The sequence below is a fragment of the Parasteatoda tepidariorum genome, chromosome X1, assembly GCF_043381705.1.
Source record: "Parasteatoda tepidariorum isolate YZ-2023 chromosome X1, CAS_Ptep_4.0, whole genome shotgun sequence".
NCBI classification, from domain to species: Eukaryota; Metazoa; Arthropoda; class Arachnida; order Araneae; family Theridiidae; genus Parasteatoda; species Parasteatoda tepidariorum.
In genome coordinates, this window is record NC_092214.1 from 53391022 (window position 1) to 53526191 (window position 135170).

The following is a 135170-nucleotide window of genomic DNA, read 5'->3' on the forward strand; positions in this document are numbered from 1 at the left end:
AAAGTAAATATAGTAAGACAAAAGATAGTATAGCTCAAAATGCCTCTTTAAGAAAATGGACATGCTCAAAATGTGTATTTCAGAAAAAGATTTTATCCATTTAAGAAAATGTATTAGTGGATAATGTATACAATTTTAGATTTTTTAAAAACTACTTTATCATTTAGTGTTCTGAATACGAATAGATCGTCTAAAAAGTGACATTTGTAATATACCCATCCACCTGAACCCCGATGTTCAGGGATTAGTTTCGAAATGTTATGGTCAGTGTTTAAAAAAGTAAGGAATTCCTTGTTCAATTTGGGTTTATATTGAAAAGGCGCATTGTGTTCATTTTTCTAAATATGCATTTTGAGCTGTCCCGCAGTGGACTGATCTTTAAGACACAGTTCCCATCAGATCATCGAAGTCAAGCATCACTGGCTACGGTCAGTGTGCGGGTGGGTGACCACTTGGATCAGTCTGCGTAGGGTCCGAGGGTGTGCGGTATTGGTCCTCGTTAAACTGTGCTACCGTAAAGTGCTTGACTTCGCGCGCAGGTCGTCGGGTGCCATCCCCTCCGCAGAGGATCAAAATTGTGATGGCATGTCTTCGGATAATCGTGCCTCCGGCACGTTCCCAGACCGTCGCCAATAGCCCATTGTGCAGCTCTAGTGCGACGTAAATTAACAACAACAGCATTTTGAGCAATTTCCATGTTTTTTAACGCGCTTTTTCAGCTGTCCGTTTTATTAAAAAAAATTTTGATCTGCGTTCAATTACTTAAAACACGTTTTTGGATATGTCATTTTCTTAAGGGGATCAGCTTTCTAACGATATATTGCTTTTGTTTGAAATCCGCGTAGAAGTGCACTTAAACTTAATGTAAAAAATGTAAGCAAACCGAAAACACCCATGCCACGCCCACTTTTGACAGACGATTTCGTAAACAATATAATGTCCATTATTTTTTGCATGTGCTATTAACAAGTCATTAAAAATTTTTTTATAATTTCACCTTTACAATATCTTTAGTTGATTGTAACTTTAACTGGATTATTTGTTTGTTCTTTATTTCCATGCGATTTTCGAGAATTTTGAATATAAAACTGAGATTTACATTAGTTTGATTTGTTAAGTCTATTTTTGTTTTGTTCTTTTATTATATTGTTATTAGTTCATTATTTTTACGCTTTTTTTATTCTTCATTACATTTTTGTTTACTTACATAAAAGAGAAGAAAATAAAGTACTGAAATGCAAAAAAGCATTGCTTATGGACCAGGATTGTTTTGAAGCTGTCATTACCGGCATAGATTAGGAATTTCGTTTACATTTTTCTCCCTAATTTCTAGTTACATCATTTTGATTTTTTGTTTAAATGTTCTTTACATAATATTTCTAATTTTGAAGTAAATTCTTATTTACAGTTCTTTGTTAGTTATTTCTGTGTTTAGAATGTTTATCTTGAAATATGCATTTTCTTAGATTTTTTTTGTAATATTGTTATTTTTTTTAACAAAAATACTTTTAACTTATTTAAATTTAAACAAAACATCTTGGTAAAGACTTGAATATTCAATTTTCATGAATAAAATTTATGGGTGATTTATGAATTATACAATTTTATAATTATCGCATTCAGTTTGATCATTTTAAGGGCTTTTTATTCGCTCGAAAAGTGAGGAGAGTATAGTATAAAAACCTATTTTTCAATCAAATAAAAGAAACATTTTAGAGTAATTTGCTTGAAATGTAAGCAGTACGAGATTTATAACTTAGAAACAATTTGATTTTTGAATTTAAATTTCAAATATTGTTGGTAGTCTAATATTTACGCTTTAAATGCAAATAACTCAAAACTATGTTTTTTTTGCTTCGATGTACCTTTTCTTGAAAACTATTGATCACAACACTTTGATTTTTGATTTAAAAAGTTCCTTTAGTACTGTAGTTTGTGCTGAAGTGAGCAGTTTTTTAAGAGAAACTTAATATTTTTTTTAATTCAAAATTTTCGGATGAAAATGTGAAGCTTTTAAATTTTTCTGACATGCTGTGTAATTTATTTTTTTAAAATTTCTTTTAATACACTAAATTTAAAAAAATTCACTTCAGTATAATCTAGAATATCAATTACATACACAAAAAAAATTTCAAAGCTCTAACTACGATACTTTTTTTAAAAAGGTGCATCGAAATATGCCATTTTAACATTGTCAACATAGGAGGTACCGAACCCCCTTAACGCGCTTTTTGATGTGTTGATTTTCTTAAACACGCTTTTTGATCTGTGTCCATTTTTTGATTACGCATTTCGAACTATGTCCATTTTTTTATAGCTATGTATGCTCACCGACGTTATGTTTTTGTTGTCTGGAAATTTCGGAAATTGTTGGTGATTGTAGGTGACGATCCACAGACATGAGTAATCACTTTCTGTATACAAATTTTGAACAATTAATTTAATATTTTTTTTTAAATTTGCAATTTCGATATATTTAATACATTTTATTGAATTCATAGCTCATTTATATTAAATTTGAAAATATTAATTTTTATTATAAATATGAGCTCATAAAACCTATTTTTTTTAGACTGACCTTTATCTGTCTCAATTCTCAAATTATTTTTCTCATTTATATTTAATATTTAACTATTTTATCTAAATAATTTACGCCCCCCTCCCCCAAAAAAAGAAGAAAATTATTATAATCAATGCACAGACATCAAACAAGTAGTGTTGGTCAGAAATTAGACGGTGTTGTAAGATAAGTCTGGTACAAAAATGAATGGAGGAAAGATCGCTAGGGTGCTTTCGGATAACCGAACGAGAAATAGGAAGAAGGTTAATGCTTATGAGAGAAGTAATATCTTCAGAGAAAAAATAATTTGAATCGTTATTCTTAATAAAACATATCTGTTAAATAATTGATGAAACACAATTTGGAAATTTTTTGATTTACGGCTTCCATAAATCTTAAATTTCATCGCCGGCTATATTCTAGTTATTATTTCTTCTATAAATAAGCTGAAGCAAACTACAGGGCAGTCTCCTGGCAATGAAGTCTTCTTGCAGCGAATTTCTCCCGATAATGAAATTTTTAACTGGAACATTAAATAATACTCAAAATATTCTCCATATTTCGAAACGATTGTCCCCTAGTAACGATTTCTTAGACGTTTATCTTATCGATTTTCGTAATTTTTGAAGGAAGTATGAATTTGTACGCAATCAATTCTCTCTCAGACTCAGCTTGCATTTTCCGGCACCATCACTCGTATTTTTCTTCCAGCGATAGCGTTCAGAATTCTATGTGAAGTGATATTACACATTTCAAGCAAAATACGTATTACTCCGTTTCTAATTGCAACTTTGAATATATCACACCGACTAAACATTTTGTAAAGTTTACTTTTTTGCCTGCTAAAATCTCTAACCTCCGTACAACGAAATTACTTCGATAGCGAATTTTTCAACTGGAACTAATTGATTACATTATAGAGAGACTCCTCTGTATATCAAATTTAATTACTATATTTCGGGTGTATGTACAGTGCACAAAAAAAAGAGAATAATTATATAGGGACCACCTTGAATAACTTTTGATCTAATGATCGGATCTTTACTTCTTCTAGGACTCAATCTTAATGGTTAGAAAAGGTGACCTTAAATATGATAATGAGTGAAGACGATAATTGAATTTACGAAGTCAGCCACAAAACCATACTTTCTCTGTATAAACATAGCTTTTCTGAGGCGGATTTAGATTTTTGACCCCCCAAGATATAGAGGTTAGCCTCAATCTGGGAAATATAGTCCCCCATAGTTTGGTCAGGAGAGCTGTTCAAATTTTGGTCCCTTTAATGTTAATTTTACCTTTTGCATATTTCATCACATCTCATGAACGTTTTAAGCGAATTGAAAATTTTTTGCACACAATTATAAAATTTGTTTTTCCAAAGATAGTTCAATTCAAAAAAATAATATTTAATAAGTATTACTATTTTTTATTATTTTAGTTAGTAAAAGTTAAAAAATTTTGAATTGTGAGATATAAAAATTTTTATACAATTTCAGAGATTGTAATTTACATTGGCAAAATAGAAAATTTGAACGAAATCGGTCGAATAGTTAAAAAATTGAATTGTGAATATACGACTTTCTGCAAATTCGATCTCTCGGGATTGATCAGGACGCTATTGAAATGATTACGCATTTAGACGAAACATTAACGCCAAGCGCAGAATGAGATACATGTGTTCCACTTTAGAAAAGGAGAATTTCAGATGCTTTACTTAAAATATCAACTAAAACTTTTGTAATCAATTATGAATAGATTCTTAGACCTATAATAACATTTGACGGTAAGATAATATTTTAAAACAAGCTGGAGTATGTTTGTACCCTAGTTTATTCTACCAATGATGATTTAAGGCTAAAATTATAAAACACATATCAGCAAACTTAAAGACATAAATGATGTTTACTAAACACTAGTATTATTTTACTTTATTTTATTCATTGTGGCTAAAGGCGACGAGGAGAAAAAGAATATCGAATTGTTGTTAAGGTTAATGTAATTTCGTTCTCCCACCACATTTACGCGTTATCATCGCCAATTCCAACTGCAGTCGCCAAATTTCCAATCACGCATATCGCTCACCCTCAGTCCCTACGCAGGCTGATCAAAATGGTCACCCACCCGCTAACTGACCGCAGCCAGTAATGCTTGACTTCAGTGTTCTACTGGGAACCATGTCCTTAGGATCAGTCGACTGCGGATCTTGAAATAGCAGAAGAACCTCGCAGTTAACAAGCAAATAATATATAATTGCTTAACTTAAATAAAATGAATTTGAAAAATCGATAAGCTTGTGTGTAGTTTAACTAACTACTTAAACCTTTGTCAAATTGAAACACTAATTACACAAGCTACAATTATAGATATTCATCATAAAGAGGAAATAAAAGGGTAACCCAAACTAAAATCTCCGACTGCTATAAAGAGGGTGGCATGTTCGTGCCCCGCATTTACTAAAAAACTAGTTAAGCCCCTTAAGAGGCCTCTCTTCTCTCGATCAAATTCAATACAACTCCGCAATCTGCGATTTTTGAAAGGTAATTCGACAGTATACTGTTTGTTTTTAGATTTTTGATAATTATATTTGTTTTCGCGTAATAAACGGTAAAAGGATTATTTAGCTTCTTCCAAATCAGTTTTCCTTAGTTGAAAATGTAATGATATTAATTTTTAAAAAATCTAAAATCTGGCAAACGTGTACTTATTCAACGTGTATTTATCCAACGTTTACTTATCAAACGTGTACTTACTTCAGACTACGAACTTTTTTGCTTTAAAGTTATGAGGGAAATTCTACAGATGCTAGAAAAATTATAAAGCGCTACTTCTCCTATTCTAATAAAGCAACTCCTATATTTTTCACTTTTTTCTTAAAAGGTATTGTGCTGTCGAATAAATACTATATCATCAAAAGTTAGTTCAGTACAAAAATATAGCAAGTAAAAGCAAATCAAAAATTTAACTTTTAATCCGAAATGGCAAGGGTAAAAGTTTCTTAACCAGAGGTGATGGGGAGTGGGGTACAGAAGGGAACGCTGGTCCTTTTTTTCTCCTTTTCCTTTCTTCTTTTCTTTCCTTCTTTCTTTTTCCTTTTAATAATTTTTTTAACGAAAACTCAAAAATTGCTTATGTTAAAGAGAGTAATATTTATGCAAAGAAGAAATTTATTCGCTGGAGGGTGTACAGGAAATTTAATGAAAGAAAAACTATACATATTTTTAATTGTTCATAATTTTTTGTTTAACTCAAATTTTTCTTCTGAGATAATGATGTGCCATATTGAATTCCTTTAAGGTTAGAAACTAGTGCAAAATTCATTTTTCAAAATGTTATGCTATTAATTGTAAGTTTGCCAAAAAAAATCTTAAAAAAAGAAAAGAAAATGTGAGTATTTGATGACGTATTTTGTGAGATACGAAATTTTTAAATGTAATAAATAACAGAAACTCTACCTGTTTTTCCATTGTGTTCATACAATGTTTAATTTTAAATAAAACGTAATTTGTACACGATTTTTTAAAAAAAAATATATGTTCAAAATTTAAATATTATGCCAAAATCTTTTGACTTAGTAGCGTCAGATAAATTATGGAAACTGTTTGTGGAAAATTCAAATGAGCACAAGCGAAAATATAATAATGTAATTGCAAAACTGCTAAAAAAAAAAAATTATATATATATGCACAATTTATTAAATATTATACCAAGCTGTTCTCTGAAAAAAAATACTGCGAGTGCCCTGGTATTTATAAATATTGAATTATAAAGGCGTATTTGGAAATTGATTGAACTGTTTTTTGAAAAAGGAAAAAAAAGCAAATATTCCTGCAGAGATTTTTAAAAAAAATTTTGTGCTAATTTTTCTATTTTAATTACTGAGATTGAAATAAGTAACAATAATTAGTAATTTTAAGTTTAAAAAATATTTATTTATTTTAGTTTTCTGCATTAAGATTTATGCTTTTAATAAATAACTTTAAAAATAAGAAAAAATAAATATTCATTTTGCAGCTCAGATTTCTACCTTTTTTAATAATGCTAAATAATGCAAAGTATTAATGATTTCATAGAATATAAATAGCTCACTAGAAGATTTTTTAAAAGAAAATCATTCACTATTGCGCATCTGATAAAAACTTCTTTGAAACAGTTGTATTTCGAATTCATTAAAAATGTTTTTTTTTTTAAATTTTTTATTTTTGTTAAAGCCATAAAGGCTTGCTAAAATCAAACTAAATGAAAATGTTTTTATTTATTTACTTATTTTTCATATTTGAAATACTAACAATATAATACTATCATAATCATAAGTTAGATTGTACTTTCTGCAGTCAGATATCTTTTACATAATATATAAATTAATTATTTCTATCATTAACATTGATTCATTGAAAAGATCTAAAATTTACAAAAACCAAATCACTAGATGGCAGCACTAAGCTAGCTAAATACAAAAGTGACACTTTATTTTTTTGTAATAAAATCCTAGGAATAAGTATCAAGTTAAATTTGGTGGCGCTATCTATGAGCTAAAGAAATAGTAAGTACTCCCCATATTATTTTTCATTTTTTTCAATTAACTTTATTTAAATGTAATAATTTTTCTTAAAGGATTTAAATTAAAACTGTAATTTTTTTAAAGAATTTTTTTTTGAAATTGCTATGTTTAGAAACGTTTGTACAATCAATTCATATGAAAATAAAAAATATTTTTTTTCTGAGTATGAAGTAAAATAACTAAAAAAAAAGTTTAGTGTGTATTCTAGATTCATTATAAAAGTATTAACAAGTTTCTAATGTTCAGGGTTCAATTTATCCTGATTATGATTGATAAATAATTTTCTCGATTTATGTGATCATATTATGACTTGTTAGTTTATCATATTATGTTACTCTTATGTTATAAATCATACAAATAAGCATCATGAGCGAATTTAAAAAAAAATAATAATACCCTAAAAAGTTCTGTTCTAATGATCGGATTCTTACATACTAAATGCTACTCTTAATGGTTCAATTGGTTGACCTCAAATATGCTAGTTCACTTGTGCAGACGGTATTTTAAGTTATGGAATCAGACACAAAAACGTACTTTCTCTAATTAAACATGTTTTTTATTTATTTTTATTTAACTGATTTCAGTTTTGTGATAGTTCAAACATCGTATCCCCAATCTCAGAATAGATCACTCTGGAGAGAGATCGAAAGTTTGGACCCCCCCCCCCAAAACTAACTTAATTTTTTTAGTACTTCGCCAAATCTCAAGAATTTTGTATGTGAATCGAAAAATGTTTGCACACAATTATAAGACTAATTCACAAAGATAATTCAGAGCAATAAATATTTTATTACGAATTATTTATTGTTTTTAATTATTTCATTTGATAATAGGTAAAAAAATTGACTTGTAAGATTTACAACTTTTTACAAAATTTTAATCTATTTATCTAATTTTAATTGATAAAATATAAAATTTAAAGTTGACTATTAAATAGTTTTCAGAAATGAAAAGTTAAGACGACTTTTTTCAAATTTCCTTACCTTGAAACTATTTTACCCATTTTTTTTAAAATTTGTATTTTACTATTTAAAAAAAAAGTAATTTAAAATGTTCTTGAAATACTTATACCTCACTATCTGCATTACCTTTTTCGATCATTATTAAATAATTAATAAAAAAATTGACTATTATTACAAATTGTGCATGACCAATAAAAATTATGATTGGCTTTAGTAATTTTACAAAAATTCTTTGGAGCAATAAAAACGTTCTTGAGAATGGTGAAATATGGACTGTGACCTATAAATGGACTGTGACGTATGTGTGGCTGTAGTCGTATTCTTGGCCATAGATGGCGCTACTGAAAAATAAGAAGCACACCCTCTGCCTTAAATTCGATTGGTTTCACCAAGTGTCATTAGAAACAACAACAGAATATAAGTTATATATATAACTATTATACACGGTTGGCTAAAATTATGATGAAATAACCGACAACAGTCTGTTCATCTAACTAACTGTAAACTTGACGCTTCGGGACATTTCCCTTACGGTTTGAAACCATTTACAACTGGTATGGTTAAAAAACCGTGAATACAAAACTATATAGTTTTGTAAGCTTTTACAACTAGGATAGTTTCAAAGCCATAAAAAGAAAATCAAACTGGTTATTGCTTAGTTGGCCCGGATGAAATTCTAATTGTTTAGCCCTATTTGGTTAAAACAGTCGACAATCAATTTTGTCTCACAGTTAACAGTTTGAATACCATTTTTATTGTTATTTGACTGTTTTGGTAGAATATGGTAAAATAACAATAAAATAAATTACTATTTAACGATTTTTTTCCCGAGAAATTTATTACAATGTAAGATTGGAAAATTATACATGAAAAATCCTAACATTAGTACAAAAGCTATTCAAGTTAATATTTCTTTTTTTCTTCTGCTGTGCTCACACAGACACTCACACACAAAAATGTTCATTTAGTTTACTAAAAAAATTAGATAAAATAGGAAAAACCATGTTATTATTACTAATATATTGATTTATAATAAGGGCAATTTCACCCTTTCCCTTACGTGTGTCGCATGCAAAACATTAATATTTTAATCCAAAAATATTTTCTAAAGATGTAAATTCACCTAACATATCTTTGAATCAAATGTGTGAATACAAAAGAATAATTATATCTGAAAACACAACTCAAATTTTTATGTTAATTTATATAAAAAGAATAGAGGGAAAAGATGCGAATTTTTATGAATTACAGAGTTTTTGATAAACCCAGATCATGTCATTAATAATTCCAGTACCCCTATCATGGCGAGAAAGCATGAAAAAAGAAAGTGAATGAAAAAACAAACAAATAAAACGAATAAAAAAATTTACACAATGAGGGTAAATCTATAGTCTAGAGTAGAAATATGATAATAGAGTTGGTTATAGCAGTAAAGGGGAAAGGTTTTGAACAAATAGAAAAAAAAAAATCGATTATTTACAGCAAAACGTAATTATTGCTTTAGAAATGAAGAAACTAAAAATAACTAACTGATTTTAACTTATGAAAAGTTTACTCTTTTAACAAAAACAACCTTAAAATTAAACTCCTTAAAATTTTCTTCATTTTGCGAAGAAAAAATTTCTCCCATCAGCTGAGGGGAACATTAAAGTGAAATTAAAATTTGCCCCTCCCCTCCATGTTTTGCGATGAACATATTTCAGAACATTTTTCTTACAAGTTCTAGGGGTGAATAGAGAAATGAAGGGCCTCGGACAAAATATTAAACCTTACTTTTTCACATCAAACTATCACTTATAATTGATTCCGAGTAGGTACTTTACAAGTTTCCAGAAAATCCACTTAGTAAAAGTGAAATACATGGGAAATTGATCAGTCCCACGTTACTTAAGACCTAGTAATAGTATTTAAATGTATTGTCCAGAAAGATGTAAAAACCCTTTTTCCAAGGACTCTTTTCTATCTATCCACCAGTAATGTTCTCATTTTCGAGCTTCCGGGAGAGAAAAATATGAAGATATTTTTCTCTATATTCTTGTATCTATTTTCAATAAGCACCAACATTGCGAATTTGCCATGTTAATGCTTTCAGTGTAGCATTTATATATATATATATATATAGCAAACNATATATATATATAAAATGCAAAAAGAAGAAATAAAATAAATAAAAAATGTCAAAGAGAAGAAAAAAAATTAAAAACCATTCAAAATTAAAAAATATAATAACAAACAGATATAATCTTGTCATCAGCTCACGTGTACGCATCCCGTAGCTGACACGTCCGCAATATATGTCAATACAAATCTATACAAGTATGTCAAGCAAAATATGTCAATACAATAGTGTAAGGAGCACCAAAGGAGAAAAAAAAAGGAAACCGATTAAAAAAGAAAGAAAAATCACAAAAATTAAAGAAAAGTGCATAATAAAACACAAATAGGAAAATACAAGAATATATAAAGCGAGAAGGCAGAACGGGTGTTATGTACTTACTGATATCTTTCAAAAAAGATTTAAAAATATTATCGTAGCTATGTTGCCAGATTTCGAAATAGAAAATTAAAGTGTAAATAGAGGGTAGTGGGATATATTTTTAAGGCGCGTTCATGTTGAAAACTGTATTTGACATATCTGTTACCTTAGATTGGCCCGAAAACTGGATTTGTGCAAGGTAATAATATATTATATTGGATATTTCAAAGTATATAATTACTAAAAGGTTGAATTTTAAATACATCATTTTAATTCGATGACTTTCATAGAAATAATTAACATTAATTGTATAATATTGGAGAATGTTGTTGGTTAGTTATAAGATTTTTTTAGCCACAGATTCGCCCGATTTGGATTTGCACATGGCAAAAAAAAATCTATCTAGATAATTAAAAAAGTTTTTCATTTAAATGTATTCATTTATTAATTTTAAAACATTATTTACTCAATGATTTTGTATAGAATTTAATTACAATTGTTGAATATCCATTGTTTTTAATTTAATTTTGAAAAAGTGTGTCTATTTGATTTTTGGGTAAATAAATATTACTACCAATTCTTTTGATTCAATTTATTTGATTAAAAATAGTATTTAAATACATTAAAATTCCATTTGTAACCAGTTTATTTATATATTTAACTTAAAATCATTCCTTTTATTATATATAACAGCAAAGCAGATATTTCTTCTTTTTCAAAATTTACACTTTAATAATTCTTTTTTAATACTTCTATTTTTTTCCACTTTGGTACTCCTAACAATATTGTAATGACATAATTTGCTTTGGTTTATGAATACAGTATTAGAGAGCACTATTTTTGCGGATATAATCGTGTGAGAAGATTATATTTTTTTGTTATTAAATTTTCTAATTGTTATAACTATTTTTTTAAAAACGTTTAGTAATTTTTACTTTTCTTCTTCTATTTTAAATTTATTTTCTTTTTTTATGTATAATATATATAATGAGGTACATTTTGTCTAACAGTCTGTAATTTTGTTCTTGTTGATTACTGACGAAAAGGAAAATAAGAATAATTAAAAAGACAAACATAATAATTGGTTTGGGAAATCTAGATTAAACTCTATCCTCATTTTGGTTTCAAAGTTTGAATAACATTTTCGCCGAAATTAAAATGCTTTCTTATTCTTTATTTTTTATTATTCTTTATTTTTTAACTAATAATGATTTCCAGCTTAACACAGGAAACACGAATACAACTTTATATTTTCATTTTTTATTTTATTTGCATAATTGCGTATTATTATTAATGTCATTTTAAAAAAAAGCTTCGAGTAAAAAAAAACGCTCCTTTGCCATACATTTTTCTTCAAACATCATAATGGTTAATATGAGTAGTGAAATTTTCTGAAAATGCCTATAAATCAGACGAATACCAGCTAATGGCGAAAAAGAGACGAATTGCGAAAAGACGAATACCAACTAATTGCGAGTTCAGATAATTGACCTTGTTTCTCATACAGCTTTTAATTTAAATTTCCTAATATGGAAACAAAAGAAGAAAACAAGCCAGAAAAATTGATTAGAGTATTATAGTTTCCAAATTAAATCTAAAACTTAAAGATAAAATTGATATGGTTTAAAAAGTCTATAAAATTAATGTTTTATCCTGTATTTTTTTAAAAAAAATTTGAAATTATTTAAAAAGTAACCTATGTATGAAATTTATAACTTATTATTTAGATTACTTACATTTGAAATTCAACGTCGATTTACGATATTATTAATTAAGCTATTTGAATCTGGAAATATTAATTAAAAATATAAATCGTTAAGAACTTTTTAAGTTAACAAACTTTAAGGGATCTTCAATTTAAAAAAAATAAAAAATACTGCACATTTGACATAAAGTTAAAACTTTACTTGTAAAATAATGGACCTTTACAGGATATACCGTATTGTTAACCTTGAATATGTATAATTTCAAAATCTTCGTAAATAATGTTGTCAAAAAACTTTCACATTAAGGATATCACATTAATTTGTAAGAAGAGAAAGCAAAAACATAATTGAATTTCGACCATTCAATAGTGAGGTTGGTTTAAAAAAAATAATGGAAATCTTCAAAAAACAATTGATTTGAGGAGGAAATTGATAGGTAGTTATTTACGGAAAATGCGTTGGAATGCGTACGAAAAATACATTACGTAAAAGACTGGTTTTTAATAATTTTAATCTTTCATTCGCTTTAATTGGCCTCAATATTGATCAGTTAGAGATTTTTTTTCCCCTTTCTACTTAAATTAGTTTTTGATTCCTAATGTATAAATATTTTAGAGGTAATACCACAAAAATATTAATTTGCGTTTTGAAACTTGAAAGTTAACAAAATTCGAGTCCACGCAAAGTACTGAGCTGTGTATTTCATTTTATAGCTTAACTATTTATTTTAATAGTGTAAAGTGTAAAATGTTTAACTGTAAATTGATAAATTGTGTTATAAAGAAAAGAAGAAAAGAAAACGTAATAAATATAAAACTCCGTACAGGAACTTCGTTTGATAATTTGGTTTTAAGTACTCGATCATTTCCTTCAAAAATATTTTTTAATTTAAAAAAGCTGGTCAGTATATTTTATTATGCGCATTATAGAGATTCATTTTCTTAGATTACATAAAAAAAAAAAATGATTTTTCATTTCGCTGAAACTTTAAATTCATTTCAGCTATTTAAAAATACATAAAAGTCTTGAAGGTATTTGTAAGTTTTTTAAAGCGTATAATTTATCCTTTGTCATTAATACAATTTTAAGTCAAAACTTTAACCAGTAAGAGTTATTAGTTATTGTAGATATAAAATGCATGTTTTAACTGGAAATATTTTTTTTTTCAATTTTCTTTAAGTCAAATAAAAGTAGTCAGTACTTAGTGGTAAGTAAGTAAATAATTAGCCCTGATATGCTCGGAATCGTATAAAGAGTGTCCAAAAGTTAACGTGAGAAAAAATGAACCAAATCAAAGGGAAATACTTAATGAAAATACATTAAATTATGAAAAAAACAATGATTATAAAAAGGTAATGGCACAGCTCAAGATCATAAATTAATGGGCACCACAACAAGTTAGTCCAAAAATGTTGACTCAAAACAGTTCAATGTAAGGTATGGCTCTTCCTGATAGCTATGCAGTTCTTACAACGAAGTTTCATGCCATTTACGATGCTTTGGAGCAAAAAATCTAAAGTCTTAAATCTAAAGTCTTTAATCCTACTCCTTTCCTAAGATAGGAAGGTATCTAAGAAGAAGGTAGCGAGCTGTTTTTGCTCTACCAAGAGCATCTTAGAGATGCGTGAGGTATGGGATTTAGATATGGAGAACTGGCTGACCACTCTAATTTCTGAATATCTTTGGTTTCAACGTATTTCTTCAATTAGCCAAGCCTTGCATGAACTCACGTTGTCATCCAAAAAATAAAACTGTGCATAAAGAGTGCCTCTAAACAATCTTACTTAGGGGTTTAAGATCTCAGCCATATACCTTGGAGAAGTCAGGATTCTGTCCTGACATCCTAACAACAGCAATTTTGGAAACTGAAGCATTAAGCAATGCTCTCTTCATTGATAAGTCCCGATTAAGTCTAAAAACTCTCGACTTGTTGATATATAGAGAGAACCATGGATCTGCCATTATTCCTCCAACATCATGGAAATGAATCACCCTGAAGGTCTTATGGTCTGTTCCGGCGTAAGGTTGGACGGCCAAGTAGGAAAGCGGAATGACATCTCTGAGATGCAGAGCTGAGATTTAAGAAGGCCACGTAAGAATATTTAGGGGCACTGTCGGTGCCCCTAAATATTCTAGCGAAACACACACACAGGACTGGACTAACCTAGGAATACCTTGTAGCCGAAGATACTCAAATAATTGTAGTAGCCAGCCAGATCGTCAAGGATCCTCCACAAGAGCCATTTTGTCTTTATAATTTTCGGACCATCTTGCAGTCTTCCCCATCGATTTATGATCTTGAGTCCATGTCATTACTTTTTTCATTATAATTTTTGTCATATTTTGATATATTTTCACGTAAAATTCGACATCATTTGGTTTACTAATTCTTTTGTTATCTGCATAAAATGAGTTGTCCCTTAGAGTGTATATTTTCTCATAAGGTGAGACATTTCCGTTTGATTCCGGTTGCCGATTCAAGGTGAGATTTAAGGTGAGTCGCATTTTACTGTAATATCTGAAGAATGTAACAACTAAATTAAAAAAAAAATAAACATTTTAAAGATGTAAAAAAAGTAAACATTTTAAATACATTTAATTCATATCCTTAAAATAATTCTAAAAGTAATTCTAATAAAATTAAAATAATTCTAGCGTCCCTTGAAACGTTTAAAAATTAACCGCATTTTTCTCTGTAAGACTCCACATCTTACAATGGTCAAGTAATTTTTAATTTATTGACTTCATAATCAGCATATTATATCACAAAGCATCTTTATTAACGTTTAATCGTTATTCACAATAGAAATTGTTTTAATATAAAAATCGAGCGTGTCCTGAACTTGTATTTTTAATATATATTTATTTCACTAGTTTGTAGAAATTTCGTTAATTAAAGCTGGCTAAAAGTAATGAGAATTGCTTTTAGCTTAGTGATGAACCAAAGAAATGATTGCTTTTTAACATGTTTTTATTATATCGAACATAAAAATATATTTAAAAATTTACTATATCCCTCAATGAGATTTAAAATTCTACGCTAGAGTCTTAAAAATTCATCATTAAGTTCCCTACTGAGTTTTAGCAAAATTTTCTAAATTGTACTGATCCTTTTCTATAACCTCGGAGAAGCTAAAAGCACATTTTAGTTTTATCAAAAATAGATTTAAAAATAATAAATAAATAAGCTAATTAAATAAATTTTTTCCACGATTTATTTTGTGCACTTCTTTGTTTAAAAAACTTGTTTTAACAACTTTACAATCAATATTTTAGTTGCATATAGTTTATTTATTTTTAATAAATATAACTATATCAATCTTAGAGATGTGCCTCCTTATCGTATAATGTTTGATTTTCAAATCCTGAAAAAAAACTCTCTCTTACATTTCAAGATAAAACTTAGATTTTTAATTAAAAATGTTTTACATGTTCTCCTGCATTTTTAACATACTTTCAAATCAGAAAAAAATTCTCCTCTTAGATTTGAAATAAAAAAACTAGATTTTTAATTAAATTATTTTATTATCTGTATATTTATTACGTTCATCATATAATATACTTTTAAATCAGAAAGAAAACTTCCTCTTACATTTTTATTATAAATTAAATTTTTAATTAAAGGATTTGAAAGTATGCTAAGGGACATACTTTCAAATCCGAAAAAAAAAACTTCCTCTTTATTTTAAATTATAAAGTTCGTTTTCAATTAAAGTGTTTTATATATTCTCGCACATTTTTAATATAGTTTCAAAACCTAAAGAAAATCTCTTGCATTTTTATTTATAAATTACATTTTAAATTTAAGTTTTGCATGTTCTGGGGCATTTTTAACCTATTTAGAAATCCGTAAAAAAAATCTTTCTCTCATATTTTAAGATGAAAATTTGGTTTTTTAAAGTGCTCTGGGGCATATTTTGGCATATTTTCAATCCGAAGAAGAAAAAAACCTTTTGACTAAGCTAATAATTGAACGCAGCATAAAATTTTTTACGCTTTTTAAATTTGTATCTGCTTTGAAGTTATTTACGTTAAAAGTGAAAAATAATGTTCGAAACTTAATAATAAGTAAGTGAGTTTGCATTTGATAATCGAATACAGCTGCTAGGTTTGACTTAGCAAAACATCTTGAAGTGTCCGATAAATTTTGCTTTGGAAGTGAAGCCATCCCCCTGTTGTCTATCCCGCTAAGAAGATGCTGCAAGCTTCTATTGTATTGCAAGAGATAACTTCAACTATGAATAGAAACTCTTGGTCCAAGCTTCTTGAACATTTTCTCTTTCGTAATAATTCTGGGATCGTATTTTACTTCTGAATGAAATGTGCCCCCTCAAAAATATAAACACCCCTGACCTTTCACAGTGCATTGTTTCGGGCAGATGTCCTGAGGAGATCAGTCCTCGGTCCCACCCTGGAGCTCTTCTGTCAATTCAAAGAGATACTCAAGTTCTCTTAAATAGATCTTCTTCAGTTGGATGCAATAGAATGAGTTGAGAATTTTACGACTTAGGTGCGAATCGTTGGATCCTGGATCAACGAAGGGGGATTTATCGTTATGGTCACCTTATAGAGACACTTTGAAGAATGTGTCCTGTTTAGTATCGGAAACGGAAATTCTAAAAGAGGGATCTTTGGTAGTAAATAGAAGATTTCATCGGTTATGGAGATTAGGATTGAAACTCTTTCTGTTGTTTTCTTAAGCACAGTGGCGATATTTCGAACCGGAATGACTTGTATTTTTCACTCACAGTCAGCTACTTTCCGGGGCATACTTAAAGAACGTAAAATAATAATTTTCCTAACCCAATGAGATCAACAATGTTTTTTAAAATTAAAATAATTTTGCTTATGAAATACGTAAATTACTAGATAGGAGCTATGATCTATCCATCCATGATTAATCCATCGAATATGTAGGTTCATACTACACTATCTTTTTCAAGAAAAAAGAAAAAGAAAGAAAACGAGCAGTTCTGCTAATTTTTTACTTATACCTGATTAGATAGCCAAACATTCTTCTAACTAACTACCCAGTTCTAGTTTCGGTAAATTATTTGCGAAATGTAAATCTAATATTTATCTTAGAGCTATGCACTCATAGTGTACACTTAATCAATGCATTTAACCTCGTAGTCAAATAAATCTCCCGAAAAGGACAAGCGTGAGTACACTATGAAGAAGTTTTCATAGAGCAGCCGAAAATATTTCCAATTATGCGGCATTGAATTTCTAAAAAAAGAAATATAATATATAAAAGATATTTAGGTTTAAACTAAAAGTGCATTCAACAAACTGAAGAATTTACAGTCTTTTTATCTGAAAATGCATCACTGTAAATACTGAAAAATGTACGCTACAGGCTTACTTCAAAAAAGGAAAATTGAAAAGCTACAGTTTAAGTGCTTTACACTTTAAGCAAGGCTATAATTTTAAACTATATGTGCCAATTACCTTGTATATATAGTTATTGTACTATATATGCCAATTACCAATCTATCCGCGAAGAATCATCTGGGCTTTAGAGCAGACAAACAGCTTAAATATTTTCCAAGTTATTAAACTTTTTTAAAAAATCACAAGTTCGGCGACATTTTTCCTCCAAGAGGAAAATTATCAAAATCAATGCTTTACAACTATTTTTGCAAATTTTTCTGAGTCCAGATAACGCAGCAGTGGAGTAAATTTGAAAATATTAAAAAATTGGACCTCAACCGTTTTTTATTATCTCGGTTTTACTTTTAATGGTAAATTCTGTTCCACCTGTATTGGTACCTTAAAATTTAAAAAACGAGCTCATATAAATCTAGAGTTTACCACGGAGTTTCAGATGTTGGAAAAAATTTTTTTTTCAAAATATCAAAATGCAAGCAAATTATTGCAGTATTATTTTCCACTCAAAAGTTTTGAATGATTCTGCCATAATTTCTTGGCATTTTGATGCTTAAAAATTTTTTTTTCTTCTTCAACTTTTGAAACTTCATGGTTTATTGTTGGTTTACCTCCCGTGGTACAATGTCCTCTTAAGAGGATGCTATACCACGGGAGAAACTTTTCGTCGAAAATTTCCTTTTACTTCTATAACTAATTTAAAATTTAAAGTATAGAAAAAATGAGTTCAGGCAAACCTAGAGTAAGTCCCAAAGTTTCAATTGCTAAAAAAAAAATTGAAAATATCAAAAGGTTAATAAATTATCTGAGGAGAACTTGTGTAATTCTAAGTTATCCTCGCAGAATTGGTTTTCATTCTGATATTTTGAGAATTACTTCTTAATATCTGAAACTTCATGGCTAACTCTAGGTGTGCCTAAACTCATCTTTTCTATACTTTAAGTTTTAAATTTCTTATTAAAGGGAAAACATTTGTTATGATATTTTTCTGCCGCGGTATCTCTTTTTCATAAAAGTAAAAGAAATTCAATTATTTTTATTTGTATGCATGTACTATTAGAGAAATCGGATCAATGGTGAATAATAGTATCGGCTCCTTGAGCCACAATACGGTGCAAATTTGATGTAACCTTAATAAGGTGCTGAGTTGAACGATAGTACCCTTTTATCAAGTTTTAGAAGTACGTTCACTTGGTTCGATTTAATACCATAATAAGAGTACAAAAAATGTGAACGATATTATGCTTCACCACGCTGCAAATTTTCTAACACTATTGTAAGTCATGAAAAATTAATATGGGGGACAAAATCTTTTCACATTGATTAAAAATTGCAGTTATTTCATTTATTTATTTCTGTGAAAATTATCTAATAATACAATATATTACAGTGACTTGTGAAAGATTGTTTATAAGCAAAGTAAAATTAATCTATCATCATAATTTTTGGTTATTGTTTCTTAAATTGAATTTTGTGTAATTATATAAATTGAATAAAAATTTCAATTTCAGGAACATCTTATGGACGAGAAAATTCGAGAAAGAAAAAAAGAAACATAAAAATTCATTTTTAAAGTTTTTTTTTTTTTGTTTTTTTTTGTTGATGTAGACGAAAAGAAGGAATCAGTTTGATTCCTTTTTATTTATTTATTCATTTTTAAATAATTTTTTCATAGTACTTATTCATATTTTAAAATTTCTCAGTACTTTTCTTCTTGCCAAATTGTCTAAATCTCGAATTATAATTTTTTTTTAGCTCAAAACAAATTTAAATCATTTGGTCTGCCTTTATTAAATGCCTTTTTTTTTTAAATAAGTATTCAATAAATGATTAAATTATTAAACAATCATATGTTTTGTTCAATATTTCAGATCAATTCTGTAAAAAAGAACACAGAGAAAAAAAATTGGGTAAAATTACGGTACTGTATAGCAGTGACATTTATGGTACCAAAATATACGATATTTAAAACATTCATTTTGTAATTTTTCTGTTAATATTTAAACCGTTTCCCAGAAATTCTGGTTTTCAAAATTNGTACTTTTTTCTTGCCAAATTGTCTAAATCTCGAATTATAATTTTTTTTAGCTAAAAACAAATTTAAATCATTTGATCTGCCTTTAGTAAATGCCTGCCTTTTTTAAATAAGTAATCAATAAATGATTAAATTATTAAACAATCATATGTTCTGTGTCAATATTTCAGATCAATTCTGTAAAAAAGAACACAGAGAAAAAAAATTGGGTAAAATTACGGTACTGTATAGCAGTGACATTTATGGTACCAAAATATACGATATTTAAAACATTCATTTTGTAATTTTTCTGTTAATATTTAAACCGTTTCCCAGAAATTCTGGTTTTCAAAATTACAGTTCTTGTTACCACACATTTTGTAAAAAATACATAACTGAAAAGCAAATTTAACCGAATAAATAGTTTTTATGCAAGTTATGATGATAAAAATATCAAATTTTATCATACATTATAAAAACATATTTTATTATTAATTTTAACAAAGTCATTACCAAAGCGCTTTGATAAAACATACCGAGTTTTTTGATGTTCTCATAGAGTCGGAAACATGGTAAATTTTACCATATTCTGGTAGTTCTGATCATACTTTTTTCTTCAGAGTAGGATACGTCCCAAATTCATGTAATAAGTAATTGTGAAAAAAAAACATAGATTTTTATTATTATAAATTGTGAATATTTAATTAATTTATAAGTATGAAAAAAAGATTTGAACACGGAAAAGTGAATCTTATAAATGCATGTACGCACTCTTTTGTCAAAAATCTTAAAATGTAAGTTTTTTTTTGTTGCATAAGTGCTAATGAATGTCATTAATACGACACTCAATGTCCTCCTTCGAAACCGTAATGATCATGGTCTTGTTGACATAAAATTTAAATTTGAAAAAATTTTCTAATGAGAAAGTCTTACAACATTAAGTCACACGAACTGGGCGACCATGAGACATAACACAAAAGGAGAAATTCAACAATCACAGAATGACACAACAATGCTAAAAACAGTGCTCAATAATTAAAATAATATGCTGTTTTTTCATATGTCCTCTTATTTTTAATAGCCCTGAACTATTAGCGGTCAATCTGTCTTTTCCTCTCTTTTTTTAGGTCACATTTTATAGCACAAATGGTGAGAAATTCAAATCTTACGAGAATATTTAGACCCTTTTATAAGTGCAAATATAATAGATTAAAATTGCAAGTTTCTGTTGTTTGCATTCTAGTTTATCGACATTTCTTTTTCAGTAAATTATTTCAAATTATTTAAAATAATTTAAAATTTGGTCACTAGATAACTAACCACACTGAGAAGAAAAGTATGGTCAAAACTATTAGAATATGGTAAAATTTTCTGCGCTTCTGGCTTTATGAAAACAACAAAAATCTCTGTAAATTTTACTGAAGCTCTTTGGTAATGATTTTGGTAAAATTAACAATAAAATAAGGTTTAATAATCTGTGATGAAATTTTGCAAATGTGTAAAAAAATTGGTAATTTTACCATAATACCCAATTTTTTTCCGTTACGGAACCCTAAGCGATCGAACTTCTTTAGGCGGAACCCTAACTTTTAAAAACGCGCAAACGCTGTAAATTAAAAAAATAAAAATAAAAAAATAAAATAAAAAAAACTTCAAATTAATTCGGAAACATTTATTGTGAATGAAATTTTTCCCTGTTTCATCAGTAAGTCTTAAAATTAGATTTTATGTTAAGCAGATGAATTCGCAAGTCTGCATAGGCTACGTTTTTTTGCTTTATAAGTTGAGTCTAGTAGTTTTTGCCGTTTAAGTTGAAATTGAATAAGATTGGCAAAAATTAAAGTTTTTGAAAAGAACTGTTATTAATTGTGATTAAGGTTATCAGAGGAAAAATAATTCATTTTTCTTGAATTTGGTTAGTTTGTTTTGAATTTCAAAGTTCGATGAGAAATACTGATGCAATAATTTGTAAATGCATATCGTTTAGCAATTTATTTAATGCATTGGAAAAGAATATCTTTTTTAAGATTCCCTATTTCAATTTTATAGCAATTTTACATAAATAGTTTCATAAAAATAACCTATATATCTCAAACAAATAATGGATAATTAGTTGGATACAAACCTATCACAGGTTCCGAAAAACTACTACTGATTTAAAAAAAAGTCCTAACTCACGGAACCACTGAGACCTTTGAATGGAACCCTAGGTTCCGCGGAACACTGTTTGGGATTTACTTTTCAGCATTGTATTTTTTAATATAAATGTGTGGTTATAAGAACCATAATTTTGTAAACTAGAATTTCCGGTAAACCATTACCATATGAACAGAAAAATTACCAAATGAATGGTTTAATTACCATTTTTTTAAACCAGAATTATTATCATTATTTTTATTAATTATTATCATTATTTTTAATTATTAGAATTATTATCCACCAGAAATGTCATTACCATATAGTTCGGTAATTTTACCAGATTTTTTTCTCCATGCAGTTGCCAGTCTGTGTGCTTAACTGTTTAAATTTAAAAACCGCAGCTACTATATTTTCTAAACTTCTTTTATTATTTATATGTTTCTCAATAAATTTTAAAGAACTGCGGCATTTTTTATTTTATTTATCTTAACTATTATTTCCATTTGCGAAAAAGTCACACGCAATGCAATTGTAATCATAAAACTTGAAAGTCGATTTGTGTAAATTAGTTTTAAATGAATGGTTTGGTTGATGAACAATTTTGTTTTAGATGAAGGTTATTTGATTTGTTTCTGTGAGAAGGCACTTAAAATTAAATTAAATCTAGACTTTATAAATAATGAATAACTATAGATTTGCATTTAAATTGAAAAAATCAGATAGTTGAAACCGTCATACGTTTGGAAGAGAATAGTCCCTGTGAATCATTAATTTTAACAGTGAACTCCGGGTCCATTAACATCTTGACCTTTAGAAATCTAATTTATCTTTCCTTTCCTTACAGTTATAATTACACTATTTTACACCACCAGAGCTGTTATGTCTACACAAAATGAAATGGTTTGAGTTGCTCTTATTTATTTATTTTAAATTATATTATTGAAAATTCTAACCATGAAACTTTGGTAAATTAAAGCGTAGGATGCTTTGTTATTCTGTTGATATGCAATAATGAATGAACAATGAAATTTATTTTTATTTTTCAATGTAAAAATAATAATATAAGTTTTATGGACTTCAATGCGCAGAATTTTTCGCAATTAATTTTATTCTAAAAGTTATTAACAATAAAATTTAGAAATTATTTTATTATAAAATTAATAGTTCTTTGAGTGATTAAATGTAAAGATTTTAGCTCGTGGAAGAAAACAATCAAAAATTGGTAAATGATTTCATGTAAAAAATTATGTTCAAAGTTGTTACAAGGCAGAATACTTTACGCTTCATTACTGTTATTTTTCAGATCAATAAGAAGCAAAATCTATTTTTGAAAAGTTACTTTTTCTTATCTTTCTTACTTTTCTGAATAACTTGGATGACCCGGTCATAAAAAAAAAAAACTTAGTAATAAATTGCGTCAGAATTATGCATAAATCTAAAATTATTTACTTATCATCTACGGCTACCACAGTGTTAGAATTTTCATTCTAAAACTACGGTAAACTAACCGGCAACAGTCTGTCCATCCAATTAACCATAAAGTTTACGATTAGGGACATTTTTTAATCTTACGGTGGTTTTAAAACCGTTTATAACTCGTATGATTAAAAACTATGAATGCAAAACTCTTTGGTTTTGTGACCATTTACAAGTAGCCTGGTTTCAAAACCATAAAAATGCAATTTAATTGGACATTGGAGATAGGCTTTTCGTTAGGTGATAGACATTGAAGTTAGGTTGCGGTTGAGTTGGGTTTTGTTAAATGAAGCATGGAGTGTTACTTAATTAGTTTATCTGGGGGTGCCACCTCCCTAAAGAGTTGAGAAATACTAAACTTTTTTGTGTTAAGAAGCTCTGTGGTGCGTCTTAAGCATCTATGTGTGAATGAGAGTTTTGTATTCTAAAACTGCCGAGTAACTAGTTGGGGAGTGCAGGACAATGAAAACTCTTCGTGTGTTGAAGAAATAGAAAAAATATTGTGTTGTCAACGCTGGGATTATTGACAGATAAGTCTCTTCAGCTATAGTATGTAAGGAACGAAGTGGCTTCATAAGGTGGGCCAAGTTGGCATAATAAAATTCTTGTATTTGAAATGTCTTTGAGGAAAGTAGTCAATAAAATTTTTACTCATACTTAGCAGTTTGAATATCATCTTTCATATGGTCATTTGATTGCTTTGCTTGAGTATAATAAAATAACAATTAAATAAATCGTTATTTTTTCATTTTTCCGAGAAATTTCTAACATTGTAATAGCCAGGTGATAAAAACTCTTAATAATCAGAATTATGCTTATATCTAAAATTATTCACTCATTTTCAGCTTTTATCATCATCCTGACTCAATTTAACACTAAGATTTGTATTGCTTCTTAGTGAATGCTTTTCACTGTCAGTGAAGTAACAGTAATTAAAATAGTGGTATATATAATTAAATTACATTATAATTATTAAAATCATAAATTTCACTTTGGTAGTTTTCTAGAATTAAAACTTATTAAAGAAATATCAAAGCACCGTAGAACAGGAGATTTAATCCACTCAGCTTTGCATACGCTAATAATGTGCTTAACTTAAAACTTTATTGAGACCTAAAAAATTTAAAAACTTTTAAAAAGTGGTCCAATGACATTTAAAAGTAAGATTACACAATTAAAGTATGTTTTCGTGTTGGATTTCGTAACTTAAAATATCATCTGCACCAATTAATTACCATATTTGAGATCAGCCCCTCAAAAAATTTAGATTGAGTCCTAGAACGTGATCAAAAGTTATTCAGGGTGGTCCGTAATTTTTTGTGCACTGTACATATTGTCAGTTCTCGAAGAATTTTTAATATTAGTTAAACGGTTAAAATAGTAGTCTACCCCAAGGAAATTATAAAAAGGGTCATTAAGTAAAAGTTGAGCCCGACGCGTTTTAATGAGTCTTGAATGTTGCCCGATCACAGACTGCATCTGGCTGAAAGAATATGTGAATAATTCCATGAACACTCACACACCATATTACATTTCAATTGATTTGCAAAAGCACCTTACTTAAACTGCGTACATAATCTGTGTGATACGTTGGAACAGTGGGTAAACACCGAAAACCATCCCAAAAATTATGAAAAAAAGCCTGGATTAACTTGCAAGACCTAAATAGTTATCAAGGTGGTAGAGTAACACGGTATAAAATATGCTGCATTTTTCTACCCATCTTAGCTTAACGATGAAATTAAAACTAGTTTCTGGTGTGATATCAATCAGCTTTTTTTTTTAACCAGGCAACCATTGTAAGTAGAACTGAAAATTTAAATTTTCTGTAAGTAGCAAGTGGCCGGTAGACACTAATAGCTTGGTATCCACTTTTTCCTCAAACGTAATGAGCCGGTAACCGATATAGATAAGTGTTTTTTATTTAATAGCCACTTTTTTCCTTTATTAAATTATATATTTTAAAAAAAAAATTCATATTAGAAATAATCCATGGCTATAAAAAAAGTTTATCTCACAATAAAAACAATATAAATATATGACAAAATTTAATTAAACACACTAACTTTTAAGAATTTTTTTAGAAATATAGTCAAACCCCGCTATAGTGAACCTTCAAGGGACCGAAATTTCGTTTCACTATAACCGGGAGTTCACTATATCCGTTAAGCAGGCAATTTTGCTAATGGTTCCCAAACTTCTCCCTTTTATTACTCATTATTCAAATAAATGACTGAAAAATATAATGTAGTAGCAAAAAATGTGTTATTTTTAATTACTCTTCGCCTTGCGTGCAAAAATCAATTTGGAATCTTTAGCTGATGAGCAATCCTCAACATCAGATATGGAAACTCTTCCCGACTCTCAAATAGTTTTTCCTGAATTTCTGTTATTCCGCTTTTTAAACCTGGGTTTTGAAAATCGGTATATGTATTTATTTTGAAGTAGAAATTTCAAAATTATTACAAAAAAAAAAAAAAAAATGAAGAAAAAAATCAGACGAAGACAGAAAAAAGTTCCTTATAGCCAACTTCCTCGTTTTTTTTTGGTTCACTATATCCACACAAAATAACATTATACGTGTATAGCAAGGCACGGGACCGAACATTTCGTTCACTATATCCGGGAGTTCACTATAAACCGTGATCACTATAGTGGGGTTTGACTGTATTTGGGAAGGAAAAATAAATATAATGTAAACATTACAACTTCGAAATATGTGAATTGTTAAGGAACTCTCTTTCCTACACAAATTGGTGGATTATGAAGAATCAAAATTTTGAATGAAGACATTGAACATTTTAATAAAAATTCTATTTTCAAGAATCTCTCTTCTGCATTGATGTACTTTTATCATTACATGATTGTTAAAAAAAAAAAAAAAAAAGATGGGGAAAAGTGACTTGTTGTTTATTTAATTAAAGCCGCCACTTTTTTTTGTTGTTGTTGACTTGAGTGGTTATTTTCAGGTCTAGATAAAAATACTCACCGCGGATCGGAACCTGATTTGGTCGTTTACCGTCGGTTTTAAAATATTCGACGAACACAACTTGTGTTTTTTTCATATTATTAAAAAACTTTTTCTTATTGAAAGAGTTGTGGGTAGAAAATTAATTAAGTTCTGTTGAAGATAATTAAAACCTGTGTTTCAAAAGAAAAATTTAATTCATGAAATTGGAAAACATTTCATCGATGTTGAAAGGCAGGTAGAATATCTGTGAATTGGAATAATAAGACAGTAAGAAAAACATATTACTGAAGTCAGAATTTGGCAACTTTTAAGAAGCAATAGACGATCCTCAATTAAGTTTATTTTTAGGTATCTATAATCTTTTAATGATAGTTGTTAGTTTTTATACTTTTAATGATGCCATGTAATACGTTGAGTTAATCAGATGTAATGATTAAGTCTTTGCCTTTTCAAAATAATTAAATTCCTTTGCAGAAAACTAATAATGTGATTAAATTATAAATCTACAGAGCGCAAAATAAAGAGACGTCCACCCTGAATAACTTTTGATCTAATGATCGAATTTTTACGCTCTAAGATTAAATATTAATGGTTCAAGGGGATGACTTCAAATCTGCTCATTAGTGCGGACGATATTTTAAGTTACAAAATCAGACACAAAAACGTACTTTCTCTGAATAAGCATACTTTTTTTTCCCGACGAATTCGGATTTCTGATTCCGTAAATACAGAGAGTAGCCGCAATCGGAGAAATATGGTCCCAACAATTTGGTCAGGAGAGCGATCCGAAGTTTGGACACCCTAATGTTTATTTTATTTTTTGCGTATTTCGCCTTTTCTCGGGAACTTTTTAAGCGAATAGAAAACTTTTAGCTCACAATCTTAAAATTCATTTATCCAAATATAATTCCATGCGATAAATAACTTTTTGTAAATTTTTATCATGTTTTATTATTTTATTCATTATTAGTCGAAAGACGTTTGAATTGTACGGTATGCAAATTTTTACATCATTTTAAAGAATGTAATTTGAATGGTAAAATTCAAAACTAGAGTAAAATTGGTCAATAGTTCCTGAGTAATCAAATTTTAAAAAAGTTGTACTAATAAACTTTAAAAATATACTTTAAAAATATACTTTTGGAACTTTTTCTGAGGAACTATTCGATTTAAAATTTGAGTTATATATAACTCAAATTTTAAATTTTGCCATGTAAAATAAATATTTTAAAATGATGTAAAAAAATTACTCCTTACAATTCAAAAATTTTTCAACTAATTTTAAATAAAATGATAAAAAAATTATTAATATTTACCACAAATTATTTTTTGCTTGGAATTATCTTTAGATAAACAAATTTTATAATTAAAAGTTTTCGAGATGTGGCGAAATACGCAAAAAGTAAAACTAACATTAAGGGGTTCAAATTTTGGACTGCTTTCCTGAATAAACTATTGGAACCATACTTCTCAAATTGCAGCTGCTCCCTTTATTTCGGAGGTAAAAAATAAAAATCCGTCCCAAAAAGGTATTATATTCAGAGAAAATGCGTTTTTGTGTCTGATTTCGTAACCTAAAGTATCGTCTGAGCATAATTGAAGTCACCCCCTTAAAACATTAAGATTGAGTTTAAGAACGTGAAAATTCGATCATAAAATCAGAAGTTATTCAGGGTGGTCCGTTTTTCATTTTGCGCACTATACACAATATATTTATTTACAATATTTTTTGTACGCGTGTGTAATATTATTTGAAAATATTTTTTATTTTTCTGCCCTATACATTTATTTCATTAATTTTATCCAAAAAAAAATCTATGATTATTTCCATCAATTTAGATTATTGTTGTATTCAAATATAATAGTTTCAATAGTAATTATATGTAGTAATATAATTGTCTCTATTTACAAATCGTATGACTATAAGACATTCATTTTTTAGATGATGTTTTGATTTTTTTATACATACAGTGAGTAAATAAAAGAAAAGAAACGGGTAAATATCGATATTTCACAGTATTTTTGATTAAATGTTTCTTAGCTCGGCTGGGCATGTAAGAGTTAAAAATACTCGGTCTGAATTTTTACAATACTCAATCTTTGTTTTATAAATCGGCTATGTCAAAACGCACTTGGTGAAATATGGTGGAATGAGTTTTATCTCTGCTTCAGAAAAACGTTTAAGGCAACCCTAATTCCCACTCTTTTTGTTTACTTTTTCAAAACATTTGGTTGACCTAATTTTATTTAATTAAAATATTGAATCGTATTTGAATTCTATAAAAAAGATAAATTGATTATAATCTGAATTCGTATTTTTTTTCTATTGAAGGTGTTCAGGTTTAAGAAAGACACATGGCCTTTGAATATGTAATTAAACGCTTATATCAGAATAATAAGCATATTAGATCATCCTCAGAAATTTTTGCGGTCTGATTGTTATAAAATAAATCTTAACTTTTTACAAAAGAAAAAAAAATTAACTAAATATCATAAAACGCTTATTCATTTTAAATAAATTTTTAATTCAGTTTTACAGTTTTTTGATATTTTTTCTAAATTCCAGAATTTCTTAATTAATTTCAGTATTTATATTGATTAATTTATTTACAATTGATGCTTAAATACTAAAGTGATATTCTTCTCAATATTTATATTAATTTGAATATTTAAGTTAATTGAATGTATTATTTATTTTTGTTTTTCAAATTTAAAATTAACAAAGAATAAGTTTGTATGACAATTTTTTTAAAGTTTTCTTATTGCTCAAAATATCTTACCATATTGAGTGTCTAATTATTACGTATTACAGTAAAAATTTATTGGAGGACTATAAATCCTTGACATTAGTTAATGCCAATGTAGTGGTAGAAAAACTGATCCAATAAAATTGGTTGCATATATTTCCATATAAATTTAGTTAATATGTTTTTCTACTTACTATTTTAACTAAAAAAAATGCAAATTTCTTAATTTCATATTTGAATATCAGTTTTGAATTTATTTTGACTATCACACTCCTTTTGTTTACTTTTTCAAAGCATCTGATTAATCCTGTTTTATTTACTAAAATATTGAACCAGATTTGATTTCTATAAAAATATTATTATTATCTGAATTATTTTTTTCCGTTGAAAAAGTACAGATTTAAGAAAGATACGCTGCATTTGAATGCGTAATTAAAGGCTTATATCAGAATAATACTCATATTAGAACATCCTCAGACATTTTTGTCGTCTAATTGTTATAAAATAAATCTTAAATGAATGAAAAAAAAAAGATGTATTTTTAAAAAAAAATTAATAAATAAATAATTACAAAGTGTTATAAAAGGCTTATTCATTTTAAGATTTTTTTTTAAATTCAGTTTTACAGTTCTTTGATACTCTTCCAAATTGCAGAAATTCTTAATTAAGTATTTATATTGATTATTTTATTTGCAACTAATTCTTAATGCAACTAATACGATTTTTACTCAATTGATGCTCCTTCAATGTGTTTAAATAGACAAATTTAAACATTTAAATTAATTAAATTTGTTATTCATAATATTTGTTTTTCAAATTTAAAATTGGCAAAAAATAAGTTAATATGACTCCTTTTTTCAAACAGGTTTTTAATTTCAGATTTGAATATCAGTTTTTGAATTTACTATATATTGCGGCTGCACTTACACCCGTAAATTAATATAGATAATGAAATAATTTTCCACCGCTTCTTATCTTTTGGTATAATACAAAATAGTACTTTAATATATCGTCTTTCTATTAGTTAAAACACGTGTGGAAATGATTAAAGGAGAATTTTAAAAATATTTTATTTTTTATTTAAAAATGTAAAAAATCTATGCTTAATGTAAAAAAGGACTAAGCTTAATGTTGATTGCAGAAAACTGAAGGTACAAGGAGACAGAAATTCATAGTATACAAAACAAAATAAACAAATAACTAAATTTTACTTTAATATAAAGCATCTATCGATACTAGTTCATTTTCAAGATACCTTTAAATTTTTTTTGGTTTTTAAGAATCTAAATCATTTAAACAGCTAGAATTTTTTTTTTTTTTCTTTTGCAAATTTAGAAATTTTCAAAATTTGAGGAAACTTTTGAGTGTAAGTTATTTATAAATAAATCTTACTCAGAAAATCTATAAGACAGGGAATACTCCCTTTACTTGAGACACGTAAATTTTGCAAACAAAACATCACTTAGATGCCTATTTCTGTCGAAATCTAGTATTCTCGCAGTACTTCAGACTAAGTAAGATTTAATATTTATTTATACCCCTTTGTTTGAAATACCACACATTGAGGGGCAACTTTAATCACCCCCTACAACATGCATGTTTTAAGAAACTTTCATAGATGTAAACATAAAGTAAAATATAGACCTAAGTTTCACAACGACTAATTAATCTCTAAATTTAATACTTGTTAACTGGCAGATGTCTTAAATTGAAAAGTGACGGTAATGAATTTTTTTAAATTTAAAAAAGAAAAAAAATTAAAGAGAATTTAGGTTTTATTGAACGTGTTACGTTAAGCATTTCTTACGAATTATTAAAATAAATTTTTATATGAGTTTGATAAAAATTTAGGACGAAAATGACATCTTTATCAAAATTGGCAATTGGTAAAAAAAAATTTTCTTTTTTAGCAATAGTGACTTAATATTTCAGAAAGCTACCTAAACCTAAATTGCGTTTATATGAAAATTCAATCTTTTAAAACTGGCAACTGTATTTTTAATGGCTTGTGTGTTGCTTCTTTAACAATTGATAAACAATTTTCGTATTTCACTAAATAATCATGATATCAAAATTTAACACAAAATCCGTTTGTTTCAATTTGATACTTTTTATTCCTTCAATTACAATGTTACATAAAATATAACTTATGTAATTTAAAGTTGGGAAACTCGTAGAGTAACCGTATATCCTATATAATTATAAATTGAGCATACATGTTTCCGCTTTATTATGTAACTTATTACGCATATTACTAGTGCAACCAAGACATAAACGATTCGCAACATCTGCGATGGTTAACCAGTGGAAAAAGTTATGAATGAATTAAGAAAACCGCAGAACTTACGATGTGCTTTAACAAAGCAAACAGCTATTTCATTCATATTTTCAGACTTCTTTTTTATGGGTTTCTGTTCTCGATGTCACCTATACGCTTCATTGGCGACCTAAGATGACCGCCAAGCGTCGCAATAAATATAATCCTGTTTTTAAAGGGGAAGAAAAATTCCCTCTTTTTTTTTTCTTTTTACTTTTTAGCTAAACGGTACGTTAGGCTGTAGCGGATGACTTTTTTTACGACCAGGGTGTCGTATTGTCGGCCAATTTTATACGGTCAGTTCTAATAAAAGGTTTCTTGGGAGAGCAGGTAAGGCACGTGGATAGGACATTTTTCAAAACTGTAGCAGTTCTCTATTTGGCAACTTATCGCTTTTCTTCGGCAATAATATTTCGGAGCAAATTCATTTCTTGAAACCTTTTCCCCATTTTAGAATTATTTATTTTTTAATTTTTATTCCTTGGCAATAGTCTTTTGGAACAAATTCATTTCTTGAAACCTTTTCCCCATTTTAGAATTATTTATTTTTTAATTTTTATTCTTTGGCAATAGTCTTTTGGAACAAATTCATTTCTTGAAACCTTTTCCCCATTTTGGAGTTATTTATTTTTTTATTTTTATTCTTTGGCAATAGTCTTTTGGAAAAAATTCATTTCTTGAAACCTTTTCCCCATTTTAGAATTATTTATTTTTTTATTTTTATTCTTTGGCAGTAGTCTTTTGGAACAAATTCATTTCTTGAAACCTTTTCCCCATTTTAGAATTATTTATCTTTAAATTTCTGTTCTTTGGCAGTAGTCTTTTGGAACAAATTCATTTCTTGAAACCTTTTCCCGATTTTAGAATTATTTATTTTTAAAGTTTTGTTCTTTGGCAGTAGTCTTTTGGAACAAATTCATTTCTTGAAACCTTTTCCCCATTTTAGAATTATTTATTTTTTTATTTTTATTCTCTGGCAATAGTCTTTTGGAACAAATTCATTTCTTGAAAATTTTTGCTATTTCAGAATTATTTATTTTTTTATTTTTATTAAACTGTTTTCCGCTTTTGCATACTCTGTTTAAAGCTAAAAAAATGTGGTTTATCAGATATTCTAATTATTTTTTTAATAAACTTGCAAAAGTATTTCAAATATATAATTTGCATTTTAATATATCTATAATTTATATCGGTAAATTATTTAAAAAGACTAACATCATTTGTTGGATTGTTTGTATTGTGATAATCTGTGTATAATAATAATGCTCATTAATTATCTAGCGTGTCGAATTATTTGGGGTGGGTGGGAGAAAGCCTAAGTTCTACGTAGATCTTTTGTTCATTATTAAACGAAATATTTAAAATTAAGTATATGATGAATGATGTAATTTTAAAGTGAATAATAAACTTGTATATATGAAATTGTTTTTGTAATTTACAGTGTTCAGTTACCCGTTTCAAGTGGTAATGTTTAATATGTTTGATTCTATGTATGACCTACTGCTCTGTACACTAGGAAATATGAAATTTAGAGTAAAATAAATAAATAAATAAAAGCTCTCTACATGCTAATTGGTTTCATTGGTTTTGACTTCACGCGTTGAGGAATTATTGTATTGAATTGAATAAAGTTGTGTTTTAAAACTAGCTATGTTTAATTGGTTCATTGAAAAAGCAACTATTAAGTATATTTTTTAAATTATTCTTGATAAATTTAAAAAACTTTATCAATAAGTTAAACATATTTTGTTATAAAATCATTTGCATGGCATATTGAAAGATTTTATTAATTTACGGCACACATTTTTTTCTTCTTTCTTTTATGTCGTTTCAAACTTTTGAAAGTCACACTGAAAATCTATGTCTGATGCTTTTATAAATAAATATCTAATTAAATAATTGCTTCATACTTTACTGGTGTTTTTCAGTTTTAGTTTTTCTCCCTTTTTATTTTATTTAATTATTAATACCATTTAAGAAAAACATCCCCCCATTCTTATTATACAAACAATATTCGAGCAATATCAATCAATGATATTACAGTATAACCCTATCAGAAATTTTTTCTTATCCGCTACGATCGACATAAATTACTTTTAGAGAGTAATTCATCATAATTTTGGTAAGTTTTGTAAATTTTATGTCATTAAATTCGTGAGTTGAATTTTTTATTTTACTACATTTCGGACAATAAGATTACACAATCTTCGTAATCACAGGTTGTAAACTTTTGTGAAATTTAATGATTTTATTGGCGAATGTCTTAAACGTTTTGTATAAACGGGCAGGTGATCAATTTTTTGGCAACCATAGTTTCGATTGGCCGATTTGAGAGTAGTAAAATGTCTCACCGCCAGAGGGAGGGGCAGTTTTTACTATCCGTGACGAAAAGAATTTTTCGTTCTTTTTTTTCCAAATCCCCCCCTCCCCTTTCTATGGAATAGTGTAACTGAAGCTTCGAACTTTCCATTTTTTTCTTATGTATGTATACCACTTAGATTCAGTTAAAAAAAAAATTTTCATCAAACAAGTGATCGTAACTTTTTTTTCAGCGTCTTCATATTAGCAGTAAATGTTACTTTAGCCTTTTATCGCAGCTTTTCATGACTATTAAGAGTAACAGGTAAAAAAGAATAGGACTTAGAAGGGGGGAGATCGGAAATTCATAAAAGGTATTGCTGAGGGGGTCTAAGCAAAGGGGGAGGGTGGCTAAAGCATTGTCCGAAGAAGTAAGAACGTAGTTATGAGTTGCCCTAATAAAAACGTTGAAAGGAATAGTTCAAGGTTATCACTAAATACGAAAGTTAAACTTTACGGCGTGGATTTTTTGCCAGCTATATAATCAATGGAGCGAACAATCGGGTGATACGGCAAACAATTCGAATTTGTCAACGCGCTTTAAAGTTTTTCTCGTTCTACTTTGGAGAAGGAAGTAAAAAATATTCGCGGCTACAGGCCCGCATCTGGTACATAAGCGTTTTTGTACATAGTATCATAGCATTTAAGATCGAGTTATATGGCGCATTAGTAAATTTGGTTATATCCTGGGTGTAACAGGAAGGCTGTAGAGCACGTTTTGCCTGGCGCCAAAAATTTATGAATAGTTTAACTGTTTTATTCAACTTATCTCCAGATGCTTGATTATTAAAAATTTTAGAAACGGAAATAGTAAAAAATGATTTTGTACTAAATGCATCATAAAATGCTACGTTATTCAATGAATTTACTCATGGTAGTTTTGACATTTATGAATTTTCCCGGTTTATTGAAGTTTTTCTTCTTATAAAATTTTATATTTGCTATTTGCATAATTTTTTTTTCTTCAAATAGCTTCAAATTGTTCAAAAACTGAATTTGGAAAATAATAATTATCTTGATCAGTTATATTAGTATGATATATACAGTATTAAAGAAGGGAAAATGAAACACCACCCTGGATAACTTTGATTTAATGATCGGATCTTCACGTTCTAGGACTCAATCTTAATGGTTTGAGAGGGTGACCACAAATATGCTAATTAATTAGTGCAGACGTTATTTTAAGATTACGACACAAACACGCACTTTCTCTTAATAAACATACTTTTTTTTAAAAAATGGATTCGATTTCTGATATAGGAGGTAACCACAATCTGGGAAATATATGGTATGGTCCCTATAGTGCGGGTCGGAGTATAGTAATTTTACTTTATGCGTATTTCGCCATATCTCCAGAACTTCTAAAATAATATATGAAATTTTTTTGCTCACAATAATGAAATTCGGTTATGCAAAAGAATAAAGATGCAAAAAATAATCCATGCAAAAAATGATTTTTAATAATCAATTGGTATCTTTTATTAATTTATTTAATAATAGTTTATAAATTAAATTTTAAATTGCAAATTAAAAATTTTTTTACATCATCTTAAAAAATTAATTTGATATGGCAAAATACAAAATTTGAACAAATCGGTCAAATAGTTCCTGAGATATCGATTTTTAAATATCTGACAACGATTTTATTCAAATTTTGTAATTTTGTCATGTAAAATTACATGAAGCGTAATTAAGAGAATGAAATATTAAAAGAAAAATTAGTCTGTCATTGTTCACATAATTTCAAAAACGTAGCAGCTAGACAAGATAAGCTGTTTTTATCTGTTATTATAATAGTAGTAAAAAAAAAATATTATAATTCAAAAGAAAGCTTGCTCATTCAAAAAATCACATAATGTATTTTTTTGGGGGGGAGGGGGCGGAAAGTCTGTGCATAATTAGGATTAAAAGAATTCTTTGCTTCTAATCATTATATAAAATTTTAATAGAAATTGGCTCTTTTCTGGGCAATTTTTTTTTTTAATTGAAGAAATTTTTGTAAGAACGAATAAAAAGATGCGTTTTCGGGAACTTCAGAAAATCTATTTTTTATTGCAAATTTATTATTTATTTATTGCAAATTGTCGTTATAAATAAATCAAAATAAATTAATATTACTGCCAACCAAACATATTCCTAAAAACAAAAATTTGATTGTTTTCAAAATGTAATTTAATTAAATGTCATTTAATTATTCTTTTAACCCTTTCCACTCGAATCCTTTCAATGGTTAAAAAAAACGGATACCATCTCTAACAGCTTATAAGACAAAACTCATCGTTTACATCTGTATCATATTACACCTTGAGATCACTAAATAGAATAGTCACTAAACATTAAGGCGTAAAAATTTAGCATTCAGAGTACTGATTATTTGTAGGTGCTTCTTCCAGAGGCACCATTTGAGTGCAAAAGCTTAACTTTTTAACATTAAAAGCAATCATAAATGAACAAGGATTTTATTAAAACCTCTTCCAAGGGGAAAAAAAAATGTCGCCCTTTAAAATCAAATTTGTTGAATAAGACCTAGATTAAGAGTATGTGCAGGGCAAAAGAAGGAAAAAAAACGCTTTTAATAACTTTTGATTTAATGATCGAATTTTTAAGAACTAGGACTCAAACTTAACAGTTCACGTGGGAGGGGGTCAAAGATGCTAATTAATTTGTGCAGATGATAATTTAAGTTACAAAATCGGGCACAGAAGCGTACTTTCTCTGAATAAACATATCTTTTTTTAGACGGATTATAATTTTAGACTTCTTAAGTAAAAGGGGTAGCCGCAATCTGAGAAATATGATCCCAATAGTTCTTCCTGGAAACGAAATTGGTCGAATAGTTCCTGAGAAATCGAAATTTAAATATTTGACTTTTTTAAAATTTAATTTATTAAGAACTTTTCGACTGATTTAATTCAAATTTTGCATTTTGCCATTTAAAAATATATTTAAAAAAAACTGCAAAACTGTGCATACTTTCCAGTTCTAACTTTTTTTTACCATTATTCAAGGAAATAATAAAAAATTATAGATAACTATTTATTGGATAAAACTAACATTGGACAAATAATTTTTATTATTTGTGCAAAATTTTTTCATTTCGCCTAAAAAGTTTTTGAGATATGGCAAAATACGCAAAAGAAAATTTAATACTAAGGGGTCCAAATTTTCGACCGCACTCCTGATTAAACTACTGGGACCCTATTTCCCAAATTACGACAACCCCTCATACTTTTGGTTTCAGAAATCATATTCCGTCGGAAAGAGGTCTGATTATTCAGAGACAGTACATTTTTGTGTCTGATTTAGTAACTTTAAATATCACCTGCACTAATTAATTAGCATATTTGAGGTCACCCCCTCGAACGACTAAGATTGAGTCCTAGTACGCGAAAATCTGATGATAAGATCAAAAATTATTCAGGGTGATTCGTTTTTTATTTTGCGCTCTGTACAAAGTGATTTATGCAATCAAATTTATTTTGATTATATTAGCTTTTTGACATTTTTTTTCCTCAATGTGAAGCACAAAATTAATAAATACATTTGTCAAAAAAAAAATTTCTTTTATAAGCATGTATGCCTGAGATATGTGGGTAATTAATGTGAATACATAAAAATAATTTTATTCGTCAAGAGAATTACTGTTTAAAAAATTTTATTGCTATTTTGTTATTTGTTAAAAAAAAATCTTATTAATTTCTTAACCCTTTCAGGACGGTGATCACATGCACGTGATTACGCGATTCTCCCTTCTCTGCCCACGGCATCATGCCTGTATATGAAACGAGCCTTTTTGATTCTTACGGCTCAAGATTACGCTCACGTGATCATATACTTTCGGAGCGTGTGGACCTGGGGAAGCGCTTCCGTCTCCCGCTCTGAAGGGGTTAAGACAACAGTTACAGCAGTAACTTAGTCACAACAGTAATAGTCACAGCAGTAACAACTGCTATATATTATTTTTCAAGGAACTACAGTGTAAAAAATTCCGGACCAAATTACGGTAAAAAGTACTGGCAACCTGAGTGCAACATTCTTAAGATCCATTTTACCTTAAAACCCATTTTTCCCTTAAAGTATTATACAGTAATTTTAACAGTAAATTTTACTGAATTACAGTGCTTTTACAGTAAATATTACGGTATAGTAGATTTTTTGTTCGATAAAATTTTACGATAAAAATGGGTTTTGCGATAAGAACTACTGGCAACCTGTGTGCTGGTTCTTTTTACCGTGACTTGATCCGAAATTTCATACATGAATATGTACACTTTCTCATACACACATTTTGAGTTGTCTATTTTTTCAAATGCGCATAACAATCTATGTTCTTTTTCTTAAGCACGCATTTTGAGTTAATTCCTTTTTTCTTAACCGTGGATATCGAGCTAAATATTTTTTTCAAGTGTATATATTAAGTTTTGTTACAAATAAATCTGTTATATTATACTTTGCAGCAAAATAAACATCAGGTGAGTAGTTAAACATTCATGCCGTTTTAATGTTTAACGAATGAGATAATAAAAAAATATAAAAATAGACAAGTTATCTAAGTATCAAAGAGAAGTGTAGAATAGTGGAGATTTTAACTCTTTTACCATAACTTCCTCCAAGATCAATCTGATCAACTCTGAAACCCAGAAAGATATCGGAGTGGATTTTTTCCAGTAAACTCAGTGTCCTGTTTGTGAACTTTGTCGACAGAGATGAGAATTTCCTGTCTCTATCTCTTCTAGGAAGTATTTTTATCTATAAGTCACACGTGTCTCTTTAGTAATAATCGCTTTTTATGCGTCTTAAAAGGATGATCTTAATTTATTTCTCTTTAAGAAATTAATATTTTCGAAAAAATATTAGCCCTAATGCAATTTACGTGGAATGCGTGGCAAGTTCGACATATCAGCAAGCTTAACGATTCGAATTAATTTTAAATACGTAATAATTTTAGTTAATGACAGCGCAAATTTCGTTTCAATTTACTTTACAATTGACACTTTGATCGAATCAGATTTGCCTGTCCTGGACGTACAGGAAATGTGAAAACAACTCTGAAATGTTTATATAAAATGAAATAAATAAACAAAAAAACTCAGGACACACAATAAACTTATCACTAAACAGTTGATCTATTTTTGGGAATTTACGACTATCAATGCTCAAATCCGTAGCGTTGTAATTTTCTACCCAACTATGGAAGAAGAGAATTCCTGTATTAAGAATTGGAACAAACAAGCCTTCGTGTATTACTTTTTGATGGAACTAACCCATATTTGCGGTAGATGGAGAGGAAAACCGCAAATACGACGGCAAGGGGATTCTAACGCAAGATTCGTCTACCACTGAATATACTTTACTTCAGAACTGTGGTAGGTACGAGCAAGAGGCAGAATTCTTATCAAACAGCCACCGCTGGAATCCGAACGTGTTTCACCTTGTTAAGAGGCGAGCTCTCAATCACCTGATCCACCGCGACTCTTTTTACATGGATTTTATTTAATTTTTATAATCGGCGTTAAACAGTCGACCCAATTCTGAGATAACAACTATCAATGTCCGACCCCGTAGCCATGTAAATTTAAACCCTACCCAGAAGACAAGGGAACTCCTGGATCAATCACTGACACAAAGTAGCCTTCACGGAGTACTTTTCACGAAACTAAGTCGAATTTATGTTACATAGAGAGGAAAACCTCCCATGGTTAACCAGTTGGCATGGGGATTCTACCCCTTGATCCGTTTACTAATAAGGATATTTTACGTCAGCACTGTGAAACAGTGAGGCAAAAAATTTCTTTTCTAACAGTGCTAAATATTTCCGCACGATTTTTTTTTTTTTAAATTTCTAAATTATTGACCTATTTTTATCAATAGAATAGCTTAATTTTTTTAAAGAAATAGTAGTGTAATATTTGAAAATTTTGAAAGGAATCATCGGTTTCTTAAATCATGCTTCACAATGTTTTTTTTTCTTCCATGTATCAAAAGGAATGGTCAAAAGGAATTCATCAAAATGAATGGTCAAAAAAGTGTCAAATGGTCAAAATTACTTTCGGAGTTATCACAAAGCTATAATAAATAGTCTCCACCTGCCACCAAATGAAAATAGCCATTTTATGAGTACAGCTCAATGTTTCTAAAATTGAGCTTAACCTGGTAACTAAACTAAACTCAGTTGCGCGACAGCCCATAGAGGACCAAGGCCTACTGTGCCCATCTCAGTTTTCTTGACCTTGGGCTCTGGGGTGCAGGAGCAGATGTTCCTGTTTGGTGGTCAGCCAAAAGCGAATTCCCCTGTGTTTAGTTCCCAAGCATGCTTGGTACTCATTTATCACCACTGAAGGAATGGAAGGCTAAGTCAATCTTGCCCGGTCCGAGGATCGAACCCAGGTCCTATGGCACGAGAGCGCGAAGCACTACCACTCAGCCACCGGGGGTCAACCTGGTAACTACTAATTAAAAAAAAAAAAAATGTGACGTTAACTGGGGAAGGAGGTTCATTTTTTAGACAAATAATATAATAATTTGTGAACAATATTTTTTCATATAATTCTTATATTAATCTTATTTCAATAATTTATTGTATTTTACAAAATTATTTTAAACTAATTGCAAAAATATATATTATAGTATCATATATTATGCGTTAAATTAGAATTAGAATTTTTATTTATATTTTAATTTCAAAAATAAAAGTGACTTTATAATTTCTTTATGGACTGCAAAAGGCTCTGCAATATTTCTGCATAATGGGTTACATTAATTTGTGTCACATAAGTCTTATCTTAAATTGAATTACTTCATATCTGGTTTTACCTGTGAAAGATAGCATGGAACTAACATTATACAACGATTTTAAAAAACGATATATCAATAAGATCATTGAATGACATTTCTATAGCACATTGGAATGATTTCGTCTCAACATTGAAATAAAATATTTCTTTTCTGAGTAAATGATCGAATCAGATTTAATTCAACGTGTTTTTTTTTCTTTCTCTTTGGTGTTAAAGTATGGTCAAAACTACAAGAATATGGTAAAATTTACTGTGTTTCTGGCTTTATGGGAAAACCAACAAACCTTTTTTTTTTTTTAACGAAAACTTTTGGTAAAAAATATCAGCATAATATTATAATAATATTATTCGGTTTTATTTAAATTTATTCGGTTTAATTTACTTTTCATTGTCGGTTTAATTTATTTTTCAATACTATATGAAAGGAGCAATTACCAAATTAATGGTTTAAATACCGTATATTTTGGTTTTTAATATCAGAAAAATGTTTTTTTTTATTACTTATTTATTTATTTTTAAAACTTGATACACTACTTTGTATTGAAATCCTGTAATTAACGCACAAATTCTAGCACTTCATAACTTTCATTGCCTACTAAGAGTGTTAAAACAATTATAACAAAGCTAACCATTAAACTTAAAGTCATTTTTATATTATTCTTATGATAAATAAGTTGTGAATAAAATTCCTAGCAAATATCTTGAAAACACTAACTGATATTGTTAATGACAAGAATAGGTCAACGATAACTCAAGAATTAGTTAAGTTAGAGATTCAGCCGTTAATTCAAGTCATAAGTAATTGTAATAATAATCAAAATATTAATAATATTAACAGTCATGATCAAAGTAATAATAATATTAACCGTCATAATCAAAGTAATGATAATGTTAACAGTCATAATAATCATTCTAATAATCAAAATAATTATAATAATATTAACATAATCAAAGCCATATCCAAAGTAATCATAATTAATTAGTTGTAATCATAATCAATCAGTCATAATCAAAGTAATAAACATCAACTATCTTGACCTTGAAATCCTAATTGAAATGTGCATGCAAAGTTTTTACATTACAATCAAAAGGGAAGGGGAACAGTTATAACAGCAATGAGATGAGCCATTGTCTTTTGCATAATAATATTGCATAATAATTAATCAAATCAACGGTTGCAAAGATAAGAACAGAATGGAGGAAGGTTCTAGGGAAGGCTCTGGCCCACAAAGGGCTGCCATGCCAATAGAAGAAGAAGAATTATTCAAATCAGTCATTTAATCAAACACCGGGAACGAATGAAAAAAAAAAGCAGAAGCAGATTACTTTTAAAAGATTTTAAATCATTAAGAAAATCCGTGTTTGTTTCAAACCGGAATTTTTCCCCCTCATTTTTTTCAGTTTTCCATAGGTTACTATAAATGAACAACCTATCAAATCATAGGGGTAAAATATATCAAGTGGCATTTTAGTTTATTTGAGAAAATTTGGTTTAGAATGTATAAAAAAAAAATAAAAAAAAAGTCAATGTGCTATTTACAAACTTGTTTTTCATTTTGAAATTTTCTAACTTCTCAAAAACGTAAGTTTCTCCATTAATAGATTTAATTATTATTAAAAGAGTTAAAATTATTTTTAAATTAAGATATGAAAAAGTCTTCCTTTATAAAAAGTAATTAAGAATAATTGGCAATATTTGACCTAGAAATCTCTCGAACGCTAAGTTTTTATTTCAGGGTTAATTTTTAGCAGCACTTCTTTTTTGACTTTTTATAGCCTCTGGATGACAACCAAAAAAAGAAACATTTTCAATTATTTTTCTTTCTTTTTATTCTTCTTGCTTTTTACACCTGTTTCTTTCTTTATTTTTGGTTTTTCAACATTTATCTTTGGAATGAAACTGATAAATTTCGCAGTGTTGAGATTTGTGTCAACTTTTTTCTTTCATTTTTTTTATTTATTCGCTAAAACACGTTTTACTAATTGATTCACTTTTATTTTCCTCTTTCATAAATCTAAATCAGGGGGGAAAAAGTTTACAAAGTGGCAAAATAATCATCGCTACCGAGATTTAAAATACCTTTTTTTTTAATCCTTTCTCTAAAAACCTTCTAATAAAGCCTTCTAATACAAAATTATCTTCTCTTTGTTTTGATAATAAGTTAACTAAACCAATTAACCCCTATTTAATCTTAACATAATGTAGCAGGAATTTCACAAAGGGGAAAAGCGTTGATATTTTTTCAAGGATAGTTTTATTTTACACATATGGAATAGAAAATAAAGTATGAAAAATAACAACCTCTTAACAAAGGGGGAAAATAATCATCGTTACCTAAATTCAAAATATCTTTTTTAATCTTCTCACTAACCTTCATATGACGTTGTAAGATTATCTTCAATCTGTTTTAATAATTAAATAAATTAAGCCCTATTTATTTTTAGTACACTGTAGCAGAAATTTCAAATACTGGAAAAATATTAATGTTTTTAAAGGCAAATTTTTTTACTCATATTGATTTAATTTTTTTTATATATAGATCTATTTTTTTATAAAGTATTGCTGATATTAAAAAGCCGTCTAGCTCATGATTTTTATTTATTTGTTTTTTTTTCTTCTTTTTTTACATCGGCACATATGCGTTGTAATCTATACAAAAAAAATGGGGAACGTACAAATTACTATAGAATATAAATTTCAAAATAGGAAAGGAAAAAAAGTTTAAAAGAAAAAGAAATGGGAAATTTAAGAGAACAAATAAGAAAAGGAAGTTCATATTGAAACGTAATAATTTATTTTATTATCGGCATCCATAATTTGTAATCTTTACGAAAAATTAACAGATTACTGTTGATTGTAAAGTTTGAAATAGTAAAAAAAAAAAGAAAAAAAAAAAAAAAAAAAAAAAAAAAAAAAAAAAAAAAAAAAAAAGAAGAAGCTTGAAAGGAAAGAGAAAAAAAGGGGGAGGGGGAATTTAAATGAACAAATGAGTAAAGGAAGTTAAGATTGAAGAATAAATAAAGTTGAAATCGAGTAATTAATTTTTATATAGGCACCCTTGCCTTGTAATCTTTACGAAAAATGAGGATATTACTGAAGAATATAGGGTCTAAAGTAGAGTAAAGGAAAAAAAAGTTTAACATGAAGAAAAAAATGGGAAATTTAAATGAACAAATAAGAAAGAGAATTTATTATTAAAACGTTGTAATGTTGAGACACAATAATTTATTTTTTTTATCGGCCCCCACACTCTGTAGTCGTAATAAATTTTGAAGAATTCACTGTATAATTTGTAATTTTTACGAAAAATGAAGAATGTACAAATTACTGTAGAACGAAGAATTAAAATAGTAAAAGATTTGATAATCATCCATAGACACTGCGAGTTTCTCAAAAGAATCATTATTTTAAAGTATTGCGGGGAATGCATGAAGTTTGAAGCATGATTATGCATCAAGTTTAGCTGATCTGCATTAATATTTATTGTACAGTTTTTTTTTCCTTTCCTTNAAGATTTAAAATAAGGTATTTATTTTTTTTTCTAGTAGATGATAGTCTACTTTTCTCGTCTGTCAATTAATACTAATAATATATTGGATTTTTTGTTATATATAAATAGTTAAGTAAAAAATGTTACAATTGACCCCACTCTCCCCTACTTTAAAGTATTGCGGGGAATGCATGAAGTTTGACGCATGATTTGAAGCATGATTATGCATCAAGTTTAGCTGATCTGCATTAATATTTATTGTACAGTTTTTTTTTCCTTCTTACTTTTGAATAGTAAAATACAGGCAATCATTAATTAAAAAATAAATAAAATTTAACAAAGAAGATTTTTTTTATTTTCATTTATTTATTTTCGATTTCTTAAAATGAAACGAACTATTAAACGTGTGGAAGAAGAGTCTAAATGAGTCTTTCTCACTATCTCTCTCTTTCTTTTTTTTTTTTTTGAAATCTTTTATTTGCTACTTTCTTGCATGAACCAACTGTGTTTTTTAAATTCTTTTACATTTCAAAGCATCTGAAGGGATGTTTAGTGGGATGATAATTGTTGATTTTTATTCGAAAAGGTGGAAATTATTGAGCTCATAAAATTCGCTGCAGTGAACGAGGATTGCTTTCAAACTTTAGTTAGGGGTTACCTGACAAAATTTTAACAGGTAAAAAAGAAAGTAAGGAAAACGATTTTCGCGAAGTTTAAGACTGGTCTGATTTAAGAAAGAGGGGAATATTCACCCTTACAATTCTTCGTTTTCTTTTTGCCAGTAGACTGAACATTGAAATATGGCGCTATCAATTTTGTAGCCTCTTTTTCATTTTCTCTTCTACCCCCCTGACTCCAGGAATTACAATAGTCTCGGTCTTTTGTCCATCAAGCAGTGGACGCTGTTTGACACCACAGTCCGGTTTTACACAGCTGGGGTACTACTAAATCTTTATATTCCAATATTTCCATCGCCCATTGGTAAAGAACTGTGTGGTACCGGTTCTTTTGGACAATCTTGAGGGGGGAATTGACACCATGCGCTTGAAAACCACTGCATGGGGGAATCAGTGAAATTCCAATATATTGAAAAGGACTAACCTTTAACCTTTCATATTATTCATTTTCTTTGGTAGCACTCACTTCCCTTCCCGTTACACAGCTAATCAGTTATTGCACGCAGTCCATCAAGCATGATGTGTATACAGGTGTAAGGAGTGAAAGTGAAAACGAAAAAAGATCCCTATTTCTATTCTACTTACAAAGAAGTGGATATCATGTCGAATCATAAGCACTTGCCAGAAAAATTCTTACCACTTCAATATCGATCATTTTCATACAAACGAAGTTTCTAAAAGGATTCATCTTATTTCTTACTTTATGGAATCGTAGCCAGCTGGTGTTACGTTACTTCCGTATACTGAGAAAACATTCCTTGTAAAATTACTGCACTGTACTACTTTCAAAGAAGTGGATATCATATCGAATCATAAGTGGATATCATGTCGAATCATAAGCGGGTATCATGTCGAATCATAAGTACTTGCCAGAAAAATTCTTACCACTTCGATATCGATCATTTTCATACAAACGAAGTTTCTAAAAGGATTCATCTTATTTCTTACTTCATGGAATTATTGCTAGCTGGTGTTACGTTACTTCCGTATACTGAGGAAGCATTCCCGGTGAAATTACTGAACTGTACTACTTTCAAAGAAGTGGATATCATGTCGAATCATAAGTACTTGCCAGAAAAATTCTTACCACTTCAATATTGATAATTTTCATATAAACGAAGTTTCTAAAAGGATTCATCTTATTTCTTTCTGTATGGAATCGTAGCTACCTGGTGCTACGTTACTTCTGTACACGGAGGAAACATTCCTCGCAAAATTACCATACTGTAAATAATGACATTTTTGGTAATCCCTACATAATTCTGGTGATAAAAACCAAAATATTCGGAATTTAAACTAGTCATTTGGTAGTTTTACCGTTCATATGGTAACGGTTTACGGAAAATTCTGGTTTTCAAAATTGGAGTTCTTAGTACCACAAAATAGAAAAGTAAATTGAATCAAATAAATGGTTTTTATACCATGTTCTGTGGCAGTGATCCCCAACCCTCGGTCCGCGGATCGTAAATTAAATGGGACCGAACAGCTCATGAAGCATTAAATTATTTCTATTTTATTTACTGTGGTCTATTTTTCTTGAGTTTCTGCAACTTGCCATGGACGAGAGGTTAATCGGGAGCTGAGAAACGTCCCCTAAAGCCTCAGTAATACCGTGTGTGAAGGCATGCTTAGATAACAATTAAATTAAAATTATTAATTAAAAACGGTCTAAAATATAAACAATCAACGTCCCTCCTCTCACCAGCGTGCCGCGGCAATATAATCAAATTTTCTCTGGTCAGTATCGATGAAACGTTTTGGGGACACTGCTCTAAGGTATCATGATAAAATTAGCAAATTTGATCACATTTACCAAATTTTATCAAACATTAGAAAGCCATATTTTGTTGTTAATTTTACTAAAATTATCACCAAAGCTCGTCGGTGAGAATTACCGAGCTCTTAGGTGTTCTCATAGTCAAAAACATGGTTAATTTTTCCATATTCTGGTAGCTTTGACCATACCTTTTTTCTTGGCATAGTAGCGAAGCAATGAACGGCAGTAAAATGCTCTATATTATGCGCCGCTTCGTTTAAACTACTCCTTGAAATTATAGGAATGAGGAAATATACAGACGTGGAAGAAATATAACATATTGAAAAATATTGACACAGATATTTCTGACTAAAATATATAGTACGGGCCTAATTATTATAATTTCCCTAAGACTTTTCTTTTTCGGCTCCAAAAAGAATTCATTTTTAAACACCCTTGCAGTAATTATTATAAATCCAAAATGAAATTTTAATATTATTTTAATTTGATAAATTTTATGTAGTTTTTTTAATTTTAAATATTAATTAAATTTATACTTAAGGAATTTCTTAAATGCTTTTTTTAAATTTTTTTTTTTTTTGGCTTTTAAATTGAAACTACGTGGTGGAAAATTGCGTTGTACAGTGGACAAAGAAAAAAAAAAGACATATTATCCTAAGTAACTTTCGTTCCTAATGATCGAATTTTCAAGTACTAAGTGTCAATCTTAATGGTTCCTGGAGGTGATCTCAAATATGCTAACTACTAATTAAGTTACGAAATCGAACGCAAAAACGTACTTTTTCTGACTAAAAATTTTTTTTCTTCACATATTAGGAATCATATTAGGACTTTTTTGCTCACTGTACGATAAAGACAGACCCCTGAGAGGACGTTCAAATACCTAAAAAGGGAGAAGGGGATTGTAATTTGCTTATTTTCATTTAAAGGAGAGGGAGGAGGAGAAGTTGTATGATCCATGCTTAGGTCTGCAAGTTTGTTGCGGGAAAAAAGACTCAGAATTCGCGTGAAATTTTGAAAATTACGTAAATTCTAAACATAAAAAAATTTACTATATAAATGATGCAAAAGACAGAAATTGCTCAAATAATAAAAAAAAAATCTTGAAAAATGTACAACAAAAGTATTTCTTTTAATTTCAAGCAATATTAATTTTTTTTTATTTAAATGAACAGAATTTTGGTACAAAGTATTGCACATAAAGTATTGTACATTTGGTACAAAGTACTGTCAGATTATTCTCATTGCTTCGTCTTTCATCACTTAATACATTTTATACTTAGAAAACGATCTTTCTGCGCCCACGCTGTTAGTAGGCACCGACAAACATCGAATCGCCACTTTTGCCAATTTTGGGTAACGTTCGGTCTTTGATGTCCAAAACTCGATCAATTTTTCTTCATCAACATCATTTTACCATAAATACATAATTATACGAAAGTTTTGTTTATGAATGCTACGAAAATAATTTTAAAATACGTTAAAGCAAGGTTGAATTAAAGTATCAGTTTTAACGAAATAGTAACAAGCGGTAAAATACAACTTTTGATGAGCAGTTTTTTCAAAATAAAATGCATAACTTTTTTTTCCAGCGGCAATTGCTTTCAAATTCTCTAAATTATGCATAATCACTTTAAAGTGGAGCTTTTGACGTTTAAATCTTAAATTCATACGAAAATTCAAGGCTAAGGTAAGAAGAAGAAAAAAAGCAAAGAATGTTATTGCTCACAGAATTTCTACACTATGAAAAAAAAAAAAAAAAAAAAAAAAAACGGATCAGATTACAGTATAAAGTACCGGCACTTCGGGTGCATCATCCGTAAAATCTATTTTTACCGTTAAATATTATACCTTAATTTTTACAGTAATATTTAATTAGAGTGATTCAGTGATTTGCGGTAATTATTACTGTAAAAATTACGGTATTTCTGATTTTTTGTTCCATAACATGTTCCGGTAAAAATGGATTGTACGGTAGAATGTACCGGCCTTCTGAGTGCCAGTACTTTTTACCGTAATTTGATTCGGAATTTTTTACAGTGTTCTTTTTAGCCATCTTTTTAAAAAAGCAAAAAAAAAAAAGAAAAAAAGAACCATAATAATAATTAAAAAAACAATAGTAAAAAAGCATGAAAGTAAGAAAAAATGCGAGTTATAAAAAATTACAGAAATAAATTTTAAAGCAAACAAAATAAACTTAAATTAATGAAAAAAAAATTGCAAAATTGACGCAAAATGGGATTTCTTTGAAAAACCCTTGGGGATCCGTCGTTACTTTGCGCACATTCTCCTTTATTGATAATGCTTAAAGTTAGGTTTCTAATAAGGTGGTTAATGCAGCCATGTTTTCTTGATCTATGTTTCAGACTAACGTAATATAAATGTGACTGATACAAGAAAGTACTCACTAGAAATGAAAAATAAAGAAGCAGAAACTTAGTTATGTTGCAGTAGCAGTTGAAAATAATTTTATATAAACTTGAGTACAAATAAGTTTGAATAAGCAACCCTTTATTAGTCTCATCCAAAAATAGGATTACGTGGACCACATGTTTCATGGCAGAATTTCGAAAATCCCCACCAATTTACTTCACGTACATTATTATTACGTACATTAACATCATTATTTGGTTTTCAAGATAAACTATTAACGTTTCCTTGGTGTATCAAGCTTTTCATATAAACATTCATCCAGAAGTCACATGGTGTGAACGGCTTATTCACAAAATGTAGTACTAGGTTTTTCTATGGTCCAGCCTTAGATTTTTGTACTCTGGTACTTAATGCTATAAAATATAGTTCTTTCTTTTTTGCAATTGGTGCCCAAATACCCCTTTTTAAGCATTTCATATCTGTGTCAATAAACTTAAACACTGGATGTACTGACAAAATACCAGCAGTTCCACTAAAAGAAAATCAGATCGATCACTATTTCTTCCAGAATTATAGTATAAGAATTACATTAGATTAGAGGAGTTGCTACAAGAGTAACTCTCTTGTAATACATATTAGAGCATAATGTATAGATAGATATAAATTTCCTATATATCGAAGTGGAAGTTTCCGTCAAGGTAGGCGTTCACACCACGCCTGGGTCACCAATGTGGGGAAAGTGAGTAATTATCGACAATGTCAACCTTCATCTATGAAAAGGTACCCCACCATAGAATTGAGTTAACATATCTTAGATGCTAGTGAATTGGAATTACATTTTTGTAGTGGTAGATACACAACAGTACTCTATGTGTATACGGTACTCTACACACTACAGTACAGTAATGTGGGAAGAGCAGATATCGACACTATCAACCTTCATCTATGAAAACCTATCCCACCATAGAATCGAGTTAACATGTCTTATATACTTAGAAATTGGAACTGTATTTTTGTAGTGATGGACTCGCTACAGTACTCCCTTACCAGAAATTTATCTGCGATGGAATTCGATGAACAGATCCTAGTTGATTCATTGAAGTTTCTTTGTGAGAAGCTGGAATAACTGTATTAAGATTACCATACTTTTTGAGTGCTGATCGTGAGAGCTGTATTAAGTTCACGGTCGTGGTTGCTTCTATGTTGCCTTTAGCAGTCGTATGAATAGTACGTTATGTGTGATCGAGACTGAGTAGCAACAGCGTGAGGAGGTCAATGTCGCAGTCAAAAATAGCAAGTCTGTTCAATGTGGAACATTCATCAAAGTAGGCGTCTTCAAATCGTAGTAGGAGTTTCTGTTAAGGTAGGCGTGTTCACATCACGTTCGAAGGTCACCATTATAGTTTTATTTAATAATCGGTATTGAGCAGCCGAACCAATTCTGAGTTTACGACACTCTATATTCAACTCCGTAGTTTGTAATTTTGAACTTAACTTAGAAGACAAAGAAACTTCTGAATCAAGCTGTGGGACAAACTAACCGTCGTGGAGAACTTTTTGAAAGGACTTACCCGGATTTTGCGTCACATGGAGAGGAAAATCTCCATCAGTTAGCCAGATGGCAAAGGGATTCTAACCCATGATCCGTCTACAGCTGAAGATATCTTACACCAGTACTGTGGTTGGTGCGAGTCGGGAGAAGAATTCGCATCAACCAGCCACAGCTGAGCTTAGAACCTTGGTCACCTCATCAGGATACGAGCGCTATATTCCCTAAGCCACCACCGCTCCTCCTATAGAAATTTTAATTTGTGAAAACTCACATTTGGGAGATACAATGGTTTAGAGTATAATTACTATACTTTGGAATTACCAGTAACTTCTTTTTTAATTCTTGTACAAATTGCGTATTTTATTTGCATTTGAAACGTATATAAGGGATAAATTGTGAGTCAGTGATAAATCACATTTTTGACACATTTATAAAAAGAAGAAAAGTGGTGGCGAAACTTCTTCATTTGTAATCAGTTCCTGCTGAAGTAAAGGTACAAAAAGTTTATAATGAAAAGTTTATAACTTAGGTTTAATATTTTACCAATATTATTCTTTCAAATTTCAGTGTTTGCTAAAAGAAGAAACTATCCATTATAATTAATTATAAATTCGCCATTACTTTTTGTGACTTATCACTGTCTCAATAATAAGGCCTTTTCGTATAATATAACAACTATAATTATAATTGTAACTGTCACAAAAGAAATATTTTCCTTTTTCGCAAAATCGATTATTAAAATATTTTTTTCCATTTAATGTTGATGCTTTACGTTTTAAAATGCTTTAATATTTAGTCGCTTGAAGAAAATTGTGATTAACTATAGGAATTTTTTGAAAAAAATTCTTCTATTTTTAGTAATAAACTTTAAACTTAAACTAGTAATTTATTAAGGTTTTTGGTTTTTTTAATTTTCGAATTACTTTTAACGATTAATTGTGTTTGCTATTTTTTTCCCGCTCTATTCAAAAACGCACTCATGTTTAGTTTTATTTCAATATGCTCATAATATAAAGCACTCCTTAAAAAAAAAACCCTGAGCAAATCCACTCCGATTGAGCAATAAATTATTTTACTTGTTAGTGTTTGCTGTTTTTAAGTGAGTGGTTTTTTTTCTTTTTAATTGAGAATGAACAAACGATGAGAAGGCCATAAAACAAAAGGAAAATATTATAATAATCTGTACACTTGGACAGTAAATTCATAAAAAAAGAACAAAATATGAAGATGAAGTTTTCCCATCTCTGCGGGTGGTGTAAGAATCAAATCAGCAGAGTCATACTTCATGTTCTGCTATCAATCAGTGATACATTATTGCTTTTAAAATTGGATTAACAAGCTTCTCTATTATAAAACCGGATCAATGACTTAAAACTTTTCAGTTGACTTGACCTGCTCATTAAGTACATTAAATATGCTTCTTAGGTCATATGACCTTACTCATTAACTTATTCCCAAAAGATGAAATGAAATCAAGAAAATAAGAAGTTAGTGACTGTTCATTATTACTCGATATTTAAGAACAGCTTAAACGCGATAAAAGTTTTGAATTTAAATGATATTTTATTAGAATGGTAATCGTTTAGTTCTTATTTTGAAACATTTACAACTGTGTTTTTATATTAGTAAAGTAAGTTGTCTTCCATATACAGTTTTAGAAAAACGGTTTAACGTTGGACCTTAATATCGGTATCTTGAGCCATAATATACTAAGTAAATTTACTGCAACTTTAATAATATGTTAAATGAAACATTTTGCCGTTCAAGTTGAACCATAGTATAGTGAAATCAAGTTTAAAGAAATGCGATAATTGGTTAAATTTAGCACTATATTAAGGCTGTAGCAACTTTGAAAGATATTAGAGAAATTTTGCAAAGCTTTACGGTTTACACTAACTCTATAGCTAACGCTATTTGAGCTCAATAATACAGGGGCAAATATATTTCTGCGAATTGTAGTGCCGCATAAGGTTTAGCTTTACGGATAGATAAGCGCTTTGCAAAATCTCTTTATTATTGTTCAACAGGCTCCTTTGTTTGCAAAAATGTGTAATGGCCAGTTCCTCAGTAGTTGAAAGAAAAAATAATTTAAGGAAAGCAGGAAATGGTTTAAATATATGCGGTTTTAATCCAATTAGGATACCTGAAGTGCCCTTCTCCTCCGAAGTGAGCCTTATCCGCCATCTTGAATTTATTGAGTATGAGAGGAGATCAAGAAGGCGGAAAATTTAAATATTGCCATATAGACAAGTTGGGTATTATTTACTATGTATTTTCTACGCTAAATCTAATATCAACAAAATCAAATTGATAAGACTAATAGCTTTGAAGTTATTAAGAATTTACTAAGTATGAAGTAGGAAAAACACGCAATTTTTAATTATACCTATTAATACGTCTAAAACACCTAACTAGACTAATGAGGTATTATTCCTTCCTTACTTTTTGCGTTGAATTGAATAAAACCGAAACAAATTCTACAAAATTAATAGTTCAGGTGTTATTAAAGTATTTATGTACAAAAGTATAGTTTTACATTTACATACCTATTTCCGTATATGATATTACTATATAAGAGAGAAAAGTATTGTTTTATGCTGTATTGAATAAGACCAAAATCAAGTTAATGGGATTAAAAGTTTAGAAGTTATAAGAGTCTCAAGTATCAAAATTATAATTTTTAATTTATATTTTGTTACGCTTAAAATATTTATGCTTTCGAAACTATTAATTCTATTCACTTACTTTTGATTTTATTGAATTAAGAGCAAAATTATACATAAGAAACAATGCATCACACGTCTAGATAGCTATGACACCTACATAAGTATAAGTACATAAATTGTTCTTCTTACTTGTGAAACATTCTGCCTATTCTAAAATATTAATCAAATTACCTTTATTTTGGTATTAATTAATTTGGAGTAACAAAAAAATAAAAAACATAAAAATCATTGAATCTAAAGACTGCGTCAAATCACTAAATTGCTTTTTCTAAAGCCTTTCCGCACAATAAAATATAACTTACTTTATAATGCTTCCATTTGTTAGGAATATTATCAAGTAATCATCTCGCTGAATTCATTTTCTTTTATTTTAAAACAACTGGAAACTGTAAAAAAAAAGTTTTTTTTGCTGATTTCTACATTAGCTCAGTTTAAAGCATGAATATCTGAAATTGGCCATTTTAAATAGAAAAAAAAATAATTAAGATATAAATGAAAAAAAAAAAAATTGCGATAATTTATGTTAATTTTTCTCTTTAAACAGAATTCCAAATTTACTCTACAATTCTACTGCGAATTAAATTTTAACTTAATTGTTGCCAAAGTTTAAAGTTATTAGTTTTCTGCTCCCACGTTTTGAGAACTGCGCCCATATTGATTGGGGCCGCTGGATTATTATTTTTCCTTCAAGTACTTTGATGTACTAGTTTTATTCAAGCTTTGTACAATAAAATGATGACTAACTTAGCAATAACAATAAAACGGAATTTGTTTCAGATTCCTTTTTTAGAATATATTAACTAGAAAATTGCTCATATTTGGAGCCAGTAAGATTTCAAAAGGTTGGCAAAAACATATGTAAATGAAACTATAATTTATAGCTTAATAAAAAGATTTTATGAGGCAGATACGAGCATTAAAACAAATAACGAGAGCCTTCGGCCATCACAACTGTCAGTCAAAATCATTTATGTAAAAAAAAAAAAAAAAAAAAAACCAATTNAGGCTGCGTAATAAATAAAATTTATCTTTCAATATATATATATATATATATATATAATATTGAAACTTTATTTAAGTTTCATATCGCTATACAGAAATAATATGTACCATTGACCACTACGTAAATTCAAAGCCACAGGAATCTAGAAGGTTTAACACACTTGAATTAAATACGTGAAAAAAATCATCACCGTCCCTTTTCCCTCTGTTGTAATTGAGAAATATATTAGGAAAAATTAAAAAAAATATTATAATGGAAAAAGAAATAATTAGAAATAGTGTGACAAAGCAATTAAAAACTATGTCATCTAACTCTTATCAGCACAGTGACGCCAATTTAAATAAACCATACCATAAGGCATGGTAAACAGGAATTTAATTTCATTTGGTTAAAAGGCATTGCCAGCAGTCTTAAAAATATCAACTAAATCGTAAAATCGTTTATTCTGTAGAAAAGTCTGGTAATTTTTAATCAGAAATGTCTTTACCGTGCCAATGTAGTTTTTTTTTTCCTTGAAAATTTTTTTTTCGGTGTAGGATGTAATATTCAATCGGATTTTGAGGATTCAGGCTCTGAACACTCGAATATAGCACGAAACATCACGTAGAATTACTTCTAATAATTAAGTGAAGCGATGATAAAGTTGAAATTCCTGAAACTAGTATATTATTTTCGACAATATTCTTCTCAAATCACTGGACATATCATATTCATTTCAATTGTGTTTTTGATTTGGTTTGGTTTTCAATATCGCACTAGATCTATACTAGCAGGCTATTGGCGATGGTCTCGGACTCATCTTTGATGATGATCCAAAGACAATACTGGCGCATGCGCATTCTGTATCAGCGGTTATATGGTGGTAGTAATCACCCGGTCTCCGCACTACTCTCCCGAATAGTGTTAGGACTTTCCTTTGCTTTGACACAGCCGATGTCATTACATTAGAGTGGCTTCCGAACCACTAAGAAAATTTTTCAGTCAAAGAAAAAATATAATCCGATCAAACACCAAGTCTTTAGGGTTTTCCCCAATTCCCCAGGCAGCATGGGGAATTGAATCTCTGCCCATGCTGCCGAAAACTCAACCCGTCACACAGACTGATAGGTGAATTATTGTTTTGATTATAGATATTAATATTTCGGAACTAGTGCTATGAGCGATTTAGTCTTCTTTGGATATTCGGGTCCATAAACTCAATACAATTAACTGATCTTTTTATTAACTCTAGATTGCCTAAGGAAGTCATTTTGACTGCTTTTAATTTCAATTAGAAAAACAATGATGTATATAATGAGACAATTTCTTAGAATTTTGTGACTTTTTGTACAACATATAATTTTTTTTATTGTTAATATTTACTAATAACTTGTTATATTACTGTATATAATGTAAAAAATTTTAAAAATTTATTTGAAATAAATTTATTTACGCTTTTACAATCCTGTCATTTTGACTGCTTTTAGGCAATATAGGTATATACNTATATTAGGAAAAATTTAAAAAAAATATTATAATGGAAAAAGAAATAATTAGAAATAGAGTGGCAAAGCAATTAAAAACTATGTCATCTAACTCTTATCAGCACAGTGACGCCAATTTAAATAAACCATACCATAAGGCATGGTAAACAGGAATTTCATTTCATTTGGTTAAAAGTCATTGCCAGCAGTCTTAAAAAATATCAACTAAATCGTAAAATCGTTTATTATGTAGAAAAGTCTGGTAATTTTTAATCAGAAATGTCTTTACCGTGCGAATGAAGTTTTTTTTTTCCCTTGAAAATTTTTTTTCAGTATAGGATGTAATATTTAATCGAATTTTGAGGATTCAGGCTCTGAACACTCGAATATAGCACGAAACACCACGTAGAATTACTTCTAATCATTAAGTGAAGCGATGATAAAGTTGAAATTCCTGAAACTAATATATTATTTTCGACAATATTCTTCTCAAATCACTGGACATATATTCATTTCAATTGTATTCTTGATTTGGTTTGGGTTTTAATATCGCACTAGATCTATACTAACAGGCTATTGGGATGGTCTCGGACACATCTTTGATGTTGATCCAAAGACAATACTGGCGCATGCGCAGTCTGTATCAGCGGTTATATAGTGGTAGCAATCACCGGGTCTCCGCACTACGCTCCCAAATAATGCTAGAACTTTTTTTTTTGCTTTGACACAGCCGATGTCATTGCATTAGAGTGGATTCCGAACCACTAAGAAAATTTTTCAGTCAAGGAAAAAATATAATCCGATCAAACACCAAGTCTTTAGGGTTTTCCCCAATTCTCCACGCAGCATGGGGAATTGAATCTCTGCCCATGCTGCCGAAAACTCTACCCGTCACACAGACTGATAGGTGAATGATGCTTTTGATTATAGATATTAATATTTCGGAACTAGTGCTATGAGCGATTTAGCCTTCTTTGGATATTCGGGTCCATAAACTCAATACAATTAACTGATCTTTTTATAATATTTACCAAGCGACGAAAATGCCAGGTTATTTCATGTAATTATTCAAAAATCTCTTTTAGTTTATCTAATTTTGATATTAAAAGCATAGTTGAAAAATTATTTAAACTTGAAAAAGAGTAATTTTTGTTAAAATTTTTTTTTACAAAATCATTTTTGTTGATAACTGTTAGTACACAATTTTATTAATGTATTTAACTCATTTTAAGAGGTAGCCTATATTTGTCTAGAAATGTTAAACTAGTGTTCGTTCTGGCCTCCTTTATTAAGTAATTTAAGCACTCCAGTATATTTATAAAATAAAATTCTTTGACTTTTGTAATTTCAAATGTCCTTTTAACACTTCATCTTCTTCTTCATTTTTTTTTTTTTAAAGTTTGATATCAAACCCTAAATTTCTTGTAAATCGTAAGATTGAAATGAGGAGATAGTTAGAGATTTTAAATACTTAAAAACTAGATAAGAAATTTTTATAGTTCATCAATCAAAATTTTAATAAATCACACTGAAAAAAAAAGTAAAAGCTTGGCTTATATGCCCTTGTCAAGACGAAATACAGATAGCACAAAATAGAGAAAGACCTCACAAACGCATATCCTGCTGTCTGGTATTATTCGAAACATCTACTTCCACATTACAATAGATAGTTTTTCTTTAATTTGAGCTATCTGTTCTTCAACTTGACTAGGGCTTACATTAAACTGCACCTTGTAATGAGCATACAAGCCAGGATATCTACAGTGTGCAAAGAAAACGGACCATCCTGAATAACGTTTGATCTAATGATCGGATCTTCACGTTCTAATACTCTGTCTTCATAGCTCGAGGGGGTGACCTCAAACATGCTTATTAAAAAGTGCAAACGATATTTTAAGACACAAAAGCATACTTTTTCTGAATAAACATATCTTTGTTTGACGGAATCGGACTTCTGACCCCCGAAATATCAGCAATCTGGGAAATATGGTTCTAGTAGTTTGATCAGGAGAGCGGTCCAAAGTTTGGACCTCTGAATATTAATTTTACTTTTTGCATATTTCGCTATGCACACAATTATAAAATTCATTCATTTGTCCAAAGATAACTCCACACAAAACATAACTATTTGTATTTATTGATTATTTTATTTAACAGCGGTTAAAAAAAATTTTGATTTGTAAGGTATACAATTTTTTTGTATCATTTCAAAGAATATAAATTTACTTGACAAAATGCTAAATTTGGTCGAATAGTTCCTGAAAAGTTGAAATTTAAATAATCTGACTTTTTTTAAATTAAATTTCTCACTACTATTCAACCTTTTTTGCTCAAATTTTGTATCTTTGCCACGTAAAATTAGATTCTTCAAGATATAGGAAAAATTGTATACCTAACAATTTAAATTTTTTTCGATCATCATTAAATAAAATATTAAATATTTACTAAAAGCCATTTTTTGCATGGAATTCCTTTTGGATAGACGGATTTTATAATTGTGTGCAAAATTTTTTCAATTCGCTTAAAAAGTTCTCAAGATATGGGGAAATACGCAAAAAGTAAAATTAACATTCAGGGTTCCAAACTTTGGATCGCTTTAATATATCTGAACTTTAATTTAATATTTGTTTATCTTTAAAATTTTTTCTAACAAAATCAAATTAATACGGTTTTGCAATCAGTAGTTTTTGAAAGGTAATACAATAACATACAATTCTCTGTTTTTAAATATTTTTATAAATATCTTTATTTTTGTGCTTATTTACGTTATAAGAATCTTCCAAATGGGTTTTAATCAGTTTAAATCATAATAAATTAAATTTTGTAAAATCTAAAAGCTAACAAATATGCAATTTTAAATTACTGATTCAAAGATACAAATCGCAGATTTTCATTGATTTAAAGCTTTGAGGAGAATTTCATAAATGTTTCAAAAATTATCAAGCTTTATTTCTTCCTAATCAAATAAAGCGACCTCTTTATTTTTCACTTTTTTAAAAAGACATTATGCTGGGGTTACTAATAATTATACTATAATTTATAATACTATATCATCAAAAGTTTTTTAAGCGCAAAAGAACATTAAGAGAACGAAAACAAAAAAATTTAACCTAAAATTCAAGATGGCGCTGGTAAAAGTCTCAGAAATGATTAAAAAAATCCAAAATATTTAATAAAATATTCTTGATAATATGGTCCTCAAGAGGTCTTCAGATCTTTATACAATATAAACATAGGCATTAAGGTAAGGAGAAAAAAAAGTCATTATTTTTTTTAAAAATAATAAATAAAAAACGTTTTTTCCCCCCAGTTTTAAATGTATTTTATATTTTTGAAATGTAATTAATAGTTGGATTACTTGAAACATTTTATTAATATATATTTACGAAGTCTTTATCAAAACTATTTCAAAAATTTTACTATTTTCAAAATAAAATATCTTTCTTAGTTAAAAAAAAGTATAAAAAGTAATTACTAAGAACTTGGTGCACATTGTAAAAATTATGCGGTCATACAAATGAAATTTAAAAATTACAAATTTTTAGGCAAAGTTAATTTTATTAGATGAGATTTATACTAAAAATTAAAATAGGAATAATAATATACATATTTTACGTTGCCTTACTTTTTGCCTAAGCTTTGTTGTGTTATTTCTTAGTTAAAACTGTGAAAGAAAATAGATTTTATTTTATGGAATATTTATAAGACACTGGGATTATAAATTAATTTTATTTCAATTCTGAGCCCGAAACTCTGTATGCACAGGATGTTCCTTAAAGATCGCTCTTAATCTATATATATTTTTAGAGTCCTTAGCTGAAAATTTAAAAAAAAAGAAGTAAGAAATACATAATTGGTTTGTAAATAATGTTAAGGTGTTGATAAAATAAAAACGATATCGAAATCTTTCAAATCTCCAGTGAGAAAGATGGGAACGAAAACATTAAAACCAATTTGATTGCCTGATGAATTTTGGAAGTGTTTATTGTTCTAATAACCATCTCAACTCCTCTCTGTTTCCTCTGGCCTCTGGCAATCAAACCGTTTTTGATGTTTTCAATTCCGCTTTCCTTAGTAGAGATTCGTAAGATTAAAATAACGTTTTCGATTTTTTTGGCATAAGTATTATTTTGCAATCTTTAATGCAATACTTTCTATTTTTGACTGCACTTCAGATAAGGATATAAAAAGTACATAGTAAGGGTGGTTATTACGGAACATTCTGCTGAAAAATGAAGACACAATAGAAAATGATAGTTTGTATTAGAGTTATTTTATTTAATTTTATTATACATACAAGGAGGGAAAATAAACCTTTTGTTTAATCAATGTGACACGTGTAATTATGTTTCGCCAATGCTTTACACTTTTAAAGCAAGATTTTGTAATTCAATGTTTTAAACGTGACGTTTTAAGCGTAACACTCTCGGATATAAATAAGAAAAAATTAAAATAATCAAAAGAACAGCTGCTATGATCAATGATATTACTTTTTATGAGTGCTCATTTTTTTCTCTTTCGTTTATAAATATCTATTTAAATATATTTTATTGAGTAAAAAAAAACTGATTAATACCTTCATGTTTTTGAAATACTAACAGGTAAAAAGTATTCTATATGTCTTAATGAAGTTAAATTAAATCTTAAAATTTAGTTTAATTTCTCTTTACTTTTACGTTTTCTAGGGATTTAGTTCTATCCTGGTGGCTGCTGACCACCCAGTTTCAAATGGATGGTCAGTAGCTTTTCTGAGAAGCAAGTGTCATCACCGTTCAATGCTGACCACCTTGAAACCATTCTTGCCTTTGGTTGACGGTGACCCCCTTGACAGACTACGACATGTTACTATACTTAAAACTTTTCATATTTTTAGTTGATGTTTCACTTAAATTTTGTTACTAACGCGTGAATTAAGTTAGTGTTTTTTCCACATTTTCTCCTTAAAAAAATGTTTATTATTATTTTTTTTATTCTTAGTTTTCATTCCATTTTTTCATCTTTAGTTTTTAATCTATTTTTTTTAATTTTTTTCCTTCTCTTTTTTTATTTTATATTTAATATTTTTCACGGTTTTTTTCACATTCGGCTATATTTCGTTTCATAGCTAGTACGCTCTACAAAGAATTGCTTACCCTGTGTGTGAGTACATGCATTGTGTAGTCGAAGTTATACAATTGGTGGTTAATTCGTGAACTCTATAAATCAATTGTAGTTCAATTTTATATATATATATATATNTAATTGCGTTGCAGTTATCGGGGGTTGACGAGTGGAAGCGAGCATGGGGCATATATATATATATATATATATATATAAAATATTCATTTATATTAGGTTAAATAATTCACCAATTTTGTATTATAAAAATTACTGGAAGTAGCGTAGGATTTTATTTACTAAAATAGATATAAAGAATATGATTTTATATAGAATTATAATAATCGAAATATCGAGTAATATTATTAGGTTTGGATCCGATGTATATGCATAGTGTATAAACATAGTGTATAAACATAGACTGATTAAGAGTGAGCATTCGCGGCCCGAGGTCCCTAACTTGAGAGGGTCCTCTAAATAACAATTTAATAATTTTTTTAAAAACTTCATTTGATTATTTGTAATATTTCTATTACACTATTAAGCCACATCACTTTTTGTTGTGACAAGAGCTTTATCATAATCCTTGCTTGTTTTTATAATCACCATAATTATATATTAATAATCTATTTCTTTATTTTATTAATTGCTTAAAGAGTGTCCTGGGCCCCAGAATCTATCCTTACGCACAAAACGGAAAAGTATTCAAATATTATTTCATCAGTCAATGATGTGTCATAAAAGTAATAAACGGAAAATGATTTCCGCTAAAAAAAGTTATTTTTTAAGCACTCAGTTTAATTAAAGCTCTAAGTTAAGTAATTTTTCTAATGATCCACTTACGTGACAAAGTATGATAAAATGCTTTGGAAGTCACAATAATTAATCAACGCTTTACGCCAATAAAATGAGAAAAAGCGCAAACTAGCAATACCAACGATTACTAAGGCAACCCTATATCAAAACTTTTACTCTTTCCGCCAATGAAGAGCGAGTGATGATATCAACGTCATACTGAACGTCACAATTTTCCCACCCATCCATACCGCGATTCGATCTTCAAATTAACCACAGGAGAGGAACGTACCTCAGAGGGAAAAAGTTGTAAAACTTTTTTTTTCTAATAATCTATCCCTAAAAATATCGTCCTCGAATCTTTCCCCCTCTCTCTATCTCTAGTCCTAAAAGCTCTAAATAGGCTAGTTCGGAATTTGTTCCCATAGGGGAAACATACCAATTCGTCTCATGCCGCAGTACCGTCCGTGATCGGTGCTCGCTCAACCAACCTGCCAATTCGCCTGTTGTATAATTACTACCGATGCAGGTATCAGAAAGAATTAGCTTTTTTAAATGCCTCGCTGTTTCATCGGACGACCGGCTTGATCATCTATAGACATTGGATATTTACTTGTTTTGATATTTGTGATACGTTTGTGACTGTGATAGTTTTGCTCCGTCCATTTATTATTTGGTCAACAATTATTAGTTGATTTTTGTTCAAGTAAAACTTTTGACTCATGCAGAAAAATTTTGAAGCGAATTCAGACCCATCGAAGGGGTCAAACATTTTGTAGTGTAATTAAACAATGGATGCTAGTTTTTATTTTGTACCAGCAGATGAAAACAGTGAAGAATTAGGTGATCAGATTGTGCCAAGTACAAAATTGACTTTAACTAATAAGCAGTATGAAATACCACATCCGTTCAAGCCCTCTATTTTGACTGTAAGTAAAACATTTTTATTTACCTTTCTTTTGTAGATAACTTGTTTAAAATTCTGTACACAATCTACATTTTAAAGATGTACATTTAAAGGCTAAATTTATATCTGAAAATTTATTTAGTTAACTAAAAACAAAATTTTTTCGTAATTTGCATTATAATATGGGGAATTGACTAGGAATTCGTTTATATTAAAGCGAAATCAAGGTTTTATAAGTTTAATTTGTTACGACCAGAATTACTAACACTGGGTTCATATCAGTAAATATTGTAATCCGGTGTTCTTATTTGCTATTTACTTTTATTAGTGTTTAGATTCGTGATTTTAGATTATTATTTTATAATCTAAATTTTAATAGATATTAGATTTGTAATTTTAAGTAGAAATTTCTACTGAAATATTATAAAATTGCTTGTTGTAAAAAAACATTGCTTGTTGTAAAATACCCAAGTTGATTTAACGTTGTTACAAATCGTTGATGCAAGTTGTTGTTTCAAAATTAGTGCCAGAAATTTGTTAGAAGGGGTTGTAAATCTTGAGTCCAAGACACATATCTTGTGTTTCTCGGCGTGCACAAGAGATATGTAAAAAAAAAAAAAACTTTTTGTTAATAAGACTGAAATGTTTCAATTTACATTTGGCGATAGGTATTGTTTATTGATAAATTAGTTATGTATCTAATTCGCCTGATTTGCAAGCTATATGTGCTGCTGTGTGTACATGGGTGTCGCAGAGGCCCAATGTTTAAAGGGGGACGAAATTAAATTACAGTCACAATAGGGGGTTCTCTTAATTTCACACGTTCAGAAACAGTATATTAATTATGTTAAAGTATTTGAATAAAGATTCCTTATTTTATCTCTTTCTTGTTTCTATCTTTAGTGAGTTTAATTTGATAGTAATTTTCTTGGTGTGAAATATTGATTGGGACTTACAAGAAATTTCTAATTAGTGAGGGGGGCATATATACCGCCCCCCCTTCAGAAGCGCTTATGAATGCATAATAATGTAGCTATTGTTGTTTTATCGATTGCAAAAATATTCATAAATTCCACCATAATGCCATGCTTCCGTATTTGCATATTTCATTGGTTAATTATAAACTTATATTTATCAAAATATATTTCAAGCTCTCATTTTCTGATATACTATTGTGAAAGGCCGATAATTTCGTGGCTGATTAACTGGGATTTCAATAAAACCGAGTTATTATTTTTAAATTTGAACTTTTTTGTTTCAACTCTTCTTGATATAGAATTACTAGTCTCTAAACAAGATATATTAACACCAGATTACTTATTCAATTGTACTTCATTACACTTTTGACATTTAATATGTGACAATATGGTTGCAAGATGGAACTGCATTTAACTGGAATATTTAAATAGGACAAAATAACATTCATTCCCTTAATCCTTTAGAATGGATAGATTTCATTTTTTTTTTTTTTTTAATAATTGAAATACTTAAAAGTTGTTTGCATTTCAATACGAGTGGGGTTTCTAGTTGTTAAACTTCAGCTTGCATGCAATAGCAAAATAAATTAAATAGACTCAAAAAGTACTCACATAAGCTAAAAAAAACCAAAAGAAAATAAATCTGATCTGAAATAAAACAGTAAAAATACCACCAAGCTGCTGAGTTTTCATTAAATAGTATAACTGCCTTAAGAAAAGCAAGTCCAAATTCTTTTCTTGGTGCAGGTGTTAGATCTAATTTATTATTCTAATTATGAACCTTGTTTGTTCAAATATAACTCTTTTTCTTGTTTTAAAATTATTTGTTTTGTCTATCACTAGTTAGAATAAATTATAAATGTTCACATTAATAGATGAATAAGAAAGCAGATGAGAATTTGTCTTAACACAAGCTGCTCAGATAATGTGTCTTTTTTTTTTTCATCACTAAAATTATTTTTGTGATTGCTTAATATTGTACTTACTGCATAGTTTTTCTTCATTTACTTTAAATATGATTTTGGAACTGCAGTTATTCCATGATGTTGCAGATCAATGGGGTTTTCTGCTAGTGGAAAAAAAAAGCAAATATTTTTAAACCTCATGCCTCTAACAGAATGCGTGCCAACAAATTTAAGACAATTATTTCGATTTTAGTTTAGAGTGTTGTAATTGAAGAACATGAAATCAAAAAGTCAATAACTGAAAAAATAAAAGTAAATCTTATTTCTATTCATTGATCTAATAAAATCAGTTCACTCAGAATTTGACAGATCAAATAGTTGCTACAATCCAAATTTTCCTTCCGAATCTGTTGCAACTTATTAGTAGTATTTTTTCATTATAATTAAGTGGTAATTAAAACTCATTGAAAATTATCTATTATTAGGATATATATCTTTATGAGAATATGGTAATTTGATATTTGTTGTTGACTTAAAATTATGCTAAAGCAGCCTAATGGTATTTGCTAATTCTTTTTACATACTAGAAATATATGTATACTAATCTGTTTTCTGTGTTACTTGCTTTGTAAAACCTTTTGCGAAGTGTTGTTGTAAATGGTCTAATCGGCCGTTTACGCATCAAGAAGAATATCATGTCTCTTATTATCTTTTGAAAAGATCATTCGATTTTGATCTTTTAGAGGCGCGGTAAGCTTGGTTTTAATTTGTTTAATTATTACGAAATCAGTTTCTAATTGCATTCTTTTTTCTAATTATATAATATTAACTTTTTATGTATATCTTTAAAATAAAGATATATATTTGCTTTTATTATGATAAAGCATCCAGAAATTCGGAAGTCCTGGGTTCTAAAGAATCGTAGTATGTATAAGTCTAGCAGAATCAATTCCTGCCCTCTAAATAATAATAATAAAAATAAAAAAAATAAGTTAGAAAAAAAAGGCCATTATACGGTTTATATTGTTCTAGTAATTTCATATTTTCCATTCAATAGTGGAATGCTTATTGGTAGCTAATTAACAGTAATAGTAATTAACTTATCTTCATTATTATTATAAATTTAATATATTGCAGAGTACACCTTATTTTTTATGAAATACTTATTTATAACGGAAAAGCGTGTGTGTTTCGGTTATTATCTGGCCATATTTATACTATCCATATTTAAACTTGTTGCACTGAAAACTAATTTATAGAATCTAACTAATAATAACGTAATGTTCTATGGAAATAACTATAATGAGAAAACACGAGGAAAAATACCACTCAGTTTTAGTTAATTAAATGTTTCTAAAATTGCAAAATGTGCACCGAGTTCAATTATTATTGTTGTTTAAAGTTGTAATAATTAAGACCAAAATGATTAAAGCTGTTAACAATTTTATACGGAATCCAAAATTGTTGGAATTTAACTGATACTCATGATTACCACAAATTGAATGTATAAATCTGGTACGCATGAGTACAATAAATTGAATGTACTACTAGACACAGAATGATTTAATTATCGTTACATTTATGGCGAGAAATTTCAATTGTTATCTGTGTTTTGATATCTACATTTAAAAATATATGTTAACCAAACCCTTCATACAATGGATATTTACCGTTTGGATTGGAAATCACCATTTTTGATTATATATGGTGGAAAAAGTTTTCAATCATTTCTGCATTGTGTAAAGATATTTTCTACCCGAGAATAAGGCGAGTTAGAAAACAAATAACTTCTTCTCAAGAAGAATTAAATGTTTGTTCTACTTTCTGTGTACTGAAAGGCCTTTTATTCAAACAAGTAAAAATTTTAAGAGAAAAAAAAAAGAATCAATGTAGTTATTTTCTTAACTTGTTTCATGTTGTTATTCATTCGAAATCGCGGTTAAATGTACTGCATGAAAGACAACAGTGGTTAAGCTTCTTTTTCGGTAAACTTGAGTTATTTTGTGTTTTAAATATGCAAATGGGAAATTAGCATAAATTTTATGAAATGAAAGCCAATAGTTATAATAGACTTATTTTAAGAAAATTTCATGTGATACTAAATTTTTAATTATTATGCACTTTCAGTTAGTAAAAAACGCACAACATTCATAGCGTTTTTCTTATATATATTTTTTTTATTGAAAGAAAAAATACTTCATGTTTGCCATTAAATTATGTATTAATTTGAGAGTAAAAACTTAAAGATACAATATCATTGCAAAATAGAAATTTAAGCCTATTACTTCATCAAGAGTAAGTTAAAAAAAATGATATTAAGCGTTTATCTATTATACCAAGAGCTAAAATTTGAAAAGATTAAGGGATTAAGTCAATTAAATAATTCACCTCGTAATTGTTTTCCTAAATAAGACTTGCTGTGCACAAATAAAAGTATTTTGTGTGTATTATATTTTTTAGGTGTCGACGATATCTTTGATACTTTTTTCTGATCTTAATTAGTTGTTTGTGCGCATTAATTCGTCTTGTTAGTGTGTTTCGATCTTTAAAACTGTAGTTCACATAACTTTTGTTCCTCAGTTTGGTAAACTATTTACTTTACTAAACAGAGTCAAGGAAAGTTGTTAAGGACTCTTAAACTTCGCACTTTTACTTACATTAATTTTTTTTTTTTTTTACTAACTTGCACATTTTTAATCACGGTATTTAATTTATATATGTATTGTGGGACATTAAGCACGCACACACACATGTGTACTGTGAATGTTGTGATTTATATGATGATTATAGCGAGATAATGGGAAAGCTAACTTTCCCATAAGTATTTCGTAATAACTACCGTGTAATTAATTATCAGAGTAATTTTATGTGAGTATCTATTATAAAATATAGTATCTTTAATGTTTTCATTCTCTTGTTTTGAAAATGGCAATAATTTTTTTAATAAAGTATACCGGATTTTTAAATCTAAGATAATATTCTATTTCGAATAAGAGTAATTTCATGTTTGAAAAAAAAAAATTCTTCATAATTACATTTCTTCCAAAAACACATTACTAATTTATAACATATTGGGGTCTTATATAAATTTCCTCGGTTTTTAGTGTCTTAAATGTGTACAATTTTACACATAGTTTCCGAAAATGCAGCCTTTATGAAGCTCCACATACACAAAAATTGTACAATACCTAAAATGTTTAATTTTATTATGAAGCATTAGTTAATTTCAATCAAATTAAATATTGGTTAATTAATGAACGATTAATTAATGAATGATTAGTAAATATAATGAATTAGTTAATTCAATCATATTCAATATTTCAATCAAATTAAATTACTCTTAAAATGTTATTATTTAATTTTTTTTTATCACAGAAAGTAGGTACATAAGAATGGTTTGGCACAGTTTTTGTAAAAATCTTAGGAGTTTATAGAGTTCTAAGGATGCCGAAATCCAATTTCGAGAAAGAAGTGGATTTATTATAACATTTTTATTCGTATTGATTTACTTCGAAAAGATATACTATCTCAGCATTTCCTTAAAGGAAGGGTTCGAAAATAAGTTTTACTATTAAAATTTCAGATCTATAAACTTTTTAAACTCATTTATAGATTTTAAATTCCTCTAGTCGGCTACAATTTATAATTTTTTTTTCTAAAAGTGTAAAGGATAAGCGTGATATGCCCGAATTATTTCTCATCATTCAGATCACATTTTTAGTAGCATTACAAACTGATTAAAAATTAACGTGAGTTGTCTTCTAAAGTCAACGTGTTGATACAGTTCTAGACAAAAATTTATTTATAACGTAAAAAAACTTAGTGATTGTTGTTAGGTATTCAGTATATCACTAATATGACGTATTTCAGTTTTTCAATAATTATTTTTTAATTTAAATCTGGTAAGCTTACATCTTGTGGGAGTACTAGTCAACAAAGTAAATTTTGGCTTAAATTATCAATTATTTAAAGGGGGAAAGAGAAGCATTGTACAAAATAATTTAAAATTGTACTATTATTGCAATATTTTTCCACTGTAATATTTAACTTTTTGAGAGCTGCTTCAATCTGACCTTCCTATTTCTTTTTATTTATTTAAAATATTTTTCTTACATCAGCTCTTTTTCCCTCTTTTTTTCAAAAAATGTGCCCTTCTTCCGTTTTTCGCGTGCTTGGCCAGCCGTATGATTATGCCCCTTGAAGTTACCCTTTACGTGAAAACATTTCCGTCATATCTTCATAGAATTTCCTTGTTGAAAAAAAAATATTCTAAATTGTTTTAAACTTTACTTGGAAAATAATTTATTATTTTTTTGTTATTCCAATAGTTTTAATTATCAAGAAAGTTTGATTAACAATGAGATTAATTTTGGTTCTCTTTAGTGATTCGATCTCATGGATAATAATTTTGTTTTAATAACATATATATCCTCCTTTTTTTAATTTAATATCTTTTTCATAATTATTTTTATCCAACAGTATCTACGTATCTTCTTTATCAAACTATATAAGCTTTATAGTATATAACTATATATAATATATAACTTTATATATAACTATATAAGCTTTAAGTATCAATTGAACAAATAAAGCGTAGAATAAAGTGTATGCAACAGTCTTAGCGTTGGTCTATTTTGCTTCTGAAAAAGACTTTTTTTACTTATTCCGAATTATAAAAATATTAATTATGACAGAAAGCAAATTTAAAAATTCGCAAATAAGTTAAGAAATCATAGATCATTTAAATAATAACTAATACAAATTTTAGGAAAAAGAAACATTCATAACAATGCAAGAAACATTCATAACATAACAATCGTTTTTAACGCGTCTAAAATTGTATAAACTTGTAAAAACGTGTATTTTATTGGAATATCCATTTAATTCTTGTCAATTGTAAAAAGATTTTAGAGTATTTTCAGCTGGATATTTGCTCGAAGTATTAGGCAAATATATCACAGTACTATGAAGATGTAAAATATATGAAAAGTAAAAATTATTTTAACTTTTTTGTCTGTTTAGCACAGAGCTTCTAATTTATGTTTAAGATATATTTTTAATCTCTTAAGAACGTTCCGAATGCTAGAGAAAATAATTCGATTTTTTAAATTTTTTTGTGACCATTTGTGTTAAATGAGTTACCTTTTGAGATTTAGTATTATTAAATATGAATTCAAAATAATCCCTGATAAGTTTCACCATTAACTGAATTGATAAGTAATGCAAATAGGTTTCAAACATAACAAATGATATAAAATATAACAAATATATCGATTTGTGATATATTTTTGTGCTTGTTTAACGTTTCAAAACGTGTTTAATATGTCTTTAAACGTCTTTAATATGTCTATTTCAAGTTTTGAAACGTTTTAATTGTTTAATTAATCCCAGAAATGTTTTTAATAAATAAGGAGGTAAAGCATAGAAGGAATAATTCTTTTGAAGCAATTTCAAAAGCTTCTGAAGCTAAAGTCAGTCAATTATTTTAAATATTTCATTTACGGCAAAAATGTTAGATTTTATTAGAAACACTTATAAAACCGAACGTTTTGTGTTAGGTTTTTGGGTCTTAAAGTATAATTTTGACACTAAAATGGTACGTTTTGTGCCGTAAGAAATAGTATAGAAGTCAGTAGTCAACGTCGTAATGAATTGCAAAGAAATAATGTACTTCAAGGTAAGTTAGAATAAATGATGTTTTTTGTTTTTTGAACTTTTCAAGTACTAATAGGCTACTATAATAGTTTTGGGTTTCCTAAAACCAGTAGAAAACGTTATCCTAAAAAAAAAGAAAAGAATATTAAGTTATTTTTGTGTCATTTTATATCACAGCAGAAGACAATAGAAAAAATTACTTTTACTTGCCTAAAACCAACAACAATTTTGAAACATGACATTATTTAAGAAAATGCATGTTTTAAAAGCATTCTTTTTAATTTTTTGTACCTTAATCATTAATTGCAAGCAATTTATTTAATTTTCTTCTAGCGTTATACTAAATCTAATGATTTGGTTTTCTAGTATAATGAAATTCTATTCAAGGAGTGGCTATGACAATAGTTATTTGATTGCATTAAAAGAAGGTTAAAATAATATTATACATTTATTTTAATGCTGGGAGTGGTATTTAAATTATTCTTTTGCTCTTTTACAATCTAACTTTTCAAAATTATCCATTTATAGTATTAAATTATTCGTAATTTATTACAGGCAATTCTCTACTTTTTAAATGAAGAATAGTGAAAGTTGGTGTTCTTCATTACCTTTACATAGTGTTTAAGTTTAAATAAATAGAATGATGCCTCTTATGCAGGAAAAAGAAGTTTTAACTGATTATAATTACGGGAATATTTTTTCTCTCTGAGAATTTTACACTAGGAAAAGAGTATGGTCAAAACAACCAGCATATGGGTAAATTTACCGTGTTTCTGGCTCAATGGGATTACTAAAAGGACCGGTAATTTTTACCGTAGAGCTTAGTAATAATGATTTTGATTAATTTAACAATAAAATATGGTTTTATAATAAGTGATAAGTTTTGGAAAATGTTGTTATATTTGGTAATTTTTATCATGGCATTAGAACATGACATAAATACCATTTAGTCGGTTAAATCTACATTTCAGTTTTGTATTTTATACTAAATCTGTGGTAAAAAGAATAATAATTTTGAAAACCAGAATTTCTGGTAAACCGTAACGATATGGAAGGAAAAATTAACAAATGAATGGTTTAATGACCGTATATTTTGATTTTAAATACAATAATAATTTTTTTTTATTAGAAATGTCATTATTAAGCAAGTACCATGATATCATAATTATACCCGAATTTTTCTCTCTGTATTCACTAAATTAATCAAAATAGTTCATAATGTTTAAACATATAGAATGTTATTCACGTGGAAAAAGTTTTAGTTGTTGCTAGTTTTTGTCATAATAACATTTATTTCAGTAAGTTTAAATACTCGTAAATTTGTATGAAAACTCTGAAGATCTATAAATCTTCTATTGTTAAACACATAGTTAATGTTACAATTGAATTTACGACGTTTTTTATACTTACAACCGAGTTACGAGACATTATAAGGGAATTTTCTTAAAATATAAAATATGAAGCAAATGTTTTCATAAATTAAAAAAAATCCATATGAATAAATGTAAGGGAATATTTACTTAGTAATGTGTTAGCGTGAATTTCGTAAAAATCGAAGTAACATAGTTTTGGCTTTTAATACTGTCATTTCACGTTGAAATAATAAGCAAATTACTTACAAAATGACATTCTTTATTTAAAAAAAAAAATGTCATTCAGTATCGAAGTTTATGTCGCAGAAGTCAAAATTTGTAAATCACAGAAAGGTAAAAAATAATTTTGATTACCGAAAAGCTTATTTTCTATCCTAATGGTATGGAAGTAGAGTTAATACTTCGATTAAAATTGAAATTATGAAAAATTTGATTTTAGTTTTCTCTTCAATACTGTAGTGCTTTTGGTTTATTCTTTTATTTTATTTCTAAATTAGTTTTCTTATAGTTTTTATAAGTTGATTAATAAAATTATTTTAAATTTTATTTTACAAATATAATCACACGTCAATATTCATTCTTATAATTATGCTTAATTAATATAAACTTTCAGCGTACCTATCTATATTATGAGAGTTAAGTAAAACTGTGAGATATTACGCATGATCAGGAGGGAGGAGTACAGTACGCTCGCTGTGGTTCAACAATACTGGAGTGTGTTCTTGAATGAGCAAGCTGATTGTTACGAGCATTGAGTATAAAACATAGCTATTTGATTTCGTTTTATATTTTCATAGTTCTTTCACTGAATTTCTATAGAATGGCAGTAGAATAAAATATTTTTTAAAATTATTTCTCATAAGATACGAACGTTGACTAACGATGGGTAAATTTTTTTCTTGAAACGGTCATGTTTAAATAAAAAACTGCGTTATCTTTTCTACCAAAATCGGAGAGGTTGTTCGTCGGCTACTAAAATATGGAGTGTTCTTTCTTTGCTAAAAGAAATTACATAAAGTTCGGACTGACAAAAAAGAAAAAGTGACTGATAAAGTATGGCAACTATTTAAGAGTCATCAATCCAATTCATCATAAGTTAAATTTTCTGATTCCTTAAAATTTTATCCATAGTAAAATTTTTTTAATTATAAAATTGAATTCGATAGTTTACAAAAATCTTTGAACATTGTCTTTTAAATGCATTCATTATTGTTGATAGTTTAATTGTAGTTATAATTGTTAACAGTCTTCTCTAACCTTTAAGAACAAGTAGCACAGAGAAGTTTTCTTGGTTTTATTACAGCAGCGTTAAAGAATAAAAATAAAATATCATTAAAAAATGCATCCAGAATAAATGTAATCAACATTATTCATGGATAGTTTAGCGAGAAGTTAATATTAAGATTTGATTTCATTATTTTGCGTTGAATTTTTTAAAATTCTCCTAGCTTTACTTTACTTTTTTTTAATTTGAAGGAAAGCAATCTAGAAGTAATTAAAATTTTTATGTAAAAAAGGAAATTTAGAATTCAGATGTGTAGAAGTTTTCAATAAAACTGCGTCTATTTAAGAACTTTAAATTCCAACAACATCTTGTTTTTTACTTCAGGAATTTGTGATGATATTTTGAAAACAAAAAAATTTACTTTAATGTGTGAGTAACGTATATATTTAAAACTCTGTTTATGAAGTTATTACAGTGCTTAAAGATATTAAATAACAGATGTCCTGGCCTCAACTCAAGATAGTTCATTTCGCGAAGAGGACAATTTTCTAAGTGTTAAAATCACCAAGACATATCACGATAGAAATTAGATTTCCAGGTTTCGGTGCGTCAAGTCGTAAGGTGCTGAAGATGCTCGGATTATTTTAAAAGCGTAGAAAAGGTCAAAAGGTAACCTCACAGCCATGCACGTCACTTAAAAGTTAATCTTGACGCTTGCTAATCAAACAAAATATTTCATTACGCTCGTTAAATCCAGAATCTCTTCAGATTCTGGCTCGATATAAGTAAATTCTATTGCAATATGATTGTACAAAAATATACTTCATATTTACTCGTAACTAATGAATGCCGAACTAATTTTAACAAAACCCTGCATGTTATAAAAAATAAAATAAAAATTCAAAAACTAACATAATTGATAACTTGTCAGTTTGTTTTATATTAATAAGTACGTATAAGTAGCATATAAAATCGTATAAAGGTGAGAAATGCAATGAAAAGTAATTTGCTGGATAACAGCAACCATTTTTGCTAAATAATTAACGCCAAAGGAGCAACTGTTGACTATATGCTAGATAGATTAAACAAAACCCGAAGCAGTCACGCTATTTTCAATAAATTCTGGAAAAACAAACATAACAAATTTAACAATAATTAGAATTTTCAATATTTATGTTAAATCTGTTCCACTATATGGATCTGAGCCATGGCACTGCAATAAAAATAATATGAAAAAACTTCAAATATTCATTAAGAACTGTTTAAGAAGAATCTAGCGCATCAAGTAAGTCCATAAAATTTGCAATGCAGAAATCCTTTGAAAGGCTAAACAGAAACCAATAGATCTGCAAATTAAAAAATTTAAACGGAAATGGATTGGTCATGTTCTACGTAAACCCTATAATTTCATAGTAAAACAAATTTTTGAGTGGAACCCCCATGGAAAAAGAGGAAGACCTAAAAATACTTGGCGCAGGACGATTTTAAACGAATTGAAAACAACAGGAAAGACATGGAGAGAGGCAAAATATCTGGCCACAAATCGAGTGAGATGGAAAGCTATGATAGAAGCCCTATGCTCCAATTAGGAGAGATAAAGGAATATGTATGCGTATGTATTTTCGCTAAATAACATACGGTCAAAGAAATGCGAAGTCTGAACAAAATCAAGAGGGATAAGAATGCATGTTTTAACTAGAAAATAAACCACCCATAGGAATAATGCCATTTGACAAAAGAAGGAAAAAGTAAATAGAATTTTCAAACCAGAAAGTTATGATTGATAAGTGTATTGTCTCAGAAAAGACGTTTACAAAGATTAAGAATGCATCTTTTTAAAACTGAAGAAATACTGTACAATGGGGATTTCTCCAGGAAGATGCAATATCCTCTTTTGCATCAATAATGTAAAGTAGTCTATATTTCACTAACTTTTTGACCATAGGTCACGCTCATGACCACCTAGAATAACCTTATTCTTTTTGGGGGGTCGTGTCACTTCATCTTCATTCGAAGCTGAAATTTTTGTCTTCGTGTAATTCTTAGTCACTGAAAAAATTTTGTATTGAGAATGCAAATGTTGTTTCTCAAGTGATTTACTTGCACGGATGGTTATGCCATTTCTAATTAAAACCCAATTCTGGGTAAAAAAAATAAAGATATAAGGTATTTAAACCATTCATTCGTTTTTTCGTTCGCCTGGTAACGGTTTACCAGAAATTCTGGTTTTCAAAATTATAGTTTTTATTACCGAACCTTTAGTAAAAATACAAAATTTATAAGTAAACTTAATGAATAAATGATTTTTTTGCCATTCTGTAAGGTTCATGATTAAATTACTTCGTTCATGTTATTTTGTTCATGATTAAATTACTAAATTTTACTACATCTACCAAATTTTATCACACATTACAAAACCATATTTTATTGTTAATTCGACGATAATCATTACCAAATCGCTTTGGTAAAAATAACCGAGTTCTTTGATGTTCTCATAGAGTTAGAAATACGGTAAATTTTACCTTATTCATGTAGTTTTGACTATACTTTTTTTCTCAGTTTGTGATAAGTAAAATAAACTTAATTTCGGTCACTTTATTGGAACGAGTGATTTAGTTCGATGTTCCAATGGGCGTTAAAATAACGTTGCCTCTATGGTATAGCAAACGGGAATTAATACATTGTTCGTTAGAATGGGGGAGTTTTTATGTTAGGGTGTACTAAAGAGTGCACCATGGCATCAGTACTATGTATTTTACCAATTTAGAAAATTGATATTTTGGAGTAGCTTATTTTTGAATTACTATAATTTGCCTGCTACTTCATCCGTGACATTCTTAGTAAGAAGCCATTTTAAAGTTATATTGTTGAATGTCGTTAAGAGGCTATTTATCATTTTCAGACTTGTCTTAGTTATTGTGGTGGGATTCAATAAATTATATAAATTTATCTGCTTCAGAGTTTCTGGGAGGATTTAATCTAGTCCTTCTTTAATTCACGTTATCTGGCTAAATGCCGTTTTCAAAATTCTTGCAAAAGCGTTATAATAAATACCTTCACGCACTCACGGAGTCGCATAAATTCTTCAAAAGCTATATTCTGTATAGTCTTTTAGAGTTTGATTTTGGTTAATCACTCATTTTGTCGAATAGTAAGGCTTCTTGCATTATTTCACAGAAATGAGTTTTCATTTTGAAATTTAAATTAGAACTAATTTAAATTTATCAGAAAGATTTAATTTTTGTTGCTTAATTATGAAATTTAAAATTAATGATAATACACTGAGGAAAAAATTATGGTTAAAATTACGGGAATGCGGTAAAACTTACTGCGTTTCTAGTTTTATGGGATCACCAAAAGGCTCAGTAATTTCAACCGAAGCGCTTGTTGTGGTTAATTTAAAGATAAAGTATGATTTTATAATATGTGATAAAATTGGGTAATTTTATCATTATAACTTAGAGCATGGTATATAATCCATTTATGTGCTTAAATTTACTTTTCGATTTTGTATTTTTTACTAAATGTGCGGTAATAAGTACTATAATTTTGAAAACCAAAATTATTAGTAAACCGTTACCACATAAACGGAAAAAATAACAAATGAATGATTTAAATACCGAATTGTTGGTTTTAATATGGTTTAAATGGTTTTAATATCGGAGAATAAATTCTACAACACTAAGCATAAACATTTACGTTATTTCAGAACACAATTTCCATGATATCGTACCTTTTTTTTTTCTTTATTTAAGACTTTTATTTTCACGGACACGAACGTACTTGCTTTTAAGCATTACTAATTAAATTTCACATTTCATTGTCACATTAATACGAAATAAATTAATGTAATGAAATAGTTATTTTATATGTTTCGATTTTTTATATTTTTATTGAATAATATAAAGAGCAACAACTGAGCAAAAAGCTGTATTTTAGTTTAACAAATGTTTCTGCCATTCTTTGAACGATTTACAATTCATTGTAAATTAAGTGCATTTGTTTTCCATTAGCTGAGTTTACTAAGCGCGTCGATTGTCTATTCAAAAATTAAAAAAAGCTCCATATTTGTAAATATTTAAAAAAAAAAAAAAAAAAAAATTCAGATCTAGCATGCAAAAACCGTGAAAATCAATTTTGAAGTTCTGTATGATTTAGTTTCATTGCATCAATAATCATCATTTGCAGTTTCGTTTATTTCGTTATTTTTTAAATTAAATGTTTTCATTTATAGAAAATATTTCTTGAATAATATCAAAAAATTTGATAAAAAATGTAAATTTGAATAAGGATGGTAATAAACTTGCTCGAGTATTAAAATACAGCATTGAACTGATATGAGTTAAGTTGTACATATTATTTGGTATATATTAATGTCAAAAAAGGGAATATCATCTATCCAGTGCCACAACTTTCCACACCAATTTACAATAATTTATTTCCATCGCACCGCCAATTTCCATAGGTGCGGTCATCCGAAGATGCGCACCAAATTTATAAGTTGAGAAGAACATCTGTAACCTCTATGATGTCATGATACACCATCTGAGTAGTTGGGACTTGCGTGTCCATTCTGTATTAATGCTTACCCAGAGTTACCTCTCGATTGATTTTTTTACCAAGTTATTGTAAATCATAAGTTACTTTCGTGGTGTATTTTATTGTCATGATGCAACGTCTTCATTGAATAGAAATGAATACCTCATCCCACAACGGTTTGACATGCACATCTGTCTAGGTTTCAGACTTGAGGAACGCTGCAATTATCTTAAGCAATGAACCGAAGAGCATTCATTACTGTCAATAGTTTTGAAAACCATTATGTCAAAGCTTTTAATCGTTGCAATCTTTAGAATAAAGGTCTTTTTTCAGACGTGAACTAAATATTGAAAGTGTTGCAAATAAAAATCAGATCGCTAAGATCTTACTACTTTTTCATCGTAAGCCTGCTATTAAAAATCACACCCAGATACAGTAACCAATTGTTTCCTGTCTTGAAAGCTCATATATTTTTCTAGAAATGAATGATGTTACAGTTGAATTGAATAAAATTTTCTGCCTATTCCTGGCAAAAAGAGTGATGTAATATTGTGCAATAAATAAGCAAACGAATGCGGAACAATTTTAAGCATGCGTATTAGTCATTTTTCTTCGAGTATTCTTTTTTTTTTAAATATAAAGTAGTTGATTACTTTGATATTGTAATTGAATGCTTAAATTAATCAAAGTTTTTATTTTAATATCATATATATAAGAATTATTTCGTTGAGGAAATGAATGGTACAGTATTTCAGACTCAAACCATTGAAAGATTTAAAAATAACCCACTAAAACTATTCTAAAAATTTTACAATTTCTTAATCATGTGTGTAATTTGATTTACTTAAATAAATCTCGGAAATAAGGCTTCCTGCACAAAGAAATTTTACGGATGGTTTTTGTAGTACTTAATGAAGCACTACAAAAGTATTGCTACATAATACACAATAATAATACATAGTAGTAGTACAATCTATCAATCAATAAAGTTAATATAATCAATGTAGTTAATATTAGTTTGAATTAAAAAGATACAGTAGCTCATTATACAGTTTAAAAAGCACAAACACATCATTTTATTTTTTAAAATATATCAATCTTAAGTTTGATCTCCTCAATGTTATTGTCGGTAGATATAAAAGGTGAATCATTTTCACCTGATTTCTGGAAATCTACACGAGACTTTTCCTCTATCGTTTTTATTTTCATATCATTTCTATTTTATTTATAATGCCGCTTTATTGTTGTGGCTCAATGTTATCTTTAAATTGTTTCAATATTTGTTTTTATAGTGATTCAAAACGTCCTTGTTTTTTGTTATATGTTCGAAACGCGTGTGTATAGTTCTTACAGAGTTGTGAACACTTCTGTTCCAATTCGCAGCTAAATAGTTCAGTTCCCATTATATTTTATATTAAAAAAGGTTCTAATTTGTACTATTTTTGTGTATCACACTTTTAGTGGTAATATTTTGCGTATAATTGAAGTGTTTGTGGGTAAAATAGTGATAAGCTACACTTTTTTTAAAAGTGACATCTTTACATCAAATAGTTCCTTAGTATTATTTTAAAATTGGAATTTTACAAGTTTCTGAAGTTTTCTCCATTTAACCATTGCGATAAAAAATACAATAATATTTCTGTATTTTTTATCGCAAATGTATGAAAACTAGCTCTGCAACATCATCGACAAGCTTAGTATAAAATGACTAATATGTTGCTCATTGCAGTGGCATTCTATAGAATAACTAATGGCAAACCGGCAAACTATGAAGTGATTGATATTTCAACCATTGCCTATGCATTCTATAGAATAACTAATGAAAAACTATATCCATTTTATACAATAACTAGGCAAAATATTTACTGATATACCCTTCAACATTTAAGGTTTGTATGAAATATTTTCAATTGGTAATGAATTGAAGCAGAAAATTTTAAAACGAATATAAATTTTACAAAACTTTTATCAGGATTTAAGAATTTGACCATTTATATTTTTTCTTCATTTTTAAAATTATTTATAAGTGGTGAGTTAAATTCTTTTAATTCTAATCTATTAAAATATTATTACATTACCTAACACTAGGAAAAATATTTTATTAAACTAAGGAAATTCGGTAGCAGTTGGAGGGTATGTACTGATTATCTCGCACTTCAAACACGATAAAAAGTTTCCGGATGAAATTACGGTATAGAAGTACCGGCACTTTGGGTGCATCATTCGTAAAGTTCATTTTTACAGTAAAAAATTATACCGTAAATTTTACATGAATATTTATTTAATTCGAGTGATTCAGTGATTTTATGCTAATTATTACTGTAAAAATTACTGTATATTAGTGTTTTTGTTCCTTAACATGTTTCGGTGAAAATAAATTTCACGGTAAAAATTATTAGCACTCCGGGTACCGGTACTTTTTACCGTAATTTGATCTGGAATTTTTCTAATGTATACTTATACCCCGTTATATAAAGTAACTACTTGAACTAGATGTTGAAATTGAACATTTTGACATTGTAATGACAAATATGTATAGGAAAAAAATTTTGAATTAGTTTTCGTATTTTAGCACCTGCAAATTCTTTCATGTTGAGATGTGTCAAAAATATCTATAAAAGAAAAAATGACCACATAAAATCGGAAGCACTTCTTGGCAATATTCTCTCCAGGTAGTCCATTTATGATAGAAGCTTTTCGTCTTAAACTGTAAAACATGACTGTCTTAATCTTTGGAATAAATCATTCTTATCATATTTATCGCTTGAAAATCAGCTGGAAGTACTACTACCGCGCTAGTAACACCCTTTTTACAATTAAGTTGCCAGATATCTAGAAAATCTAATGTGTGGAATATAAACCATAAGATCACCCATTTCTGTCCTAAGTTTCTAAATATAAAATAATCTATGGGGTTATATATATTTTCAAAATGAACTCGTATTTCTTTCGGGACCACCTTACCTACAGTGATTCTTGTTTTATGTTTCTCATGTGTACTTTTAAATCGTCACAGCATGAGGCATCTTTGAAACCACAGGACACTTGTACTTGAAATGAAGGACTGCTATCCAACAGTGCTGAACAAGTTTTTCCTAGAATATTAATAAGAATATGGAGACTTTTTTGGGTCTTATTTAAGTTAGAAAAAAATATATATTTCTAGCTATAACGTATTCACATAACTGCATTGGAATATGTGAATATAAAGGTCTTTATGTTGATAACAAACGATAATACTTGCTAACAAAAACTAAGTTTTCGTTAGTTGAAGATACTTTTACAACTTAAAAAAAAAAATTTTGGTAAAGTTTTTTTTTTTTAACGGGGCTTGTAATTTTTTAATATTTTTAGGAAATTAAGCTATTTTTTAGATGAAGAGATTTTGTATTAGATGAAAAAGCTGGAAAATGTGTAGTTTTAAAATAGAAGACTTTAATTTTGGTTGAATGAATGTTTTTACCTTTTCCAATGCACATAATTTTTTTAAAAAAGAATATTGTTCGTTAGTTGCATTTTGTTCATTAAAACAAGAACACAAAATGAGGGAGGTAAGTTTTGCATGATTTTATTTTATTCTTTTAAAGGCAAAATTTTACTATACTTATTTTTCAGGTAAGTTAACATTAAAGCATTTATTTGACTGATTTTAATGCTAAAAATATCTGAGCAATATTTTATTATATTGATATTTGTTTAATTAATCGTTGATTTTGAGTTAACTGCTTCATAAACATAAACATTTTTTGGGGTGTGTATTTATTGTTGGAATTCATTCATAGTTGAAATAAAACTATCATTCTAAATTTTTGACATTTTAATTTCTACATTGCGGTTATCCAAATTTTAAAATGTAATTTTTTGCTGAAATACAATTTAAATTTTGTGATTGAGGTAATTATTAACATAATGGATGAAAATAAATAAATAAAAATGATAAGGACTCAAGTGCACTTTCCGCCTAGTCTAAGTTCTTAGAATGTATGAATATTTAATTGATAAATATTTATTTACATAGTAAAAATTGCACATTCGATCCCATTATTAAAAATTAACTTAAAAAGAGAAAAAAATTTGTTTCTAGAGTACTTTAAATAAAATATAATTCAGGACCCATTTCATATGTTAAGTCGAAATTAAATAACTTATTAACACTATAAGGAAGAGGCGAAAACAAGATAAGAACATGTTAATGTGAAAAACATTTAACACGTAAGAGATTTACTTAACGGATTGTTTTAACATGTTTTTAAGTTAAAAAAATGAACTCGGTATATAATTTCTAGAATAAATGCTTAGAAGAAAAAAAAATCAATTTTTCATGAACTTTTCAGCACTTAATACCAAGTGCTCAAATACCTAAAAAACTTTCCAAGGTGGAGAATACGATGATCAAAATATGATTCTTTTTATTTCAATACATATTATTGAACAAATGTTGTAAAAGAATGCTTATTTTTAAAAAATGACTGCATTAGAATGAAAATGTATTGCTTGAAATATTTTGAACTATTGTTGCTTCTTACAGCAACAGTTCCTATTGGAAGTATTATTAATTTGTTAATGTTTTTATATACATTAAAATAAAATAATAAATTAATATCTAATAATTTTCCCAACATTGAAATTAAAGCCGAAGATGTATTGAATAAATATCTAAACAAGGATTTTACTTGAAAGTACTATGCAATTTTTCAGCGAGGTGAGTTTTGTTTTGTTTAGTTTTTTTTTTTTTTTTCTAAATCAGATCTGCTCTGGGAACACTATAAAAGTAGGAAAAATAATTTTAACTGAAATTTTTAAAAGTTTAATTTCAAAAATGAAATTTTAAATTAAGAAAAATCAAATAAACATGAATTGTAACTTTGATAATAAACTATACTAAATGACAAATTTCAGTGTCATACTAATTGAAATTTGTTACATCATTATTTCCCTGATTTTGCGAGCCTCGGCAATAATCTTCTAATGTTATTGCTGATTTGGAAAATAATTCTCAGATTTTAGTGAATGTAATTCTTTCAGCAACAGAAAATTCCTTTTTCATTAAATATTTGTTATTTTATTTGCTATTGTTTTGTATCAATGAAAAATTGATTATGCATGCTTGCATATAATTTTTTTTCTAACTTTTAGGGTAGGGTTTCAAATTATACTATGTCAAAAATAATCACTCACTATATATTCTAGAAAGAAATTCAGTTAAATATAGCTTAGAAGAAGACGCTAGCTTGTGGCAACGAGCTTAAATGCGAGGTAAGTTAAGAACTATATTTCATTTTAAAATAATTATTAATTTGAACACATCATAATTTGCATGCTGCATGGTGATGGTATGTAATAGTGTTAAATTATGCTAACTCTTTAGTCTTAAGGATCAACTTCATATACAAAAGTAGTTTTCAATTCTATGTTTTTGTTTCTTTTTATTTGACCAATATTTTTCATTAGTAATTCATTTTCTCTGTAACTCTTATGTTTTTGAATAAATTCTCTAGATTTATTTTATAAAATATTCTTACTGTTTTTCGGTTTAGTTTTCGTTTTGTATTTTTCTTTCTGAAACAGTTTTAAAAATCTAAAAATAAAATTTTAAAGTTAAGTTTCACTAAATTCATAGTATTCTAACAGTTTCATTCTTTTTAGGTAAACGAAATTATTTTGAAAGAAGATATGGTCAAGAAAAATTTTGTAACCTTTATGTTGAGGAAAATAATGACTGATACATGTGGGATTACATAAAACACCATTTGTGATGATTTTAACTGATTGATGAAGCTTTTTATTCCAAGATTTTCTAAAGGATTCGATTATCTAATTTCGAAATACTTGTCAAAAAGAAGCCATATAAAGAACCAAGAGCATGACTGAAAAAGAAAAGTTTCGGGAGTAAAAGAAAATATCTATGTTGTATATTGCCATATAAAGAACCAAGAGCATGACAGAAAAAGAAAAGTTTCGGGAGTAAAAGAAAATAACTTTGTTGTATATTGCCATATAAAGAACCAAGAGCATGACAGAAAAAGAAAAGTTTCAGGAGTAAAAGAAAATAACTATGTTGTATATTGCTGTCAGGAAAACGCAATGTATTTCAAATAAAGTAGAAGAACTTCCATTTTTCCAGGTAATTTATATTTAATAAGATATTTTAGTTTCATGACCGGCAATGATACTTGATGGCTTTCGTTTCACGTTTGAAAGGTAAGATAAAGCTCATTATTTTACAGGAACTGTCACCGTTTTAGGAAAGAAAAGTAGGTTTGTAATTTATATGACTTGAATTTTGTAATATTTATTTACTAAATAAAGCTAATGGATCAAAAGTGTCTCTCTACAGTGTTCTTTATAAATTGAAAATACATTTTCATGACAAACATATTTTGATTAAAACCGAAGAGTTATGATTTTCATATTGAATAGTTAAATAACTGTGATAAAATCGATAAGTACTCTTCATCTTTTATCATCATGAAAAAAAGAAATAAAATTAAATAATTTTTTTATTAATTTACCGATTTTTAATAGGACCTTAATTCTGCTGTATTGTTTTAACTCAATTGTGAACTTGTTTGCACAAGAGAAATTATTTCGCAGTTAAAACTGTTCAAATACCTATCCTTAAATTGAGATAAAGAATTTTCTACAAAACATTGCGTTAACAATCAAAAAATAATTACTTTAAAACCCTTATTTTTTAATGAAATTCCATCGATATTTAAAAAAACGCAATAATAGTATTCAGATAATGCAGACAATTAAAATTTTGACTGCGGAAGAAAAAAAGAAAGTCTCAATATCCAATCTCAAAGATATCCTGTTTTATGATGTTATTAATGATACTATTCAGGATGTGAAAATTTGCTGAAGCATTACATGAATGAATGAAAATATTCTGTCAATCAGTGTCAAGATGTTTCAGTACCCCGCTAGTCGCTTATTTTTCAACACATCTCAACTGTTGATATTATTATACAGAAATATGCAATTTCCTTGAAGGCTTTATAAGATCAAAAAATGTACGACGTGCAAAGGTTAAAATAACGTTAATTGCTTATGATATTTATTTTTGCACTTATCAACTTTTTTTCTTGTAATGAAGTCTTATTGTAATTAGAATCTAACTTGTTACTAACTAAGCAACTAATTATTTCGATATCAGATAGGAACTAATTTCCAAAGCGTTAAGTTTCAGTCGATATCTTCAAATATGAAACCGATTGTCATCTCATCTTTCTCATTCTTTAAGAAAAAAAAAAGCAATCTAAGCAATGTAGGCAATCTCCCCTCCCCTCTCTTTTGCATAAGAAAATTTCGTCAAATTTAGAACCTGTTTAACAATTTTTAACTAATTTAGAACGATTACTTTTATTAACATTCATCATTTTCCTTTTGTAGTTAAGTTTTAAGAAGAGAATGGATATCATTTGGCTGTATAATAAGCAAAAAGCCAGCTGTTTTATTAATTAGAAAAACAGCTGGCTTTTTGCTCATTATGCAGCCATACTTTGAATGTTTAAATTTCAAACTTTTAGAATTAAAAATCGTAAAAGCATATTTTTTTTAGAGTTAATAAAAGTTTAACACTTGAGTAATTTTGCTGTAGATCTTTGTTGTTAAGGGTTGTTAGTTTTACATTTTCAATAAATTTACAACGTGCGTTAAATAAAGCAATTGTTAAATTTTGCCGACTAGTAGTACAATTATTGCTCAGCTGATAAAAAATTCAAATGCTGTACAATTAATGTACAATTGAAAAATTCTAGTACTTTACACTGTACTTAACGTTTTACAAGGAGTTTTAAAAAAACTCAATTTCTTGTAAGATCTACCCCAATTAAAACAGCACAAGTTACTAACTACACGGAGAAAAAAATTCAGAAAAAATTATAAAACTGTATAATGACATTTCTAGTTTTTTTAAAAAAAAAATACGTAATTCTTGTAATTAAAACCAAAGTATACGGAATTTAAATTATTCAATTAGTAATTTTACCGTTCATATAGTAACGTAGTACTGTAATTTCTGGTTTTCAAAATTATAATTCTTCTTACCACAAATTTATTAAATAATAAGAAAATGAAAAATAAATTTAACCGAATAAATGGTTTCTATAGGCATCATAATAGAATTATCTATTTTTACCAAATTTCATCACCTATTAGAAAAATATATTTTAGCGTTCATTTTACTAAAATCATTACTGAAACGATTCAGTAAAAATTACCAAGCTTTTTAGTGTTTCCATCCAGCCAGAAACTTGGTTAATTCTACCATATTCAAGTGGCTTAGATCATATTTTTTTTTCTCAGTGTATTAGGTTTTGTTAAAATTGTAGTACTGTTTTCGGTATTTTCGAAATATTTAAACTGTGTTCTACTATTTCAAATTGCATTTATCTCCTGAGTCACCAGTATTAAGTCTGAAAATCGAGAAGAAATCCATAGTGCCCAGTTTTTTGACATTAAATTTCGCGCCAGAGAAATGTAATTAGTTATTTTGCATGCTATTCTACCAATTAAAAAAACCCAGATAATTTTACTTGTTAAAAGAAATTTATTTTGTAATTACTTGGTATTAAATTAAACATATAATTTGCATGCATCTTAATTGAACAGAAAATGTTCAATAAAGCTGAATTAGAAGAAGTTATATTCATGTTCCTGAAAACGTGATACCAAAGCCTTATATCAGATTTAAACTCCTTAGCTTTCAAATTCTGTCATAACATTCAAACTAATAAATCTTGAAATGCATTTCCTTTCTCCGTTTACGTATAAAGAGGTATAATTTCTCCTCAGTTATAGTAGGAGCCATCCGGTCATCTTCGCCTTTTCTGTTGGATCCTATTAGTTTTTGTGTGATTCTCAACTTCTGAATTAAATGAATGGTCAGGTCATGGCGCAATGGACGTAACAATGTGGTAACGGCATTAATACCCCGGATGTTTTTCTACCGGTGCATTGATCCCCTTTCCTTAACACTCTTCAACAATACCCGATTTCAGGTGTGAATAAAAATCTTTCTTGCAGTCAGGAAGGTTTTATTCTGAGAATTATCATCGGTATAATGAGAAGATTTTATGCTGTTAAAAATATTGGTGCCCTTTAAACCACTTATTATCTGCAACCGTACCTCAAGTTGGACCATAATAGTGAGGGCAATTTAATCTTTCGTACATTTAATTACGCTGTTGTACAGAAGCGCTACAAGTCTCCGACTAGTACATTTTTTATAACTTCGTTCAGATTTTGGCTCTTTATGCATGTAATTTTGTAAAGAGACGCAAATTTTTTAAAGATGCACAAGTACTTTTTGAAAACATGAGGCTGTTTTTAAAGAGAAATGCTTTTTATTCTTATCAAATTAATGTAACAATATATTATCCACTGCATACGAAACTGGTATAGTTCTTGTTGGTTCTTTCGTTGAACTCTGTCGTTATGCCTGGTGTTATGTTGTTGATCGCAAACTAGCGATGCTGTTTTATTTCTTGATATTAATTTATAATAAATAGATTCTGTTTTACTGAACTCTGTTTTTAATTAAATCTGCACTTACAAGAGTAAACATAGCAATCAACAGCAGTGTATGCAATTTGTGTTAATTTTAATAAGCAGGTAGAGAAGCCTCGTCTAATGAATGGCGGTTTTTAATTGTAAAATTTGGTGCAGTAGTGATTATTAACCGACATTATGCTGTACGCTAGTGTTCCGTGAGTTTAGAGAAATTGTAATTATTCAGGTGTCCAATTGATATCTATATATAATATGCATAGATAAATATGCATAGATAAATATGTATATAAAAATGTATACATAAAATATGCATATATAAATATGTATACATAAAATATGCATATATAAATATGCATACATAAAATATGCGTACATAAAATATGCATAGATAAATATGCATGCATAAATATGTATATAAATATGCATACATAAAATATGCATATATGTTGATGTGTGTGTAATAGAAATGTGCTATTAATTTTATGATGGTGTTCCGCTAAAGTGTTATCACTGATTTATAGATTTAGTGAAAGAAAAAAAATGATGGCTGGAAAAGGTATTGTTAAAGCGAATTAATGAAATTTTTTAAAGGTGTCTGTTTAAGCGACTATTATGCAACATTTACTTATATGAACAGCACTATAGAATGTTGTTTTGTTTATTTTCACAAATTGAAAAAAATATTCATTAAATTTAAGCAACATGAAATGTATAGCTAGAATTAAATCTGATATTTTTATAAACGAGCTTTTGTAAATTTGATTATAATAAATATTTATCACAATTTCCATTGAATTTTATTTTGATCTCTTATTAAGTTATAAAAAAAAATTTGCACAGGGGATACCGAAAAACTAAATAAACAAAATTAATGAACATTGAGGGGTTTTAAAATAAAATCTCTCTCCAGTTTTATAGAATTAATTTTGCTATTATGTTCATAACTCTGTGGGCATTTTCAAAAAAACTCCTTTCATTATTGATCATTCATTTTTTTATTTCTAATCATAATTGAATTTTTAAAATAAATTTAAATGTCATTATTTTATCTTGATTTAAAATGTCTAAATCTTTTTTAAATAAAACAATATACACTGATTGGTAATTGTATATTAATTATTTGAATAAACGTGAGAAAGTATTGAATCGATATAATTTTGATCAATGTATGATGCTTTCATAGATTCAAAACTTGTATGTATATATCGATAAAAATTATAAAGTAATGACTTAGTGGCGTAAACTGTTATGCCATTTTACAAAATTATAAAAAAAAAAATCTTTTTTCGAGTGAATATTATAATCTTCAATGAATTTATTATTTAAGCTTATTTAAAATAATTTCTTTTCTTTAAAGGTTATCTACAAAGTGTTTTTATTTCCTTAAACTCAATTTTTTAGTAACATAAATAAAATGTTTGCAATTAAATTGTTAAAATAATCGTACTTAATTATAGTATGTTGTGATTGTGATATTACATATATTGAAGAATTAATTTTACTAAGCCAAAAATAAAATTTTTTTGAAAGACAATATTACTGAAATGTTGTTTAAGATATTTTATTATATAACATATAGAACACATAAAACATATTTATTTTCACTTTACTATCGCAATGGGCACTAAAATACCTAATAATGAATATCTAGTAAAAATAATGCTAAATATAGATATAGCAAAGTAAGTATATAAACACTTGTTAAACCTTCATTAAAATATTAAAACTATATATCCTGTTAGCAAAAACAATAACAAAAAAGAGAGATTTTTTGTTAAACTTTCTCTTTTACTTTAACGAAGTTGCTTTTTCTAGAACTTCTAAGGCTTATTTGTCGCCTGTATTTATTATTTTTGTTATTTGTGAGTTTTTATTGTGTAACGGGTGAAGCTATACGATGTATCGCAAAATATCAATATTTTTAAAACTTCGCTATAGCAATATTTAAAAGTATATTCTCACGATATATCGCGGAAACCATGCATTACGATCAATGTTAAATATACGATAATAAGAGCGTGGATAATATGGTGATTATTATTATCAACGATTGACATTTAATACAATCACGTACAGCAATAGTTAGAAGTGAAAAGATAGTTTTAATAACTTTAAAGTAAAATAGTACCAATGTATTTTTATTTCTTTATTTTTTGATAAATTTGTATTAATTGCGCATAAAAAGGTTTTTAAATTCTTTTTCTACTAATATAAACTATAAACTATGTATAGTTAATTGGCTCTGGAAAAGCAAGTTTGCGAAAGAAATCCGTTATTAAAAGATAGCATTAGGCTTTGGAAAGTGTTTTTTCATTTCGATAACTCCGTTTTGATAAAAGTGTTCTTGAGATGTCATTTATGCACTTTCACCTAAGTCTAACACCTGTTTAAACCGCTTGAAATTTGACCCTGTGCAAAGTATTTATAAATATATAAAAAAATAGATGATCAAAAGTTTTCTTCTACCTTCCCACCTACCCCTGAAATTTTTAGCACCTGAGCCTAAATCCTCGTTTTAAGGCACCCTTGTTCAGATTCCGCTGTAACGTTTTGCTGTATTATTTCTATAAAAAAATAATTTCGAAAAAATAAATAAAAAACAGGGATAGAAAGAAAGGCTGGCAAAAAATATCTTCCTTCCCTGTTGTGCTTCCTTTAAGGGGGTCTTTAGTCTCCCGCAGTGACCCCCTCTACAACAAAACGCCCCCCAAATTACAATTGTGGAGCTTTAGCTGTATGAGGGCAAAGAGCAATTGAATCCATTGAAAAGCTCTGAAAAATACGAGGAGATTGAAAGATTCAAAAATAATATTAAAAATAAAAAAAATAGAGAAGTAAGAATAAAATAGGCATTGCGTCGTATTCAACTTGCTAAGCTGGGTTACCGGTGAACGCTATGTTCGCGAATCTGCAAAAAAAAGAAGGCATTCATTACGTTATTGTATTAAGATATTTGTTTTTATTGTATTGTTAATGCACTATTGTGCTATATCCTTTAAGGTTTACTTTTGTTCCGATTATTGCAGAAGAAAAACAAACGTGGAATTCTTAAAGAAAACATTTCACACTGATTTTTAACCCAGATTAAACTAGTAAAATAAATTTAGAAAGTGTTGAAGAACCAGGAGTGAACATTAAGAAGCGACTAATTTATTATACTGATGAAAGCTCCCAAGTTTTTTATAGTTAGTTGCAGTTATTTTTCATATGAAAGTGTAGTTTATATAAATATACAAGTGCTGTTTATATTTATATTCTACTGCTGTTTATATTTATATACAAGAGCAGTTCTCATCCACATTTAAGCGGAGTTTATATTCGTGCATACAAGTACACTGTATGCCGCGATGGCACTGCGGTTAAGGCACAGAAGTGTCATTGCAAAAAGCGGGAGTTCAATCTCCGGTGACATAAACTACTCGCCCAGCTTACGATGGATCGATATCAGCTACTCTGGGAAGTAAAGGTGGCTGGTGTGCATTGCTGACCACATTGCCACCACCATACCATTTTGCCTTGAAATTATGAAGGATGGAGAATAAAGAATTAACCTCCTCGTCCCTTTTTTTATCGGCGAGCTGGCTGTAGTGGAAATGCTTTACTTTAATGCAATTTATATTCATGTGTAAGTGCAGTTTTTTTTTCTTTTTTAATATAAATGGAGATATTAGATCTAGTTCTGCGCAAAAGTTATCGAAATACTAATGCTAGTAAGTATGAAATTAGTATTATTTATCTTATTTTAAATGAATGCGCTATAAATGACTGCTCTTGTTAAATATCTGAACATCCGCTTTTGATTTGCATTTAATTAATTAATAAGGAGTGAATAATTTAATGGAGCTAGTGCGGAAACGACATTATGAGGGTTTATGTGATAATAAAAAGAGTTAAATAATAATAGCTGCTTCTCAGCAATTAAGTAGAGAACGAAGTTCTGAATTCAATCATGGCTATTTCACACTGAGAAACAAAATAGTCTACCAGAATATGATAACATTTAGAAAACTACCAGAATATGATAATACTTACAGTGCTTTTGGTTCCATGGAAACACCTTTTTGGTGCTTCCATAGAACCAAACATTAACAATAAAATATGGTTTTATAAAACTATCAAAATATGGTAATTTTATTATGATATCTTGGAGCATGGCATAAAAACCAATGATTCGATTACATTTATTTTTTCAGTTTTATATTTTTTACTAAATATATGGTAATAAGACCTATAATTTTGAAAACAAGACTTTCCTGTAAACCATTACAGTATTAGCGGAAAGCTTACCAAATGAATGGTTTAAATACCGTATGTTTTTGTTTTAATTATAAGAATTATGTTTTTTTTTCTAAATTTATTTTACTTTTTATTTTATTTTTTTGAAACCAGAAATATTATTTCCGTACAGTACGGTAATTTTACCAAAACTTTTTCTCCGTGTTTGAAAGAATTTTCATTCTTTACTACACGGGGAATTTTCATTCCCCGTGTTTGAAGGAATTTTTGAATGTAGGCAAATTCTTAATTATAAATTATTATTTATTATGCCTTAATGTTAATTAAAATAAGCAGTATTAGGATTTTTTTTAATTTAAATTTTTTTTTAAGAATCAAATTAGTTTCATTTTAATTTTACTTGCTCTTTTATAAGAACACTATATGAAATAATCAACCTTATGACTTGCTCAAACTAGCTCAATGTCATACGGTTATGGTAGGATACAAACAAACTTTTTTTTCAAAAGAAGGGGAGAGAGACAATTTAAAACGCATACATTCAAATTAATTTATATATGATTGAAAATGAAGATAAACGTTCGAATTTTAATAGTGATAAAAAATGATGCTGCACACATTCAAAACTTTTTTCTGCTAATTTTTTATTTTTATGGAGTCTTACAAAAGAAATTTCATATAGCACATTTTATGGTCTTGGAAGGTTACGATAAAGAACTTTTCATACTTTTCATAAATTAATTTCATTACCAAATGTAATATTAATTCTAGTTATTTAAATTTTTTTTTTATTCAAAATATTTTTTTTTACTATCAATGACCATAGTTAAATGTATACGTTATATGAAACTACGTTTCACATATAAAGTGAGTTCCCTATTTTATAACAGCAATTTTTGTGGGTCGATTTTATCTGGTGTATCTTTAATTCCTTTTTAGAACTTTTATTTTAATTGATAAACCTAAATAAAAGTAACGTTATTTTTAACAAAGAATGTACGGATGATTTGTCTTTTAAGGGGTGATTTATTATTTTACGCTAAAATAGCTCATTTAAGTTAATATATGAATTACTTCTCTTTCAAGCTTCACGTTTTTTGTTGATAGTTTTCGTGTGTTAGTAGGAGTTTAAGAAAAAGAAAACTAACTGGTTTCTTAATATTTTTAAAACTCAGTTTTGTATTTTACAGTTAAAAGACATTTGAATTCTTTCATTTATTTGAAACGATAGATTCAAAATACAGTTAAGTGAAGTAGCAAGTAAACTAATGCCTACGGTGTGTTGATTCAGTTAAAGCTGGTGGTATTAAACACAGCGACGCAAGTAATGAGAAAATATTTGCTACATAATAAAAATCCAGACTTATTCTGCTCTTGGTCAATATAAACTTAGTAAAATGTGTTTACTGTCTAAGGAAACCAGAAAAAGTTTCAGAAATATTTTTTATTAATTTTTCAAATGCTAAATCAGTCACTCAATTTGTTTTAATACAATAAATAAACTTTATTAGTAATTTTAAGGGGTAATAAAAAGCTACTTAAATATAATTTAATGAATGGGTAAATTTATTTTTTGAAAATCTTTGTTTTATTTTTTGTGTTTTACCGTAATCAAGAAAATTCTTAGCCTTTTTTAATTTTGAGGTTGGAAAGTTTGTAATACAAATAATTTTATGCAAGACAAATATTTTTATTAATTTAAAATAAATACGAAATCTCTGAAAAGCGTTTAGCTTAGTGAAAATGCATGGTAAGACATTTTTCTGTAATCTATCTAAATGAATACTTTTAATGCATTCATTTTTGAACCCGATACATTTTTAAAAAAAAATATATATTTAATGGAAATGAAAAATTTAATATTTGACTCATAAGACCCCACGATGCGATTAATACTTCAAAGTTTACTCAAACTTTTCTAATGTCTGCGCTAAATACTTTGAATGCATTTATTTTTGAACTCGATAAAAATTTAAAAAATGAATGAAAAAGATGTGCATAACAGAAAGGAAATTTTAGTATTTGACTGATAAGACTTCAAGATGCGATTAATATTTTGTAGATCGCTCTAACCAACTTTTGTCTTTTTAATCGCATCTTGATTTAGGCATAAAGGTGCACTATTTACAGCTTAGTATTCGGTGTGAGTTTTGCAGGGGGTCTTCTCCGTAATACTCAGCAATAGAATAATCGGTGGGGAGAGTGCTGTAACTCATAAAGAAAAGCATAAAAAGAAGTGAAATAGGAAGAAAATCTTCGATCCGAGTTCATGACCTTGGTTCCTGACCTTATAGAAATCCAAGAAGCTTAAAATAGGTAACAGTAAGAATTTTTCCATTATGTTATCGACGATTCCAGCTTAAATAAAAGTTTTCCAGTTTTGAGTGAAGATAGGATTTGGAAAGAGTGTAAACAACTTGATTATTATAAAATGGAAATATTTATTTTTGCAGCATTTTTCTAAACTGTTTGCCTCTTCTTCACACTTTTTTAATGAAAAGTTTTAGTTCAGTTTGTATATTCAAGGTTAAGAAATATCTAATATATTTTTATGTTACTAAACTTTCAGTTAAACATTTTGGGTTCCACCTCCTACTTAAAAAACCTTACATATCTTGAAAAACCTTACATACCTATGAAACCTTACATAATCATTAAGTTTTCTTTGCTACTTATTTATACGTAATGTCTTCTTGTTTTATGGTTGTTTTTAAATGAGAAAAATGATGAAACAAAATTTGTTTTGTTTACTTGTTATCTAAGATGGCGGTTCATGAATTAAAAATATATTTTAGTAAATTTTTTTTTCACATTGGTATGTCATACGTGATATAAAAAAAACGTTATAATATAGTAATTGCGGTCGAAACTCGTGCTTTCGGGCTAACCTCCTCTTGCTTTCGGGCTAACCGTGGCAGGTTTTCGTGGTTTTCCTCTCCATGTAACGCAAATGCGGGGTAGTTCCATCAAAAAGCCCTCCATGACGGCAAGTTTCTCCTAATGCTTGATCCAGGATTTCTCTTGTCCTCTGAGTTGGGTTCAAAATTACAAGACTAAGGAGTCGAAAATTGGTAGTCGTGAACTCAGGATTGGGTCGGCTGTTCAATGCAGTTTATAAAAAAGAATATTAACTCAGAGCTAAAAAAATACGTGACCAATTTCACTAAAGTAATGCTTTACTTTAATAACTTGGTAACTAACAGAAATTATAAGTAATATGCCGGTTTGTGGTTGCCATTTTCGAAAAACAACATACGTCAAGTTATTTGCGCAGACTACGCATTTTTACTAAAAAATAAACCCCCACAAGGGTACAGACATTTCACAAAAAGCGTGAATACAGTTTCAAAACAAAAAAAACAAAACAAAAAAAAGCATGATTGATAAATATATTGTATCCTTTGAAAGGAAAGTTACCTAGATTATGAATGATCATAAATTAGGACCACTTAGGACTCTGCAAGAAAATTTAGCGGGTCATATCACTCTTCTTTCATTTAAAGGTGCTTTACATTTATTGTGTGGTAACATCGAAGCAAATAATAGTTTAAATAAACTTCTTATAAACTATTTATAAATCAACTGTCTAAATTTCGATCACTACATTGGAACAAACTATTCTAATGGACATTAAAATAATATTGCTTCTATGAAATAGTAAATGTGACTTCATACATCAATCCTTAAAATGGAAAGTACTTAATTTATGAATCAAGTTTCAAATCGGACAAAATGAAGTCTTCTTTTTTTTAGCAAAATCGTTTCCTTGTGAGAAAGATTATTTTCGCTAATTCTAATATCCTATTGCTCAACGAATAATTTTTTTTTTTTTTTTAATATATATTTCCATTTCTGATTGAAATACCATAAAATTGCCGTAGTTCCTTGCACCCTGTTCAAATAAAATAAAATAAAATAAAATTAATAATAAGAAAAAAACTCCGTACATTTGTAAAACTCCTCCTCCCCTCTGCATTTTTCTGCGGACGATTGTCCATCTTGTTGGGATGCCAAGCTTCCTTCCGGTTTCTCTTATCCACCCTAACTTCCGGTCTCATCTCCAGTGCTTCCGCTTTCTCTCATCTTTACTTCTGATGTCGTATTTCTTTTTTTAATTCTTCTGAGAGTTTTTTTTCCCTACATGCTTAAGCTCTGAAACACCGACAAGTTGTGCTTTGTGGTTGGGGATTTCGGTTTATTATCAGTTAAGCACCCTCCTCTGCGAATATCTTGTGGGTCTGTCTCCTTTCTATCATTTTTCTTTCTTCCCGAATTGTTCAGCAATATGGGAGTCCTTTTCCGGGTATAATTGCTTTGGGTGTTCATTTTTCCGGTGTATTAATATGCGGACGATGCACCCCGACTTTTATTTTGCTTTGACTATGATCATAATAAAAAATTTCATAACGTCAACAATACTTTATCTGTATCATTTTCTATTCACCTCCACTTGCCTTAATATGTATATAAATATCGTCATGTATGCCTGTTGTTATGCTTATACACTACAATAAGAGTGTTATTTTTGGAATTATACGTTAGCTATTTTGTATGTGAATGAACGTAACGTTTTTAGTTACTAATCAACGATGACTACAGAGTAGTCTTATTTCAGTACTTTTTCTTCAACTCAAAAACACTTATATTATGATATTTAATTATTAATTACAAGAGTAAATGCTATAGATAAAAGGTGCATTATTTATGCAATATTTTTAGAAAAATTTAATCTAAATAAAGTAAGCGATACTTCGTCATTAAGACTATCTTTGAAGGAAGCCTAAGATTATCTTAGAAGGAAGCCTATCTTTGAAGACATTGAAGGAAACTTTACATGCATGGTACTTCTGGCGCCTTTTACTTTACGGTATTTAAAGTGAAAGATATTTTCTTCCCATGAAAAAAAATGTCATATTTTTCAGACTTTGAACAGTTTTTTCAGTTTTTAATTATTATAATTTTTTATTTAATTTCCTTGAGCTAAAAAAAAATTCCCTTCAGGAGTTTAAGAGAATATCATAAATCTTATTTTAAAAATTTGGCAAAGTTACCATGGTTTTACAAATCGGAAACTCAAAAAAGCGGATTTAAAATATGTATAATGCTTATTTTCGATCAATCATTATAATTTTTTCTTTTTTTTGAAAAGTAATGCAAGTCATGTATCTAGAATTAACGCATTTCGAATAGCTCTGAAAATTGGATATCAATTTGCTTTGCATCATTTAAAATAAAATAAAAAAAGAAACATATATGTTTTTCTTATTTTATTGATTACTGAACTTTGAAAAAGTGTTCGTTTACTGGATGAATATAAAAGATTCAGTTTGTTAATTTCTGATTAAAACAGTTTCAGTAATTATATTTAACAATAATAAAGAAAGGCTAAATGAAAATGTTTAGACATTCATTAATTATTGTTTTGTGTCTGTTAATTATTTTGTAACAGTACTATGTGATAGCTAACTATTCGACAAATTTTAAAATGTTTTCACCCAAAATATTGAATTTATATTAAAAAATAAATATGAGCATTTAATGTAATTGTAGAATATGTACATGCATTATGAATTTCTGTGTTTATTGCTTTCATTTTTATTTAAAAGGAAACCTTTAGTTTGCAGTGTAGATCAAATTCAATAGTACAAAGTACTTTAAATACCGGAAGCAAAAAGGTAAATAAACAGAAATTTCGATGTTGAGTTTAATGCAATATGCTAATATAACTTTTATATTAGCATATTGCATTTTAGATCGATGGAAAATGGGTAAATATTTATATACATATATTTTTAATTTTTAAAGTCGATTAAAACCTGCAAAATCATCTTTTTTTATTCTTTTGAGTTAAAGTATTTTGTACTGTAAAATATATAAAATATTTAAGAAAACATTGAAAATAAAAGGTTTTAAAAAATTTGATTATTTCCGTAATTTCAATACGAAAATAAGCTTTCTTGCTATCCCGGTCGTTGAAATCTTTTTGAATTATATTTTCAAAAATACTTGGAATTATCGATGCTATGTGTGATTCATAGAAATATTTTGAAAGTTGAGTTATTCTTCGTATTACTTTGCCAATTATTTCACATAAATTTTGTCTCTTTCTCAGTTTATTTAAAATACCTTGTAAATTTTAAAACATATAAAACACATATTCTTAACTTAAGATGCTAAAAATATTTAATGAAATTCTTATATAACATGAATACCTCCCATTAGAGATGATGCCAATAACTTATAAATATGTTTTACTTTTCCAGATGTTATTTACAAGTAAATTTTGAACTGTATATTAATTTATAACTATTTTAATTAATGTATTTAAAACTGCAAAACTAATATATATTTTCATTTTATTTCAGGGTTATGAGAAAAATAATGCTTCAACTATTTTGTCTGAATCAGCTTATAGTAAAACTTCAGGAAAATGTTTAGAATATATTACACACAACTCGATTGTTGATAACAGTTCCATTGAAAGAGAAAATTTTAAAGCTAAAAAAGTAAACATTGAGGCCGAAGAGAATTACAGTGATTTTGTGAAGACAATAGAAATATTTCGAAAAAGTTTTGGTGGTTTATTTTTAAATGGTGATTCCAATTCTTTTACCGAAGAAAGTAATATTGTTTCTGAAGCTGAATTTCCAATAAAACAATCCGAAGAAAGTTGCGAAAAGACGGAAATTCCGAAAAGAAGTTTAGATTATTTGGCATCTGACTCCACATCTACTCTCCAAGAATCTCATAGTAATAACAAAGATACATTTTCTGTACCGAAAATGTTTATGCCCCAAACTAGAGTTAATGGTGCTCCACATGATGGAATGATTGGTAGTAGTATAAATGGTAGTTATTCCCAGTCTGGGCACTTTGGGAATTCTCCTTATTTTATGGGACAATCTTCTAGTAACCAATCTATGTACAATTATTCTGATACGTCATGTAGAATGGCCGTTTCAGCAACAGAGCTTACCCCAAACTTCAACAGATCGGCTATTGCATACCCAAATGATATCAGATTAAATTACCATAGCGCAAATACAGAATACGGTACAAACTTTGGAAATGCAAGCAATGGATCTTGTTATAATAGCCATTGTAACGGAATAGGGTACAATAATGGAAACGGTAATTCCCTTGAAATGGGTTCAATTAATTATACAGGAGTAAATTCTAGTTTTCATCAAAGCCCCAACCATTCAAATAATCCTCTCTATCATTCTCATCAAACTTCAAAGGCAGATTGTACAACCGATGTATTCGCTAAGCCCGCTGCTTTTGGGGAAAATTGTTCAAGTATCCGTCATAAATTAGATGGCTCGAATTCAGTTATGCCATCTAGTCAAGATGCTGTATCAGTAAAAACTGAACTAGTTCGTAATCACTGTCCATTTACAGTCAACGGTGCTAATAACGGGGTATATACTGCCCCAGAACAGCAACAAATGTTTATGGGAAGTGTCCCAATTGCCAAAGACGATTGCTTTCGATCTCGATTACCATCTGCTGCTGTAAGTGCTTATCCTAGTTCTCCATCAATACCTTCATCAAGTCTGCAACATTCTCATCCGCATCAACAGTTTTCTGATCCAACAAGGCAGCCTTGTTTCAGATTGGGAAACAATGGCACCACACCAAATGGCACACCATATGAACCACTCACGCCACCTCCTTCAGAACCTAATACAAGCCCACCTTTAGAAAGTTTGCCCAGGAAAACTCCTCCCCCACCTTATCCTGCCCCATTTTCTGGATCTAAAGGTGCAGGAGATCAACAGCCAAAATATAATCGCCGAAATAATCCTGAGCTGGAGAAGCGGAGAACTCATTTTTGTAATTTTCCAGGTAAGCCTTATACTAAATACATATTTTCTTTAAATATCAATTAAAGTAAAAATGTTACGAATTTTACTATGTAAATTCGTAAAAAAAATTGTTTTTAATCGTGAGTTTTCTTCACCTTTCAGTCAAATTATCAAAGCATATTTAACATCAAATCATCCATGTTTAAAATTTTATTTTTGAATCAAATAGTTTTGCATTTATTTTTCTTTACTAATTAATGTTAGATTACAAAAATGCAAACATTTGGGTGATTTTTTTTTCTGAAAAAAATTTAAACTAATTCCTCGTTACATTCAAATTTTGTGGATATTATATTTTTTATTTGTCAAATAATTAAATTTAGCTACATGTGGCTTTATTTAAGTGCTGCTTTAATAAGTGGCGTTATTAAGTCTGCTTTTTAGAAATAAATTATGCTTAAAAAGTTAGTAAAAAGTCATTTACAGTAAATAAATAAATATTTAGAGCAAACTATGCACTATATAATTCTTAAATTATGATTAAGTGTTTAATATGGGTTTTGTGTAGCGGAACATAAGAAATCAATTACACTTCTACATTAACAATTGCTACACAAACAATTTATACTTCCTTGCAAAAAAATTTATCCACAAACAATTCATACATCTAAGTAAAAAAATTACTTTACAAACAATCTTCGATGTAAAAAATTGCTTTACAAACAATTCACATTTTTGCATCATTGTTTCAAAAACAATTTGAATTCTTTAAGTAACACTGCAACAACAACTTTTTCAACAAGTAAACAACTAGCTTTCATAGTATCAACTCGTGAATGATAAATTGAAATCCATATTTAAACAAACATTGCTTGGAAAAAGTAAACATAGTTATCTCGATAGAGATAACTGATTTGAATAGAAATATGTTCAAAATCAGATAAACAAATTAACTTTTTTCTTGTGAACACAAAAAAGTGTTGTCAAAGGAAGTTCTGTCACTTCTTGTCAAAAGATTTGAATCTGAGTTTCAAAACGTGACTTCTTAACTTTTGTTTTAATGCTGTCTTTCCCTTTTAATCTTAACGAAACTATTGAGCCTGACACAGTTGACAAATAAAATTTAATTGGTGACGGCTGACCGTTCATATCTCGTTCCGTTGACATAAACCAAGCAAAGTAAAAAGATATTACATAAATATTATGGGTGTGGTGGCCATCACAGATTTCAAAAGTAACTTTTTGAAGTTGCGTGACTTCGTTAGTGAGTTCTCTTCATTATATTTACTTTTTTTTGCCTGGTTAATTCTTCTTATGTTTGATATTTTCTAGCGCGCAAGGTTTGTCATTTTAAACTAAAGTGAATTTTTTTACCTTCACGGATAACATTTATTTAAGTTTAATTTGATGTTCTTGTACATCGTAACCGATATCGTTGTCTCATAAACTTGCATTTCTATCACAAGAGAGTTAATAATAAATGCTTAGATTTTTCTTAAAAATAATAATCTACAAGAAGATTTAATAAGTAAAGTTTGTTTTGAGAAAGCTATTTTTAATTGTTTTTCTTTTTCATTTCAAACTAAATAGAAATTTCTTTTATTATCTTGTAACTAATGACTTTTTTTTTTTTAAATTTGATATTTTTGCACATCGTAACTGTTACCGTGGTCTCGTAAACTCGAATTTCTGTCTTAAGAGTTATAAATGATTAGATTTTTGTTTTTTAAAAGTAATATTCAATCGTAAGAGTTAAAAAGTTTAGTTTGTTTTGAGAAAGTTATTTTTAATTGCGTTTTCATTTTAAGTTTAAACTAGATTTTTTGTTATCTTATAACGATGCTCCAAGTAATAATTAATAAAAAGGGTTAATAAGTAAAGTTTCTTTCACGAAAGTTATTTTTAATTACTTACACATATCTTTAGATTACGTAGCAACAAAAGATATCTAAATTTCAATGTGTTTACGTATTTAGACAATTCGTAATTAGTGCTATGAGAATTTGGTTTACTTAAAACGAGATAAAATGTCATAAGTCAAAATACTAGAGGTGATGAAAGAAAATATAAAGTTAGCGTTACAGAGTTTTAAATTTAAAGCCTCAAAATATTTAACCTATTTTTAAGGTAGCTAAATCCAATTCATTTTAGAAAATCAAGAAAAACTAACTAACAATTCATCAATTGGAACAATCTCATGTTTATTATTATTTCCTTAAATGAAAACAAGGTTATATTTCAAATAATTATTATTTTGCTGTGAGTAGTTATATTTTTATACAAATAAGATCGATAGTTGCAGAAATTAGTTAATTATATCAACATAAATAAGTTAGCAATACTTTAAACCAGTATATTATTCCTTATTTTCTATTGTTTTGGTTTTTCCTTTTTTGTTTTGTTTCCAGAAATTTTTTAGATATTAAGATTAAGAATAATATCTTAATAGTTCCAGATAAAACTGTGAAAATAATATTTTTTTTAAACTTTCTTATCAAAATCCTTTAATGATTTAGCAACATACTTGAAATCCTTGAAGTGTGCGAAAAATAGTACTTACTAAATTTTTCTTGTGTTTCTTTACATTCATTTTTTTTAAAGCTTCTAGTTTGAAATAAAAACAATGATTTTGCTCTAATTATCATTGCTCCAATGAAGAAAAATCAAATTTATTCATAAATTTTGCGTATTCTTATTTACATAATTACCCACAAAATCTTATACATCGTGTTGAAAGTAAAATAATTGTTAGTTTCAGTTCTTTTTTTCCCGAAAACTATAAAAAATGTATAATTTTCTAACTTACTCTTGGTCATAACTTTAGATTCTAGATTGATTTAGTGCTGGGAATTATTTATGTGAAAAAATGATAATGATGATAATGATGGCGATTATGGAAATTATACCTAAGCATCAACGCCCATCATGAAGCCGATCAACCATTATCGGCATTAACGGGATCGGATTATCAGAATGATCTAGCATTTATAAATTTTGTCAGAGTAACTTCTTTCAACATACTTCAATTACTCGCAGGAGATGTCTCCAATATTTTGATATGGTGGATTATTAACCTTAATTACACATTTTCCTCTGTTTTCCTCCAGAGTTCGATTTCAGCTTCATTATTTTTTTTAATAGTAGATTAAAGTACAAGAAATGAAATTTTCATGAAACTACTCAGATCAATTATCTTAATATGCTCCTGAAGATTTTATGAGTTGCAATATTTTGGAAGGTTTGGATTTTGATTATTGTTATTTAAACATTGTCAACTTCGTTATGTTAGTTTTCAGTATTTATTGGTATAAAGGCACCAAGATCTTGTTAAAAAAAAGCACTTATCCAATATTCTTTTATTAAGCGGTTTTAGAATTTTAAACTTAGTAAACTTCAAGTAATACACGGTCTACTTTTGGAATAAAAACCAGCGAGCACAAAATATAGTTAGTACTATTATTAAATACTATTAGTATTTTTTTTTTTTTTCGGAAAGAATTCTGTTACTCGATATTTTGTTCAAGTAAGATTCTGACCTTCGATATTTTGTCCTAGTGAGATTCTGATCTTCGATATTTTGTTTTAGTGAGATTGAATTATTTGTGAAAGCTATTGAATTGTAGATTATTTGCAAAATATGCTTATCAGCAGTTGTCGTGCTACATAACTCAGCGAATGATTGAGAATTTCCTGTACTTTATTTTCATAAAAATACATTTCACTTTAAAGAGTGCTCTTATTCTAAACTCAGTCATAAAAACTAGAGGCTTCACAAACATTTATGTGACACAACATTTATAAAACTCAATTTATTCATGAAAAAATTAAAGATTAAAAAAGTATTACGCATGAAATAGTTTTTGAAATATATGGAATCAGAAACAGATAAACTTTCATGTAATGAATCTACAGATTCTGTTATGGTCTGAAAAAGATTGTACAAATTTATTACATAGAATAAGTTTTGAGTGAGAAGCATTTAAAAGTTTTTTAAACTTACAAAAGGAATTTTTGTATTAATATCTTTGAAAAATAATTAAAATAGGACAATATTTTTTTTAATTAATATTAACTAAATAAAATTAGTGAATATAGTTAGTGAATATGGAGGAAGCCTGTCTTTTATATAAATATCTTCGCAAACTTTCGAAATAAGTCAAAATTTTTCCTCCCAAAATTATGAATAGTGGTGAAAAACCTTTTAAGAAGTAAAAATGGTTTTGAAACCGTAGCTATTAAACCTAGTAGCTTATATCTTTGGGACTATTAAAGTGAATAAATTTTTATATTTATTTATTTATTTTTTCATACAATCAAAAAACTCGTTTGCAGACAGATAATTTCATGTAAAGTACAATTTAAGATAATTTATTAATTGTTATTATTTAATTTAATAATAGGGGAAGAAATTCTGAATTATAAGGGATGCATATCTTTACCTCGTTATATATTAAGTAATTTTAAATAACAAAATGCAAAATTTGAACAGAATAGGTCAAATAGTTCTTGAGAAATGTGAATTTAAATATAATACTTTTTTGAAATTTCTTTATTTGAATTATGCCCAGAATAATCACGCGTCAATGTCGAAAAACCGACATAAGAAATAAACAATTTTATACTTAATAAAAGGAGTCATGCAGCCCTTTTTTTTTGTTTTATCTGATCTATATTAAAATCAATCAAGAATAAACAAGTGTATTTTGTAAAATATCAGTCTAGCTAAATTCATCATAGACGAAATTTCCAATGAAATTATACGATTTTAAAATGCATCTCAAATTATTAAACAATAAAGTCCTCCAACTTTTTAAAATTTATATTAACCTACTAAGCGAACACCATATTTCTTTGAACTTTTTTTTTTTTACATGAACGAAGATTTTCAATCGAAATAGTAATAATACATAATTTAAGTATTCCGAACGAAATTTTTACTTAGTGATATAATCATTGATTGTGTGTGTATATATATATANTCTAAAGAACAAATTACGTATAAATAGATGCTTAAAATGATTTTTCCTTTACGTGTATCTTATTTATTGTACTTGATAATCCAATTGCATTAATTAAATCTCGCCGTGTCGTAACATACACACGAATTAACAAACCTCACCGTTTACGAGTTAATCACTGAATTTATATGGAAGCGGCAGTTAGATATTTTCCTAAAGTAGGTTGTTCGATGGCTCTATTTTGTAAACTTAACCTTTTTAATGGCTTTGAATCCCATGATTATTTCATCAACGGAACTTCGGGTATGAAACACAGGAACTTCACGCGGAGGAAAGCAGCGGGTTGGTGCGTTTTTAGTTGAGGATGTGCTAAGTTTATCATCCCAACCATCTTCTTTTTTTATTCTAAACATTTATCTTTCATTCATTGAGAATCAGATATCATTTTGATTATCGTTGAGTTTTAAGATGTCAGTTTTGTATGTTAGGGGATAATATAGTTACAAAGCTTGCCATTTCTTAAAAGAATTGTAAAGTTTCAAGCGTAATCAAATATGTTTTTACCCAAGTATATTTAACATGATGAAATACATTTCCTTAAACTTTAAGAAGTCGTTTTTTTACATGTACTTTTTTCAAATTTTCTTATTTTTACTCTTCTATCTACTTACTACTCACTCTTTAATTATTCTTTCGTGACTAATATATTTTTTTTTAAAAAAAAAGGGGGGGGGAAAGCGATTGCCAATTTTAAAAAGTTTATTTTCCACAAAATATGGCTCAAGTCTTAGAGCAAATTTTGTGCACAAAGCTTTCGATTTCCATATGAATAGTCAGTTAATTATGTTTCCCAACAAAACATTTTTTTTACCGTTTTATTTCTATTTCCTTTAAAAGCTCTTATTTGTTACATACGCACATTTTTTTTAAATTATCAGTTTTCAAATAGCAGTTAATGCCTGTGATGGACATGGCTAAACTCGAGATAGTTAGGATACTAAATTACATATAACATAATTAGGAAGAAATGGGCTTTTATTACCGGTGGCGGTTTGAAACCTATCCAGTATCAAATCAACGTGTATCAGCATATTTACAGATAAAGACAATCTGTGAGCAATTCTGATCACATTGCTACCATCAAGCTGTTGATCGCAAAATTGTGAATCTTTACCCTCCTTGGCTCCTTATATATATATATATATCCTTGGCTATATATATATATCTTAGAAGGATATTGTGATAGTATATTAAAACGTAATACTTTTTTTTAATTAAATGTACTGCAACTAAAATTATTTTAAATGAAATTTTTTTTCTTCTAGTATTAAAATTTGTTACCTACAACTTGAAATTAATATTCGAAAATTCTATTATAGTTAAAAATAAAAACGAAATGCAATATTGGAAATGTTTTGAATGGCAGCAACGTTAACATCGTAGAAAATAATACTTAATCATTATCTAATATTATTATGAAAAATTATATTTGTTTTAATTTATTTTTTATTTAGAATCATAGGTTCAAGTGCAAAAATTCGAAAAATTTCCAGAAAAAAATTACGTTTGGTTCCCACATTACCTAAATTATTAATTTAATAATCTTATCCGATTACTTATTTTTAACATTAATAAAAGTTTGACTTTTACAACAAAGAAAATTTATTAACAAATAGAATACCATATAAAATTTATTATAATACCATATTATATAATTTTATTGTAATACCATATAACTTTTTATAAAGCATACACAATGTAATTTACAAAGTCGATAATAAAACGCAAGATTTTTGGAGTGACATTTGACCCAAAAGTAGAAATAAATAATTAAAAAAAATCCTATTTCTTTCTCATGAAGATCCAAACGAGTCAATCATTGCTTCAGGTAAAAACCCTCAACCTATTGTCAAGTGTTTCTTAAACAAGATAGAAAGTAAAATTATTCCGATTCATCAATCATTGACATAAAGTGACACATCGTGACATCGTCATACATCATTAAGGACTTCCTCGGAAATTGGCTGTGACAAAAGAGATAGACATCCTTATGGTTAAAGTATTGATCTGTTTAATATACAACAGAAGACACAATTACGTTCATTAAAGTTTTGACAAGATGAACTGCGTTTAAGTTGTATACTCATGGATAATAAAACAGAGATCCGTCTGAACGGTAGCACAGTTTTATTTTCATAATTGTTTCTAATCATCAGCAATGTTATGTTAAGATTTTTTGGAGCATTATTATATCTTATAATAACTAGAAGTGATACTTATTAATTTATCAAGCATATGTATCACATTAAAGATTTTATCATTTGTCGTTGCTTAATAATAATAACAGGCATGTTTTTCTTTTCACAACTGTTAAACTCACTTAGATTAAATAATCCGAGAGTATTTCTTTTATAACGTTATCTGTAATTTATTATTTATAGTCAAATTATAATTTAACTTTATTGTACATTTATAATACAATTAAGAAAAATCATAATCTTTCCAATAATTAATTTGTTTTAAGTAATTATCTTGATAAATAGGGACACACATAATTCTACAAGATAAAGAACACGGTATATTACGCTTTTTCTCTTAAAAATAATGACATTTTTTATCACTATAATGTGCTTTATGTCTAGTATAAAGAATATGCTTAAAATTGAATTTCACAGATTATAACTGAAATAAAATTTCCCTTGAATTTTCAATCTCTTTCTTTCAAACTTTGAATGTTGCTAATTTATTTTACACACCATAGAATCATTTGCATATGCATGTAATTATAGATAACCTATAGTCCAAAACTAATTAAAGTTTCAAAATACAAAAGATTATCCAGATGTCAAAAGTGACTTACTCAAAAAATATTGTTAATTTTTAAGTTTTTTAACATAATTTATTTTGAGCAGTTATCTGCCATAATAAAGAAAAATGTATACTTTTGTAAAATAAATAATGAGCAAAATCAGCTAAATTTTAAACTCTTATACTATTTTGCTTAATAATGTCCTTTTTTAAAAAAAAGTTTAAAGAAAAGTTAATTTCTACTTATTTTGAAATCGTAACAATTTGGAGAATCAACAATCGCAAGAATTTACAGAAAGATGCAATTCTCGTTCTGATTATTTCATTAAAGGGCTTATTAATTCATTATTAGTCTTGTAAAAAGAATCTAAAAAAAAAAAATGCTTTAGCAAAAGCTTGAAAACTTTTCTATTTTAGTATTTTTAAATAGTCTTAGTAATTTGGTAAAAATGCTATCGTAGCAGAAACCTAACTTAGATAATGTTAAAAATTCTTGTGTGACAATGTTAAAGATTTTATTTATTTATTTTTCTTTTAAAAGAAAATTAATAAAAATTAATAACTTTTTCTGTTCAATCACTCAATATTATAACTGCACAGCACTTTGGGTACCGCTGAAACTTTTTTTAATCTTTCATCATTAAATATGTTTAATCAGTAATACTTACCATCGAAAACATTTTTTAATTTATTTTACAGCAATGTAACGTAAGATACCTAATTTGGAGTTGAAATAATTTATGAGAAAATATTTCATGACACACTTATGTTTTACTTGAGGCTGTTTGGAGTTTTAATAAAAGTTTTTAACTTGTATCTAAAGGGGGACCCCATTCTGTTAATCTGCAGGTGGTCGATTGTTGACTCGTGTGGCGAAACTAGCAGCATAAAAACGTCAGTTTTTGTAGTCCTAAGAATAATGTATGTTGCAATCAATCATGAGCTATTTTGACTTAAAGGTGATGTTAGAAAAGGTATTCGAGAGGAGATGATAAGGTGCTAGCAAAGAACACTTTGAGAGATTCATAAAGGGGAGTGGCTATCCACATCTCAGGGTAGGCAAAAGAAAGCAGAAGGATCGATGTGTAAATATAGTTTTAAAAGATCATAAATTAAAATCAGTATTAAGATTAAAAAAAATTTCTTTTTTCTTTATATAAAAGCGAAATAACTATTCACTGGCTTAGTATCTATCCTAAAAAATTCCCCAAACTAAAATGTTTCGGAAGTGCTTTGTGTTAGATATTTAAATGTATTATAGATGGCATATTTTTTTTAAAGAAAAAAAACATAAATTGAAACAATATTAATTGAAAATCATCGTATTTGTGTATATTTGCGATAATAAAAAGCATTAAAGTGTATAAAACCGTTTGAAGAGGCGGATAAATTAAAATTTGAAATATCTTAATTAATTTTTTTTCAAATACGAAAGTAGACCCTTGATGGCTCAGGGAATGGAGCGTTTGCCTTCCAATGAGGTGAACCAGGTTCGAATCCTAGCGATGGCTGGTCGATACGAATTCCGCATCCGGCTTGCACAGACCACAATGTTAGCATGAAATATCTTCAGTGGTAGACAAATCTTGGGTTAGAAGCCCCTTGCCGTCAGGCTACCCGTGGGAGGTTCTCGTGGTCTTCCACTCTATGTAACGCAAATGCTGGTTAGTTCCATCAAAAAGTTTTCCACGAAAGCAAATTTCTCCCTAAATTTGATCGAGGAGTCCCCTTGTTTTCTGGATTGGGTTCAAAATTACAAGGCTACGTAGTTGAACATTAGTAGTCGTAAACCCAGAAATTGGGTCTGCTGTTCAACGACGGGTATAAAATAAAATACGAAAGTAGGAATTACAAAACAAAGTGCTTATTTAAGAGGACGCCTTTACGCGGGAGAAACTTTTAACCACAAATTCCATTTTACCTCCATTACTAATTTAAAGTTATTATAGAATTATTATAGAGTAGAAAAAGTGAGTTTAGTCAGTTTTTATTGTTAAAAAAAGAAAAAAAATTTAAATATCAAAATGTGAACAAATTATTGGAAGCGAACTTCTGCATTGCGTAATCTTAAGTTGGCTTATAATATATTTATTGTTATTTCGAGTATTTTGAAAATTTCTTTTCAATACTTGAAATTTCATGTCTTACTTTAGGTTTGTCTGAACGTACATTATGCTTGTATGTATAAAAGTTGGGCATGATATGTTTAATTACATTTAATCAACTTCTTTTAATCTATACAACAATCGTAGATCATGTTTCTGCTTACAAGCAATCAAAATTTACGATTACAATTGTAATCATGATTATTAGCTATCATAATTTACAAATGCAAGTAATGGTAATTTACGATTAAAAGTAATAATGATCTTTGATTAAAAGTTAGTAAAGTTACATGCAACCTTCATTTCAAGACATCAGGAAATCATCTTTAAAAGTAATTGATTACTTGTAATCAACTACATATTTCCCAACTCTGATGTTTATTAGTTTACTGAAGTTGCCTTCAAAGCATTTCATTATAATAATTTTGGTATAATTATTTTCGAACCAATTATAATTGCATTCCAGTTTTCTCTTTGAATAATGTGTGAATATGAATTTGTAACAATAAATTTCCTTTTAAAGATAAACGTATTACAATTTCTGCATGTTTTAAGGTCAAATCTAAACTTAATTAAACCTGCAGACAGACAGGTCTTTTAATTTAAAGAAAACTTAATCCTCAATTATCTCGAAAAGAGGTCTTTTATAAAATCAGTATAATTTATGTGAAAGCTTATTCAAGGCATGTTATTTAAGCTAGGATTATATTTAAAGCTTTATTTTCTTTGCTCTATTCCCATTTTCATTCCATTCTTAATGTGATTATATACAGCTTTATAAATCTTCAGAATGGATGCTCTTTTTGAGTTCCAATTAGAGCTGATTTATATGTAAAGTGTTGTACATATTATAAATTCATAAAAATTCAATTAAAATTTTTATTCACTTCGATAAAATTTCAAATCTTAGTGAATAAAAATTTTAACATTTGAAATTTTATATATGTAAATATAATTATACTATTGGTTATTTATTGAAATAATCTACTTAATTGCATTTTTAACCATCGTTTTAAAAGATTTATTGTACTATTCGTTTTTTTATGTAAATATTTTAACTACTTCATAGTATTTATAACCTCCATTTTCAAATATTTATGATTGTTCTTGTTTTGTAGGTTGCAATAAAGTATATACTAAAAGTTCTCATCTGAAGGCTCATCAGAGAATTCACACAGGTTTGTATAATCACTTAATCACGTTCCCTATCATAATTTCTTTATTATACATATTGTAACTTATACTATACAATATGGATCAACCTGATACATGTTGTATAATATAAAAAAGCAATATATTATACAACGTGTATCAGGTACTGAATGTTATTTGTTACTGCTCAAATATTACGTAAGCATATTTTTTTTGTGAATTTTGGACTGCCTTTCCTCCTTGTCAGCAAAAATAAGCAAATCACATATGTCCTCCCTTACTTACGTAAAAACGTCGCAACAGCAATCCCGGTTCTTGCTTTAATTTTGACTTTTACTGTAGTATCTAATTTCTGGATTAAATTCAAATGACATTTTGATTCATTTTATAAAATTTTGAGTAGAATGTTCTTTTGGATTCTTTTATAAATTGCTTAAAAATTACAACAACTTTCATTCCAAATCTGAAAATTTTTCATGCATGTTTTTTTTGTTACAATTTCATTTCCTTTTTAAGAAAATTTAAAAATACGGAATTTTAATGTCTAATGTAAGCATTGATCGTACAGATCCCCATTATGAGCAAAAATAAGCATATCATAAACCTCTTCCTCTGTTAGGTGTTTTAAGTAATATTTGTACGGCCCCCTTTTTCAATCATTTTTTTTTTTTTATTTAAGAAAGATTAATTTTGAATGAATTTTGAACACAAAATTTGAATTTCCAGAAGTCTCTAGTTTTGAAAAAGTTTTTCAAAACTAGATTTTTTTTTAAAGCATTTTTTACATTTTTAGAACAGCTATTTCTTCTGAAATATGAAGTGCAATTTATTTGAAACTAAATAAGCTAGAGATTTTGAATTTATATTAGATCTCATTCCAAAATGCATAAAGTTTTTCTAATGATAAATAAAGCTTTTCTTCTGATTTCAAAATGCATCTAGTTTTTCTTCAAAATATTTTGATGAAATATGAAATTTATAGCCAAGTGTTTAAATGCATCCATCGCCAACCTTTTTGCAAAGCTGCTGGTAAAATGAAATTTTTACAAAAAGCTTTTGAAAAAAAATTCATTCATATAATCCCTATTGTTAAACACTATTTCCGCGTATCAAAATGCAACTTAACTAAATTAATAATTCCAAAATGAATATAAAAGCGTGAGAACGATCATAATGTCCTTTAGTCATCTCATAATTCCTTAATTTTTTATTTAATTATAATCTGTAGGATGTATCAAGCTTCCCATATATATACATAACAGATTTTATCACTATATATAAGTATAACAAAAGGCAAGCGAGAATTACTACCATTAAAAATAACTTTCCGCGTATAAATAAATACCGCGTACGAAACGCTTGTCACTTTTAATAAATACGCTTATCGCACTTTACGATAAACACCATACTACACAGGATTTCTTTTCATTAATTCTTTAAAGTCATCCCGAGTTCACCGCGAATCTTTAAAATAGTTTTTTCTTTTAAAATATGAAGTTCATATTATTTTAAAATTAAACAAGTTAGAGATGCTGAATTTATAGGAGATTTCATTCCAAAATGCACGAAGTTTTTCTAATGATTTCCTTCAAATTATTATAATGAAGTAGGAAATTTAAGGTCTAGTGTTTAAATGAATCTCCAATATTTTTGCAAAGTTACTGGCAAAAGAAAACTTTTGCAACAAGTTTTTGAAATTTTTTTTTTCATTCATCTATCACTATTGCTGAGCACTATTTCCGTGTATCGAAATGCAGCTTAACTAAATTAATGATTCCAAAATGAATATAAAAACGTGAGAACGAGTATAATGTCCTTTAGTCATCTTGTAATTCTTTAGATTCTTTTAGAATGTATACAAAGCTTTCCATATATTCAGGACAGATTTTATCATTATATAAAAGTATAACAAAATGTAAGCGAGAATTAATACCGTGAAAAATGACTTTTCACGGACAAAATAAGTACCGCGTACTAAACGCTTGTCACTTTTAATAAATGCACTTAGAGCACTTGACAATAAACACCATACAACACAGGATTTTTTTTTTCATAATTTCTTTAGAGAGATTGCGAGTTCACCGCGAAAACATAGGTGTGTGGGTTACGCCTTCGAATCCTGGCTTACAGTTATCTTTTCTTTTTCACACCCCTCCAATATTTTTCATCACATTTGGAAATCATCTTAATATGTTAATGCGAGTAAAAAATAAATGACCCAGCTTAGAATTAAAGAAAAGCTGAAAAAGTCGCCAAATTGAAGGAGATTTAACCCAACAAATCCTTTTGTCCCTTGGAAGGTTAAAAGAAATTATGTTTTCATATCTTTAAACCGCTTGCAGAAATCTTTTGTCGGTCCCTAAAATTGCCGCAAAATAGGACTTAGCGAGGATTACACTAATCTCGGTAGAAATTCGCGTGCCGCGGGATTTTTTTAACAATTTTTTTTCTCTTTTTCACCGCTATCCACTTTTTGTATATTATTATAGTTAAAAGGATGGGGGACGCATTCGCGTATGAATGTCTGTGCATGTGCGCGTATATATATATCGATAATATGCATGCAAGCCCGAAAGTCTCACGCCTCGATTTTTGGACGCTTTTTATGCTTTTTCCCCTCTTTTAGAGATGCTTTTTCATTCTTTTATGCGCTTTTTTTCTTCTAAAAAAGTAGAGGAGGAGGGGAGTGATAAGATGTCGTTCTACTTCCGAGTTGTCTAAGTCCTTTAAAGATTTCCTTGAAAATGTGACTTTCTAGTGTTTGAGGGGCTCCTGCATACATTACCGAATTTCGCGTGTAGGTCTAGAGACACCTGCAAAATCTTGATGAGATGTATATCGACAAATCTTATCTATTTTGGAGTTTATACTCGTTATAAAAAGAAACATAAAAAAAAATTTTTTTTTTTCTTCTTTGGCTTCATGATGCTTGATATTTTTCATGATGCAAAAAACAAACTACTCTGTGAGTACAGAATTAAGTACTTCAATAAGAAATAAATGTTTTTATATTAACAAAAATAATTAAGAATGATAAATAAATAAACTAATACAAATAAAATTTAAAAAAAAACTATTTTTCTAAAACTTCATTATAATTACATTTATTGCGACCATCATAATGTTGCGTTATTATATAATTATCGCAGTAAAGGTTAGTTCTTTTAATCGATTTAAACGTATGTTGAGGAGTTTTTAATAATATAATGTAGAGATGTTTATAAAACGTAATTGATCGTTTCAAACTCTCTACCATCGAATGGACTTTTAATAAGTGCTACACTGTAAAACCTAACCGTAAAATGTACCGGTACTCAGGATGCCGGTACTTTTTATTGTAAAATCCATTTTCACCAGAATATGTTACGGAACAAAAAATTTGATAAACTGTAATTTTTACAGTATTAATTACCGTAAAATCTCTGAATCATTCGCATTGTATAAATATGATTGAAAAAAATTTTGGTGTAATATTTTACGGTAAAAACGGATTTTACGGTAAAGTGGATTTTGCGGATGATGCACCCTACCGTAATCTGATTCAGAATTTTTTACAGTGTATCCGAAATACATACTAATAGCGTTTGCGAAAATTGCAGGTCAGTAGCAGTGTAGCCACTCTTTGTGAAAGTGAAACACTAATTTTTCTCCGGAACTTTGCCGGTACTGAATTGATTAATTTATAAATAATTTGTTATAAATGAAAATAATTAAAAATAGAAGAAAGTTTTTTATCGAAATAGTATTATCTCAAAATGTTTGTATTATCAAATGAAAATATGTGAAAATATTTCCATTCAAATAATATTTTAAAAATAATCTAATTGTCCTAGTGTGGAATTGCTCTATGGCCTTAGGGTTGTGGTCTGTTATATTTAGTAAACAGATAAATAGCATGTTCTACCATCAAGTATAATTCTTCTTAATGAAAGTAACAATTCAAACAAAATTTAATAAACACACGTGGAATTTCTTCGAATGATTTGTTAACGGTTTTTATACGTCTGAAATCGAAATTTTAGTTTATTTTTATTTATTTATTTATTTTTTTTTTTTTTTTTTCTTGTTTTTTTTTTTTTAANGTCTTAAGAAAAAAAAAAGCGTGAGACAGTTTTTCTTGAAACAATATGTTTAGTTTTTGAGAATAAATAATTGAAAACCAAAATTATTTATCAGAAAAACTTAAAAATAATAATTTTTGCTTTAAATTTAAAAATTATTTCGCCAGAACTTTGAACATACGATTTTAGAACAGCACTTTTCTTAAACTTTTTTTTTAAGCATACAGAAATAATTTTTTTGAAACTCAAAACATGACAGTCATTTTGCTTATATTAAATTAAATTATTAATTTACATATTTTAAAAAACTAATTTGCTTTTTAATTTAAAGAGATTTTATTTCTATATCTCAAAAAAAAAGTGTTGCTTATTTGTTTCATAAAAATTAAAACATATTGTTTTTTCTCTCTTTGTGACATAATTTTTTTTTCAGTATAATTTCTGTGAAGTAATTACCGAATTCACAAAACTATTTTTCTCGATAATAGAACCTTTAGTATAAAGAAAAACTTTCAGAGCATAAGAATAAAAATTATTTTCTTTGTAACTGAAATCTAATAAAGATACTAATTTAATGAAACATAAACTAAGGAAATAAAATGTGACGAAATATGAACTGATTTCTTTAAAATAAACCGTAATAGTTTAAAAAATTTCGTAACATCCATTGTAGACGTTAAGATTAATACAAAAACTGATCTGCGATGAAGAATAAACACTAAGCAAAACACTGATTTGATATCAAAAGCTCTAAACAAATAACATAAACAGTTAACTTATAGAAATTTCTTTGAGATATTGCCATAAAACATTACAGAATGAAAATCCGACCTACTTTTTAAAAGTTATGGGAGTAATCCATTTTTTTAAAGTTCTTTTTCATATATTTTACATGCATACATATATAGGATATACATGTATAGTAAATATAATGCATATATGTTTGCATTAGCAAGTACATTTTATATACATGCGTACAGAAACACGGATAAACATTGTACATAAATTTCTACTAAAAAATTTTTTTTTGCGTTCATACATAGTAAAAATAATGTGCACATAAATAATAGTTATATACATACGTACATATATTTCATACAAACAATATAAGTGTATGTATTGGTATATGCGCAACTAAAATGCACAGTGCACAGAAAAAAACAGTCCACACTAAATAACTTTTGATCGAGCGATCGGATCTTTACGTTCCAAGACTCAATGTAAATGGTCTTATATATATATTATAATAATAATAATAAATTAGCGATTCCCTGTTGAAAATATAGCCACCACCTGTCTCAGTACTTGTTGATAAAAAAAAGTCCTATTGCAATCAAAAGGTGTTCCCTTAAGGGGAAAGCCCCTCCTAATTGACTAGCAATATGAGTATATTTACCAAGTGGAAGGCCCCCTTTCTACATTAGAAGGCTCATTTCCTTTCCTTAAATGACACTTATGGGAATGAAGAATACAAATGATCGGATATATTGTGACCACCACTTTTACGCAGGAGATATTAGAACGGGAGAATGGAAAAATGAAAAGAAAATTCAACAAATTTCTGGCGAACGAAATTCGGTATTGGGAAATGGGGAAAAAGTACTCGCGCCCATGCCTCAAACCCCCAACTTCCTTTTTAGATATATATAAGAGCATCTTTCCTTATACATATCTTTCCCCCCATAAGCAATCAATTGGCCATTAATCTCGAAGTATAAAGCAGTGCATGTCGCCTTTTAGGACAAATAAAAAAAGGGGATCAAACAGGGGAAGAACTAAAAACGATTAATCAGTGGACTCAGGGGTGTCGAGTGAATCTTGTTTTTGGGGAAACCCCCACGAATTTTTTTGAGATACTTTTTCGGTGTTTTCCCGGGGGGTGAGCGATGCTTGGGTTACCTGTTTCGTTCTGGCGAATATTGAGCAAATTAAATGTTCGCCAAGTTATAATTACGCTTAGAGAACATTAAACTTGCGAAAAGTACGATTTTAACTATTAATTCATTTAAAAGTTTTGAAACTCCGAAAAGGGTGTGCTTGCATCTGCACTTAATATTCGGTATTCAGTAGAATAATAACTAAATAGAAGTTTCAAACCCTATAGCATTTTACGAACAAATAAAAAAGTATATTTTTGCGTTTCGTTAACTAATTAAAACATATTCTATATTTATAAATTAATAAAAATTATTTTAGCTTACATTAGCTGATGAAACGTTACTTGTAATTAAAAAAATAAAATTATTAGGAACAGTTGATAATTAAACTAAAATAACTGATTATTTAAGGGCAGATAAATTTTTATTCCTTTTATTTTTATTTAAATTTTTCTTAAGTTATTATTGCAACACTGCATTAATGTAATCATTCTTGTCTATATTTATTTAGATGTAGTAAATAATGTAATATATTTTTGATGAACTATTTAATCAAACTAATTTACTTTTTCGTTTCGTAGATAATATTAATTTGATAAGTTTCAATAACCAGCTAATTTTCTATAAGAGAGCTATGTAAAAAATATTCTTTATCATTTAATATGAAAGTTAATTTTTTTTTCTGTTTTCTGTTACTTTATAAGATTACAATTTATTTTAATATGATTATCATTCTCTGCATAGGTATTAAAAATTCGAACAAATACGGTCTAATAACATATCATGCGTGTCTTAACTAATGAAAATAAATCTAAATTTTATTTGAGTTAACTTTTTGTGACATTAAAGTATTATGATAATCTAACGTACATTTATATAAAACTTGACTACAAGCAAATAACAATTTTGCTGAATGTTATGTAGTTGGGAATCCATAGCAAATATATGTCTGATTTAAAATTTTTAAAAAAATATGTTATCTAGCATCCATTATGAATTGATACTGACTAACAACTTTGAAAAAATATGCAATAGAGAATTTGTCACGAATTGATACTGATTAATTAAGAATTCTGAAAAATATGCAGTTGGACATCCGTCGCTATATGATACTGACTAACAATTAAAAAAAAAATATGCAATAGAGAATTTGTCACGAATTGTTACTGATTAATTAAGAATTCTGAAAAATATGCAGTTGGACATCCGTCGCTATATGATACTGATTAACAATTTAAAAAAAAATATGCAATAGAGAATTTGTCACGAATTGATGCTGATTAATTAAGAATTCTGAAAAATATGCAGTTGGGCATCCGTCACTATATGATGCTGACTAACAATTTAAAAAAAAAAAATATGCAATAGAGAATTTTCACGAATTGATACTGATTTATTAAGAATTCTGAAAAATATGCAGTTGGACATCCGTCGCTATATGATACTGACTAACAATTTAAAAAAAAAATCTGCAATAGAGAATTTGTCACGAATTGATACTGATTTATTAAGAATTCTGAAAAATATGCAATTGGGCATCCGTCGCGATATGATACTGATTAACAATTTTGAAAAATATGTAATAGGGCATATGTTGCAAATTAAAACAGATTTACAATTTTGAGGAATATAATGTAATCTAATATCCAACGTGAGTTGATACTGATTAACAATTTCGAAGAATACCTTGTAATCTAGCATCCAATGTGAATTTAAACTGATTAACAATTTTTGAAGAATATTATGCAATAGAGCATCCATCGCGAATTGTCGCCAAATTTTGAAACCTTCCCGGATGAAATTTTTTGCCACTTTTTAGAGAAGTCAATTCCCCCCCCCCATCTTAAATCCCCTACTTTAAACGTTTGAAATCTAAAAGCTAACTTAGCTTCCTGCCTCGTGTTAGCCTCAAAATATTACCGAAAGGCAAATTCCCAAAGTTTGTTTGAAAATTTGCTTTTCTGTCTGAATGAGGATTTTTTAAAAGGAAAAAAGAACGAGGGGTGAGAAGTTAGTGCAAGAGATTTACTGTCAATCTCTTTACCGTTTTGAGGTCTTTTCCGGTAGACGTAGACTAATAGTCTGTATTATAAATTATTCGTTCCCATGATATTTAAAGTAAATTAGCTCTAATATTTATTTATTTTTTTTTAAAAAAAATTTTGTTTTAAAAAATATGTAACTTATATTTAAGAGTTCGAAAAACATTAATTTTTACTAAGAATTTGGAGAAAAAATTAGAAAAAAAAATTTTTTTTTTCTAAAAAAAGACAGAAAAAAAGATAACCAAAGAAAAATATTTAAGGATTTTAAATAAAAAAGTTACGTGTCCGCCATTTATTATAATTACCTTTGTTCAGTGGATTTTTCATTTTAAAAAGCGCTAACTTTTAAAGTTATTTATAAAACGTTAGAAAAATTACTATATTGATTTATTTAATTTGCCTATTTTTATTTACTTTAATCAATTTGATATTGCAATAAATATAGATTCAATTCACCCAGGCTCCTTAAAATATTTGTGCTTTGTTGGATATAGATTTTCCGTAGTTAAAAGTTTGATTAAACTTTGGCGATTTCTGTACTAATATTCCCAATTATTTGTGTGATAAAAAGCCGAGCGGGGAAGATTCATTCCTATGATTTTTGCTTCTAAATAAGTATTCAATCTATTCTGCAATTTATCTGCAACGTATTTACTATGCAACAAATGTATTTTGATTCATTTAACTCCTCCCTTTCTTAAGTTTCATTTAAGTCCCCCAATTCCAAAGAAATCTAGTCCCCCAAGAAATCTAATTCACGCCGGTCATTTCGTTCTTTTTCGTAAGGGATTGAAATTTCTCATCTATCAAATTCTTGAAAAAATAAAAATTCTGAATAAGAAAAACTGGATAAAAATAATTCGATTTTTATCTAAAGTTATACCTTTAATACCCGAGTATCTCTAATTACACCTAATATGGTAGATTTAAAATATCCAATTAAAAAAAAAACACTGGTAATGACTTTAATAATACTGTAACGTGTTTTAATATTCCAATTTTTTTTTATTTACTTATTTATTATTTTTTTTACATAGATTTTGTCTGAAAAATCTGTGAATGTTATAATCTAGGGTATTGCAGTACCAAAATATGATAAAATTTACCATGTTTCTTTCTCTAAGAAAAGCTTGTTAAATTTTACCAGAAGAGCTTTGGCTATGATTCCGGAAAAATTCGGATAAAATATGGTTTTATAATATCTGATAAAATTTCGGTAAACGTGGAAAATGTAATAATTTCATCTTGTTAACTAAGAGCATGGCATAAAATCCATTTATTCGGTTAAATTTACTTTTCAGTTTTGGATTTTTTACTAAATAAGAACTATAATTTTGAAAACCAAAATTTCCGGTACAGTTACCATACAAGCGAAAAAATTATAAAATGAATGGTTTGAATACCGTATATTTTGGTTTTTAATACTAGAAATGTCATTACCTTACAATATGGTGATTTAACCAAAAATTCTTTTCTCCGTGCACGTATAATTTAATTTTCTTTAGTTAAAATACTGTTAAAGCCGTAAAATAATCTACTTTTTCTTTTTAGGTGAAAAACCTTACCAGTGTCAGTGGGCTGAATGTGATTGGAGGTTTGCACGATCAGATGAACTAACTCGGCATACGCGCAAGCATACTGGGGACAAGCCTTTTAAATGTCAGGTTTGCGAGCGTGCTTTTGCACGTTCCGACCATCTCGCCTTGCACATGAAGCGCCATCAGCCGAAACTAAACCGGCCATCCACTACAGCTTGATGGGGAAAACTGCTGGTTGTAAATCGGTTTTAGAAGTGATCACACGTTAGAAATTTGTCGCATTAGCAGATCATTGGTGATTTGTAGTGGAAACTTTCCGGGTGATGTAAGACAATTTTCATCTTTTTTTTTACTAGATTTTGAAACGTTCATCTTGACTATATTTTCTGCTCTACTTTTGATTCTACGCTCCATTAGTAGAAATAAATACAAGAAATGAACTAGCTTACAGTGTTTCACCGTCCGTGTTTACGAACTCTTGCTGGAAAGTTATTTTACCGAATTCAGTCAGCATTTGTTTTTCAAGTAATAACTTAAAATGAATCATTTTAAGCCAAGGTTGTGTTTTTTTTTAAAAATTAAATGAAACTGTTCTGTGTTGTTATTGTTAATTTTGCTATTTGGTTATGAATATTGTATGACGAACATTATTGTTCTTGAAGTGATAACCACCGCAATATGGTGCTCAAAAGTTAGTTTGAGACAATACCCATACATTGTGATTTATGGACAATGATTTGGTAATCTTTGATAACTTTAAGTAATGTATATTTGTCAAATCATGTTCCAGATTTTGTAATTTTATCAGCATCTGAAGGGTAGATATTATTTTTAGGAAAATTGAATGTTTCACTGTACATTTACCAAAATTCCGATGAATTTTTGTAAGTAGTTATAGCTTGAGTTAATCTTAAATTAGCAATTGTATTTTTTTCTCCTCAAAAGCACAAATTTTATTTCCTATTTTGAAGCACTTTCACAGTTTTGTGCTTCTGAATAAAGCATATCAAGCTGTTCATTTTGAATGGCTTCATGCAGATTTGCAACATAAAGTCTAAAATTCTGGATGTCCACGTGCAGCATTTGTTTAAAATTGTATCATCATACTCATTATTTGTATTTATACCATTACTTTCTTTTTAATAGCAAAGATCTCATTCTTAGTCTTGATATGAGATAGACGAAAATTATTAATTAGATTTTAGAAAAAGTTACGGATTGAACACGATTTTTTTAAATCAAGTATTTTACAAAAATATTGATATTTATTTTTAACTGTATAATAATAATTTTTACATTTTCATTTCGAATTTTAAATCTGTTGTTACATTTTATAATGATTTGAAGAATTATTATTTATTTTTATAAATAAAGTTTGCGGAAATTGCCCAGAAGCAGTGTCATTTTAGTGTTTTTAAAATTTTTAGTGGAGAATAAGGCAGGCTGGGGTGCATTTGACAAAATTATTTCTTAAAATTTTATTTTTACTCGTACAATAATTTGAAACGTTTTAGCAAACTTAAATAAAAACTTTATTGTGAATATTGAAAAGCTAATTTCAAAAATCTTTAAATTTTACTGAACTTTTAAGAGCATGTGACCCCTCTTTATCCCCTATGGGTATGCCTTAAAAGGGCATATTTAATGTGCCTTAAGCGGGCATATTTTTTAAAAAAAACTTTAAACAAGTACATAATATATATAAATGAGAAAAAAAAAGGAATTTTAATGCACATCTAAAAGGTGAAACATTAATATTTCAAATATCAACATTGAAATTATGAAATTTAATATTTATTTTAGTTTTGCCCAAACAATTTAAACTTTTTTTAATTTCATATTTTGTAAAAAATAATTCAAGAATGAATTACTATCATCGAATAAATAACTATTCTTGAAAAAATATTTTAAATTTATTTGTTAATTTTGTCTTTATTTAAAAAAAAATGAAAATTGCAAAAAAATTTGTTGTGAAAAAAAGTTAAGGCTTGAATATTTAGAGCTAGTAGACTCGTTGTAAAAATTGCACAGCTAATATCACGTAGTTTGTATTGCATTTTTTAAATTTATGTTTGCAAATTAATATTTTATTAGTTTTTAATAATAAATAATGTACATAAGTTTTAAAAACTTTGAAATTGTTTAATCTGTCAAACCACTTTCAAAATTTTTTGTAAGCTTCATGTAGCAATTTCGTTAAATTGCACTTGGATGTCTTTCACAATGTATAATTTATATTGTGCCTTATTTTTTCATTCGTAATTTTTATTAATAGTGCCTTATATATAAATACTTACACAAGTGTCTGGTTGTGAAATTTATGATGCAGTTATGGAACATTATAAGTTGTATTTACATTGAAAGCTCTTAGAGCAAAGTTACTGCATTGTTATGAGTTTCTCAAGTGCCATTAAATATATTATAACAATATGTGGATTGTGATTTTTTGTGAGTAAAATAGTTGCTTATTTTATTGTAAACAAATTCAGTTTAACAAATGCATCCGAACGATTCCGTTAAAAAAATTCAGTTTAATGAACACATCCAAACGATTCCATTTCAACGAATTTGATTTAATGAAAGTACATAAACGATTTCATTGTAACAAATTCAAATAAATAAAAATATCCAAACGATTCCTTTTTAACAGATTTAATTTATTGAACGTAAACAAACGATTCCTTTGTAACGAATTCAGTTTAATAAACATATCAAAATGATTGCGTTATACGGGAATGCGTAATTTGGATTTAAGTTTCAATTTATATTGCTTTGATAAACTTAAAAAAAATTTCACGAAAGAAGAAAGAAAAATACATCCAAGTTAGTGGTATACATAAAATGTTGACATTAGAACTCAAACAAAGGGAATGAATATACACTGAAAAAAATGTAGTTAAAGCTTAAAATAACGGAGCGAGATTCTCGGTTCTCAAATTAAAATTTTTTACCGTCAAATTTCTTTGATTATTATTTTACGAAATAGAAAAAAGAAAAGAAAAAAAACGAACTTTTTACATCAAAGCTTGTAATTACAAATACAACAACAATTTCAAAATCTTTTAAGAGACGTGATTTTGTTACAGTAAAAATCACTGACAAATAATCACTGACAAATTTGTTCACTGACAAATAATCTTGTTTTAAAGGAAAATGAATCTTAAAAATCAATATATGTATTAATGCTTAAGCATTAAGGGAAAATTGGTAACAAAATTTTAATTGCTGCACTGCAAAAAAAAAAAAAACCCGAAACATTTCTGAATATATGGGGAAGCTACGGTGCATGTAATTGTCTAAAACATTTCTGGATATTTCGTAAACCTCTTTCTGAAAATTCAGAAACATTTCGCAGTATTTCAGAAATATTTCGAATCATTTTCATGCAGTCTCGGAATTTTTTTCCCTTCATATTTTGAAGCGCTTCTTAATATTTCGGAAAACTCTTACAGGGCTAAGCTACTAATAATGTCTACCGCCATCTATCTTAGGGTACCTCAAGGCTGAGTTGAGTTAACATGCCTTATATACTAGTGAATTGGAATTTAATAGTTGTAGTGGTAGCTACGCTACACTTTGAAACTAAATGGACGTCAATGCGATTCAGTTTCCTACTTTTGAAAATAATTGAAATGATTCTCAATTGGTTGGAAACATAATATCGCTCATTTGGTGAAACAATGACGTAACTGCAAAATCATGTTACGTCATTGTTTCACCAAATGAGCGATATATAGAACACTCTATTCCCGTTAAAATATCAAAAGAGATGTTAAAAAAATAATAAAAAATAAAATAAATACAAAATTAATCCGAATTTATACTTTTTTTGGCCAGTGGTCACTGTTTTTCAAAGGAAAAATAATATTTCTTATATCGCTCATTTGGTGAAACAATGACGTAACTTGATTTTGCAGTTACGTCATTGTTTCACCAAATGTGCGATATTAAAATGAAGTTCTCTGAGATTTTCGGAAATATTTTTGTCGAGTGGAGTTTTACAGTGTATGCGTGGACGTTTATCAGAAATGTAAATTACCCGGAAAATAATATGGTAGTAAAATCATCTCATTTTTACATTATTTTAAGGAAGAGACTTCTATGAATTATAAACTGTAATAACATATATTTACTAGCAGGAAATTTCGCAAAAAGTTATTATCAAGACATTTTTCTCTCGAACAAAAATAAAAATGAAATTGTATTACTACTAAATGTTTCTATTTTCTGGGTAAGTATCAGCCCTGTTTTACATCTCAGAATTTGTGATCTTGTCGAAATAGAAGAATTAAGTGCATGGATACATAGAGAATATTACACAGAGAAAAAAAATATGGTTAAATTACCGTACTGTAATGACATTTCTGATAAAAACAAACAAACAATATTTTGGTTAATAAAAACTAAATGTACGGCATTTAAATAGTTTATTTGATAAGTTTTCATACGGTAACAGTTTTCCAAAAATTCTACATTATTAATTAGTTTTGGTCATACTTTTTTCTTACTTTTTCTCTTTAGATTGCTTTAAACTGAAATAGATTCTAAAAGCAATCGAATTAACTACTTAATAATTAAACAATCCAAAAAAGTTTTTTGATCTCTATTATTCGAAAAAATAAGAGTTCGACCTCAAAGTGTGTGGCAACATTTTAAATAACGACCTATGGAGAATCTTTCTATAAGTTAAAAAATGTTAGTTTCATGGTAAAAATTTGTGTTACAGATACTTGAGTGACTATTCCATTTCAATCACTTTTTCTCAATCAACCTTAGATTGCTATTTTTTGGAAAAAGTTACCATTCTAACTCAAAGTGTATAGCACTTTTTTAAAGGACAACACCCGTAAAATCTCGCACTTTCTAAAGATATAGGCTCAATATATAGCGTCAATATATAGATATAGCGTTAAAACTTAAAAAACAGCTTTTTTTCCTTTTTTTTCCCCTTAAGAAAATTTTTTGACTACCATTAATTGAAGCCTAAAAGCGAGTGCATAGAATCATTTGAAGAATGGAACGCGTAGAAAATATTTATGTTTTAAAATTTAAAGTTTTGTGAAGTAAATGTCAGAACTCAATTTCTAAAAATTTCACCATTCCGTTGAAATTCAGTCACTATTTCGTTAAACATTAATAAATAAATTACTCAATCAATATTCGATTGTCATTTTTGGTGAAATGAACAACGCAAACTCAAAATGTATGAAAAATTTAGAAATTAGTTTCTGAAGTGACTCTTGTAATGTTGAAACGCGTTTTGATGAAAGCAACTTTATATTTGAATGCCACTTTCGATTAAGGAGTGATACTCTTTTAAAATATTCATGTCTTAAAATTACAAACTTTGTAGTGCAAATTTGAGAAGTCAATTTCTAAAGCTGTCCTGCTATCATTACAAATTAAGTCTCTGTTTAGTGAAAAATTAAAAAAACTTGACGTATGATTTCCATTTTTTGATTAAAGTTAAAACGGAAAAAATCAGAGTGTATGGCAATATCTTAAAAAATGACACACGTAATTAAAGTAAAGGTAGTTAGAAAAAGGTATTATCAGTAGTTAGAAAAGGACAACACATTGAATAGTTTTATTACTGAACATCTTTTTTTTTTTTTTTTTTTTTTTTTTTTTTTTNACTTTTTTTTTTTTTTTTTGGAAAAAGGTACAACTGTATTGCAAAAAGCTTAGAACTTCTAAGCTTAAAGCTTAGGAAAAAAAACTCTACTTTTGATTTCTATTTTTGGTTAAAGTTAACACTCAAACCCGTAATGTATTACAACATTTTAGAATACTACTTTTGCAGAAATTATTTATGCTCAAAAAATAAGGGTTTCATGGTGCAAAATTTTGATTTTAGAGAACAGTTTCGCTTGTGTTTCGTGTACTAAATAAACTTTTCATGACAGAATATTATTTCACATCTTCCAAAAAGGAAAAAAAAAAGTGGGGGTTAGGAACGTTCTTCTCATTCTGTCTACGTTTGGAGAGAATAGTGCTTGATGACGTTTAGCATTTCTACGGATTTTTCTCCAAAAAATAAACTACAGAAATCATGCTTCAAGTAACCATGAATAAGTAACTCATTTCTGTAGATTTGTCTGTGTTTATATTTTTAAAAATTTACTCTTTTGGTTTAAACTCAATTAAACCGATTTGCATGAAGCTGAAAAATTCTTTAAACTTTACTTACTCAAAAATAAAGATATTTAAAAACTCTTAAATCAGACAATGGTATAAATCAAAGCTAGCTTCCTAAATATACTAATTTCAGAATCGCATTGGTATAAATTTGTTAGAAGAAAATCTGAAATACCGAACGTTAAACTTCTCTTGTTTTCTGCTTGGACGATGACCTTGTATTTTTTTCTAAGATATTGATGGGTTGAGTAAATATTAATTATGAATTTGGTTGTGAAAATTAAATATTAACGATTAAGAAATTCCCCCCCCCTCTTCTTCCACGTTTGTTTGACGGTTTGAGTGCAAATCCAAGGGAAAGGGTGTCTGAGGACCGCCTTTCTATTTTCTTACAGTTAGTAGGAAAAATGCAAGACACAATTTTTTTCTTCCAGTAAAAATAAAGTTATAAAAGTTACAAATTAGGATTTTGAGAACATTATTAACAACTATGAAGACTGAAACTTAGCGCACACTCAGAGTCTACATAATCTTTGGATTGTCTGATATTTTTAGTCTCTGAAGTTTTTTCTTCTTTTTTTTAAATAACGAAAATACCATGTTTCTGACGCCAAAATTAAGTACACAATTGAATTTCCTTTTTATTTTATAGCATGTTTTATAAATTTTATGAAGAGCTCTAGTTTATAATTTCTTGATTCAGACTGCAAATTAAGAACTACGGTTCTATGGTATGTAATTAAGGTTATTTGTTTATAGCTGGTGTGAGTATTTAAGGAAAATTTGGACTCTGATGAAACATGGGGTACAATAAAACATTCAATCTAAAATTATTTAAATTTGTCACAGGAAATTGTAATTTAACTATATGTTATACAACTATATGTTTTAATTACTCATTTGGATACATTCACACTTTTACAACAAACTGAGAAAAATATTATTGACAAAACTACAAGAATATGGTTAAACTTACCGTGTATCTGGTTCTGTAAGATTATCAAAATACTCGGTAATGTTTACCGTTTTCGTAATGGTTTTGGTAAAATTAACAATAAAATATGTTTTTTATAATATGTGCTAAAATTTATTAAATGTGGTTATTTTTTTATGGTGCCTTAAGAGCATTACGCAAACACCTTTTATTCGGTTAAATTTACTTTACAGTTTTCTATATTTTACTAAATGTTTTTTTAATAAGAATGGTAACAAATGCAACAAAAAATAATAAAAAAAAATAAAAATTAAATATCAGAAAATTTTTAATATTTTTTCTCTGTAATTTAAGAAAGTGGTACAATGAAACATATGTTTTATTAAATTCATTTACTTAAAATAACACTTTATGGTTAATATAATATTATTGGTGTAAAATTAAATAATTTGGGTTATCTGAAGCAAGAATTGTACGGAAGCTTTTGTAATGTACATGAAAAGAAAGGATTGTTTTTAAATTAATTCCGCCATCTGCAGATTCTGAAGATGGCTACGATATAGCTTTTAGCTCCAGCTGATCACCAAAATACTAAGAATGAGCTCATAACTGGAACCCACAAGCAATATCTGTATAAATAACTATATTTCAATCCACGCGAGGTTATATATGAAACATAAGTAAATTTATTCAGTTGGTGAAACTATGCATTCTAGAAATATCTGATATATAAAATGAATGCAGAGAGCTTGAAAAGATTAAGACCAAGATTTGAATTTATGCGTTCAGCAGCAGTTAAAATAAATAAATAATAATAATAATATTTATGCTGAAATTTCTCACTTCAATTCTCTTAAGTAACGGAAAAGAAAAAAGCAGAACTGATAATTTTCGAACCTGACTTAATCAATTTAATATAAAATGAAACAATATTTATTTATTTTATCTAATGGATCATTTTTTTCCTTGGAACTCTAATATTTTGATATCGTTAAATTTTTGTATTTTTTTACTCTAGCTCAGTATTTGTATTTAGCTTATTAAGCTGTACAATATACATTAACTAGTCTGTATTTATGGAAAATCGATAAAACTTTTTTTTTCGTTATTTGGAGTGATTCATTTTACTTCATTTACTTGGAGCGATTATTTTTAAATATTAAAAGATATTGATTTGAAAGTAACAAAAATAAATTTAGATGTCGAAAAATACAGAACGAAAAGTGAGCATAAATTTAATTTTTAGGCTTTCAAAATTTTGGTTATCGGGAACAAATTAGTAGATTTAATGCTTTATTCTACCCTATAATCCCTTATTCACTTTACAAAGTCAAGCATGAACGAGACATCAAAATCAACGAATGATTTTAAAAATATTTTACCGACCACTTTCTCGTGTTTCTTGAATTACTTTGTGAAAAGAAAAAGTTTGTCACATGAGCTTTTAAGCTCTGTAATCTTGAAAATTTAAAACGGAAGCCAACACTACTTAATTGAAGATACTAGCGAGATATCAGACAATCGAACGATTTTCTATGAACTTCTATGAACTATGAAGTTTTCTATGAAGCTTTCTATGAACTATGAAGTTTTATTGAGAATTTCGTAACAACAATATTTTAAGAATTTGAAAAACAATAAAAATTGCATTTTTTCATCAAAATAATAATAGAAATAATTTATTTACATTACTTTTGTAAAATAGTATCAATGTCTGAAAAATAAGCGCTTAAAATAGACTTTCCTGTAGGAAAAAAAGAATTGTGAAACACTATTTTAAGAAGAAGAAGCAAGTGAACGAACTGTCTATGAGTAGTTCCTTTTAGAACACTGTAAAAAGTGACGGTAAAAAGTACTGGCGTCCAAAGTGCTGGTATGTTTTTACAGTAAAATTTGAGTAAACAAAAATCTGATATATCACAATTTTTGCAGTAATATTTACAATAAAATCCTCTAATCACTGTAAATAAATAAATATTGCTGTAAAATTGCGGCATAAAGTTTTAGAGTAAGAATGGGTTTTTTGGTAAAATAGATTTTACGGATAAAATATTTTACCGTAAATTGATCTGGAATTTTTTACAGTGTAATTGCTACCATTGAAACAAATGATTTAATTGTGCTATTGTCCAAATCACCATCTGCATGCTGTATGATTTATTCAAATGTTACGCTGTAAATGCTTACCATTAGTTAAATCATGCCGATTACCATTATTTGTGGAATGAATAGTGACAATGTGAAACTATTAGTTAAAACTTATAACTCATTTTAATGAATAGATCAAATTTCTCATGAAATAACAAATTATTCTATGAAATAGTAGACTTCCTGCCCAGTGTTATCTTTTTGATGCATTCAATTTATCTTTATTTTAATCAGAAAAAGACTTTAAAAAAAGCTTTTATAAATTAGGAATTAAGACAATAACGATGCATTTTTCAATATTTCGTCAAAAACTATCGGCATTTCAGAAGAGCGATTCAAAAGTTTAAATAGTGCATTCTTTAAACATATAAAATCTGCATTAAAAAATTTATAAGATAAAAGCTTCAGTAAATAATAAAAATGTGTATAATTATATGAGTCCATTGATCTGATAAACAAACAATGTTATCCCCGGGATATGTGAACCCCAAGCNTATGTTTTAATTACTCATTTGGATACATTCACACTTTTACAACAAACTGAGAAAAAAAAATTATGGACAAAACTACAAGAATATGGTAAAACTTACCGTGTATCTGGTTCTGTAAGATTATCAAAATACTCGGTAATTTTTACCGTTTTCGTAATGATTTTGGTAAAATTAACAACAAATTTTTTTTTTCATAATATGTGATAAAATTTATTAAATGTGGTTATTTTTTTATGATGCCTTAAGAAAATTACGTAAAAACCTTTTATTCGGTTAAATTTACTTTTTAGTTTTCTTTATTTTACTAAATGTTTTTTAATAAAAATGGTAACAAATGCAACAAAAAAAAAATAAATAAATAAATAAAATAAAGTAAATAAACATCAGAAAATTTTTAATATTTTTTCCCCTATAATTTAAGAAAGTGGTACAATGAAACATATGTTTTATTAAATTCATTTACTTCAAATAACACTTTATATATTATTATTGGTATAAAATTAAATAATTTGGGTTATCTGTAGCAAGAATTGTATGGAAGCTTTTGCAATGTATATGAAAAGGAAGGATTGTTTTTAAATTAATTCTGCCTTCTACAGATTCTGAAGATGGCTACGATACAGATTTTAGCTCCAGCTGATCACCAAAATACTAAGAACGAGCTCATAGCATGCGACCCATAAGCAGTATCTGTATAAATAACTCTATTTTAATACATGAGAGGTTATATATAAGACATAGGTAAATTTATTCAGTTGGTGAAACTATGCATTTGAAATAAAATGAATGCAGACAGCTTTAAGAAAAGATTAGGATCAAGATTTGAATTTGTGCGTTCAGCAGCAGTTTAAAAAAACAAATAATAATAATATTTATGCTGAAACTACCACTTCATTTCTCTTAAGTAACGGAGAAGAAAAAAGCAGAACTAATAATTTTCGAACCTGACGTGATCAATATAAAATGAAACAATATTTATTTATTTTTATCTAATGGATTATTTTTTTCCTTGGAACTCTAGTATTTTGATATCGTTCAATTTTTGTATTTTATTACTCTAGTTCAGTATTTGTATTTAGCTTATTAAGCTGTACAATATACATTAACTAATCTGTATTTATGGAAAATCGATAAAACTTTTTTTTCTCGTTATTTGGAGTGATTCATTTTACTTCATTTACTTGGAGTGATTATTTTTAAATATTAAAAGATATTGATTTGAAAGTAACAAAAATTAATTTAGATAGAGAAAAATACAGAACGAAAAGTGAGAATAAATTTAATTTTCAGGCTTTCAAAATTACTGTTATCAGGAACAAATTGGTAGATTTAATGTTTTTTTACACCCTATAATCCCTTATTGACTTTACAAAGTCAAGCATCAACGTGACATCAAAATCAACGAATGATTTAAAAAATATTTTATCGACCACCTTCTCGTGTTCCTTGAATTACTTTGTGAAAAAAAAAGTTCGTCACATAAGCTTTTCTCTGTAATTTTGAAAATTTAAAACGGAAGCCAACACTACTTAATTGAAGGTACTAGTGAGATATCAAACAATCAAACGATTTTCTATGAACTATGAAGCTTTCTATGAACTATAAAGTTTTATTGAGAATTTCGCAGCAACAACATTTTTAAGAATTTAAAAAACAATAAAAATTGCATTTTTTCATCAAAACAATTATAGAAATAATTTATTTACATTACTTTTGCAAAATAGTGTCTATGTCTGAAAAATAAGCGCTTAAAATAGATTTTCCTGTAGGAAAAAAGAATTGTGAGACACTTTTTTAAAATGAAGAAGCAAGTGAACGAACTGTCTGTGAGTATTTCCTTTTAGAACACTGTACAAAGTTACTGTGAAAAGTGCTGCTAAGTTTTTACCGTAAAATTTTACAAAACAAAAAATCTGATATACCACAATTTTTGCAGTAATATTTACAATAAAATCATTTAATCACTGTAAATAAATAAATATTGCTGGAAAAAGTACGGCATAAAGTTTTACAGTAAGAATGGATTTTTTGGTAAAATAGATTTTACGGATGAAATATTTTACCGTAAATTGATCTGGAATATTTTACAGTGTAATTGCTACCATTGAAACATATGATTTAATTGTGCTATTGTCGAAATCACTATCTGCATATGATTTATTCAAACTTTACGCTGTAAATGCTTACCATTTGTTAAATTATGTCCATTACCGTTATTTGTGGAATGAATAGTAAAAATGTGAAACTATTAGTTAAATCTTATAACTCATTTTAATGAATAGATCAGATTTCTCATAAAATAACAAATAATTCTATGAAATAGTAGATTTCCGGCTGTAGTGTTATCTTTTTGATGCATTCAATTTATTTTTTATTTTAATCAGCAAAAGATTTTAAAAGCTTTTACAAATTAGGAATTAAGACAACAACATTGCATTTTTCAATATTTCGTCAAACTATCGGTATTTCGGAAGCGCGATTCAAAAGTTTAAATAGTGTATTCTTCAAACATATAAAATCTGCATAAAAAAATTAATAAGATAAAAGCTTCAGTAAATAATAAAACTTTGTATAATTATATGAGTCCATTGATCTGATAAACAAACAATGTTATCCCCGGGATATGTGGACCCCAAGCAGCGAAACTGTCTTAAGCTGTAGAATAATAATCGTAATAGGATATTCTGATATAAAAAATTAAATATTTCCACTACGGAAGTCAGAGAGGGATTAGATATTTTATTCCTTTAAGCTATATCATAAACTACGATACATTCAAGTTTATTTAATCTCAAAAACAAATATCTTAAGTACAATGAAACTATTAAATATTTCTTTATACGTGGTCATGATTCTTCGCATAAACATAAAATAAGGACTATTTACTGCCTACGCCATCTAAAATTTCCATAACTTCTACGATTGAAATAATGATTCAAATTTACCACCCCTACATTAGTATCAACCAACGCAAGTGCGCCGAAAAATCGCAAACCACTCCACGCTGAAAAAGTTCGTCAACTTGCAAACCTTTTTAAAGCATCCAGTGGGCGTTGCAGATCAAAAGAAGCACCAGGAGCTAAATATTCGATTCTAGGGGTCATGTTGTAAATTGGAATTGGATTCGAGTCTCACCCGCAACATAAATCAGCACATTTCAGACTTGAGACGACCGGTTCTTCTTAGAGATAACAATTTTAATTTATTGTCTTTACCAACTCTTTATTTTTGTTCTGTTTAGAACGTTCCATGATATTTCTCTACAACGCTAAAAGTTTATGGTTAACATAAAACTTAATCTAATGCTCTAAGTACGAATTTAGTATCAGTAAAACTATCCGTAGTTTCCGTTAATTCCAAGTTCTTCGAATGGTAGTCAAGTTTAATTGCTAGGGAAAAGAATTTATGTCCTAAATTTGCAATCGAAGTAAAAATACACAAGCAAGAGATTTCAGAAAAATTTTCTTCTATTATGCACATTAATTTTAATGTAAAAAAGCAATAGTTAAAAAATTTTATATTTAAAATAAAAATAACATTAATTAGAACTTAGACTTTTTCTCATAGACTTCCCTCTTAAAAACAAGTTAAGGAAAATTCTACACATTTAAAGACACAAAGAGAAAATAAAACGAATTTATCATTCTTTTTGAACAGCAATAGAATCTCATATAAATTTGTGAGCTGGTCTTTTGATAAACTTTATTTAATTTTAATTACTTGATAGTAGCTAATGCTAATGACATTTCTACAAAGATTGAGTATGGCTCAAGCTTCATTCCCTGCACGAAGAAAAGAATTTTGATGAAATTACTGTACCGTATGGTAACGACATTTCTGGTTAAAAAAATTATTCTGGTTAATAAAACCGAAATATACGGTATTTACAGCATTCATTTGGTAAGTTTTGCGTTCATATGTAATAGTTCACAGGAAATTCTGGTTTTCAAAATTATAATCCTTATTACCGCGCACTTTGTAAAAAGTACGAAATTGAAAAGTAAATTTAACCGAATAAATGGCTTTTATATAATGCTCTAAAGTAGTGCATTCCAAATTTTTTATCGCCATGGACCAATCAACGTTTGATAATTTTGCCGCGGCCTAATGAGGGGGTGAAGAATGTTGATTTTTTTATATTTTAGATTCTTTTGATTTAATAACTTTAATTGTATTTAAACATGCCTTCAAAATAAAATACAATTACGTGCACTGTATTTGTACTGATTTAGGTGACATCTCTCAGCTCCCGGTTAACCTCTTATCAATGGAAAATCGTACGAACCTGAGAGAAATACACTCCATTAAATAAAGTTGAAATAATTTAATGTTCCTTGGGCTGCCCAGTAGCATTTGATCAATGGACCGAAACCGGTCTAGGGGTTGGAAAAAACTGTCCTAAAGTATTATGATAAAATTACTAAATTTTGCCACATTTACCAAATTTTATCACAAATTATAAAACAATATTTTATTATAAATTTTACCGAAACATTATCAAAGCACCTCGGTAAAAATTACTATGCTTTTTGGTGTTTCCATAGAGCCAGACACACGGTAAATGTTACCATATTCTGGTAGTTTTGATCATACGTTTTTTCTCAGTGTGGTGAATAACTATTGATTTATTGGAAAAAAGCAATAATTTTTTCAATTTTAGCTAAGAATAAGTTTTTAGAATGCGCAAATATATCTCACTAAAGATATATTACTATTATTAAAACCATATCCGAAGGAAACAGTCATTGTTTAGCTATAACAAAGCTTAAAAAGACAGTATTAAAGTTTATAGAAACTTTGGTTAGAGTTTATTTTTTAAAATTAAAGCAGTGAACTTCACATTTTTAACTTTTTATTTCGCTCATCCTGAACTATTATAAATCATATCAATTTAAACGCGTTATCACTTCTTTCAATCTAAATGAATTTATCACGAAAAAACATGTTTCAAGAAGATATCTGAAACAAAATAATTGTATTTTATGACTGATTTGAGTACATGAAAAAAGCGTGGTTTGTTGTACATGTATGTAATCCAATTTGGTTTCCATTTCTCAGTTACGTTGAAAGGTTATCAGAATAGCAACAGGTAGTCTTATATTTAGGTCAGCTAAGACTGATCTTGATAAAATTATAATCACGTGAAACATTTTTGTATAAAAAAAAGTTCTAGAGTGCATTTTTAAAAAAATTTAGTATGTATATTTATTTTCAATATTTAGCTAAACTTATTACGTTAAAGACATTATTAATCAGAATCTACATTTTCAAAAAAGACGTTCTATGATACGGAAATTAAAAGAAAAACAATGGGAACACAAGAACAACAGAAAAATTATTTAAAAGTATCATATTGCCACAAGTCTTAAATTCGATGCTGCCACAGTTCAAAGTTTAATACTGCATACTTGTCTAAACGTTTTCTTCAAAAGTGTTATTTATTTTTGGTTAAATTATCAAAATATTATTAATCAGAATTTGCCCACGAAGGAAAGGTGAATTATAGCAGGAAAATTAGTAAAATAAATACATAAATAAATAATGAAAAATATTGAAATTTATTACTTTCTGCAAGGGATTGAAATTTTGAAAAAAATGGAAAAATGTAATTTTGGTTAGATGATTTTAGACTCAAAACAATTGTTTTTCTACCACTTAAACAATCAAAAATGAATAAAAAACTTTTTTTAAAAAACTATTTAATGAACTTCGGAGAAAAAATGTCCATTGCTGCAGTGCTAAACCTTAAAAATTTTTTTTTCTCTTTAACTATGAACAATAGAACGGCACTCAGTAAAGATAGGTTTTGAAATCATGAAAAAAATTGCTCCCCCCTTTGATGAGTACATATATGAATTCAGGGGGCGGGATAGCCTGGTTGGTAGGGCGCTGGGCCTATGTCCGAGAGTTCGTGGGTTCGAGCCCGCCGGCCGAAGACTCCCCGAGTCGTAAAGTGACTGATGCCTGTTAAATCTGTCGAGTCGCAAAAGTCCTCCATGTTCCCATAACAAATCAATACCTATGGGGGTACTGGATTGGAGATCGATCGTTCTCTGATTCAGGTCAAAATTACGATCTGTGGATGAATGAATGGATGTATGAATTTGTCCGCCCCATAAGCGGGTGCGACGCATGGTGTGACAGAAGTAGAATTCTTGGCCATAGATGGCGCCACTGAAAAACAAGAAGTACACACTCTGCCTTAAATTTTCTCGGTTTCACCAAGCAGACTTGCCCGTGTGGCAAGTGGCATTAGAACCAACCAATTTATGAATTCAATCTAATTTTCACTAGCATTCGAAATGCTTCGATTACAAGTGTGCAAATATTTATTGTTTGGTATATATATATATA

General features: G+C 28.2%; 1 protein-coding gene across 2 annotated transcripts; it reads left to right on the top strand.

The window, feature by feature from the left end:
- Window positions 1-61622: 61622 nt before the first annotated feature.
- Window positions 61623-121535, top strand: LOC107450101 (dendritic arbor reduction protein 1). 2 transcript variants are annotated; one of them, XM_016065829.4, is made up of 4 exons: window positions 61623-62349; window positions 97119-98601; window positions 109551-109610; window positions 119119-121535. In XM_016065829.4, the coding sequence occupies exons 1-4, from the start codon at window positions 62212-62214 to the stop codon at window positions 119322-119324; spliced, it is 1887 nt and encodes a 628-aa protein (XP_015921315.2). In that variant the 5' UTR covers window positions 61623-62211; the 3' UTR covers window positions 119325-121535. The 2 variants fall into 2 exon arrangements, with proteins under 2 accessions (XP_015921315.2, XP_015921316.2); XM_016065830.3 differs by lacking the exon at window positions 61623-62349 and adding an exon at window positions 82648-83125.
- The last annotated feature ends 13635 nt before the right edge of the window (window positions 121536-135170 follow it).

Bases quoted from the DNA above. Each gene is read 5' to 3' on its own strand.
- LOC107450101 (XM_016065829.4), top strand. From the start codon at position 62,212: ATGGATGCTAGTTTTTATTTTGTACCAGCAGATGAAAACAGTGAAGAA. The intron at 98,602-109,550 runs GTAAGCCTTATA...CTTGTTTTGTAG, and splicing joins TCATTTTTGTAATTTTCCAG to GTTGCAATAAAGTATATACT. The intron at 109,611-119,118 runs GTTTGTATAATC...TTTTCTTTTTAG, and splicing joins TCATCAGAGAATTCACACAG to GTGAAAAACCTTACCAGTGT.